The sequence below is a fragment of the Numenius arquata genome, chromosome 1 (assembly GCF_964106895.1).
Source record: "Numenius arquata chromosome 1, bNumArq3.hap1.1, whole genome shotgun sequence".
Classification (NCBI taxonomy): domain Eukaryota; kingdom Metazoa; phylum Chordata; class Aves; order Charadriiformes; family Scolopacidae; genus Numenius; species Numenius arquata.
This window is the reverse complement of record NC_133576.1, coordinates 3,662,373-3,806,551: the sequence shown is the minus strand read 5'-3', so window position 1 is coordinate 3,806,551 and position 144,179 is coordinate 3,662,373. Positions and strand designations below refer to the sequence as shown.

At 42.9% G+C, this 144,179-nt stretch overlaps 1 protein-coding gene across 2 annotated transcripts; it reads left to right on the top strand.

Annotated features, from left to right (window-relative positions):
* Window positions 1-45,200: 45,200 nt before the first annotated feature.
* FAR2 (fatty acyl-CoA reductase 2) lies at window positions 45,201-139,661 on the top strand. Of its 2 annotated transcripts, none has more exons than XM_074148777.1 (11): window positions 45,201-45,429; window positions 99,239-99,414; window positions 103,395-103,574; window positions 110,317-110,494; window positions 112,754-112,798; window positions 118,236-118,354; window positions 120,849-120,916; window positions 127,959-128,130; window positions 132,357-132,486; window positions 135,252-135,379; window positions 137,990-139,661. In XM_074148777.1, the coding sequence occupies exons 1-11, from the start codon at window positions 45,241-45,243 to the stop codon at window positions 138,150-138,152; spliced, it is 1,548 nt and encodes a 515-aa protein (XP_074004878.1). In that variant the 5' UTR covers window positions 45,201-45,240; the 3' UTR covers window positions 138,153-139,661. The 2 variants fall into 2 exon arrangements, with proteins under 2 accessions (XP_074004878.1, XP_074004886.1); XM_074148785.1 differs by having other exon boundaries at window positions 45,241-45,429; window positions 120,849-120,921; window positions 127,964-128,130; window positions 137,990-138,152.
* The last annotated feature ends 4,518 nt before the right edge of the window (window positions 139,662-144,179 follow it).

Sequence of the window (144,179 nt, the reverse complement as noted above, 5' to 3'; positions counted from 1 at the left end):
CATTGTCCTTTGCACGCAGACTTGTGCAGGTGCCTGTGGTCCATATCTGAGTGCGAAGATGCTGACGTTCATTCCAAGTGTGAATTATCATGGGAGTTAAAGACAGCGTTATATTTTATTTCTTAATATTTATGTTTAAGCATCTTGGGCGTTTTGAATATTCTGTGTCTTGTGTCTACACACCTGGGATTCATATTCAGATAAAGTCCTATTGTCTAAACAAGTACATATAGTTCTAACTCTTTTTGAAGTGTTAACCTTTTAGAACTTTATAATTTGTTTCCATTTGAAAGATGTGCTTCGGATACTGTCTTGAACAGGAACTTTCCAAAATCATGGATTTAATGGGGTCATCCTGACATATTCCTTGCTATGTTACGGCACGTGTTATGTCCTTGTAATTCTCATACTAGCTCATTCATTCTGAAAGTCTAGCAATGATTTCTCAGATACGAGGCCAATGAAATGAAACCAGTTTGTAGTTTGTGTAGTCAAGCAAAGAGAAAGTATATGCCAAAAAGGAGCATTGTAAAATTTCTCTAGAGTTGTTTTGAAGAGGTTTCCTAACAACAGAGTCCTTTTCTGTAATGTAACTCCTCATGCTCTCAGAAAGCTCAAAAACTTCTACTCTAGCGTGGATTCCAGATGTGAGAAATTCAGATGTGTTATTTCCTTGAAAAGAAATAAGTGCAGAAAATACTGATTGAAGTGCAAAGCCATCCTAACAGTTAGTTACGGAGCATTTAGAGCAGCTGTGTATAATGTCACCTATCTTAAAGACAATTGGCAGTCTGCCCGGAAGTAATTAAAGGACATCCATTTCTAGAAGAAAGAAGGTATTGCCAAGCTGGCTCAGGGATGCTACGATTTTGATACAGCACTGAACCTGTGGGAATTCAGTACTACTGTTAACTGTAGACCACCAGCACCCATTTCAACAGACCTGGGGGTTTGTCTCCATACGAATATGCTTTTTTTTCGTGTCCCTCCCCCTCTCTTGCTTGTGTCAGCTTTTATTAGCGCTGACCTTAGAAGCTCAAGAAGGAAACATCCTTCCACTTCAGGTCCCAAGGTCTTCACCAGCCTTCCTGAGAAGTTCGCTGCTGCTCACCCCTTTTGCTTCTGCTCTGTTCTTCCAGCAGAAGTCGAGTTAACCTATGATGAGGTTTTTCTGTTTTGGTTTGTTTTCACTCTACTAAGTTGCATGCTGTTATGTAGGTTACAGCCTATAGCATGCTTGACTTAACTACAGTGCTTGGTTTGTTAACCTGGCACTTGGGAAGTTTGGCAGACTTCTCAAAAAAATCATTGTATAATGCATATATGTATGATGTGTATATGCATAATTTCTTGTCCTTTAATTATGGTCAAAAATGTGCCTAAATAAAACCGCAAAACAAAACCCGTGTTTCACTCCAGGAAGGGTGATACACACTGTACCCTAACATTCAGAAAACAGTTCAATTAATTACAAAATTATGTGTCTTGGGTGAGTCTCTGGTGAACCATTGACTCTCCTACCGTGAGTTGTGGCAGCAGTAATTGCCACTCAACCGTCCTTGCTAATTTGCAGTTAAGCCTAGTTACGGATGTGGTTTGCGTTAGGTTGGTTTGGTTTTTTTCCCCTTGCTAAGCAGTGCATTAAAGCAAAACCACTTTTATCCCAGTCTTTTACACATACATGCAAAACATGCTTCGGTGCGAGCCGAGTTAAACAGATTCTTGACAGCAGAGAGGAAAATTTTGCACTTGAGTTAGTAAACTTTGGGTGGCACAGATGATGTTGTGGAAGGGGTGTTAAAAGCAACCAGCTTCCACTGAGCATTTCCCTCCAAGGCAAAAGTCAAGGGACTGCAAGAAGATGCCTTCCAGTTGATCAAAGCCCTAAAAACCCAACTGGAGCACGAGTTGCTCTCCTCCAAGGTCACTGCAGATCTTTGCAGCTATTTCTGGACACAGCTCTGAAAGAACAGAGGAACTGGAAGGGTCGAGAGCATCAGTTGTGCCCCGATCGGCGGCAGCTTCTGTCGCCGAGTGCTGGAGGCTGAGGCTCAACCGAAAGCAGTTGGCAGGAAGCAGAGCGCCCTTGGAGGAGCCGCCTATGCCAAGAAGCGATTCTTTCTTTTGAGGTTTGGCTAGAGATGCAACTCCTGGAGGGCAGTTCTGCTGACATGGCGAATACCAAACTGCTATTCAAAGCTGAACAGCTGATGTAAATTGAAGACGAGGGTGCAGCGCTTTGCGAAATCCACGCGCTTAGCTCTCAAAGCTGTTCTTGAGAAGATAAGAAAACAAAGAAAGACTGAAGATGCCACTTCCACTAAGCTGTATGCCTGTATCTTTTAGAATTAAAACTTCACTAGACTGTAAAAGGCCCACAAGACCTGGTAAATGTGCATTTGGAAATTTGAAAGGGCAGCGCCTACTCCATAATTCCTAACTGGGTTTGAAGCTGAGCACTACTGTATTATTTCTGTGATTAATGAGAACAGCTGAAATCTAATAACGTTATGGAACATTGTCATATCTCTCGCAGGCTTCCTTTCAGACAACTGAACAGTTTTTTACAGCTACTTTTAAAAATTCATTTCACAAGTTGGGCTCTGAATAGAGATGGAAAAGTTAGGAATTTGTATTTTATTAATTCTAAGTGTAACTGTGCAGAAGGAAAAGTTCCTTAGGAAGGTCATTTTTCAGTTTGACTTGAAGAGAGTATAGTAACTTGGTTTGTCATGCTGTCGTTCTGATTTTTAACTCTGAACAATTTCTGAATTTATAAACATCAGAGAGTTCCTTTTCATACATTTCATTTGACCGAGACCTGCTCCCCATAAGTTCCAGGGAGAATCAAAACAACTACCTTAACTTCAAAGGCACTGTTATTCAAAATGGTGCATTTGAAACTGTTTTGACATTTGGCCACTGACCAAGATGCTGTGTTTTGCAGCCTAAGTCAATACGTCTACATATACGGCAAAAAGGAGATCTGATCATCAGATCTAGTTGGAAAAATTCCAATAAAACAAGTTTCGCAAATTGTCTGCTCTGGCACATTTCTGCCTGCCTCCGAAGGATCCGCAGCGTCTGAAGGTTGTTGCTCTGTGGGGAGTGCTGGCATTGCGTGCCCTGAAACACTAGGGTATTTGTCACAGAGAGGGAAAGGGAAAAAACCCTGGGAGCTGCAGCCCACGGGGACTCAGCCCTCAAGTCTGCAAGCATCTCCCCAGCCCAGAGTGATGGAGCAGAAAGGTCTGGGAGTCCTTGCTGAGGATTCTTGACTTGCATATTAAATTTTTTTTTTTTTTTTTTCTTGGGAGGAGCAGACTGGATCAAAAACTGAAATTGCAGGTGCTTAGCATAATTTAAAAAGCCTTTTTGTTATTGTTGTCCGGTTTTTTAAATTTTATTTCAAAGGGATTGTGGTAGTTGTTTTGCTCCTGGCACCACGTGTTAGTCTTCCTGGATGGGCAGTGCAGCCAAGAGCTGCTGGGGGTTCCTTACATCTAGCTGTGAATATACAGTGGCATTAAGGAGCAGAGTTTAGCACTTGCATTTCTGAATATGAATACTGATAAAAATAGTAATTACAAATAATTAGAAAAGAAAAGACTTTGCCTAGGAATTACTGGCTCTCCACCTACAGGAACATCGTAATGCTGGGAACTAGCACTGAACAGAGCGTGACGGTGTGATGTATATGTGCACCTGCATGTACATGAAACATCTCTTTCCTGATTTGTGTAACATCTATCAGAGAATAGAACATGAGTTTTTCTACAGCCCTACAGGCTGTGTTATGACACACGTTTTTGACTCTAAAGGTTTTTGGGTCAGTTGAACAGTTGTTAGTATTAGTGGTTATTAAAATTAGGGAGAAATGCACCACCTATCCACAGTGCAAGCATAACCGTGTATTCAGGCTGACCTATTACTTCTGTCTGTTCTTTAGCAATGATCATTAAGTTTGGGGCATCCTGCTTTGTCCCTCTTTTCTTAAAAATCCTGATAAAACTTTAGTCGTCCTTTTATCCTCCCACACATTTTGCTGTCTAGTAGGTCTCAGGAATGGAAGTATACTTGACACAGAAGTCAAAGGTATATAATCTAGGAAGGGTGTATGCAAATTTTTTTCATTTGGGTATGTTGCATATTTATTATGTCTAGTATTTCCTGAGATCTTTTTGTTTACTACGGGATTTTTTTTTTTTTGTACTGCTGAGCATAAGAGATGATCAGCAAGAATGCCCTCTTTTACTGGCTTTTGAAGAATTTTCACCATAGAAAGGAGAAGGAGAGAAGAGAAGGAATATCCTACTTTTTTTGTCCCCAAGTATTATGCTGTAAGAATTGCCTCAGCTTCTGCCAAAGATGGTATTTTACGAAAAGCAGTAGGTCTTAATGCATGCAGCATTCCCAGCATGACAGGCTCAATAGAAGCAAACCACGTGGCAATATGAACACCGTGAGAACTTCATCTTTAGTCTCAGTGGTGGTAATATGTCAAGGTTGTTGTGACCTCCCTCTCAGAGATCCTGAAATGATAAGTCTGTTTATATTTAATGGTAGCGGTCAGGTTTTTTTTTTTTTTTCATCTTGGACTCTGGTTTTATTTTGTATTTCTCTTTAAACTGTGCATCTACCAAAATAGGAGAATTAGAATAGTTTCATTTGTATTTATTAATAAATACTGGCACAAAAACTTCAGCAGGGGTATGTTTAGGTAGAGTATGTAGGAGTGATGATAACATGAGAGCAATCTTGAATTACAACATCAAACCTAAGGGCAAAGACATGGGAAGTTCAAATAAGTGCCAGGACTTGTCATCTACTCAATTTACTGGCTGTTTTATGTGTTTCATGTTGCCCCAAGCTACGATCATGTGAAAAAGAACAGAAGGTACTGGCATCTATAAAATCTTCAGATTGATACCTGATGTTCCTTCCCCTGACTTCCAATCTCAACACCTAATGTGGTACTCAGTATGAACCCATTTCCTTTCCCAAGCAGTAAATTGATCAAATTGGCACAAGCGGTGTTTCTGAACCTTTTTTGACTTGTGAAAATTAAAATATATGCATCCCTATATATTCTTTCTACCTGTAGACTCTGGCAGTCATTCATATACCCCTTGAGGAGACATCTTTGGCCGCAGCCTAGGGCATCTGGATCAGTGGCAGAAAAGCAGGAAAGAGATGTCGTGAAAGAAGAGTGTTAATTCGATAGTGTCAGATTGAGAACATCTTTATTGTAAGGTAGCCAAAGAGTGATTTCCAGCAGAGAAGACTGAGCAGCTGCTCCTTTCCTGGCTTCTCCTTTAGAGACAATTATTTCTCAGATCAAAGGCTACTGTCTAGAGTTTTATTGTCATTAATGGGCAGGATGTGCACCTATCAAATCTAGTTGCTGGAGATGGTAAGAAACAAACAGTTTCAGTCACCTATCATGTCTGCCCACCAGCTGGAAGGGAAAATGAGTGATTGCTTTTTTTAAACTTGAGAGCTAAGCTTTAGGAAATTCCTTTCCATAGTAGCTGGGGTACCTCTGTGAAAGATGAACCCTAAAAAGCAGCCAGACAGGGACAGATGGAAGCATTCGTTGAATGATGCTTTAAGGTGTTTCAATACCAATACCACAGAAGAGTGGGAGGCTTAATCAGAAGTTGTCAACAGGATGTAAATCTTTCCTAAAAATAACTTTTAATGTAACTTCCTAATTCTACCTATCCAGGTGCAAGGAGTAGAAGCGTTTCACGGTATCTGAGAAATGGAAGGAATCCTGCTGTGATGGGCTTTTTATGTAATGCCATATTTTTCATAAATGAAATTTACGGAAAGCTTTTCCTTTGCTCCTCCACCCTCAAAGTCCTAAAATAAGTGAATAAGTGGACGCCTGCGTATTGTAGATTGATAGCCTGTGGCTCTCTTTTTTTTTTTTTTTTTTTTTTTTTTTTCAGTTGAGGAGCAGATATATAAACTGGGCTGAGATATATATGGGCTGAGACCAACGGGATGAGGTTCAACAAGGCGAAGTGCTGGGTCCTGCACTTGGGTCACAACAACCCCAGGCAGCGCTACAGGCTTGGGGCAGAGTGGCTGGAGCTGCCTGGCAGAAAAGGACCTGGGGGTGTTGGTGGACAGCCGGCTTAACATGAGCCAGCAGTGTGCCCAGGTGGCCAAGAAGGCCAACGGCATCCTGGCCTGTATCAGGAACAGTGTGGCGAGTAGGACTCAGGAGGTGATGGTCCCCCTGTACAGGGCACTGGTGAGGCCCCACCTCGAGTGCTGTGTCCAGTTTTGGGCCCCCTACCACAAAAAAGATATTGAGGTGCTGGAGCGAGTCCAGAGAAGGGCAACGAAGCTGGTGAGGGGTCTGGAGAACAAGTCTTATGAGGAGCAGCTGAGGGAACTGGGGGTGTTCAGCCTGGAGAAAAGGAGGCTGAGGGGAGACCTTATCGCTCTCTACAACTCCCTGAAAGGAGGGTGTAGAGAGGCTGGGGTCAGTCTCTTCTCCGAAGTAACAAGTGATAAGACAAGAGGAAATGGCCTTAAGTTGAGCCAGGGGAGGTTCAGGCTGGATATTAGGAAGAATTTTTACACTGAAAGGGTTATCAGGCATTGGAATGGGCTGCCCAGGGAGGTGATTGAGACACCATCCCTGGAAGCGTTCAAAAGACAGGTTGACATGGTGCTGGGGGACATGGTTTAGTGATGGTGTTGCATTTTGTTGTTTTGTGGGTCTTTATTTTTGTCAGTTGGGTTGATGGTTGGACAAGATGATCTTGAAAGTCCCTTCCAACCTAGAAGATTCTGTGATTCTGTGAAACACATTTTTCACTTCATACGTTTCCCTGCTAGCATAAGAAAATTACAAATATATGGTATTTACAGGCATGATTTTTTTTTTTTTTTCTTATGTAGCTATTGTAAAAGCTCATGTGTCGTACTGGCTGTGTCAGATAGGTACACAGAATTAATTACAAAAACTGCCATACAGAAATCATTGATTTGTCTGTAAGGTTTTACGTAGAGCTAATTGGAAGATATTTCCTTCCAGATATACATATTTTCACTGTCAAAACATCCTTCCAGCTACTTCTTTAAACAGTTGGGCTCTTCTGATCAAGAGCTGTCTTCTTGCTTTGTGTTGGTGCAGACTTCAGTGAGGTGTTCTGGGCCCTTGGCCGCAATTTAGCAATGTGAATTGGAAAACAGGGTTCTTTAAATCACCTCTCTGCACCAAGCAGATAAACTTTGTGAAACAGGTTAACAGAATGAAAAACACTGTTTCTCTGAAGAAAAACAGGTTTTAATTTCCTGCCAGCCATAATGTCATCTCCCTGTTTTTTGGATTTGTGTGGATTCTTAGCTGGGCTGAGAACTTCACACAGTCACCTCTGGAAGATATAGTTTCATTCCTGTAAATCACAGTCCTAAATCCTCTTGATTCATAGTTACCTTCATTCATTAGGTACTGAAGCCCAAAAGCACACAGAATACAAAACTGTTAGAAGGGAAGCTTCTTAAATCACTGAAAAAAATTTTCACACTAAAGTTGGAGTTCTAAGTTGTTTCTCTTTTCTCCAAGAAGAGGCTACGAGGTAAAGGTCTCCCTTGGGGAAAAAGCATATTTACTGTTAACGAACACTGTGTGCCCTTAGCTGTCAAATCTTTCCATTGCTTGCTTTGTCCTTTTCTCTTAAAATACTGGTAGATATGTGTTCATATGAAAGTTCTGCCTTCCTTCTATTTTTCTTCTTCTTCTCCACCTGATCAATCTACTAGTAAGACTGTAATTAAGAATTAAAGTTGTGGGGTGTGTAAAGATGGGGGGGGGAGGGACTCTGCATCTTGAACCAGATATCTACACTATATTCTTCCACGCATTTTTCCTCCTGATGTCAGCAATAACAAAGTGATAGACCCTTCATCTTGTCATATTCTACCCTTCCATACTCATCGCTGTTTGTTATGCGTGGTCTCTCTGCTCTATCTCCTTATCAACCGCTATCATCACACCCGTTGTATCAGCCTCATGATGTTGACCTGCAGCTTTGATATTGTCACACTGGTTGCTTGCACCTTTCCGTGGCTCAGAACCTTCCTTTTGCAAAGTGCATGACAGGGGGTCATGCTGCAGTACAGAGGCATGCTAGCATAGATGAAGATAATAGCTGTGCCTTCAGGCAAGGGCTTCTAGGTAGCTCTTGTGACACCAATCATCAGCCTCATACGATGCAATGGTTTGTTATCCTGCTTTTCCATGAGGGGAGAAAGTGTTGTAGATGCAGCCATTGGGAAGGAACTGCTCATCCTTGCACCCCAGCAAGGCAAGGCTATCACAATTGGGTTGTGTGCTATGAACTCTACATTACAAGGACACTGATGCATGGATTCAGTCCACCCATCTTGGGATTGCTTGGAAAAAAAAATTGCCCGTCTGTTTATCCACTTTCTGTGGGTGCAGCAGCACACATCCGTGATAAGGCCAAGTTCCTAACATAATTTGGAGCACTTGTGAATCACTGGAGGATGTAACAAATACTGTAAGATACGTGCAGAGCAAACAAGTTTCATACATTGCGTGTAAGCTCTGGAGTACTATCTGTGCCTCACTAATACTTTTCAGGGCAGCTTATTATAGCATGTCTATTAGATGTCCTCCACCTTGCTACACCACAGTACTTGCTACAGATTACAAAAGCCTGGAGATTAATAAAGAGGCTGCATTCCTACGTGGATGAGCTGGGAGAAGCCAGAACCCAAATGTAGTTCTTCCACGTTTTGAATTTCACGCTCATCTGGGGAGGAGGAGGGAACACATTGCAACTTGGACATGGACGGTTGTGGCGCAGGCTGGGGATGTTTCCAACCCTTGTTTTGGACCAGCACCCCCAGTTCTGCTCCTGATAATGTCTGTGTGTGCAGGTGGGAGCTGGGCAGAACAAAAAGAAGCTACTTCTATGAGGCCTTTTGTTCTTTTCTTTTCCTAAGCAAGTCTTAGGCAGGGTGGTTTTCTACAGTATTTGGAAACAAGAAAGAAAACGGCTCATCTCTGGGCGGTTTACAAAGACGAAGGTACAGTTGTTGGATAAGGACTGTTTTCTGCACTAGTTCAAGAATTCAGGCTAATCCACGTTCAGATCAGTGCTAGCTCTGAACATTCAGAGAGGGAAAATCACTGGCCTATGAATTTCAGGAAGAAAGCTCTTCTGGTTAAACTGTTCAGGTTGCTGCGCCACCTCCCCCCAGCAGGTAAACAAAAGTGATAAATGTTAAAAAAAGCTGTTTCATTTTTAAAGTTTTGAAATGAAATATTTAGAGTTTGAGGGCTTTTTCCTCTTCACCCCCCAAATAATTATATCAAATCGATGCCCAAAGCGACATAACTCTAAAAACATTGACATGACCAAAATCTTCATTTTTCGCCAAGAAAATTTCAGTCAAAAGTTCTTGCTTACTGCTAATAATGCTTCCCTATCTATTTCCATAGCAAAATACGAGTAGAAGTCAGTGGACGCCTCAGATAACTCTTAGATGTGAGATGCCTGAGCTCAGTACCAATGACGCTGTTTCAAGGTGCGGGTGTGTTGTGCTCTCTGAAACGTATCATGTCTAACGCCTGGTTAATATACTGTAAGGAAACAACGCTGCACAAGCAGCCTGTTTCACACAATAAAAGTGTACTCTGATTAGCACATCAGGAGGGCTAAGTTAGGGGTGTAAAGGCTGAAGACTATGGATGGAGCTCCATGTTGCAGCCCTTCATCTGTCACGTCCACCTGTTCCTAATAGTCCAACAAGGGCCTCATCCAACACAACATTTTAGGATCATCTGCTTAGTAAGATCTTCCACCTCCCTAGCCTATGAGCCTCTTTTCATCACTCTGGAGTACTTAACCTACAGCATGTAAGATATTTTTGAGAATATCTGTTTATTTTACAGAGATTGCAGCAACAATTTAGATGCTTGTCTGTCTTGGCTTTGCAAGTGAAACTGTGACTCTCTAAAATCCACTCTATAACCTACTCTGATTTTGCTTCTCAGTTTCTGCTTGAGGAACGGATACCTAGTCTTATGGGAGCATCACATATTGGTCTATCTTCCTTCTCCACCAGGACAATGCCATAGCTGCCCTAGTAAGCACATCATCCAGGTTTTGCATTAAATCAAGCCTGTAGACCAGATTCATCCCAGCAGATGGTAAGAAGCACCAATTCTATCCTTTGGTCAGCCCCAGGAAAATTCTCCTCACCTTAGGAAAACTTCCTATGTAGCCAGCCAGCTGATTTTGAAATGTAGTCCTAAGCCTCAGGGCTGGAAACACGTTTGTCTGCCAACTGAGAATCAGACTGTATGGCTCACTCCTTGCACCTGAATAATGTTTCATTACAGAGTGCGTTACACCTGCCTTCCTGCTCCTACACCCTTTCTCTTGCAAAACTTCATTATATCTTCATCTTCCCTTCCCTTTTGCTTGGGATCCCTCCTGCTGCATTTTCAGAAGGGCACTGGTTTCCTGAGAGCAGTCTGTTAAAGTTCTGTATGGAACCAACCTAGGAAAAAGATCCTAGGTCGATTTTGGTAAAATATTTAAATCACTGTAATTTCCGTAGCCAAAATCAGATCATATCCATCTGGGTTTGACTCAATAGCTGAGATACCTGTTTCCAGGTGAATCAAGCTGAGTATGAGCTTTAACGTCCCTGTCACCATGCCCTTGATATGACTGTAAATAGACATTATCTTAGGCTTAACACATTGACATCACTCACACTGCTGCTAAATGGAATGCAGCTTTCAGGATGGGAAAAACCCCTAAATATATATTCCAGAAATGAAACAAAACTTCTACCTTTCATTTTGTTATGAGAAAATCGCCAGAATTTTAATAGTTTTATCTTAAAATATCATAAGCTTTGAAAAAGGTAATGGACAGCTTTTCCAACGTTCTCTAAATAGTAGGAGCACTGAGTAAAACCGTGTTGTTTGAAAACCCCTTCTAGTATTAATGTGCTTTATTTGCGTCTTTTCTCGCAGCTGCATTTCTCCTAACTGAGCTGTGTTTGTTTTCCTCGTGAGAATATTTTGTTCCCATCCCATTACCACTGCAAACACCGGTGCCCATATGGAAAGATTTCTTAGTGGGCAGAATTTACTGGTGTAGTTACACACTTTTCCTTATCAGAACGTTTACCAGTTTCAAATAAAGCCGTGACTAAGCAAAAAAGAAGTTTCGTTATGTAAGCTTTGGCGGAATTGCTGACAAAATCTATCCTGACCATGGAAAGAGGAGAAAACACCACGTTCCTCCCATCCCGGTTTTCTTGGCAAACTCCTGGTGGAATCTGACAAGATTTGGTTGGGTTTTTTTTGTGTGTGTGTGTTGGTGTGTTTTTTAACTATTGTTACGAAATTTTGCTCTTTGGTGTTGCTGGAGAATAGGGCGTGATGGCATTCAACCCAGGAAATGCCAGAGGCGGGGAGTTGATTTTGATACATTTGATACCAGGTAACGTAGTTTCATCTAGTCAAGGTAGTATAAGAATTAAAAATTCAGGGTCTTCCTGGCCAGGAAAAGAAACTGTCTCCCTGTTGCAAAGACCCATTTCCCTGAACTTAAAATAGTCAAAATAGGAAGGTGCCGCCCACAGCTCTGAGTCTTTTGCAGCCCCAAAAGTTGCACGTATTCACATTTATGTTCTCCAATCACTTCGGTTTGTTTTCCTGGCATGGTATTTTTCACACACATCCAAAATGACTGCGCGTGCATCCAGATCCATTTGCTTGACTCCAGGAGGATCACAGAATCACATGGGGTTGGAAGAGACCTCTGGAGATCATCTAGTCCAACCCCCCTGCCAAAGCAGGTCCACCCAGAGCAGGTCCCACAGGAACATGTCCAGGTGGGGTTTGAATGTCTCCAGAGAAGGAGACTCCACCACCTCCCTGGGCAACCTGTTTCAGGGCTCTGCCACCCTCAAAGTGAAGAAGTTCCTCCTCATGTTTAGGTGGAACTTCTTATATTCAAGTTTGTGCCCATTTTGTCTTGTCCTATCCCTGGGCACCACTGAACAAAGACTGGCCCCATCTTCTTGACACCCTCCCTTTCAGTATTTATAAGCATTGATCAGATCCCCCCCTCAGTCTTCTCTTCTCTAGACTAAAAAGACTCAAGTCCCTCAGCCGTTCCTCGTGAGAGAGATGCTCCAGGCCCCTCATCATCTTTGTAGCCCTCTGCTGTCCCCTCTCCAGCAGTTGCCTGTCCTTGGATCGGTTTGCTCCAAGTCTGTTACTTGCGTGACACTTGCTGGCTGAGATGCCGGGGGTAAGGAGATCTCTGTTAGAGCAAGATGAGGAAAAAAAGAGAAAAAAGACAGCTAGGAGGTTATGAAGGGTATGTCTGTGCTGCACAATGGAGGGCTGTATGAAGAGCAGTCATTGGGCTGGTACTTGTGTCTGTGTCACCGCAGCGCCGTGGGATGCTATGAACTTTGGGCTTCAAAGGTAGATTCAAGTGGCAACACTGCACGTGGGTTACAGGAACAGTGGTAATTAAATGAGGAGCAGCGCTGCCTGGAACTGATTTTATCGCTCCCGGCTCCGGAAGCAGCTTGGTCACAGCTTGACTAAGGCTTCGGTGCCATCCTCTGCTGCGAGGTGCTGGTGTGCTCTGTGGTCATTCCAGCAGGATGTAGCCTCCTTCTTGCCTTGACTGGTGGTTTGGGTGCTACAAATGAAAGGCTTTGGTAAACACAGCTCTGCAGAAAGCCAGCTGGTTTGCTTTGGTGAGTGTGTGGTGTCTTTGGAGTACTGACGATATTGGGATAGCCTTCAGGCATTTTCATTGTTTTGTGGGGAGAAGGGGTTGTCTTTTGGGGTTGGTTTGTTGTTTTCTTACACTGGTGTTTTGGTTTGTTATTAAAAAAAAAAAACAAAGGACCTTTTTTTTGAATAACAGAAGAGCGTTGTGTGAAGAGTGCTGTTAAGGATGGTACATGTGGAACGATGCGTGCTGGCTGTATTTTATTGTTTTGAAAACAAGCGTGCCCCTCCTCTCTATCTGCAATCTGCTGATTCAGTTGAAGCAGCAAGGTCAGCTTTCATCCCTCTTCTCCGTTCCTTTCTTTCTGTACTCTAGAAATATTTTAGACTATTCCTTGTTCACTGCCAGAGGGCTTCGTGCTGTTCTCGTTGCCCCCATGGACTCAGGCTCTGCAGTCACCCAGGGCTCCTGGGTGTTTACTGCGACTTCTGCTCCACACCCCACCTCAATTTGAGCTGGGGCAGAGAGAAAAGCCTAATAGCTGGGAAAGAAGGAGGAAGGTTACGGGTGTGCTCCAGGAGGAGGCGGGTTTGCCAGCAGCAAGAGGTCAGATCGTACGGTCACATTTCTTATTTGCGTGAAAGGTGTAAAGGTTGGCCAGTGACCCCATGGTTAGCATGCTGGTTGCTCACATGCGGTGACGTGGGACTTGCCGTACCCCGTGCTGTGAGGGACGGCAGCCGATTCACCGCAGAGAATCACAGCAATTCAGCCGCTTTCGGTGACATCAGATTTCTGAAGAGCGCAGCTGGTGCTCAGCAAAACGAGCGCATCCGCTGCAGGAGAGGACTCAGAGACGTGCGCTGGCAGAAGACCACTTCACAGTGGATAGAAGAGGGCCTTGCTAAAGAGAAGGAAGTAGCACCTTCAGTGCCACATGAGCTGTCTTGGGCAACGAAATATTTAAGTCACCTCCCAATTAGATGACTGTTGCAACTGAAAACAGGCAAATCCAATCCATGCCTTTTTTTTCCAGGCTATTGCAAAAGACTGAAGAGGAATTTGTGGTGGTGACAAACGTCAGGTGGCTTAGAGATACGGCATGAATCCCTGGTCCTGTTGAAAGGAGCGGTGCTTCACCACTGACTGCATCCGCGCCAGCGTTTTTGGGCCTTTGCGTATGTCACCATCTGTTAATCGCAGGAAAGGACTGGGAGGGAAAGCATTGCTAATATTTGCAGTCACAGTTGAGTATTGTCCATGGGAAGCTGTAAGATAAGACCATTTTTCTCTCATGAACTTCCTGGTCATTCACAGCTTTTGGTGGCAGGTGATGGATGACAATATAGCTGTTCTGGCAGCCGGACAAATGAGCAAATTTGGAAAGCTGCCTTGCCTGAACAGATGTTCCTTTGCACAAACAAATTTGGAAAGCCCCTTTGAACAGATAGTATGACCAGATCCCCATGTTTAATGGCTTTAACTTTCACATTAGAGAAATCAACAATTTTGAGGATGGAAAACTTCTTGAAGTACCTTTGCTGTTGTTCTAATTTAATCAACGAGAAATATCGTAAGCACCCAATTATGAAATAAGCAAAAGTGACAGGCCTGTCATGCAATTTTATCCTATTTCTGTTGCTTTCTAAGCACAGCAAGAAAATTATTTTAATGAGGTAATGAGTATTTTACTTTGTAGTGGTATTTGGAATAGAGAAATTCAAGGAAAGGTTGAGAATACATGCTCAGATGAAATGGTAAATATTGTACCGTTATGAAGTAAGTCAATTTTTTAAGCTTCCCAAAGTCTGAAGTATTTCTTTAAAAGCAGTCATAGGCTGTCTGTATCTGGAAGTACTCGTAAAAGTGACACCTTGATGGCTTAAACGTGCTGCCGCCGACCGAACCTTTGCAGTGAATTCTGACCGTCAGATCTCATCCCCTGCATCCCAGGGATGTCTGGGTGTGAGTGTAACCTTTGCTGATGTGCACGGAGAGTCCTGGATGTGAAAACTCACAGGTGTTTAGCTGTGTGTGAATGTGCTTGCTAAATACCTGGCCTGTGGAGGAGTTCCTTTGATGTCTCAGGAATGGGGGCAGAACTTTATAACTCCTGTTGTTGCATTTCTGTGAGGTTATACGGTAGATGCTAGGCTTGAGGACAGTGGAGCGAGGTTCAAATGATTTATTTAAGGATTAAATATTTATATTGTATCAGGTTTTTCAAAGAGCTCCTGTCTTAACTGTTCCCATATAGCTGTTAAATGAATCTAGCCATTAAGAAAAAAGGTTCCCTTAATACTGCCAAAAGATTAAACCCAGTATTTTTAGTATATACTTTGTGACAGAGAAAAAGCCTGGTTTCTCCAGTCCTAACTTCATTTCACGTGTGAAGGCAGTCTGAGGCTTTTCACAGATTCTGCCAGATGTGGTTATCCAGAAATGTCTTATTTCTAACTATATGCATTTCTGAATTCTGAATTACAACAACTGTAAACCTAGGCTTGGATTTGTTGGAGTGATTGACTCAGGAGCATTCCTAAGCCTGCCCTGAGCTCGCCTCTGGATGGGGGACATGCCACGTGAGGGAGTTTGGTATCAGCACCTCCAGAGCAGCTTCACTGGCAGTTAATGTCAAGCTTTTCAACCTTCTTGAGTTTCCAGGTGAATGCTGTTGAATCACTCTTATTTTCTCTCTGTCACGTATCTCCCCACCTTGCAGCCTGGTCTCCTTATCCTTCCGTGTTCCCTTCCCCCTCCCCATCCTTAATGTAATGTCAGTGCTTCATGCGGCGTGGCAGAGCAAGCTCCCCTTCCTGATGCTCTGCCAAATTAATCTTGTTCCTCTCTGCAGAAAGGGGCAGCCTAAGAACAGGTTTGATGCTACAAGTGAACGGAAGGAATGTCTGATGTCACTGTGCCTTAATGTTGGGGTTTTTTTTTTAGCATCTACAGATTTTTCTTTTGCCACTGCTAAGTTTGATGAAATCTGCTTGTATACCAAATATCTGGGAGTACCAACAGCCTTCCTGTGTAGGAAGAGGTGCAGACAAAATGTTATTTTAGATGGCTGGGTTTAAGTGTGAGTAATGCTCTCTGACTGTAGCATGTTAGCCAGAAGGACAGGTGAGGAAATCCTGTTTCAGGTTATAATTATTCAGTGTAGGCTGCAACTGAACACGGATCTCTGTTGCTGCCTTTCTAAACTAAGTGTGACTTTGGAGAAAGAACGAACAAACCAGCACATAGGCTGTCCAGCTGCACTGGCAATTTTGGCTACTTCAGTTTCAGAGTTAGAAGTAGGACACACAAGTCTCAGCCTCTACCACTACAGAATTATGGTACCTAATATTGGAAAATCATGAGTCATGGTGTCATCCTGTTCCCATTTTCCTCCCTCCAAAGAGATCTAAAATGATAAGGAGCTGCATGCTTAATGACGCCTTTTGAGCTTCAGTAACTTTGCAGGACAGGCTCTTTAACTGATGTAGAAAATCAGTATTTCAAGTGCACGGCAAAATGCTTTTTTTTTTCCTGAAGACTCCTCGGAGGTCAGTGACTTTACTTAATCTCCCTTTACCCCAGAGCTTCATTTAGTCCCCAGCAAGCTCTGCCTGCGCTCAGAGTCACCCTCTCTTTTCCTCTCCTCTCACTCTGCAGCCTTCTGCCCTCTCTGTTCACAGCTCCCCAAAGTGCACAGCTGGTGTGTTAAACTCTCTGCCCCGTTAACACTTCCTCGTCCTCTGCTTCTCACTCCAGATCTGTTCCTCCTCTAGCTTACTCTGGAATCCCTCCTTAAAACCGTATTTCTTGAACACCAGGCTCTTGCTTTGTCCAAAGGCTCCCTGTTTCGCACCACATCCCCCCAGTAGGATATTATCCTCAGTCTTATGTCCACAAATATTCATTTTCTGCAGTATCATTCCCTACTGCTGCACATTCACAGGTCCTCTCGGTGTCTTCTGTAGACAGATAACAAGCAGCCTGCATTTACAGTAACTGGGAAATGTATGTTAAGAATTTTCTTAATAGGGTAGGTTCCATCCTTTTATAGTAGCTGTAAGGGAATCAAAACCCACTTGGCCTTTTGGCCAAAGCCTTTCGACCAGAGGTGGCCTCCTTCAATCGTATGTGGGGGAAAAAAAAAAAAAAAAAGAAAGATACAGTGAGCATTTGGGATATGTATGGGAAGAAATAATAAGCTCCTTCCTTTATTAATATCACAAATAATAACAAAAAATACTGCCTACATTCAGAGATGTCAGGGACTATGAGAGGTCAGTGCGGAGCTGATTCTACAGCCAGTTTGGGGAATTTTTATCTTTGCTAATCTCAAATGTCTTCTGTGGACCCCATTTACAGCTGTAGTTTGGGAATAAAGATGTAGAGGAGCACGTTTACTTTGACTACCATTTTGTATGAGTAATTAAGTACAATTAGGTACAACTAAGTACAATTAAGTACAACACTACTTCTCTACCTTACAACGATGCAATGAGCTGAAAATCGTTTTGTATTGCTTGGATTAGAAAAGAACAATATATGGAAGAAGTTAGTAAAAATCACAAGCTTTTGTGGATTTGGCTTTGTGTAAGGTTGTCCAGAAAGTGCGCGATGGATGGAATTGGAGCCTAGTTGTTGTAGGGTCTGGTCTAGCAGAGGCCATTCTGGTACCTGAAGTAAAAGCCCATCTCATGAGGTTCAATTCATTGTTACAGTGTGTATATACAACCAGCTGTCTTGCACCTTTAACAGTTCTGAAAGTAGATGGACATATCTTCCCTTATTCCTTAAATGTGAAATTCCTCAGAATGGGTGGGAAAGTCAGAGGGTGAAGAGTTGAAGCTGTTGAGTGGTATGAAACGATTTTTATGTGTCACATTCCAGTGCATACTGTCACACTTAACGACAAAGATGTGTTTTGTGCATTTTAAAGTCATTTAATTAAAGTCTACCAAAGCTATTCAGGCTACCTGGAAACTCAGCTTCCATAATTTATTATGGTACCATTTCTCTGCAGTTACCTTTTGCTGAGAATCCAAGAGGTCTGCGTTTCAGTGATGCAGGTTTCCCACTTTAGAGGGCTTTTTAAATGTTGCATCTTTTCTGGTTTTACTTTACGAAGAAAAATAAAAAAAAATAAATGAAAAGAAAAAAAGACAGGTCAGGCTGATGACCCAGGAAGCAGCATTTCATTGAAACTCCTATATAGCTGTCCCCAGGAATGCTCTAGGGAAGCAGCAGTTTCTCTGTATTTATTTTAAAAGTGGAATATTACAGAGCCAAGGGAAAAAGCACTCAGGGGAGAAGGAAAAAGGTCTGCAGAAAAGGAGAGAGAAGCCCAGAGGAGCAGAAGTGTGATGGGTGGTAGAAAGGCAGAGAACGACCGAGACAACTAGTAAATATTTCACAAAGCAAAGACATAGTATCTTTTTATTTATCTTTTACTGGGGAGGAAAATATTTTCCCTTAAAAAAAACTTCTTGAGGACTACTCAGAAAAAAAGCTTGCTGACCAATACCTTTTAGCTTTTGGTTTTTGATACATCAGAATTTCTTCAATTAAACCTCTTCTTTTATTTATATAATATCTCTCTGAAACTCTCCACAGGAAAATTAATCTCTAATCATCTCTCTGTTCTAGGTGAGGCAAAAAGTGATTTATTTCTTCTGTTAGTAGTTAAAGGTCAGTATTCCCCAGCAGTTTTGTTGATAGTATTGTTTTTATAGAACAGATTTCTTTTCTGCCAAATCCCATTTGTTCTTTTTTCTGCTTCGGTAAAAGATCTTTCCTTTTTAACAAAAGTGTTGAGTGAGGAGCCACGGTCCTTCCTTCCCAGCTCTCGGTGGGAAGCTTAGGCAGAACTGAGGAGACAAATTCCCCTGAATGTCCTTTCATAGGTGGACTCTGGGATGGTTTGCTGCCCCGAGGTCATAGTTTCTTGTTTTGTGTACTCTTTCCTTCTCATTATTTGGCCCTTTTTGGGACCAGTAACAGTAAAATAGTATAATGTAGTCACTCTGCCCATGCATCTGAGTCATCTCAGACTTAAGGGTCAGATAGTTCTTGCTCCTCATGTATCCAGTGAGGAGAGATAGGAATATCCAACAAGGAGAGTCAGAGTCTCTTTCCATCAGTTTTTCCTCTCTTCTTTTGTATTTCGGGGGCTGCCCCCGTTACTGACCTTGAGGGAGCAAGTAGAGCTATTGACACAGGTGGCCAGGAGAAGGAAGAGGCCGGAAAAGGTGTGTGCAAAGGAGCCACCACTCATCCCAGCTTCCCACAGAAACCTGGATGGAAATAATGACTGGATTAGTGAGAGTACGTTTTGGGTTATCATTCTGATAAAATGGCACTTCAAAGGGATGTAAAAATCTGCTGCCAGGGTGAAAGGAATAGAACCAGCCAGCTCAAAGGCTGTGGCTTCCAGAGGGTGAAGGCAAAGCCTTTTTCTTGCTGAATCAATCTGCCTGCTCGGACACTCCCTAATTTTAGTCATTCGATAGCTATTTGGAGGCTTTCCCGATGCTGGAAAGATAAGAATATTTCATTTGGGTTGTCATAAGCCTGTCATTAAGCAAGCAGTGTTCCCTTGATGAAAAGGAATTGTTTTCTGGGGAGCAGGTTGAGGCAGGAGACTGTGACATCTCAGGAAAGCCTCTCTGGCCAAAATAATTATTAGGCTCCATGGTAATCTATTGTCCAAAACCAGGGTTTGCTGTACTAAGAAACTAGGTGTTTGATTAGTGCACTAAGAAAAAATGTAGAGATGTTTTATAACTCCATGAAATACAGTGGTTTTGAAGGTATTTTTCTTTCTTTCTTTAAGGAACTCTTTATATAGCTTGGAAAAATTAGCTGCATTTATGTCCATCTATAATGTGTAAGTTCTTTTTACCTAAACTACAGGATCATTTATATTTTTTTTTTTTTATTATCTTCACAAACATTAATGAAGACTGTTTCTAAGGCCTGCACTTACGGATATTTGCCAGAGGCCAGCAGACAGTTTACAGCAGGCAAAACAGAATGCCAGCACAGCAAAGGAATGGTAATCTTCAGCTCCCCTTTCCCCTTTTATATGTTTGTTTTCTTCTTCCTTGTCTTTTTCTAAGGAAAAACGATATGAAATGTGGTTATAATCATAATAACCAATAATTATAGAAACATGGAGCGGTTTAACTAGAAGGCATCTCTGGAAGTTTCTTTCATCTTGCCCCTCCTGGATGGTCTTGACATTTGTTTTTTACTGTCCATGGGTCTGTTCTCAGTCTCCACAATCTTCCCAAAATACCGGACTGTTTTCTCCCGATGACATTGGCAAGCTCATTCAGCCCCCTTGGGTGCATCCCATCAAGTTCCCTGGAGTTGTGTCGATCTGCTATGCCTGGCTCCCTCACTCCATCTTCCCCTAGCAGTGGTAACACTTTCTTCCCCCAGACTGCCATGAGACACAGTCATCTGGGAGGTCTGAGGGCAGAACTTGCAAATAAAGACTAAATTTATACTTTCTACACAGATTTCGCAGAAATTTAGAATATTTCCTCTGCTGAAGTTATGGTTTGCCATCCAAATATCTGTGTCTGGTCATCAGGACTTCAGTAATTAAGCAAGAAACCAAAGAGTGAAGTGATGGAACCCCAGTTTCTCAGATCCCACGCGTTAGGGTTTGGCATTTTTCTGCAAATAACCTGAGTTATTCTCCTCAAACTGGACAAGATTAGCTGATACTTCATCAGATTTTTTTGAAAGGTTGCCATTATACTGAATGTAATGTGTGAGTTGCCACACTGCATAAGCAAAAGGGAATGAGAAGACAGAAAGGGAAATGGGGAAACAAGAAAGAAAGATAATTAGAAGCTCTTATGTTAAGTGTACTTTCATATATTGCTTGCAAAACTCAGAATTTTATTTGACCTTTAGGTTGCAGGAAACCTGAAGTGGTTTTAATAGGCTTGCGAAGCATTTTTATTTTTTACTTCCAAGATGAAGACTTCTAGCTTAATCTGCCTTTGCAGTTCTGGCTAATTTTGCTTTGTGATTGTGCTATGCCAGGAGAATGCAGTGCTCAGAGCATCTCCAGCCCTAGGGTTCTCCAGTCCCTGCAACTTATTATCTGCCATGAGAGAGGAAACACCACTCTGAGAGAATGAGCAAAGTAAAACAATTTTACTTCCTACGCAGGCACTCCAAAGAAGTTAATAGTAAGCAATAAAATGAAGTTTGGCTTTCTGGCATGGTGGTGAGAGAGAGAGAGGAGGGATGAGAAAAAGGCGGATGCAGCTCGGTGGTAACTGGGCAGGAGAAGTGCCCAGGCTACTGAGAGCGAAATGTGAACTGGAAATGAACCCAAAGTAGCTTCATCTGTTTAGGCAAAGGCGTGATGTTTGCCCATGAGGGAGAGCCATGCTGCCAGGTCCATCTACCTCCGATAACAGTCAGCAAGCCAGAGAGAGTTTTTAAAGAACTTAGGTGAAAGATTAGGCTGGGAAAGCTATAGGTGGAAAGATTTAATAGTAGAATACATAGCAAGCACTGATTGAGATGAGATGAGGAGGAGGAATAACTAGAGCTGATTTAAAACTCGGTATTTCCTTCCCTCAGGGAATTCTGCTAACTTCAGCATTTATCTTTATGCTGAATAGGAATAAAAAAAAAATCATTTTTGTGCTAGAATGGAAGGTTATGAAAAATCTTGCTTTTCAAAAGGATGGTGTGTAGTCTTTTAAAAGGCCAGTTTGACATTATGTCTTCCTCCACTGCTTCTGATGAGTCCTGGGAATGGCAATTCAGAGATGTCTTCATCGATCACTATGAACTGGGGTCACTGGCCAAGCAATTTTGTCCTGGTGAGTCACGTTTGTGCACCTCCTTCTCTGCATCCAAAGAGCTCTAACAGAGTGGAGGTCACAGCATACGCCAGGATTTGCATGAGTGTGTGTCTCTTGGGAGATACAGTTCATCAAGAGGTCCAACTGATAGTGCTAATGAGTGCAAGACCTACATAAGCTAGAACTGTCATTGGGCATAGTGGCAATACAAGTGGATGCAGATCAATGTCAAAATGAGACAAGATTTGACAAAACCACAGATCTCAGTTGATTCTGAGTGACCTTGGCTCCAGGAGAAACATTTTGCTTCAGGATTTTTGACGGAAAGAAATCTAAATATTTCAGCAAAATGACTAAAAATATGTTTGTAAATTAAAGAGGGGGGAAAAAAAAAAAAAAAGAGAGACAATTACCCATCAATTCCCAGACTGGCTTTCCCATGTAAATGTAGCATCAGGAAAATTATTGCAAGTTGTGACATGGTGGAATATTTTCATGTTGTGTGTAACAAGTTGAGAAAGCTGTGTGTGCTCTCCAAAGAAAACTGTGGCATGTGTGGTACTCTAGGTAGAAAAAGGAAAGTAAAATATATAGTTTATTGAAGCTTACTTAAGTGAAAAGTAGGTTTTATATAGAGAGAAGCAGGACATTTATGCAACACTTTAAAAAGTTCAGGTTTAATTCAGCTGTGTCATGAAGATCTCCAGATCAGCACGTGTACTTCATCCATCAGCTGTACAACAGCCATCAGCTGTTACCCTGCAAGGAATACTGCTGTGAAATAAATATTTGATATTTATTCGAGTGGGATAGTATTTAATCAGGATGGTCTTTATGTAATTTTGAGGGAGAAGAGGCCTCCATAGTAGCTTGCACAAATTTCTCTCGTTGTTGGCAGTCTATAAAACACCTGCTCTAGGAGTCACAATAACAGGAAAGAAAATAATTAGCTCATTTCAGGTGTCATGCTGCAAAGATATCAAACTGGTATTTGATTGTTTTTTCAGCCTGTGGGCTCAAGCGACTCCTGCACAAGAAATGGAAGCTACGGTGGGTATGGAATAATGAAGTGCAGGTCAGAGCTGGTTCCTTGATACGCAGCTTTGCTGGAGTGGACCAGCATTCAACCAGCTGCCGGGAGCCCCATGGGAAACAAGGGCGCTTCCTGGGTCTCTGAGCGGGGAGGTTCCCCATGCCACTGGGTACCACAAACAGGAGACCCAGGGTGGAGATCATTGAGCTCCTTTCTTTTCGAGGGGGTTCGTGCCCTTCTCCTCCCATCTTCCTCCATACAACTCCCTGTGAGTCAAGGGAGGCTTGTTTCAGTAGGAGGTTAGTAGCAACTTGGTGTGTTTGCTTAGGATTGTGGTTTAAGATCCTGATATAAAAAAGAGCTTGTTACTTTTACGGTTTTGACTGTGTCAATATTGTCCTTTGTAAGCAGAAGGACAAGTTATATGAGTAAAACGTGCATATTTTCACTCGTAGATTACCAAGCTTTTCAAGAAAAAAATGTTGGATGCAACTGAGATACGTATATCCTCTGTGGGGAGAGAAAGTCATTTTTATTCTGAGTTTCTTCTGCTCTTGGTTTTCTTGCTGGACTGGTTGGTTTTGCTTTAGGATAGGGCATGAGGAAGACCTACAGTCTGAAATCTGTTTGCTGTGGTATGTGGAGAAGACCATGAAAGCGTCATATTAGGCTATTTCAGTGAAAATGAAGATACAATAAACTTTGGAATAAAGGGGCTCTTTTTCCTAGACATTAGGAAAGGAGTGCTAAATTGTCTTAATAGATTGTGTTGTTCTGCTCTCACAGGCTGAAACCTGAGTGATGATGAAGTTGTTTTGTGATAAAGTGAATCATCTTTCCATTCAACTGCAAATTAACAAAAATGCTAAACCTGTTGCGCAAAGAACAGGCTGTATTTTCTAGAAATACCTGTCAAATAAAAAACTGGTCACGTTGCCTCATCTTAGCTATTGTGTCAACTTGTCTGTAGCTGTTGCAATTAATTCTTCTACTGTGTTTGGTATGTATGTGTATGTACATGACTGTGTGTTCAATATATCTTAGAGCCAGTTCATTTCCTAATAACTAATGGCTTATCTACTTCCTGCAAACCTTTCAGTTCCTGCAAACCTCCCTTATAGCAGACAGGAAGGAGGGACTAGCTGTTCCCCATCCTAAGCTATAAAATTTCCCACCTTGCTAGAGAGTTTGGCTCCCTTTCCTGACTAAACTAAGTGCATGCAGATAAACTTCTGTAAGAGCTGATTTTTTTTTTTTTTCATAGAATCATAGAATCATTCAGGTTGGAAGAGACCCTTGGGATCATCGAGTCCAACCATCAACCCTGCTCTACAAAGTTCTTCCCTATACCATATCCCCCAACACCACATCTAAGCGACTCTTAAACACATTCAAGGACGGTGACTCAACCACCTCCCTGGGCAGCCTGTTCCAGTGTCTGACCACTCTTTCTGTGAAGAATTTTTTCCTAATGTCCAGTCTAAACCTACCCCGTTACAGCTTGAAGCCATTCCCTCTTGTTCTATTGCTAATTACCTGTGAGAAGAGCCCAGCACCAACCTCTCTACAGTGTCCTTTCAAGTAGTTGTAGAGAGTGATGAGGTCTCCCCTCAGCCTCCTCTTCCTCAGACTAAACAGTCCCAGCTCCTTCAACTGCTCTTCATATGATTTATTCTCCAGGCCCTTCACCAGCTTCGTTGCCCTCCTCTGCACTCGCTCCAGCACCTCGATATCTCTCTTGTATTGAGGTGCCCAAAACTGGACACAATTCTCCAGGTGTGGCCTCACCAGTGCTGAGTACAGGGGCACAATCACCTCCCTACTTCTGCTGGTCACGCTATTTCTAATACAAGCCAGGATGCCGTTGGCTTTCTTGGCCACCTGGGCACACTGCCGGCTCATATTCAGCCGCTTGTCAATCAGAACCCCCAGGTCCTTTTCCTCCAGGCAGCTTTCCAGCCACATTTCCCCAAGCCTGTACCGATGCATGAGGTTGTTGTGGCCCAAGTGCAGGACCTGGCACTTGGCCTTGTTGAAGCTCATACCGTTTACATTGGCCCATCGATCCAATAATGTAAGCCACCTTCCTATATCTTTGCTCTGTAAGCGATGCTAGACCTTCTCTTCCATGCTAGGTTGGGATTCTCCCTCTTAAGTGATGCCCCCACTCCTCACTTCTCCATTACCGTCTTCTCAGCCAGGACTGTCCCATTGAAGTGATGGATTAAGGCTGACAGTGGCTACCAGAGATTTGTTTTACTCTTCCTTGCTTGGTGACTTTGGAAGATCTGTTCCTATTATAAGCTTCCCAGTTCAGAAGACAACACTGCAGGCTGGACTGAAGCATAAATAACGGGAAAGAAAAGAAGGGGTCTGAAAGGGAATAGCAGAATATTGGCAAAGCACCCATGGGGAGTTGGAGAGATGGCCTGAAATCATTCAGGTGAGATTTCTTGCAAATCCTGGGGAAAGTTGCTTATAAGTGTTATGATTGCTAAATTTTAACATTGCAGTACTTCCTAAAAATGGTAGATTAAATGTTCCTGCCAAGAGGCCAGAGTTTCACATTGTGAAGGCCTTGGCAGAGATACAGGACAAAGGAATTCTTGCTTTTTCCTGCCACTGCCTCTCATCCCACCACCGTCTCACAACACATTCAGCAGTGCTGACACAACTCTTTATCAAGCTGCATCATAAACCAGTCCCGGGAATTTGTTTAACTCACAACTTGATCCCACAAGAATTCTTCTGGCACAAGTGAAGGGGAAAGAAAAATACAGCCCGCGTTGCTAAAAGTTAGAACTTCTCAAAAAACCTCAAGCTTCTGCCAAATCCCTCTGCATTTAGCCACAGTGCATCTCCAGAGATTCGTGAAAGAGAGCAATGAAGGATTAGCGATGGTTTCCCCCTGTGAAATGGAGGGCATTGATTGCTTCAGTCTCACTGTCAGAACTGAAGAATGTTGCAGTTAAGGCTTATGATTGTTCAGATTTAGCAAATTAGTCGGCCCAGGCGGCTCTGCCTCAGAGTTAAACTTGTAATTTTGTTGTAAATTTGGAAGAATCAATCTGCTATAAAAAAAAAACTTGTTTCCGTAGTGTAAAGATGATCTAAGAGCTTTGGTATCAGCCATGGGCATCTCTGTCCTATACAGTGATGAGTGGCACTAATAGCTTCCATGGAGCAGTTGACACCTGGACATCTCACAGCCAGCTGGGAAGCCTGGCAGTGCAAAGGTGCCTTTCTTCTACTTTCTCTTGCAGGTTTTGTCTTTGCATCATTTGTCTTTTAGATCATAGCTACTATTTTTCATTTTCTGTCACTGTTCCTAAGAATGATCTACTTGTTCTATGAAATACAAGTTCACTGAATTTCACTGAATTTCACTGAATTTTTAGAGTTGGAAGGGACCATAAAGATCATCTAGTCCAACTCTCCTGCCGAAGCAGGATTGCCCAGAGCATGTCAGAGCATGTTACTCAGGACTGCATCCAGGCGGGTCTGGAAAATCTCCAAAGAAGGGGACTCCACACCCTCCCTGGGCAGCCTGTTCCAGGGCTCTGGCACCCTCACCGTGAAGAAGTTTCTTCTCATATTTGAGAAGTTCTCTCTCCCCTGCTGAACGCTATGACTTTCTAACCTGAATTTGAATGCTGAAGCTTTCTAAACTTCTTGCAAATGTAGAAAAATGCCTGACCTTTACTTGTAAGAAGTGGATCATCCAGTCTCTTTAGAAGTAGTCTCTTTATGCTGTTTGAGTTTTGGGTACACAAGATCACTATCTTGCATTCATTCTTCAGCTCCTCCACTTCCATATGAAATGTGTGCCTTGATAGCAGCCTTTTTATCCTCCGTGTTATTAGACAGTTTCAGCTAGATCAAAAAATTTGCAAGTGTATAATCTAAATTATTTTTTTCCAAGCACGAATCACCTACCACGTCCCTATTGCATCTATGGTGAAACATCCTTCTGTCAAAAGACACACTGTGTTTATTCACGGGCGTGATTTCTCCCTCCTCTCCGGTTATTTAGGACTGCATGTCTTGCAGGACATCCCTGCTGTTCCATCGCTCAGATCCAGACTTCTTGGTGTGTGTTCAGTATAAGGTCAACGAGGATGTGGCAAAGCCATTAAATCTCCCCAAACCTCTGTTGGCTTCCAGTGCAAATTGAGGCTTCCTCAGTGCATTGTTTTCTGTGGCTTCGAGCACTCTTCTGATAAACCGAGGATTCCTGCATCATACTGTTTCTCTGTCTGCCACCTTTTTTCTCTAGTCATCCCTTTGGGAAGGTGTCAAGAAAGGGAATTGGCAAAAATTATACTAGAGACCCTCTGTAGACTGTGAGTACTCGGCCGGGAAAAATTCTCAGGAAGCCAAATATGCCGAGTTTCAGGTTGTTTTGCACTGCTAAGGGGAAAAAAAAAAAAAAAGTTGCTCCTAAAATAGGATTTGATGCTACAGATATTTCAAGAAATAAAATTTTGAGCAGAGTGAAACACCTCTCCTGTTTTGTTTTGCTTTGCTTTCAGAAGCAAAAGAGTAGTACCACTTTTATGCCATTAAACTGGAGAGAAGAAGAGGTTGCTACCTGTAGGCATGTTTGTTCCCTACCACTCTTTTCCCTCAGAGGTGTAATTGAGTGGAAGCCTTACTCTCTGTGCTGATTTTGGTAAAAATCTCTGTCTTACAGGAAGTGTCCTGCCCCAAAGCCTACTTTTTGGCAAAGTCAATGTGTCTTTTGGCTGTTAATAATACAACTTTTTTCTTTCTTGTGGCAAGCGTAGTGCAGATACATGTTACACGTTATGTCCCCGCCCAATTAAGCTGTGTATTTTGGCAATGAATTTCCAGCCTGGCAACCTGAATGTAACTCACCTCAACCGTTCTTGAAAGGACTATTATCTGGACTAAAGATCAGGGGTAAAAAATGCAAGATGGGAGATATTCATCAACTGTTGCAAGACTTGGAGGTGAATGATTTGGGTCTGGAGAATGAGGACAATATTGCAATTGGTGATACCTTGAGGAGGACGTTGCACCTTTTGGCTACAGTTTGGAGAAGCAGGGACTCATAGCAGGACTAAATAGTGAGAGGTAGCCTGCCATGCATGTATGTTGTTACACCAAGTCACTTAACATTTATTTTCACAGCGTCTCTGGGGTTTGGGCTGAGGACAGACTCCTCAGAGGCAGTCAGGCGCTGAACCCGCCTGGGACTTTCAAAGCATTGCAAAAGTCTGGGGCCAGAGAGACCTGACTTAAGCTGCGAATCTTTTGTGTTCTGCTTGGCACAAATTAATTTACAGGACAATTGCCTCAAGGCTTAGTGTTAGGACCATTTCTGTTTAACGTCTTCATTGATGATCTTGACAGGGACATAGGATGTATCATCAGCAAGTTCGCAGATGACACCAAGTTAAGGAGGAGTGTTGATTCCCAGGAGGATAGGGAAGCTCTACAGAGAGACCTAGATAGATTGGATCATTGGGCCAACATCAATGGTATGAGTTTCAACAAGGGCAAGTGCCAGGTTCTGCACTTGGGCCACAACAACCCCAAGCAGCGCTACAGGCTTGGGGAAGTGTGGCTGGAAAGCTGCCTGGAAGAAAGAGACCTGGGGGTTCTCATTGACAAGCGGATGAAGATGAGCCGGCAGTGTGCCCAGGTGGCCAAGAAAGCCAACGGCATCCTGGCTTGTATTAGAAATAGTGTGACCAGCAGAAATAGGGAGGTGATTGTCCCCCTGTACTCAGCACTGGTGAGGCCACACCTGGAGTATTGTGTCCAGTTTTGGGCACCTCAATCCAAGAGAGATATCGAGGTGCTGGAGCGAGTGCAGAGGAGGGCAACGAAGCTGGTGAAGGGCCTGGAGAATAAATCATATGAAGAGCAGTTGAAGGAGCTGGGACTGTTTAGTTTGAGGAAGAGGAGGCTGAGGGGAGACCTCATCACTCTCTACAACTACTTGAAAGGACACTGTAGAGAGGTTGGTGCTGGGCTCTTCTCACAGGTAATTAATGACAGAACGAGAGGGAATGGCTTCAAGCTCCAACAGGGTAGGTTTAGACTGAACATTAGGAAAGAATTTTTCACAGAAAGAGTGGTCGGGCATTGGAATAGGCTGCCCAGGGAGGGGGTTGAGTCACCATCCCTGGATGTGTTTAAGAGCCGTTTAGATGTGGTGTTGGGGGATATGGTATAGGGGAGAACTTTGTAGAGCAGGGTAGATGGTTGGACTCGATGATCCCAAGGGTCTCTTCCAACCTAGACGATTCTATGATTCTATGACAAGAGAAAATGGGCAAAACTTGAACGTAAGAAGTTCCACCTAAACATGAGGAGGAACTTCTTCACTTTGAGGGTGGCAGAGCCCTGGAATAGACTGCCCAGGGAGGTGGTGGAATCTCCTTCTCTGGAGACATTCAAAACCCGCCTGGACACGTTCCTGTGGGACCTGCTCTGGGTGGACCTGCTTTGGCAGGGGATTGGACTAGATGATCTCCAGAGGTCCCTTCCAACCCCATGTGATTTGGTGATTCTGTGACAGGGTGGCTAAGCTTATTCTGAGTCTCAAAATTTGAAGCACACAAAATAGAGAGATGTAAGGTAGAGTGACCCTGCTCTGGGTGTCTTAGTGCAACAGAGCTAAAAGCACCGAAGCACCTTGCTGGTGTTTCAGTTTCAGGACTAGTAACGTTTGCTTGATATTTATAACCTCAGGATGTGGGCTTTGTTTCCAAGATCATGAAGTCATGCAAAAGTCAAGCATCATTTTCTTGGAAAATATAATAAAAAAATATAAACAGGAATTGAGTCATAAGTTGGTTTTTTTTGAATGATATGGATAAATCCTTACATTTAGAAGGGTCCTCCATGGCCCTTTATTTCTTTATTTCTATTGTTATGTTTGATCCAATGTTAATGCTTATGTAGTCACAACGCAGCTAAATACCTTTACCTTGGAACATAACAATTTCCTGTCGCTACAAGAGAGGAAAAGGCTTAAAAAAAAAAAATCAGGAGTCACCAACACTCTGTATTTATACTTAATCTTGAAATCATTGGTGCGCTATAGCACAGCATTCACTGCAGTGTTTTAAACTAGCATAATGCAACTAATTAAGTGACTGTCATCTATTTTGAGACATTGCATCTCATGTATAGTTCATTACTAACTTTCTGAAACGTCAGTAGTCCCATCTATGTTAACAGAAGACTGCTGTCAGAGAGAAAACCGCTGCTTTTTGACAGAGAGCTAGGTGTAAGGCTCAGCACATCTGTAGATTGGATGCTGGAAGGACAAATCTGGGAGCCTACCTGACCTCATCTGAAACATGTCATATGCCTTTGCATATTTATTTCTGTACTTCTCTGTGCTACATGAAGCTACGTTAATATACCAACTTCGGGCGGTCTTGTGCATTTGGAGGGCAGGTACATATTAATCAGTCCAGAGGCAGTACCACTGGGTAGACTGCATGGCTTGGCATCTCCCTGCTTGAGGGGGCATGGTAGTGGCATGAGGCTTGCTGGGTGCTGCTCCACAGGGTTTGTACTTCATGAGCTGTGAGAAGTCAGCGCACGTATCTCCTTTTCAGGACTTACTCCTCGGTCTGTAACTAACCTAATTTAAAACTATTCCAAAATGTAAACTGTGGGTTGACATTAAGAGGACTGTGTGGGTTTGACTGGAAATAGGAAGAATGTCTTTATTTTATAGATCATGGTAGGATGAGATTTGGGGGGTGAGGGGAAGCCAGCATCTCAAAATTTGGGGATATTTGTCTTTAACAGATAATTGACATTTTAACTGTTAGCCACTAGGGAAAAAAAAAGAAAGTAATGAAAAATTTTTATTCAGTATAGGACCAGAGCTTCTTAAGGACAAGAAGGTAAATTGTGATTCAGGAAAACACGTGCACTAATTTGAACTTGGCACTGAGTACAACAGGATTATTCAGATGCTTTAAACGTAAACTTTTCTTGACTCTTTAGAACCAAAACTTCATTGAATTGCTTCTTTCCATTTCCTCCTTGCATTGCAGTGCACAGAGGGTGTATTAGATGACATTAATACAGCCTGACCATCCTTTTCTGATGCTGCACTTATGTTTTATTCAATGCTGGATTTTTTTGAACTTCTATAAATGTGCTTTGTCATCTCTCATCAGCTTGTCTTCTAAATATTAGAGAAGGGGGAAAGAAAAAAAATGGTCTCTGTATGTGGAAAAGGAGGAAAAATTTTCTCTGCGCCAGTATGTGCCAGCCAAGAGGCATTTTCTATTTACATTTTATTGTCTCTTTCTGGAGAAGTGTGTTTCAAAGGCTCCCAGTGCTGCAAGCTCTCTGCTGCCTCATTATTCAGAGCCGCTGATGTGCTGAGCAGAGTTCCTTAATGGAGCTTTCAGGAACTCCAGGGAATTCTCTTTAGTTTCCTCTTCCTGTTCTTTTCCCTTTATCTGAAGAGTAAATGTTTGTGTTTCTTGGAGAACTTTGGGGAGAGAAATCTGCAGACCGTGCTGCCTGTCTTCCACAGAAACCAAGTGAGGAGAGTTAAGGAGTGTGTTTCCTTTGTAGTTGGTGAGAAAATCAAATTTGGAAGGTTATTATTTTGATCTTCTAGTTTGGCATCTTCCACATATTGTTGTCATTTCCCTCCTGAATCCGCAGTTTGGTCTGTGTGCTCTTTAGTGAGAGTAATAACTGCATGACAAACAAAACCCCAACAAACCAAAGCCCACCAAAATACAAAAAAAAAAACACCAAAAATTTTGTAAAGATTTTTTTATTTATATATGCACTTGATACCAATGAAATTGCAATACTGCAATAATTATTTTGATAAAATCAATATATCTTTCAGCATTTATGGTCTTTCTTGCTGTTGTGCTCTTTGGCTTGTGAAATGGAAGTCACTTCTGATCCCTGTCATAGTATGACCTGAACAATTTCAAAGAACTAAACACAGCTCACAAAAAGGGCAAAAAAGTGGCTGCTTGGAGCTGCGTCATTAATTCCTTAACAGCCCCTTGCTTCTTATCATGGGAATAATAAAATACACATCTACTTTGTTTCTCTAGGGTATTTCAGAGATCATTAGTTAATGTGTACGAAACAAGAGTATGAGCAAATACAGTAATACAATACCAGAAGTAATTTTTAACAGCATAAGGGAGGGATAAACGTGGCTATGCTGTGTTTGCTCTGACTGTGTTTGCTATATTACTGATTTACATATACAAATCTAGAAAAAATATTTCCACTCTGGTAACTTTTAGGTGACTCAGCTGTGATCAGACACCTCTTCCGACTGGTACTATTGCACTTGCCATAGTTCCCATCCCAAAGAGCTTGGTAGAGGAGGGAGAGATGCACTAATTAGAAGAGTCGGAAATCCTTAAAGCCATCTGATGAGGATCAGGGGGTATCAAAACTTCCTCCTGGGAGTAAGTAAACCCGCAGAAATTAAGTAGAGATACTCTTAGTATCAAGAGTGCAATCAGTGGAATTATGAAAGATTTTGTGAAAATGTTCTCACTGTTAGTAGAATGAGTTCTTCTTGTTCGTAGCTGGCTTTCAAGTAAGGGAAGAGCTAATGGGGAGTAGAAAAAGTTTAAACATATTTATAAGAGCAAATAAGACCACGATTTCTTTGTTTTGTTGATATCTTCTTATGAACCACACCGTTAAACTGTATCTCAAAATATTATGGCAATGGTTGTCAGATGTCAAGAAATGAGAGGCTCTCAGTCCATTTCCTACTGAACTAGGTCCTTCTTGAACAAAAGCCTACCTTCTCTGCAAGCTTTGATTGGCACCCGTGTTCGCAGACTCCCGTGCCAGCTAGGCACAGCATACCAGTTGGCAAATTCTACAAGACGTGCAAATTTTCCAAGGCCCATGAGGAGACCCTTGGAAGTTGTTTTTCATTTCTTCCAGCTATTGGCCTCAGTCTTAAGGAAACTGTTTCGTGGAAGAGTTCAGTTTCCATGTCATCAGCGTCGAAGATTGCTAGGATATCACCCAGGAGTACTTTGGCTCGGTGCATTTAGAGGTCACAGAACTACTGTAAATTTTAAGCTGCTGTGGGTAGTTCTGGGCATGGCCTGGCGACGGGGTCTCTTGGATTTGCAGACTTGGTTCATTGTGAGATGTAGGCCTACTGGTAGAAGCTGAATGGGAAGTCCTTCATAAATAGATTGACTCAGATACTAATCACAGAGGGTCCTACAGACTCTTCTCTTTGCTGCTCTCTTGCTTTGAAACCTTTTTCTTTTTTTTTTTTATTTTTTAAAAGAAGTTCCATTTTGCAGTCTCACCTTTCTCCGTCTGTTGGTAGCAGTTAGCAGCCAAGATATGTTCACCCTCAGCCTACCCATGCTCAGTACGTTTCCCTTAGTTTTCCACTTCGATCAAACACTGCTTTACTGTGTTGAAAATCCTAGCAGCTGCCTCGGAGCCACCTCTTAATACACACGGCTCGTTTCCGTATGTGTCGGTGCCTGACCACTCTCTCAGTAAAGTAATTCTTCCTAATATCTAATCTAAACCTCCCCTGCCTCAACTTCAGACCATTTCCTCTGGTCCTGTCATTATTCCCTTGGGAGAAGAGGCCAACACCCACCTCTCTACACCCTCCTTTCAGGGAGTTGTAGAGGGCAGTGAGGTCCCCCCTCAGCCTCCTCTTCTCCAAACTAAACATGCCCAGTTCCCTCAGCCTCTCCTCATGTGACTTGTTCTCCAGACCCCTCACCAGCTTGGTGGCTCTCCTCTGGACACGCTCCAGCAGCTCAATGTCCTTCCTGTAGTGAGGGGCCCAGAACTGAACACAGCCCTCGAGGTGAGGCCTCACCAGTGCCCGGTACAGAGGCACCATCACTGCTCTGCTCAATACCTTCTGTCTCACTGACTTCTGTCTTAAGAACTAGGCTGCTTTATATTTTTTTCTGTATTTTATATATAAATGCTACTTTCTTTTTCTTTTTTTTTTGCTGTTGAGTTTCCTCACCCTCTCTTCAAAATTAGGCAAGCCCTGTACCGGTGTCTCCATTGCCCCCCTCCCAATGCTCCATGCATAGGTCCTTGTAGGAGAAAATGGCCTGCTAGATCCTCCTCGCTGTGGTTTTTGTGCGTTTCTAAAGGGGGAATGGGATGTTTTTCAGTCGATCACATTTGCACAGCGACAGTCGTGACATGGCAGCATCCTGCCAAAGTGGGCAACAGGCGCAGCTCTGCTGCTGTAGCTGCCTTAGTGTATGTACACTCTTACGCTGCCTGTGTGAGGTCGTTATTTAAGTGCCAAGGACTCTGGCAGCAAAGATGTCAGTGTATCACACTTCATATTCAGGTAGTGCCAAAATTGTTTTCAAGGAAACGAGGGATGCAGAGAATTATTGGAGAGCTGGTCACTGCTGCTGGTGTTCTGGCTTGCTGCAGAATAAACCAGCTAGCAGCATGCACTAAGCAGCGTAAAATTCCCTGTGGACTCCCTGGAACAAAATAAGCTTTGGCTGCATTTCTTCCCTGTTCCTGAAGGGCTTGATCCGGCTCTGTCTGCTGAGAACTTCACTGGACAGGAGAATTTTGCACAGCAGAAGCCTGGATAGCTTCTGTCCTATTTCAGTAGCTGGCCAGAACAACTGAGATTGCTGCTTTCGGCTGATGGATTGCCAGGTGCCATCAAATGCTCTTAGTGTGAACAACAGAGAAATGTGGGAGATTTAAAAAGGAAAAAAAAAATAATTACTTTTTGTTGGTATTTAGCCTTAGTCTTGATGCAAAGAGAAGGTAAAAGATATACAGGCAAAACTGTGGTATTTCCATTGATAATGCTCCCTTTTAGGTTTCAATATGAAAAGAAGACTTGCTGGTATCTTAAATCTCTGGTTTTGAAAACATATATCTACATTTATATATGCTTTGCTATGAAATTGATAGTATAGGCTCTCACATCCATCTGGTCATCCTTTTAAGAAGACTCCTCTTGGTGGGAAATATTCCAAGCGTTTTCATCTTTCAGCCCCAACAGAGGCAGGAGTAGGCTGCGCTTCTTAATGAAACCTGAATATCAAAATGCTCAGACTACTGAGCTTCGCTTTCTATTGGAAAGACAAATAATTACAGTTGTTTAATTAACCTCGAATCTGAGGCCGAACACAGCAGTTAATTTTTTCCACTCCGTTAGATCTGAGATCTAAAAGCGTGAAATTTCATTTTAGCTTCTTGTCACAGGACTGCTAGACTTCTTAGTACAGCCGCCACATTTTTCTGCTAAGCAGGATACACCATGCTACTGTATTATCTGAGCTCGTCAAGAGGTTTCCCTGACAACATGTCAAAAGCTTCTCGGCTGAGAAGTAATTTCCTCTGCCTTATAGGAGAGGTATCAGCAAATATGGGCGTTATGGAGGGATGGAGGAAAAGGAATATTTGTTCTGTTACAGCTTGTAAAAGTTTACAAGAAGGGGTATTCTGTAGGCACTAGCGTGTAAAAGACAGTTGTGGTCTTGATGACCCCAAAATGGTCGCAACTCCAGGAGAAACGCAGTTGACAGATTGTTGTGTCTACAACCTAAAAATTGTTTTCTCTGCATGTGTGCATACACAGTACTGAAGAAACGGCTTTTTCAGTAAAAGCCTGTATAAAAAATGCAGATAAATTGAATGGGGGACTGAGGTCATCAGAAACTGGAGGGGGTGAACGTGTGTATGTTTGAATCCCTACAGCTTTTTTTTTTTTTTTTTTTTTTGCTGCTAGTGTCATTGAGTCATTTATTAAATACTTTGCATTTGTTTTGAAGCTTAATATCAACAAAAATATGTACGTATCCTGCTAAATCTGCTCAGGAGTACGAAGCTACTCATCTTTTCTATATACAGCTTCTACTGGACATCGCTGTAAAAACAAATTGTAACAATAGCACTTAAATAAGCATTTGTTAATGACCATTAAGGGGTCATCACTTTGATCACGTTCCTGGTACATTGTACTCAGTTTCTTCTTTTGTTGTTTTCTGCATTTTTTAGGGCTTGTTATGCAAACATACAAATGCAGTTCCATTTGATTTCATTAAGATTTTTAAACATTGTGGTTATGTATTTACCTGGCAAGAGAGTTGGATGGAGACTATGGGGACAGTAGAGGAGGGAGAATTAGGGGTAAAGGAGGAATCCCTCAGGAAGGTAGTCTCTCCATCATTACATGACATAGATTTACTTATTAGATAATGCTCTACTTGGATTAATATTACTGCTGACTCAAAATCTTGAGTGAAGACCATTCTTTATGTTGTGACAGTGCCTTTGTGCAGAACAGGGTTGCTGCAGTCGCATGAATTTGCATTATTGACATGGTTTGCTGCATTCAATCACTACTTTTTGGTTTTTTGTTTGTTACACAAATGCAGTCAGGTTTTAGATACTTTTGGTTTTAGTTACCCAGTCTGTTTTGGGGTCACTAGGGGATGGTTTTCCGTAAGTGTTGGAATGTGGAAATTGTGGGACGGTAGCAGCCCTGCTGCTGCTGTCCTTCCCAGCACTCACTTCCTTCCCTGTGAGTTGGACTGTTCCAAAAGCAGGGCTTGAAAAAAACACCAAAACACTTCAGCCTCCTGTTGCCCTCAAATTTTATGCAGGTGTTCTTAAACTGGATCAATTGTAGTATCATAGAATTATAGAATCATTTAGGTTGGAAAAGACCTTTAAAATGAGTACAACCATTAAACTAACACTGCCAAGTCCACCACTAAACCATGACCCCAAGCACCACATCTACATATCTCTTAAATATCTCCAGGGATGGTAACCCAACCACTTCTCTGGGCAGCCTGTTCCAATGCTTGACAACCCTTTCGGTGAATAAATTTTTCCTAATATCAAATCAAAACCTCCCCTGGCACAACTTAAGGCTGTTTCCTCTTGTCCTATCACTTGCTACTTTGGAGAAGAGACTGACCCCCACCGTGCCACAACGTCCTTTCAGGCAGTTGTAGGGAGCAATAAGGTCTCCCCTCAGCCTCTTTTTCTCCAGGCTAAACAATCCCAGTTCCCTCAGCCACTCCTCACAGGACTTGTTCTCCAGACCCCTCACCAGCTTCGTTGCCCTTCTTTGGACACGCTCCAGCACCTCAATGTCTTTCTTCTAGTGAGGAACCCAAAACTGAACGCAGTATTTGAGATGCGGCCTCACCAATGCCAAGTACAGGGGGATGATCATTTCCCTACTCCTGCTGGCCACACTGTTTCTGATACAGGCCAGGATGCCGTTGGCCTTCTTGGCCACCTGGGCACACTGCTGGCTCATGTTCAGCCGGCTGTCCACCAACACCCCCAGGTCCTTTTCTGCTGGGCAGCTTTTCATCCAACCTTCCCGAAGCCTGTAGCGTTGCCTGGGGTTGTTGTGACCCAAGTGCAGGACCCAGCATTAAGCCTTGTTGAACCTCATACAATTGGTCCTGGCCCATTGATCCAGCCTGTCCAGGTCCCTCTGTACAGTCTTCCTACCCTCAAGCAGATCAACACTCCCACCTAACTTGGTGTCTCCAAATCCAAATCTTCCCACAAATGCTGTAAATGATAGTGACACTCTTCTCGATGAGGGGCAAGAACAAGTGGTGGAAAAGGACAGAAGATCTTCGAATACTGTGCTAACGGCTGCTGGATGCTAACACAAAGTTATCAACTGAGATCTCCAAAAGAACATAAATTTGCCAGAACACTGATATCGCAGAGAGTTTCATAGACCTCTCACTTAATCACCGAGAGACCTCCCTTTTACAATGCTAAGTTGCAGTGTGATCGGTGTGCAATGGGCACGGCAAGGGTTTTGATATAGGGGTGTAAGAGAGGACAGCTAGTTGTAGAAATCCCAGTCACATCTGAAGGAGAAAGAGCAAGGTGATAATGGCTGTGAAGAGTGAGTTAGTGGAAGTAGAAGGGGAAGGATTGCCTGCAGAAATGCTCTGACGTAGCATATCTGCATTTAATTATTCTGAGGCAGAGCACAAACTCTCTTCTAGTCCTCGGCTGTGCACAGCACCAAAGCTTTCATCCTGCAACCTGCTCAATGGCCTTGCAAGAGCTAGCTCTAAGCTAAAAAAAAGGGACAGTGGGCACAGTTACTGACCTGCATAATACACAAAGGAGCCTGCTGAAGCTGCTCCTTTGATGTCTCTGGGAGCTGCTCTTACTGGCAGGCTAACCAAACAGGGGTAAGGCAGAATCCATCCGTATTTGAGCTACAGAGAAATATTCGTTCTTTAAAATCCCGTATCGCACATATAGGTATGTCCTTAGCACAGTTGCCCTGTCTTAGCTCTAAAACAGTTACAGTCATCTTTTCATCAGCTTTAGAGAGAGAATAGTGAGACTGAGAGACTAGCAGGTTTCACTGGAAAATCAAGAGGCTGCTCCCAGATTTCATTACATCAGTGGCCCTCCTGCCACATTTGTTCTCCTTTAATTCTTAACGGCGGTCAAGCGGTTCGGACTACTTTGGAGACTCTGTCAAGCTGTACAGGTAATGCTTAAGCAATGACCAAATCTTGACATTCAAGCTTTTGCCCTACGTTTGGGTCTTGTCCTGGGGGCAGATCTCTAGCCCAGAAGCCACAGCTCCCAGTAGTTTCCAAAGGATCGAGAGCTTCTGTCCGCATGTCACGTAACGGTCAGGGGTTTGCAGGGTCCAGCTGTGCACCGCTGCCCCTTGTCTCTAGCTCTTAATTATGCTGTCACAATGCGCTGTCTCTTTAGATTTAGCTGTTACAAATTGAAATGGATTGCAAAACTGGTGTCATTTTTCAAGTCGTGAAGGGTTTCCGGGAGCAATGAGAGCTTCTCCTTGCTTGTCGCTACTTGGGGATGCTGTTATGGAATTGAGTCAGTACTGTTGGCAAACAAAAAATGATTTGAAATACATTAGCTGGAGAAAAGTGATTTAACCTTCAGGCTGCTAGCAACAACATTTATATTTGGTGTAAATTGCTTGGAGCAAAATCTCCTTTGTAAAGAGGATTATCATCAGGAGTTCAGTCTGACTGTAAATGTGCCCATCTTTAAATCAAAGGATTTCATTTCTTTGAGCTGTATTAGCATCTATAGTGCCTCAACAAAGGATGGATTATGACCTTCCTTTTAATTCTGTAGCTAAGTAAGAGAAGCTTTACCTTTGCCAGTTTTTTATTGTTGTTAGGTTGTTAGTGCTATTAAATAACTATGGAAGTTTAGCAAACCATAAGGATCTTTTAATTTGTTCCTAGATCCTCCATCTTAACGTCCTCTTTGCTTCATTTTCTGCCATCAGTAAAATCCTCCCTACCTCTTCCCAACCACTATGTACTACACAAATCTTTATGTGCCTGAAGACCTTTGAAAATATATTATGTGACTTCAGTGCATCATTGCTTGGTACCGTCTGCTTGTTCGTGTTAGCAGCGCTATTGTCAAAAATGTCATGCAGTGTTGAACTACAGCCCCTTTCCCTCCTGAGTCACTGTTATTTATTACGGAAAATGCAGAAAATATTTCAAACATAAAGGCTGGAGTCTAAAGTAATTCATGTTAAACCCAGCTGAAACGTTGGCCATTGCAGCAGAACTACCTCGATGGTGAGTTTGGCCCAGTAAATCAAATCACTGGAGCTGAGTGACATAAGGTTCCTCCCAGTGTTACCGAGAAGCCAGGACTTAAGTCACTGTGATAAAAAGCAAGTCACTATTTCAGCTATTGCTAGCGTGCATGGTGTGGGACTGCTCTGTGACTCTAAGGCTGCAGCGTGCTCTATTACTTCCAGATGTCCTGGGGCTAAAAATAATCTGTGAAATCTCTGAAGCAGAGCCTGGTGCTCAGCAATACCTGGACATCCATATAAAGCATCTCAAATGACAGAGCGTGCATGGCTAGCGCCCCTGCACACGCCTGAGATTTCACTGGGAATTGATGGGCGCTGTTATATCCCGTGTTTCTAGTGCCAGCACATAAATGGAACATGTAGATGCTTATTGCATTTGCCTTTGTCTTTTTAATTCTTGTTCTTTAAGGATGGAATGGGGCATTCTGTTACTCCAGGAATCAGAAGGTTGGAAAGTTGCTTTGTTTCAGACTGGACTTTGCTCCATAGGAGGTGGTGCACAGTTGTTGAACTTCTAACACTATTCCTGCCTCTTCATCCATGTACACGCTCTCCTTGGGTTATACTGATTTGTTTCAAACCATACAATTGTTGTATATGCATTAGCGTTGGAGGAAATCTGCTTCTTGTTCAAGTAGCCACCTCTACTGGCCACCAAAATGAAAAATCAGGATGTTCCTGCTACTGTCATAGTGGTGGGATTATTTACTTGCTGATGATTAACTAACAATAAACTATACACAAACGCTTTCAGGCAAAGAACACATATTAGAAATAATTGCTTTTATGTATTGAATTATGTGCATAGTTTGTGGAGTCTCTGTCACACAACCTGGGGCAAACAAAAACCCCAACATTATATGAAGACACATTGTTCAGGCATTCCCAACGGTCAGTCCATTTTAAACTCAAAATAATTAATAGAGTGAGGAAGGAAATTAATGAGATTGAAATAGTCTGTGACCACTTTATATTGCTGCTTCTGACCTCAGCTATACAAGTTCTCTGAAGCAACAGAGGAATTTTTCTCTGCATGTCCCAGGTTAATTATGCCTCCTCCAGAATCCTGATTAGTTTTAGTTGAAGCTAGTTCATTGTGTTTAATATGATGTCTAAAAGATTCATCTGAACAGTCTGACCCTCCTGTTTACAGAAATTACATCCTCGCGTAAAGCTGTAAAAATGCACCAGATATGAGAAAACTCATCAAAACCAGGCTAAGTAGAATGAGATGCCGGAGAGGCCGTTTGTGAATCTAGATGTATATTTACAGGCATACAGTCCTTTGCTCTTGCACAAAACTAAATCTCTTTTTTTTTTTCTTTTTTTTTTTTTTTCCTTTTGTTAAGTTGAAAAGACAAATATCTCAACAGATAAGCTTTTGCAATGGCTGCTGTCCTAGTTGAGTAGAGCATGGAAATCTTATTAGTGGTCCAAACCGTAGTGAAATATTAACCTGCTCCAGTGTACTCTTGTTAACACCCTGCAGCCATGGACCTGCTCTGGGCACCAGCAGTAGCAGCAGTCCATGAGGTGCAGATATACATTTCCCTTCCCGTTGCTATGACTTTGTCAGGGGTCTGACTCTCAGCGTTACACCGTTGTAATCTGAATGCAGATTTGGCATCAATGAATTGTGTGGAAGAGGAGGACAGTGTATTAGTTGTTTTGTCGACTATCAGCTCAACTGTATCTGCTCTAGGTGGGGGGAAGCTCTCCCTTACTCTTCTGTTGGGGATATGAGAGTTTTCTTTTGCAGGAGCAAAGGATGAGGTTGGAAGGATTCCCACTTTTCCCTTTGCTTGTCCTTTGGCATATGCACCTAGCACAAGACCACGGCTTGCTTTGTAGTGCAGCGTTGTAAGTCGTCCTTTATGACTGATCCAGAGGAGACTATTACAGGCATCGGTAACAGAGCTTTACCTTTAAAGCAGCTTGTGTACTTGTGTCTGCAGAGACGCTCGGTGTGATTCCTGGCTGGCTGTCCGAAAGGTGGTTTTTTTCACACTACGGTTGGAGATGAGTCAGCATCAGCGAGATGTGTACTGACGCAACGATGCTGTGTACAGTAATTCAGATGGCATCAGTAATTGCTTTCCTGCTCTGGTTACTGCCTAAACCGTAAGAGTTGCCTGTAATTATTCACTTGAGCTGGGCTTCAGGAAGCCCATGTGTGGGCTTTTCTTCGCCATTCAGCAGCTTTCTCCCCTCCAGTCCGTTTTGGAAGAGACAGGAACCTCAGGCTCTGGAATAGTCTTTATCCATCTTCACCTCAATAAGGGTCAGCTTACTGCAACTGCTGACCGTGGTTCAGATTTCAAACAGTTTTCTCTTACCAGGCACTTAATTCCTTGCAGCTTAATCGACTAGGAAATAGTTAATGCATAACATTAACTGTTTATGCCTTAAAATGAAAAGCAAAGTATAAGATTCTGCAGGAAACAATTTTTTCTTCATTTGACTGAGTGTAAAAATTCAAAAAGGAACACATATAGTTCTTTGTATTTTGTATTTGTATTTTGAAGCAGACATCCAAAGGGTCAGGTCACCAGGCATTGCTTGAATCACACCTGTTGACCTTAGAAATCCTCTTGTTCCTAAAAATCTCCATAACTTCTTTAGTACATTCTTAACAAAGGTCAAGCAAAATCAATTAAAACAGAGAAGAATAAATTCTGTTACAAAATCGCACTCTTTAAAATATACAACCCAAAGATGGTTCTGAAAAATAAAAAAAAAAAAGTCAATATTCCCCTACTGAGTTGAAAGGAAAATAGGTTGATCCTGAATATAAACTAGAATCTGCTCTTGAACTTGGAACCTAGTAAAAGCCTCTTTAAATTTGAGCAAAAACCATCTCATTCCTCATTGCTTTTTATTGTGGATGAGACCCTGAGCAACCAGATCGAACTCTGAAACTGGCCCTGCAAACTCCATGCTGCCTGACTTGGACTGTTTATTATAGAAAATAGAAAGGATGTGGCTTTCTTACCTTTTCTTTTAACCCTATAGAGTTACGCCAACATCAAGAGGAACAGGAGATTGCCTTAGAAGTTTGGGTTTTCTGTGGCTGTGTTTGGTGCTTCCATTGTCATCATACCGGAATGGTTTAGGAGATTGTTTTCTGGATATTTTGGTGACAAATGTTTAAAATGGTCTCAGACTATAGGGAGAAAAGCCGTTAGTTATATGTGTGTGTAGTCCTTGCCAGAAATACTTAATGAAATGTGGCTGCGGGGCTAATTTTAGGGACACTGAAGTACTGTGATTTTTTACTATTCCAGTAGGCATTGAACATCTGGCCAGAACAAATGAAGCCCCACTGGGATAACTCAAACAGGGAATCCAAATAAAACAACATAGTAAACTGATGTCCATATTCAGAAATCTTAAGTTGTTTTTGCAGTAGTCTACAACTATAATGCAAAGCACTAATGTTTAGTGGTGCAGGTTGGAAATGTTCTGTTATTGAAGTGCGGGAAGGAAAGTAATTCCTGTTAAACGCTGTGGTAATCTCCAAGTCTGTGGTACCAAGTACTTTGCAAATGTACCATTTTTATAGCATAGTATTAGGTGAGGTTAGGCAGATACGATCTTCTGAGTTCAAAGCAAGTATCCAATGATGGAAGTGATCTTATATTTCATCATTTTGTTTCCTTATATTCAGTAGAGTTCGTATGGCCTCTAGTGACTAAGGACTTCTCTCATTAATTTTTCTGCTTTGCAGGGCACATGTTGTACCAAGTTTCTTAATTTTTTTTGTCACCTCCATCTTCATCTGGCTAAACTACTATCTACTTTTGGATGCGTACACCCTTTCCCACACTTCCAGATTCTGCAACTTCCTATCTTCCAATATCACTCAGTTTTTCCGAACCTGAGTGAGATGTGACATCTTGTTATAAATAAGTTAATTATCTAATAGTTTAACCTGTTTGTTTAGCTTCCCAAGTGGCCAGCTCTTTGATAAGAACAGGTTTTTAATAGGCCTAGATGAGCCTGTTAGATTCATTTAAATTGTGATCTAGGTTATATCTGAAAGTAGGCTAATACTCGAATTCACTGAGCCAGAATACCCACAGCTATTAATTTGTAAAATAGCGTCCTTCAGAAGTTATTCTGTTTGACCTACTTTCTAAATGGCGTGGCACACCTGATGATTCATTACAGATAAAGAAATTTGGGGATTTTCATTTGTTTGATGCAATGTACTGCAGTCCCAGGCAGCACTGGGAGAGAAAAACAGTATTTTGTTAGGCTTGAGACTCTTGTGGATGGCTTTTTGCTGGTGGTAATGCCTTGGGGATCTCAGTCCAGCTAAGAACATTCCTGAATGAGCGATATACACCTTGTAAGGGTTGACCTGTGGTGTCTCTCTTGATTCACAGAGCTGGTGGTCGATTTTCTGGGCTAAGATACCTCACTCCATAATATGGAAGGCAAGCTGTAGGACAAGCTGTTAGTTCTGTCATCAACCCATCCAGTGAAGGGAATTTAACCTACCATCACATGTAGCCAGGGTTCTTACAGTATTTTAAAGTCTTTGCTGTTGTTACATTATGTTGGTCAAAGCCAAGGTCTCCTTATAAGTTTCCGTAGGAAGGCTTGCAGTTTTTGCTCAAAGTTAGGCTACTTCGCTATCCCTGAATGGCTTATTAGGTTTCAGAAATGCAAAAGGCTTAGTGAGAACAGGGAATCTTCACAGACTGCAAAAATGCAGCAAATGCTATATTTTTGTTTTGTTATATTTGTATTCTGTTAGCGTGCAGTTGACTCACATCATGTTGAGAAACTTGAAATGGCCAACAGAGACTCTGAAGCTTCTGCAGGAGAAAGAGAAATTTTTCTGGGGTACCTAAAGATCATTCTCTGGGTTCTTGAGTACTTGATTGTCATTGCTCTACTGTTCTTGTTTCTTTTGGTTTCAAATTTAGTAGACTGTTTTTTCAAAACACTTATTTATATTTTTCATGAGTCTTTCCCTTGCAGTGGAAGTGGTTTGTGCAGGCTGTGTTCTGCAGCACTTCAAAGCTAGGAGGAAGCGTTTTCCTCCAGCTAGTCTACTAGAGAGAAGAGCTATTCAAGGAGGATTTGGTCCAGCCTTGTTTGTCATTTAATCAACTTAGAGTTTGAATCGGGATGGCTGGGGACGTGTAGGCCTGAAACCATTGTATCTAATTAAAATACTTAACTGGGACACTTCATGTGGGAGCCTAGGCATGTCAGACCCCTTAAAATAGTCAATGGATGTCCAAAAGGCTGTTCAAACAACCTAAACTCTCCAGAGAAAGCATGTGACATCCATGTTCCTTAGAGTTAAGTGGGATGCATTTTGGCCTTAACAGCCAATGGGTCTTGACCTACACACAGGAGCGTGGTATTGCAGTTTTGCAGAGCAATGTATCTTCCATGATGAAGAGCTTTCTTAATTTGTTCCAAGCCAAGACAATAGGAAAAGGGTGAGCACATCGCAAAGTAGCGGTTGACAAGAAATAGAACCGCTCGGCACAGTGTAATTGAAGTGATAACCACAGCATTTGTACCTGCGGTGTTTGTGTTTAGGTCTGTTTCTTTTTTATCTTGTAGGGATAACTGCATATCTTCACGGCTGCCACTTCACCGCGTATGAGAAATGCTGTTCTCATTGCAGTGAGCATCTATCGCTGGGAGTCCTGGACAGCACAATCTATGTTCTAAACTGTGACTGCTGGGTGCAGCTTGATTCTTTAAGCTTCTCAGATTAATCTTTTTAAATTTTGTGGTTTATTTTCATAATAAAGGCTTTATAAAAAAATCATCTTTAAAATTGCCATTGACTGAACTAATGTGAGCTGCCATAGCTGATGAGGAAAGGTTATCTCAGACTGTAGCTCCCAAATAATTGATCTATGTCTTGAATCAGAAGTCCTTAAAGCTTTATTTCTACATCTTCTCAGGTACCTCCTGCAGAAAGTTAAAGGAAGGAGAGAACGAGACAGCACCATGTCTTCAGTCTCAGCTTATTACAATGGAAAGACCGTACTTATCACAGGAGCTACAGGTTTCATGGGCAAAGTACTGGTGGAAAAGCTTCTGCGCTCCAGCCCTGAAGTGAAAGCAGTTTATATACTTGTCAGGCCAAAGGCTGGACAATCAATGCAAGAGAGAGTAGCCAACATGTTAAAATGCAAGGTAAGTTTCTACATTTTATTCTAGAGTCTAATCTGAAATCCGTTTAGCTGAGTGGAGCGGAGAACCTCTGTCATACTCAATTTATGAAGAACAAAATAGCATCTTCTGCAGTAATCATATATTTTTATCGTGTCTAAAACAAGCCAAAAAAATTGCACATGATTGAACCTGGATCTGTCTGATTTTGATAGGTGATGCAGCATTTTACACTGTGCTGATGTAATTGGTTTTCCTCCTTTTTGCATTGCTGTTTGTTGAGAATGAATTTTTTCAAAAGCCTGCTACCCTAGCAAATCTCCTTTTTTTCAAAAAGAGCAGCATTTTGCTTTCGTGAACTCTTTTCCTTCCCCCACTTTCAAAACTTAATATTCAAACATTAGCTTTCAAAAATAAAACTGAGTGTGAGCCCATCGCTCCTTGCTGTTATGGGGGCATGGAATTCATTTCATAAGACAAAGCCTAGTGGCAATGTATAGTGGGCTGTGCATTGCTGCAGTACAGTAGGGCATCTGCCATCTTCTGATGCCAGCTCCAGTTTAACCTTATTTATGAAGTGATAAAATACTGTTGCATTTGAAAAGGGTGTTTTCCAAAGATGCTTTCAGCAGAACACAAAGGACCCGGGAGTTGAAGAACAGGCCTGTATGACCTTCATTCACATGCCTTGTTTCTGTTGAGCTTTTAGCTTGCTGCCCTGGTGAGGAAATACAGATCTCTAGTGTCAAGAAGGATGCCAAAGCCCCTTGCTGCATTTAATGTAAAGATTATGTAAGGAGAAATAGTTATCTAGAGTGGACTTGGCCAAAGAACCTCAAGGTCCTCAAGAGCTTAGACCAGTGACGAGGTCATGAACTTGCTCAGACTCCTTCGGCTATGATAAGTGCCAGAGTTCAAGCTAATGCTTACTGCTAGTGTGAATTTGTACGTAGCTGATGTGAAATGAGGGGAAGGGACAGATCTGGCCCTAGTAGGCGAGGAATTATGTAGAATTAATCTGAGAAATGAGTACTTGGAAAAGTACTCCTCCTCCTTCTACTGGAGTTAGAGGTAAAATAGGGCCATAGATAACTTAGAGATAAGCAGGTTTGGAAGAAGGCATGTGTTTTTCCTCCTGATGTTTTGAGGCATCAAGCTAGAGAAATCTTAAGTATGTCCAACAACAGAGTTGGATTTTTTTGTGTTCTCAGCCTAAGGTAGGTTATTTTCCTGTTGAGGAAAATTTGTGAGCTAGAAGGAAACCATCCCATTGGTTGCTTTTTGTGAGTCTGTCAAGTGCACAGTTTTTCATTACTTTTCCTTTCACTGAACATTTTTTAGCTGTTTCTACAGCTTTCATCACTGATGGCTGTGGGTAATGGTTTTCACCGTCAGACAACAAAATCCCAAATGTGGTGTGTTAACATGAGTTTGCTTTTTTTTTTTTTTTTTCCCCCACTAAGAAAATGACATACCAAGCTATTTTTTTCAGGACTTCTATAAGCTTTGTTTGCATTTTCTGTATGCATATCACTGGCTTACCCGTTCAGTTGTCCAGCACAGCTTAGTGTTGTTGCTAGTTCTAGGTGAGGTTCCCTAGCAGCCGTTTTATTGTTGCAGCTCTACTGGATGTCCCCCTTTTTTTTTTTTCCCTAGCGTGTGTCAGCAGTTGTAGACATGCCAACAGCAAACGGGACTTGATAACCTCCCCTTGAACCTTTGACAGCCTGCCTCGATGTGTTTCAAATGAACGAAAGATGGAGGCAAGTCTCTGAGTTAGGTTGCTGCAGCCTCAAAAGGGAAAAAACTCTAGGGGCATAGTCACAACTATTTCAGGTCCCCTCAAGGAAGAAGGTGTCTTTTTGGTGCTTATCTTTTAAAAATAAAGCAAAAATGCTTCTCTAAGGCAGAAACCCAGCTCTTCAAAGGTTATTTCCATGTGAAAATGTTGACAGCTATTTGGTTTTTTTTCTAGAAGTGAAACTGTTAATTCCAGTAACTGTTAACTTCATGGCAGATGAAGAGGACAAGAAATATTATTCTTAACATTTTTGTGGATTGTTTCCAGTTAAGTTTGCTGTACGTCTTTAAGCCACGTAATCAGTTGTTCACGATCTAGAGACTACACTTTAATTTCCAGTTGTGGTTTCCATTCTCCAGTTTGGGAACCCCTTGAGCTATATAACAAATAAAAAATGCAGCAAAAGCTTATTCCAAATCTTCAGTCAACATTTGCATTTGACATTTCTGATCATAATCATTGAAGAAGAATGCGTATATTTGAGTATGCAGAGGAAAACTCAGAATAAAATCCGTTCTCTTCCTTAAGTGTACATATATAATTTGTAATCTCTAGTGCATATTTATTCTTTTCCCCCACAAACTGTTGGATTTAATGCAATACAGTATTTGTGTCTGATTTTAGGACAAAATACTTTATTTCTACTTTCATATTCCACCCTATGTAATCTTCTCTACTGACCAATTGCACATTCACTTCGAAAGTAACTATTTCTTCTTTTACATTATGTCTTTACCCAGTATTATCCCCTGGAATTTCTCATTTTCAAATCTATATGGGAAGTTTCCCGGGAACAAGAGGAATAGAGAAAAACAGGTTGCCAGCTTCTAAATATTCTAAATAAACAGATAAAAATAGTATTTGGGATTAAATAAGATGAAAGCAGAGAAGTAGATCGGCAGGAATTAGTTGCACTGCATAATGCATAGGTTCTTCAGGTAAAGTCCCTTGGGGGAGTCCTGATTTTTAGTAGTACTCAACAATGTTTTGAAAGAAATTGCCTGTCATTTTTGATCCCTCTTTATATATCTCTGTGACATCGTTGTGCTTCTATCATTGTATCTACTGGTTTTTAAACTTCGAGGTATCACATTTGTGAACTGTTTTGTCCACAGTGTGTACATGTGAATATGCTGGGAGATGATTCCTGTTAAATAAAAAAGCAATTGTAGGTCATGAAAGGGTGATGAGGTGTGAAGGGGCAAAATGCTTTAAAAATGCTTCTTAATCTGGAATTTTTCAAATTCTGAATCCAACATGCAGAGTAAAATGTAAAAAATAATTTGAGCATAAATCAGAATTTTTCTGCTGTATTCTGGAGTAGCCGAACAGATGGCATTGAAATGTAATATAATGCTGGTTTTCCTCAGATCTTGTAAAATTAGTTTTACATGAAGATGCGTTATTGCATTAATATGAAGCATATAATGAAGACATACTCAATTATCTCAGCATCAACTCAAAAATGAATGCGTGCATTAAGGAATGTGTGGCACATGGTGACCTTGCCTATTTATGAAAGGAGATGTTCTATTTTCCAAAAGTGAGTCCCTCGGGGAATTAAACTATTACCCTGTGCTTGATGAAATGCCGTGTCTGCATGGCACAGAGCACAGTTCTTACACAAAAACCCCCACATTTCAGTATTTGCTTCACCCTGGATGTGTCCATAGATGTGGATCACAAGGCAAAGCTTGACAGTGCTGTCTCTTCATTAGTTAGAATAGAATCATCTAGGTTGGAAGGGACCTTCAAGATCATCTAGTCCAACCATCAACCTAACTCTGACAAAAAATCCATCACTAAACCATGTCCCCCAGCACCATGTCAACCCGACTTTTGAACACCTCCAGGGATGGTGCCTCAACCACTTCCCTGGGCAGCCCATTCCAATGCTTGATAACCCTTTCAGTGAAAAATTCTTCCTAATATCCAACCTGAACCTCCCCTGGTGCAATTTGAGGCCGTTTCCTCTAGTCCTGTTGCCCGTGACTTGGGAGAAGAGACCGACCCCCACCTCTCTACACCCTCCTTTCAGGGAGTTGTAGAGAGCGATAAGGTGCCCCCTCAGCCTCCTTTTCTCTAAGCTGAACACCCCCAGCTCCCTCAGATGCTCCTCATAAGACTTGTGCTCCAGACCCCTCACCAGCTTTGTTGCCCTTCTCTGGACCCGCTCCAGCACCTCAATGTCTTTTTTGTGGGAAGGGGCCCAAAACTGGACACAACACTTGAGGTGGGGCCTCACCAGTGCCGAGTACAGGGGGAAGATCACCTCTCGAGTCCTACTCGCCACACTGTTCCTGATACAGGACAGGATGCTGTTGGCCTTCTTGGCCACCTGGGCACACTGCCGGCTCATATTCAGCCAGCTGTTGACCAACACCCCCAGGTCCTTTTCTGCCAGGCAGCTCCAGCCACTCTGCCCCAAGCCTGTAGCGCTGCATGGGGTTGTTGTGACCCAAGTACAGGACCAGGCACTTGGCCTTATTGAACCTCATCCCAATGGTCTCATCCCATCCATCCAGCCTGTCCAGATCCCTCTGCAAAGCCTTTCTACTCTCCAGCAGGTCGACACTCCCACCTAGTTTAGTGTCATCTGCAAACTTACTGAGGGTGCACTCAATCCCCTCATCCAGATCATTGATAAAGATGTTAAAGAGAACCGGCCCCAGTACCGAGCCCTGGGGGGACACCACTCGTGACCGGCCACCAACTGGATTTAACTCCATTCACCACCACTCTCTGGGCCCAGCCCTCCAGCCAGTTTTTAACCCAGTGGAGAGCACTCCCATCCAAGCCACGGGCAGCCAGTTTCTCCAGGAGGATACTGTGGGAGACTGTATCAAAGTTAATGGGAGGTGTATATTTACCAGAGGTAGGGAATTGTTTCGAGTATATTTTGTTGTTTGATCCCTCCCTGCGCAGAAGTAGGCAGGAATGCTTGGAGGGGTTGTCTGGGATTCCCTGGAGAGCAGTTACTGAGCTAGTGCTGAGTCACTGGTTGTAGCTTCCACATTGTCCCTGGGAGAGCAGAGCTTTTCCCATGCCGTGCGTGCAGTGAAGCAAGGCTGCTTGCTGCTGCCAGGCTGCTTCTCAGGTCTATTTGTTCAGCGCTCCTAATTAGAAAGATCAGTCAAAGCGGGGAGTAGAAAAGACTCTTGGTAATGTCTCTGATAATTCAGAGGGAAAAAGGGGAGGCTCTGAGGCTGAAACAAAAGATCTTGAAACCAGAAGCAGTTTAGAGAGGAGATACTGCTTTATTCGATGTCGGGTGCTAGGTGGAAATCCACAAATCTAACACACCTTGCTGGGGACATTCACCCATTATTTATACACAAAAGATAACTCCACCTAGGCTTGCATTTTCATTAGGATGTTTGAATAGCCCTTTTGCATATGCATATTAAATTTTGCAGCATCTGCAAAACACTTCTGCGCAAACGTGAGCTCCTCGGTGGTCGTTTGGGTAGGGGTACCCTTCCTCACATTGTTCTTTTAAGGTATTGAGTCATCTCAGGACAGTAAAAGTTTACGGTAAGTTTGCCGGCTTCTTGAGGAAGATAAGGGTGTTCTTTGAAGTAGCCACAGCTCTGATTTAATTGGTATAGGAGTCCGTACTTTGACATGTGAGAGAATGTTGAGGTGATTAACTACTTCTTGTTATCCCATTCTTATCACTATCAGCTCGGTGGCCAACTATTTTCTCACACAGTCAGAAGCTCCGTAATTAACTCATTTTAGTTAGCATATGGGTATAAACAAAGCAGAGGCCTGCCTTTGGTAACAAGGCTGCTGAAAACGGAGAGCAGATATTGCTGGGTGTGACCAGAAATACTGTAAAATGCTACTGCTTTTTCATATCGTCCAACCACAGTTAACCCTTATGGTTAACCCTTATAGTTACAGTGGATGGTACAGATAGACCTTCTTCTCTTCCCTGCAAAGCTTTGTCTGAACTACACGTTATGATGGGACTGAAAACAGCAGAAGTCCAGTATCATCAAACACCTTTGCCTCTTCAGTATTTCCCTGTGGTGTGCTATGTTTATCAGCAAATATTGATGATCTCGACAAGGACATAGGGCGTATCACCAGCAAGTTCGCAGATGACACCAAGTTAAGCAGGAGTATTGATTCCCAGGAGGATAGGGAAGCTCTACAGAGAGACCTAGATTGGATCATTGGGCCAAAATCAATGGTATGAGTTTCAACAAGGGCAAGTGCCAGGTTCTGCACCTGGGCCACAATAACCCCAAGCAGCGCTACAGGCTTGGGGAAATGTGGCTGGAAAGCTGCCTGGAAGAAAGAAACCTGGGGGTTCTCATTGACAAGCGGCTGAATATGAGCCGGCAGTGTGCCCAGGTGGCCAAGAAAGCCAACGGCATCCTGGCTTGTATTAGAAATAGTGTGACCAGCAGAAGTAGGGAGGTGATTGTCCCCCTGTACTCAGCACTGGTGAGGCCACACCTGGAGTATTGTGTCCAGTTTTGGGCACCTCAATCCAAGAGAGATATCGAGGTGCTGGAGCGAGTGCAGAGGAGGGCAACGAAGCTGGTGAAGGGCCTGGAGAATAAATCATATGAAGAGCGGTTGAAGGAGCTGGGACTGTTTAGTCTGAGGAAGAGGAGACTGAGGGGAGACCTCATCACTCTCTACAACTACTTGAAAGGACACTGTAGAGAGGTTGGTGCTGGTCTCTTCTCACAGGTGATTAATGACAGAACGAGAGGGAATGGCTTCAAGCTCCAACAGGGTAGGTTTAGACTGAACATTAGGAAAGAATTTTTCACAGAAAGAGTGGTCGGGCATTGGAACAGGCTGCCCAGGGAGGTGGTTGAGTCACCATCCTGGATGTGTTTAAGAGCCGTTTAGATGTGGTGTTGGGGGATATGGTATAGGGGAGAACTTTGTAGAGCAGGGTAGATGGTTGGACTCGATGATCCCAAGGGTCTCTTCCAACCTAGACGATTCTATGATTCTATATACAGCAAGACCTTCTGTTAGCCCTATAAATTTCACTAAATCATGCCAGATTTCTCTTTTTTCTACCTCCCTTGATTACCCCTTTCTTCACTCCCTCGCTCACACGTCTTGCTTATCACCATAAGCAGTAAACGTTCTCCACACCAAACCAATTCAGCGTCACTCCCTCTGGAATAGCATCCCCTAAGTCTGCTGTGACCACTGCAATGGTGCATGGGTGGGTACTCGGAATAAAGTAATGGGTTTTTTTGTTTGATGGCATGAGATCCCACTTGCTCAGTGAGAGGTCTGAAAACTGCTAATTGGAGTGAAACAGAGTTCAAGATGTTTTCTGTTTTATTATTTATTTAGATTTGCCTCGCTTTTGTCAGTAGGTTGTGAGAAATAACTCTGGTATTTGTGTACCAAAGGGACAAATCTGTCATTTTAACGAAAACTTGTATCCTACTTGACCCCATGATTTGTAAACCATGTGGAAGAGAGGAGCTAAATCTTAAGGCTGGTAACATAACTGACACGAATACAGGCAAGGGTCTTGAACCATTCTGTTCCTCTTTCCTAAGCTAACACCATCTGTTGCCTTGTTGCATTTAATTTCTTTCACTTCTCCAATTTGTGTTTCTGTTTGAAGAAGGCTGGTAAGATTTTGTTTTATATGTTAGGAGCTAGTAGCCTGCTTCCTACAGCACAAGGAAGGGCCGTCAAGACAGCTGGTGTTTCCAGCAAGATAACCTTTCATATTGGACAAAAGAAGAAGCCACCATTAGTTCTGAGCTCAAGTACATGTCCCTGGTGTCACTTTCTGCTGTTGGATGTTTGCAGCCATGCGGCTGCTGCTCCTTGGCTCTCAGCTCTGCTGGAACATGGGCATCTAGAACAAGCAAGTGCAATGGCATGGCCTTCTCTGGGTGCTGCGCCAAAGCTGCAACCTTGTATGGTGACAGCTCCTCCTCATTTGATGGACATCCAACCCATGTCATGACTCAGGGTGTAGAATCTTATCTGTCAGCTTTCAGCTAAGTTGGGAGATCTGGCAGCCCTGCCTACTCTTTCATCTGTTCTGCATGCAAAGCCATGCCTACCAGGGGGCTAATGGAGAAGCTGAGTAGCACAAAGGCCCATCTTATTCTCAATTAGCATCAGCAGAACTTGGTCTCTGCTACCTCCTTTCTCCCTTACACTTGCACAGCTATAAGCACAGACTGCATTCTGCAGAAGTGCAGGAAGCACAGCTAGGTGGAAATGAAAAGAGTTTTTTGTTGGGTTTTTTTGTTGTTTTTTCTTTTTTTTCTTTTTTTTTTCTTTTTTTTTTAATGCATACTCAGATGTCAGAGGAGAAACCATGATAAGAGGAAGGGGGAAAGAAAGGTGGTGGTTGAAATGGTGCCTTCCGTTGCATCAGTCAGATAAATTCAAGCAACAATCTGCTGAGGAAGAAAAAATGTCTCAGTGTGACTAAGACAATTTCTAGAGAAAATAGGCTTATCGCACAGTTTCGTAGTCATAATGCAGTTTCCATCATTATTTAGTATCCATGAATGCTGCGCAGTAATTTAGAATTTCTCCACGCACTGCATAAGTTGATCAGGGATGCATTTGGACTTATGGATTTAGAACAACCTTAAATCTTCTTTGCTGTGTGTGTTTTGTTACACTTATGTGTGACTAATGGCAGTATTTCAAATACTAATAACTATACTTTTCTGTATATAACGTATTCCTTTGCTGAAAATTTCCAGTGTCTGGTGAGTCTGATTCATCTTGGTGCCCTTTTGCAGACTGATTCCCTTTGGGATACTTTAATTTAGAAATGTTAAAAATGGAGCACCTCAGATCAACAGTCAGTTTGAAAATGCTTGCATCTTTGAAAACGCTGTGTCCATACTCCTTTTTTTAGGACCACAGATTTGTTCTGTAAGCTTCTATGTACATACAAAAGCAGACAAGAAGAAACTGGGGAGGTATCTATGCACCATTCTCGAAGGATGAGCCCTCATTTTTTTAATGAAGCTGGAGACAAAATGTGGGTGACAGGTTTGTGATGCAAATTAGACATTCAGGGACGGAGTGAGGAAGCAGTTAAATAAATAATCGGATGATGATATTGCTAAACAAAGGACTTATGTTTTGGGTATGAGAAGTTACAATGGACATCAAGACATCCAAAAGGAGGGACATCAGCTAAGTTCAAAGATGGCACAGAGAGAGAGAAGTGGGTCAGGAACAGAAGAGTAAGGGAATAAGTTTATGACATAATGGTGACACCAGTGGTAATCTTAGTAATGGAGGAAAACCAGTAGACGCAGAAGATAAAAGGACTAATAAAAGACTGCAGTAATATGAAAACTTAGGAAGAGATCCTGAAGGAACAATTAGAGGAGAAAAAGAGAAGACAGCAGGTCTGCAAAGTCTATAAGAGATAACATTTGGAAAAAAGTTTGTACAAAGCATCAGAAGGAAAGTGTGAGGAGTAGGACGTTATCATTGGTGAAAATCAGGGCAAGGGTCTGGAAGAGAATGAGGTTGAGGAGCTAAGGGGAGGAAAAAAGTAATGGAGCACTAGAAAAAGATGTTGGTAGTGATGAGGGAGAAGAGGAAACCTTTTCTCATATTGATATAGTATAAATTTAATTTGCTTTACATTTGCATTCAGGACCCATATCTATGCAAGCACATGCCTTTGTCCAAAAAGTCTTTCAGTCTGAATGAAAAGCCTGGTAAGGTCATGAGCAGAAAGGGAGAAGTAGCTAAGGGTGATCAGAGAGCCCACGGGAGTGAATCAATACCATGACTTTTGAATTATAAAAAGGATTATGCGTGTTTTAAAGCCGAAACCCTTGTGACTGTTGTATAGCCGTGTTGAATTCATCATTTCTCCTATATCAAGGTGATCAGACAATCTTTTCCTGCTTATGCCAAATTTTGCTAAATGTGTTAATCTTCATTGAGCCTTTAGGAATATGGGAGAGGAGTTTTTAAGTTTTTAGGCCCCTTTAAGACATTCTGGAAAAAGAAGTCATTTGTCTTTCACTTAGATGTTATGTTTAAATTGTTTTGTAGTTATTTATTGAAAAGGCAAAGTAATTTGTTGATGAACATCTGTCAAACTACACAGAGGTTATTCTCTACCCCGCAGTTCAATTGCGTTGCAGAACGGAAGAGGTTAAGTATGAGAACTGCCCATCCTGTTCTCTCTTCTCTGCAGTTTCTGAAAGTTAGGCAGAATTTATATTTTATTTTGCAGAACAAACTGTAAACACTTCCCTTTTCCTTTGACCGGTTAAATTGTCCATTTCTCTCTTGCTCTCCACCTGTATCATGACATTGTGTAGGCATCCCTGTGGCTTGAGTAATTCTCTGTTCCTCCCAGCCACTAATACCAAAGTCTGAAAGAGGTACTGTTCTGCACTTTCAGGGGAAAATAAAGTCTCCTCTTTGTTTTCTAATTAAGATCAATCTCTGTCACAGTACAGTAGCTATTCCCAGGAAATTTCATCTCCTATTTTAATCAGTAGGGAATATATAAAACCTCTGTGGTGTCCTTTATTATTTCAAAAATAATAACTCTATTGACTGCAGTTTCATCTAGTTTTTGATGAACTTCAAAATCTAAATCTTTTTTCTTTCTAACTTATTTTCACATTCCTTTCTCTACACCTTTCCACAGGATCACAGAATCAGTAAGACTGGCAGGGACCTCTGGAGATTGTCTAGTCCAACTTGCTGCTCAGAGCAGATCAGGTAGAGCCAGTTGCCCAGGACAACATCCAGCTGGGTTTTGAATCTCCGAGGAGGGAGACTCCATAACCTATCTAGGCACCTGTGCCAGTGCTCCATCACTCTCACAGTAAAAAAGTGTTTTCTTATATTCAGGTAGAATGTCATGTGTTTCATTTTTTGCCCATTGTCTCCTGTGCTGTCACAGGATACCCGTGAGCAGAGCCTGGCTTCACCGTCTTCTTTACCCCCTGCTATCGGGTATTTTATAAACGTTGGTAAGATCCCTCTGAGCCTTTTCTTCTACAGGCTGAATGGTCTCAGCTCTCTCAGCCTTTCCTCATAGGAGAGGTGCTCTAGTCCCTTCATCATCTTCGTGGCCCTTCACTGGACTCACACCAGTACGTCCACCTCTCTCGTGCTGGGGATTATACAACTGGGTGCTGCACTACAGATGTGGCCTCACCAGTGCTAAGTAGCGGGAAAGGTTAATGATTTGGGTAGTGCTGCTGGCAGGTAAATGTTGGGTTAAACAGTTCTGAAGTGCTTCCGTCTGAGGAGGAAAACCCTATCTATTGAATATGACTTCCAAAGCACTTCATAGATTCTCTTAACACTAGAAATGGAGGCAGAAAAAGACTGTTACCAGGAGTTTCAGGGTATCCTATATACCACAGGCTAAGACTGAAATAATATTTTTTTTATATCTGTATGTGTTTGAAGCACAAATAAATTATAGAATCATAGAATAATTTATGTTGGAAAAGATCCTCGAGATCATAGAGTCCAACCATAACCTAACACTGCAAAATGCAACATTTCCACAAGTGCCATGTCTACACATCTTTTAAATACCTCCAGGGATGGTGACTCAACCACTTCCCTGGGCAGCCTGTTCCAATGCTTGACAACCCCTTCAGTGAAGAAATTTTCCCTGATATCCAGTCTAAACCTCCTCTGGCACAATCCGAGGCTGTTTCCTCTTGTCCTTTCACTTGTTACTTGGGAAAAGAAACCAACCCCCACCTCAGTACAATCTGCTTTCAGGTAGTTGTAGAGAGCGATAAGGTCTCCCCTCAGCCTCCTTTTCTCCAGACTAAACAACCCCAGTTCCCTCAGCTGTTCCTCATAGGACTTGTTCTCCAGACTCTTCACAATGGCATTTCCCGCTGGGAGAAACTGGGTCCCACATTACACGGCTTCTCCTTGTACTCTTGCTTGAATCTCTCCCGAAACATCAGGCTCTGGTCACTTAGAGATGCAGTTCTTGGGTGTTATCAAAATAATTCCTTCTGATGTTGTCCCTTAAAAGCAGAACTCGCAGTACCTTGAAGGTCTAGGAAGGAGTATGACCTAGTGGTGTGATGCCATTGTCTTTTATTACAGCAAGCAATACGGCTGAAATAGAGACGAGCCTTGGGGCCTGCCGTTCGTCTGCTGGTCACAAGCTCTGCTAGGTGGCACAGAATACAAACCTCAGGTTTGTCACTGCCAAGGAGCTCACAGCTTAGCGCTCCACCTTTGCAAACAGTCGTTGGTACTTCAGCTCCTGGGGGTAGTCACAGTAGTAAAGTCAACTTGTGCATTTTTTTTAAAAATAGGCTGCAATTCTAAATTTACTCCAGTTATACAGAAGTTGCAATAGTTGCACAATAAATCACAATGAAATTAACACTGCTCAATTAATATAAATTGCTAAATGAAAAACAAGGACACGGCGCTAACCGAAAATATAGAATCAAGGCAAATTATTCTCAAAGGAGTGATTTTTTGAAAGCAAAAATGCTTCACAATTCATTTCAAGACTGTTTGTCTTTCATTTGGTGAATTCAAATGTTTTGGTGTCAGAATCTGACACATCAGTTCCCTTGTCTTTCACTCGAAGCGGCCGTCCCAGGTGTTGATGTGGCACGTACGCTGAGACCAGCAGAATGACAGGAGCGCTGATACTTGTCCGGGTGCTCAGGCACTTGCCAGACAAACCCAGCCTGCGGTATGGTGGCCCACCGTCACTCTCTGACCGGAGGCCACCTGCCCGGGGGCGGCTGCCATCTCGGCAGAGCATTGCTTTGCAGCTCCATCTCTCTTAACCAGCCGCTTATCACAAGGTGCGTGTGATCTTTGCTGGATGCACGCACAGCAAATACGTCTTGTGCAAAGGATCTTGTGCAAAGGATCAAGGAAGATGACTTTCTGGTGTCCAGCTTGCTGTGTGCCAGCTTGCCCGGCAAGGGAGTTGCTGGTTTCTGTCTTGCATGTAGTTATCCTACACAAATACCCACCACCTACAGAGCGGTACAGAAAAGCTGGCCTGTGTTTTTATCTTTACTTCTTGGTTTCATACAACTTCTCCTTGGCCTGGACTGGAATCACAAGTCATCAGATTTCAAAATGTTTTTTTGGTTGGTTGGTTGTTTTACTTAAAATCACTTCATAAGAAGTGATCATAATCTAAACAGCAACATTTCCAGGGGAGAATACAGAGCCTCAAATATAAACCATAGAATCATAGAATGGTTAGAGTTGGAAGGGACCTTAAAGATCATCGAGTTCCAACCCCCCTGCCCTGGGCAGGGACACCTCCGCTAGAACAGGTTGCTCAAAGCCCCATCCAGCCTGGCCTTGAACACTTTCAGGGATGGGGCACCCACAGCTTCTCTGGGCAACCTGTTCCAGTGTCTCACCACCCTCACAGGAAAGAATTTCTTTCTGATATCTAATCTAAATCTCCCCTCTTCCAGTTTAAAACCATTACCCCTTGTCCTGTCACTACACTTCCTGACAAAGAGTCCCTCTCCGGCTCTCCTGTAGGCTCCCTTCAGATATTGGAAGGCTGCTGTGAGGTCTCCCCGGAGCCTTCTCTTCTCCAGGCTGAACAACCCCAGCTCTCTCAGCCTGTCTTCATAGGGGAGGTGCTCCAGCCCTCTGATCATCTTCGTGGCCCTCCGCTGGACCCACTCCAACAGGTCCATGTCCTTCCTGTGTTGAGGACTCCAAAGCTGGACACAGGATTCCAGGTGGGGTCTCACGAGCGCAGAGTAGAGGGGTAGAATCACCTCCTGCGACCTGGTGGCCACACTTCTCTTGATGCAGCCCAGGATGCGTTGTTCCAGAAAGAACAATGTTGTTCCAGAAAAAAATGTTCCAGAAAGATCCCTCTAGCCAATTGTATGCTAATGCATGTGTTGCTAATGCAATAAAGTAAAAAAAAAAAGCTGGAAAGAAAGGAGAAATCTCTTTTTTTCACATTTTCACATTAGATATCTAACAAGAGACTTATGCACATGGCTAATTTTATGCAGTTCTTTGAGAACTCTGGTGGCCAGAGACCTCATTTTATCCAAGGAACATTATGGACAAGCTTCTTACGCTGTAAACACAAAACTGTGCTCTGCAGTCCAATTAATATGTACACATTTGTATAGATACAAATGCACACATAGGTACCCTCTTTCAAGCTAGCCATTTTTGTTTTATTTAATGGTAGATATGCCAAGGGATTTATGTATTAATGATGATGTCTGCAGTGAAGAATTCTGCCAGCTCATAAACGACAAAATAAAGAAATGTTCAGCCCTTGAAGCAAATGAGCAGGCAGTACGTTTAGAATGATACAATTTTAAAAACCCTGAAAAGTAAGATTTTCTCATGTCAGTAACAGCCTAGAGGCTGCAGTCAGGCTGCATTTGCTACTGTATGTAAAATGAAATGCATTTTTAGTTCTCCATTAGCAGTGATATTTTGGGACACTTGTAGCCTGTATCTGCTTCACGATATTTTTTCTTTAATGTGCAAGGGCGTCTTACAGAAGAAAGAGCCAATCTTGTCAGGGAGTTAGCAAACTAAGATTGCAGTTGAGTCACAACTTTAAGAGATCTTCATAACATTGCTTGAATTTGCATTTATGCCTACGTGCTTTCTGGTTTGCAGCCAAGGCCCAGTTCCTCAAATCCTTCTGGTATCTTCATTTAGCTTTGGTTGAGTATCTCGTGAAGGATGGATTTCAAAGACGTGATGGGCCCAAATAAGCAATTTACAGTTGTCCTTTCAGTTATATGTCATTGTGTTGGTTTTTCTTTTTGCTCTGGATAATTTTGTTTCTTATAGAAAAAATGCCTGGATGAGTTTGATTTCACTGTCAGTGTTTCAGCTTCAGATGATAGTGATTTAAATATAGTAAGAAGTGTTTGATACAGGAATGCAAATGCAGTTAATCGCTCTCCTATGTCTGGGAAACCAACACTGTCTGACTCCAGCCTAAAAGCCGTGGAGGATAAGCAAGGCAGACAGTTTCTGGGTTTGGAAACTACCAAAACCTAGAAGAAATGGTTTTACTGGTACTGCTGACTCTCATCCACTTCTGTTGCCCATGTGGTTGCATCTTAACTTGACCTTGTGTGTCAAGTTGGAAATGGAAATAGTATTGTAATATCGGATTTTTTGCAAGTGAGTAAAGGCAAGATTTAGATTCTCTAATCCACAAAATTCACTTTTATGCTACTCAGAGACATGTCCGTCTAGCAATTTGTCCCTTTTAGATGTTTGTTTCCTTGCTAGCAGAAAGCTTTCAGCATTGCCACCACTGCTGTCTGCATACCCTAAGTGGTAAAAGCCAAGGAAGTGAGAGGGTGTGCTTAGAGGCGTAGAAGAAACGTGGTGCAGGGAAGAATGCGGGTAAAGAGTTCAGCATGGCATTTTCAAAGAGGACAAGAAAAGTACAAAGAGCATTGAAAAGAAAATCTCTGCCTCACAGGCTCAGGCGTTTACATCAGTAACAAAAATCAGAGTTATTTCCCAGCAGCTTTTGCCGGCATCAAGGCCATGGAGCAACATCATTAGAGAAGTCCTGTCGGGCATCCTTTGTAACCCTCTGATTTCTCCTGTATCCTAGTTTTGCTCAGGCGCACAGGAGAGCTGAGTTTTTAGGCAGCTGCACAGCACGCATTATGTTCACAGTTTTGCCAAGTGACCCGTTCACCAACGAGGCCTTCAGCAAACATGTTTTTAAACAATGTTTGTCATTTTGCTGGAGCCTGTGCCTTGGCTCTTGACGTGTGCGAGTTGGCACGGTTCTTTTTTGGGCTATTGCACTTCAGAACAAGTCTGGATGTCGACGGAGCTGCTCGTGTACCAAAGCCCATACGCGGGCTTGGGTTCTTTGCTTTGAGTTGGGGCTGAATAAGGACACCTAACCTCAGGCAACCTCTTTTGGGAACATCTTGGCCTGCAAATCATAGTTAAGAATGGAGGCTTATCTTTTTCTTAAATGGGTTGGTAATAGAGCTATCAGTCAGCATCCAAAGAGCAGAATTTGCTATTTGGTCATTCAACAAAATATAGAGTTATGTTTTATCCTTCATGCCTGATTTTCTTACATTCTGTCCCCAGCTGTTTCTTCCAATTTTTTTTTAAAGAAAGCTTTTCTGTCTTCTGAAATTTAACCCTGGCCCTCCTTACCTGTGTTTTTTCTTATCTGACAGCTGCCTATGACTGAATGATGGAAGCTAAAATCAATTTTATGGCAGAAAACCTTGCAAAGAAATAAAGTTTGCTGTAAACAAAACATTGCAGTATAAGAAGAAATCCTAGATGTAGTGGGGCAGAGTATTTAGTCTTCTATCTTCTATTTTGACTTTTCAGTCAAAATCTTCAGACCTGATCGCTAGATAATGCTTTCTACAAACAAGGTTGTTAAAATACTGGGGAGGGGGAGAGGCGGCGGGTGAGGGGGGTGAAGACAGAATATTCTGAGCTTTAGGAACCCTAAGAGAGAGGTCCCACTTGTGACACAGCGGAACATCTTGATATGCACATTCCAGGGCATTTGATCTTCTAGGCGTCTCGCCTGCAAAGAGTCACTGGCTCATGCATCATCCTCCACCCAGTCCCTGGCATTGAGCTCTAACTGTAAGAGTAATAACAAATTCAGGGTATCCCTGTATACCAGAATGCCATGGTTACCAGAAGACACTCATAAGACCATTCGTACAGGTACTGACTGCTGCATTATGTACCAAACCATTGACCTCAAACTGATCCTCCAACAGACCAGAAAGCTTAAAAGTTGGCTGAAAGTCACCTTCCACTGCACTTTCCCCTAGCAAATCCAGCCTATTTTTTTTTGTATTTCATTTACGAACCCATTAGGACTGCCAAGTATATTAGGGAGAATGCTTTAAAAAAATGTGAAGTTCTGGCTTGCATCATTGCGTACACAAAGCAAAATGACTGAACTGTGCCAAGAAACCCAAGCGTGAAAATTAATTTTTGGTATTTTTCTGGGGGCTTGTATTAGGTCTTTTGTTTTCTTTTAAGGGAGCCAGGAGTGGAGGCATTATTAGTTTCAGCCTGTTGTAAATTAATTTTGCTTCTTGAAAGAAAAACTGCTGTGGCAAAGCAGCTCTTCTGATCATAGTTAAATGTGAACGATGGTGTGATTACGAACAGCAGCTGGTTGACTGCAGCCAGACATTCAGAGTAAGCTGGTCTGCTTTTGCAGAGAGGAACCTATAGGCTGCCCAGGGAGGTGGTGGAGTCTCCTTCTCTGGAGACATTTCAAACCTGCCTGGACACGTTCCTGTACAACCTGCTCTGGGCAGACCTGCTTTGGCAGGGGGGTTGGACTAGATGATCTCCAGAGTTTCCTTCCAACCCCATATTGTTCGGTGATTCTGTGACCCCGTTGATTTTGTGAACATGGATGATTCGCTGCCACACTCTGGACTGTGGAAGTGCCTGTCCACGTGTGGTTGGTTGTAACCAGAGTTGTGTTTCATCTGGAGTTGGCATAGGGTTCATTACTGGTCTAGCTAAATATTTTTAAAATCAAGGCATGCCTTATAGAATCATAGAATCATAGAATGGTCAGAGTTGGAAGGGATCTTCAAGATCATCAAGTTCCAACCCCCCTGCCATGGGCAGGGACACCTCCACTAGAGCAGGTTGCTCAAAGCCCCATCCAGCCTGGCCTTGAACACTTCCAGGGACGGGGCATCCACAACTTCCCTGGGCAACCTCTTCCAGTGCTTCACCACCCTCACAGGAAAGAATTTCCTCCTAATATCTAATCTAAATCTCCCCTCTTCCAATTTAAAACCATTACACCTTGTCCTACTACATTTCCTGACAAAGAGTCCCTCTGCGGCTCTCCTGTAGGCTCCCTTCAGGTATTGGAAGGCTGCTGTGAGGTCTCCCCGGAGTCTTGTCTTCTCCAGGCTGAACAACCCCAGCTCTCTACAATTATCATTAGACTGATTTTTGATCCTGTATTTGCTTAGTTAGTATAAGCTTCCACTTTCAAAATCCTAACTGTAAGAAGACTGCTTCCGAGGTGTACTTCTGGGATTGAATGTTTTCCTACATCACAGCACCTAGTGCCACGCCATGCCAGGTGGCACTTCATGTCAGTTTTATGGGCTCTCGTGCATCTCTGTTCCTGCCTGGCTGTTGCAGCTTGTGCCTGTACTTCTCCTGAGATGGAATTATGTGATTTCCCATGTTTTCCTCATGTCCTGTGTGTTTATGTCGCCTCACCAGAGAAAGTGAAAATACCTGCAGGTCTGCTGAGAACCTGCAGCAAGCAAAGTGACAGTGGCTTATAAGCAAGTCTAATATCACCTACAGCTACTGTGGTTACTAACGTGGGTTGTACTGGTGGAGGTTGTGATTCTGAGTCTGACCTGAAGGAGAGTCTGGGTATTGTGATGACAAATATTTTACCACCCTTGGAGGATTTGGTTTTTTTTGAAGCAAGTTGGTATATCTTTCACTGGTGTCTTGTGCTGTAGTTCGGGTCTGTTTTGTCCTAAACTCAAGAAGGTTGTGTTGCAGCAGGTGCCACTCAAAAGTTAACAGAATCTTGCCTTGCCTTGATACAGACTGAACTGGGTGAGTTTTGTCCCATGTATGTATGCTTCATTACTTACAGATGTGATTTAGATGAGAGAAAAAAAACTTAGAATGATCTCCTTCTCATACATTAAGCTTCAGGATAATCACTAGATTAAGTAACTAATTTACCTGTCAGTTCCTAAAGTATCCCAGCAGGCATGTGATGGGCAGTGGTAGTGGAAGACTTCAGGTGTGCCAAAAAATAAGCTGGTAGGGTCAAAAGCTTGAGCTTGGAGAATCAGTAATTTAATTAGTGTTAGGCACGTTAAGGAAAAATCAGAGCCGGGAAACCAGCTGATGCCAGTGCTAATCTGCTCCCACAGTGGCAGCACACTGAAACGCTTAAAAAAGCACAGAATTATAAAAACATAGAACTGGAGAACAGCAGAGGGACGGAAGATGCACCAAGGGGAATTGACAAAGGATAACGGGCTGAGACCAGGGCAGGTGTATGCCTGCAGTGCACAGCACGTTGTACCTGTGATAACAAGAAACAAGGTTAGTCGCTAGAATGGCAGAATTTACCAAAATTCTGTGGCCACCATTTTTCCTGTCTGCTGGAGGAGTCCATTTGAGAGGAGAAATTACTGATTCCAGTAATTTGCATTTGTCCATGTCTGATTGCACCAAGATTTAAAGGCTTGGTATGTCCGGATTTCTAGGCACTGCTGCCATATAAATAACAAATAATAGTAACAAAACCAAGCAATGACACGTTGCTTGTTTAAAATCCAAGCAAACCTTTGATACGAGCTATAAATGTGTCGACATTTGATCTGCATTATCATGTGTTTTCTTCTCCTCTCTCTTGTCTACTCTGCTAGTTGTCTCCTTTTGTTGCCATCTTGTCTTAAAAGTGGGGTTCCAGATCTTAGTTTAAGAGCAAGGTCTCTTATTTTGGTTTTATATCTGCAAAACCCTAAACTCTGTTTTCAAGCCTTCATACTACTGCTGAGCTCAGGGAAAGAGGAGCCTGAATCTGACTCCAAGCTGGGCATTATTGGGCATTACAATTGTGTATAATGCTACGAGTATTTCATATAATCAAGTGTTTATGGTGAACAGTCAGCATCTTCCCAGTAGGGAAGGAAAAAAAAAAAAAAAAAATCCCTTCCCCAAATGTTTTCTTGGCAAAGCAAACATGGATAAGGACAAGCAAAATGCACCGTTGTATTGAATTACCTGGATTGCTTTGGTGGAGTTCCAGCATCACGGCCCTAGAAGGAGGAAGAAAAATCAAAGACCAAAATATTTTAGGATGACCTCTTCTAAAATAACAATTCGCATCTTTGGTTGAGAAGGTTATATTTAAAAAAAAAAAAAAAAAAAAAAATCAGATTTTTATTTTTAAAATTGCAGAGCTAGAGCATCAAAATTAAAGCAAAAATTTCTAGTCAGTTGACAATTTTTTTCATGTCATGGAAAATTTCCACTTCAGATGAAACAAGGATTAAGTTATATAGGTTCTCTTTTATATAGTGAAAGCATCTTGAAAAATTAGGTGTCCAGAGGTGCTGGTCTCAAGTTTAAACTAAGATTTTGTTTGTGAAAGTTGTATAAAAAACTGGTAACGCAACTCCAAGCATGTAGTTAGACTCCTTGTTCCAAAGTTTTATACTCCTGTTTGTAAACATCTCAGTCTGACCTCTTTAAACGTACTTCACTTACTATTCAAAGTACTCAAGTGTAAACTAGGCTGCGAGAACGTATAATAGAGGTGCAGTAGGGTAACAAAAGCTTTTATCGTACTGGTTTCTGTATTTTTCCAAGTGAGAAGGTCATATTTCAGAAGACCAGGTGAAAGCAACTGTACTACTTCTGGCATTGCATGTGTACCCACACCCAAAGAATTAACCACCCGAATTATCCATCCACAAATAATTTGAGCTCCGGAAAGGGCATTTTAATACAAAGCGTAACAAAATTTTCAACAGCAGAGCAGGGAAAAAAATATTGATGTATAGATTTCTGTTTGGGCAGGTTGCTTGCATAAAGGAAATAACCTATTAAAAACCTGATCTGTTGCTTATTGTGTTGTATCCATGCTTGAAGGCACACTGTCTCCCTGATGTTTGACTCCCCATTTGTACGTGGGCAGTTCCCAAGCTCTGTCCTTGCTATGATCTCCAGGAAGTTGACTTTATTAAAAACATGTATGTGTGTATGTTTTGCGGCAAATTTCTTTGCCAAGGGGACAAAGAGAGTACAAAAAACAATATATTTCATTTATTTCAGAAGCCTCCAGGCTTTCTAGATTCTAGAGGACACTTAAGGCTGGAGAAAGGCAAATGTTGCACCCGTCATCAGAAAGGGCAAGAGGGACAATTCAGGCAGCTGCAGACCAGGCAGTTTCACTTCCATCCCTGGAAAAATCATGGAGTGAGTTTTCTTGGAGCACATTTCTGGGCACGTGAAGGAGAAGAAGGTGACCGAGAATGGTCAGCATAGATTTACCCTTGATGCCTTTGGCTTGTCATCCTGATCATGCTCTGTGATAAAATGATTAAATCTGTGGATGAGGGGAAAGCCGTGGATATCATTTACCTTGACATTAGCAAAGCTTTGAGCATAGTCTCCCAACAGTATGCCAAATTAGGATGTTACAGCCAAGATGGGGAGAAGAAACTTGGCTGGACAGTCAGACTGCAAGGGTTTAATGGTTCGTACTCTGCCTGGAGGCCAATTATAAGTAGAATTCCCTAGGGGTTTATCGGGGAACATGCCCTGTTTAATACTTTAAAAAAAAAAAAAAATCTCCAGGCTATACTGGATTCTTTTTGCTGGGCTACTAATAACTGACAGTGCCTTCATAAATAAAATCTAACTTAGATTTTAAGTTAGAGAAGGGAAAGAAGAATAACCCTTTTCTGCATCTTTGTGCTCCTGAGGGCTGGTAGCTTTCCCTGGTCTTTTTATTCATCTCTTGGCTTTTACTCTCTTGCCACTGATGTGCGGTGTTCAGTACAAGGTAGTTTCTGTGCCCGAAAGGTCACTCACTAAACAAACCTCAACCAGATAAGCATTTCCAAGTGCATCAGGCGCATCCTGGTGGGGTGTTTTAAGTCACAGGAATTAATGCAATTGGTGACAGTGAAGCAAGCGAGCGGCTGGCAGCAAAGGGATTAAAATAGATTCAGTGCCATTAACAATACTAATATGTAGCTTCCAACCAAAGGTGTCAATGGCGTACTGGAGGCCTGACGTGATTAAAGGTTTGGTGTAATTAAATGTCTGATTGAGAGAATGGGTTGTGCACCTGTTTTAATTTAGAGATGTGACAGATACATATCAGAACTTCATATTCTTCCTTTAGGACAGCTACTTAAATATCTAGATGAATCATAATTTCAGTCTACTCCTTCTGTCAAATAAATTAATATTATTTTCCCTGTTTTAATGACGGACAAAACAGATGTACAGCTTCCAGATCCAGTGTGTCAAAAGCTGACCTAATTTGAAACTTGCAGTGAGTTCCCATTACAACAAAGGTACTTTAAATAAAATACCTGCTTAGGCATTTTCCTGAAGCAGGGTTTAATTGAGCAGTGTCAAGCTCCACAGCCTGTCAACAGCAAGCAAGCAAGGGAGCTTCTGTCTCATGCGTTCTGATTTGTGGCTTTAACCCAAAGACCTTTAACAGCAGGGTTAATCTTCCCTAGCTTTAGCTTCTAAAAGAGGCATTTACTTAAAGGGAGCAGTTTCATGATTGGCCTGAGCCAATCAAAGTCCCTGCTGACTCCACCAAAAAGGATGGGTTCACCACGTGCCACGTGATCTGACTATTTCCCGTATGCTGCTGTTAGCCCTTATACAAAGCTATAGCAAATCAGGTGAGCAGTTGGTCTGACTGAAAACCCACGGGCAACCTCCTCCATCCTCCACACAAAAACCAGCCCCCAAACCTGGCTGCAGTAACCGAAAAAACCCAAACCCTCTGGCTGAAAATGTAGCTTCAGCCTGTACCAGGTTAGGTCCTGATGTGGCCATCAAACACTGGTAGCAGCAGACAGGAAGGTAGGGGGGAGGCTTGGACTGTCAGTGGCAAGGTAGTGTTGGACTTAGGCTCTCATAAGGAATGAGGGTAAGTACACATGCATTTGGTCTTTGGTCTTTAGCCTAATCTGGGCAGCATTTTAGACTGAATGCCTAGCTTTTAGATGCCTAAAGCTAGAAAAGATGTTCCAGGTGTTTGAGACATGGAGAATAATATGCCAATGAAAGAATACGAAGCTGTGACGTCTCTTCCTGTGCTGCGGGTAGAAGCTCTTACCCAGACACAGAATTCCACATCACACAGTCAACGAAAACCAGAATGTGTTTTAGAGTTCACTCATCTGGCTGCTCATTCAAATATGCTCTCGCCAGCTGGTTTCTCTATCAAACTTCATTCCTAAGATGCAGCTCAGCTTTCTAGGTACACTATTCAAAGGATGTTACCCGAGTTTCTAAGAAAATGGAGGTGGAGCTAGTAAATTTTTCTTGTAAAATATTACCGTCATTATCACTTGACTACCTACTGTGTCACACACTTCCCACATACATGATATTAGGAGAACGGTGTGTCCTTTTGAGAGCTAAGTCCTAAACCTAAAGCATGCCTTCTCTGATTCAAGGATTCCTCTGTGAAAATAGTGTGTGCTATTTTATAGTTCTTCAAGGAAGGGATTGTCTCTGCATAGGGCTCATGCTATTTTTTTTAGAGAAAAGACCGTCAGGTTTTGATTATTAACTTACCACTGATTTAAAGGACTAGTCCTTACCTTTTCATATCAATTATCCAAATATATAAGCATCTTTTTATTTTTCATCTGTGTAGTATAAATAGAAGAGTCACTTTTCATCAAGAGTAATTTATCACTTTATAAATAATGTGCCAAAATATTGCTTTAGCATCTCTTCCAAGCATCAAATAAGTTGTTCTTTAAATATAAAGCATTTGCAGAATTTACACTAAGAAAGGATGCACAAGAGAACAAGGCATGGAAGTTCCGAAAGGAAAAATATTATTGTGTGTGAAGACCTCTATGTCTTGTGGCATAATAGTACATTGTGGCATGTTTTCTGTAGGCATTACTCTCATTCTAGTTTTTTTTTTTTTAACCCAGTATATCTGATCCTTTAAAAGCCTGATATCTGCTGCAAATCCTGGGTGCTGATTTTGCTTGTCTGCATTTCAGCATGAGCAGAAATACAAACTGTAATCAAAGTCAATGTGCTAGTTTTGGTAGTGACGTCCAAAGGGCATCAGGAGTCTGTACACTGTATCCTGAACGCCAACGAAATAATGAATAAATCAAGTTTACTGCAATTCAAAGTTGTTAATGTAGTGCCTGTATAATTTTGAAGGAGTTTTATCAATGGAAAGTCTGCGAGCCTTTAGGGAATGGTAATTAGATTCTTCTCTGTCAAACTTTTCAATGTGCATAGTACATTGAGTGAGAGGACAGTAACCATTCTTAGCAGCACAGAGACCTTGAGCTTCAATAGGGCACGGAAGCACTAAATCATTTTGTCATCCTTCCAAAATTCTTCCTTTCGGCCCTTCCTTTTGAAACTTGGAAGATTATCTTTCTTTCTACCCTTCCCTATTTCTTTCTGACAGGCAGGGTTTGCTGCTTGAGGGCCTAGCAACCCATTTCCCCGCTTTCCACTAGCCCCAGAATTCTCCAGGGAAGGTTTTGATCACAACATCACTCTTAACGTCAGCAACATTACATTTCCAAATCAACCCTGACCCAAATCCTGTGTCCAGCTCTACTTCTATTTTCCGTTTAATGACCTGTAGAGCGTTACAGGCGTCATCTACTCAATTCCTTCTTCACGTATCTCCTTCAGCTCCCAGCACTGTCAGGTCACCTGTCCCTGCCATCCACCCCAGCAACTATAGTCAACAGTATTCTTTGCCATTTCAGCATATCATTGCACGTGCAGAAGGGGGAAAAGTGAACGGTGAGTTTGCTGAGGTTCAGGGCCTGGCGACTATGTGTTCCTGTTGAGCGTGAGCCATCACCGCATTTGGGTGGTGGCCAACGATTCGCGTTCCTCACCAACCTACACTTCCAGAGCTCGCTTTTCACTAGCAGCAACACGGGTGATTTCAGAGCTCACCCTTTAAAGGGGGTGGTAGAGCTGCATTCTTTCCTACCAGCAACCTGGTGTTTGGAGTGCAGCCCTTGTGAAAGTTGGAAGAAATGGGTGTACGTCTCATATGTGGGATTTGGGCTGGAGAGCGCTGTTCATCGTGCACAGCTGATGGTTTGCACCTGCTTGTTCACTCACATGCAGAGTCTGGAGAGCTGAAAGGAATCACAGAATCACAGAATCTTCTTGGTTGGAAGGGACCTTTGAGATCATCGAGTCCAACCACAAAAAAAACCCCAAACAAACAAAAAAAAACAACACAAAAAAAATAAACCAAAAGAAAAAAAAAAAACACAACAACAACAAACCCCCAAAAAATCCTCAAACACCAAAAACAAAACAAAAACAAAACGCACGCAAAACAAACACCCACAACCCCACCCCACACACCCCCACAAACAGATACAACCCAACAATCCCGGGCACTAGAGCATGCCCTCAAGTGCCATGTCTACACGTTCCTTAAATACTCCAGGGATGGCGACTCCACCACCTCCCTGGGCAGGCTGTTCCAGTGCCTGACCACCCTCTCAGTAAATTAATTCTTCCTGATATCTAATCTAAACCTCCCAAGCAAGCAACTTGCAGCAACCAAGGAAGGAGCTTGCCTGAAGCGCTTATGGCCAGACAGCTTCACAGCCATTTACAATTAGTTTAGGGATAGCCAGTCTGAGCGTGCCTGCCCCAGAGGGTTCCCCAAGGAGCTTTCCTGACTCTTTTAATATGCTGGAACGGCTGCCGGCCAAGGATGTTCAGAAGGAGAATGTCTGGTTATATCTTAACTTGGCAGTTGTCTCAACTGGTGCGCTCTGCACATATGGCTGGACATGTGTCACGCTTGAAATGAGGTGACCGAGCAACGGCACTAAACGTGCTGCCAGGCGGTGTGCTACCCCCTGGTCCACACACGTGACACCATCCACCTTGCCGAAGAGCCCGCTGTATGCTGTTTCCTTTGGCTAGGTGCCCATGCCCTGGCGAGCGTTAAATAGCGTTTCTAATAGCCTCGTTTGCAAAGCGAGAGACAGCCATTATCTTCACTGATATCTTTCGAGGTTTGAGTAAAATACATTTAGTAGAGGAGGGGAGTTACCTCAATTGTTCAACGGCAGTCTCCTGTTAGAAACAACGTCTTAAAATAGTGTTTTTACCGCTATATCAGGCATCTTCTAGAAGACAGTGCTGACTCATCTCATGGGCTTACTCCCATGGATACTGCTCAAATGTGTACCCACGAAGAGCCCGTCCAGGAGGACCTGGCCAGCTGACCTTAAAGGCCATCTCCCTTTAGGAAGCAAATATCTTTATTTGGTACTGCTCTGTATGGCTTTTCTCCCTCTCAGCCTAATACACATCCCTTACTCTTTTTTCCAAATGGGATTAACTATTTGCTCTCCCTTTCACCCTCCCTCAGGTAAAGAGTTTTCTGTGTGCCTCTTTTCCAGGTACCTGGGCAACCATGCTAGAAACTTATTCCTCACCTTCCTTTTCATCCTTCTCTTCTAGTTCCTATCTTAATTACTTTGGTTTGGCACTGCCTCACCTGTATGAACTGGTTATCTCTTGGTTTTATGTATTTCACTACAGAGTACAAGCACGCAAATTGGTATTTAAGAGTAGAGTAAGATTTCAACTAACACGGTAATCTCAAAAAATCAACCAGCTTAATTACATTTGTATTTTCCAGCTGCAGCTGCAACATGAATCCCAAATTTAACAGTGTCAGAATCTGGTATGTCACTAGGACAGAGGAGGATTTTATGAGGTCCTTTCCAACCCCTTTTTTTTTTTTTTTTATTTCTATCTGTAAATGATAAACAGTGCTTTTTTATTATTATTTTTAATTTGTAATTTTACGTTGTTTTATTATTTTTATTATTTAGAGAACACATGCACACTGAGGCCACAGTCTACCCGTGGAAGATGCTGTGTCACTTACCTGAATGCCATAATATGAGAGTCCTTAGCAGTTCTGGGGAAAAAAAGAGAACTAGAACTTGTAAAATTTACTGCCCCGTAGAATGGAAAGCAACAAAACAGCAAGTCAAATACACAGCTGAAGTGCACTGCAGGTATAGTTGCCATGTAGCCCATACTAACCAGAGCAATGCGATGTGTTTTGGGTTTTGTTCGGTCAGAAAGACTTCCCAGCAGAACTACATCAGTATCTTGATATTCTGAGCTAACCCCACCTGGGGGCCTAGAACAAGTTTTTAACTTTTACTTGTGTCTTTCTGGAAGTGGTTTGGGTGCTATATAGAATCATAGAGTCATAGAATGGTTAGGGTTGGAAGGGACCTTAAAGATCATCAAGTTCCAACCCCCCTGCCATGGGCAGGGACACCTCCACTAGAGCAGGTTGCTCAAAGCCCCATCCAGCCTGGCCTTGAACACCTCCAGGGATGGGGCACCCACAACCTATATCTCTATAATGAGAAGTTGTAGTCATAAAGATATAGATCAGTTGTTAAACTGCCTGATGGAGTCAGTTCTCAGTTTTTACATCAGGCAGCTGACGTTTCAAAGGTTATCATTTTACTGGGAGCCTTGAAAGAGAAGGTGTTGCCCTCAGATTGCTATCTTATCAAATACACAGAGGGGTGTATTTAATGTTAATTTGCTGTAAAATATTAACCATAAATAAACTACAGTGGAATTTGTTTATGGACATGTTCCCATCTCCTGAGGCGCGCTGCAAATACTCTCACATCTCTGGACAGAAAGCATGTCGTGCTAAGAATTGAAATGGATAAAATAAATGAACCTGCGTAATGTTCGCTTTGCTATCAACCGAGCAAATTTTGCTTCAGGCTTGAAGCAAAATGACAGCTTCTTATTTCTCTAGCAATTTCAGTGTTGATTAGTATCAAATGATTATACTGCTCTTATCCTATCCACAATTTTATCATAACGTTGTAATATCTCCACCTAGTTAACTTCAGGAGAGGAAGGTGAACCTTTATGATGTTCTGACATTCCTGTTTGGATGACGTGATTGGAAAAGTTTCACCTTTATCCCAGGTGATCTAAATTGGATCAATCACAGTGGATTCACAGTAGAGTGAAATTAGAGCAATGTTAGAATTTATCAGGACCTCCATTTTTATTTATACTGCCATGACGTTGTGTCAAATTTTGATAGATCAGCCCCCAGACCCACAGAGATTACTTGAAACTCGTTGTGTGAACAGGGCTAAATCAAGCTTTAAGCGCTGCCAGTGATGACATTAGGACGCCAGTTAGAAGAGAAAAGGTCTCTAAGCAATATCTCAGCGAACCATAGACCATCCTGTCCATCGGACATTTTCCCTTCCTTTTGTCTCCCTCAAGGCCAACGTGCCTTTAAGTCCTGGGAGCAATGTCTAACCCCACATCATCGCTGTGGTCCAGCCCTGTGCATCTGTGTCTCTTGTGCCTTCCCGGCACCATTACACACCTGCTGCAAAGGAAATGGGTAATAAAATAGCATTTATTACCACTGAAACGAAGCAGTAACAAGGACAGTGAGGGAGGAGTCTCCTGGAACGACATTAAAAAAAAGCAATAACCACCCAGCAAGTGAGGGTGCTGGGAGCCTCAGCGGGCTATGCTGCAGGAGCTGCTGCTGGGCAGGGACCTGGCTGGGTGGCACTGGGGAAGTGCTAGGCGTGGGACTGGTCAACTCCCAGTCTCTCGGGTCCACGCAGGTCAGGAGGGTAAAAGGTGGGAACGGTGATGCCATGAAGTGGTCCCCGTCTAGCTCACAAGCAGCCTTCCTTCCACGCTGCCTCCAGGTGCAGGCTCTTTGCTGTCAAAGCTACAGAAATGTGCCTATTCTGGCATCGTCCCGTGAAATAAAAGTGCCGACATCGGGTACCCTTTTGGCACCTCCAGCCTGCACTCATTATCAGCCGTCCTCCTGAGAGCACCCATCCTTTCTGTTTGCATTTCCTTCAACGTCTAGCACCACATCTTCACAGGAAGACTTCTTTATCAGCTTTCTGCAGAAATGAAATAAATATTATCCTTTCTCCCCTTCTATTCACAGAATCATAGAATCTTCTAGGTTGGAAGGGACCTTCAGGATCATCTTGTCCAACCATCAACCTAACTGACAAAAATAAACACCCACAAAACAACAAAATGCAACACCATCACTAAACCATCTCTCCCAGAACCACATCAACCCGTCTTTTGAACACCTCCAGGGATGGTGCCTCAACCATCTCCCTGGGCAGCCCATTCCGATGTCTGATAACCCTTTCAGTGAAAAAATTTTTCCTAATATCCAGCCTGAACCTCCCCTGGTGCAAAATTCTTTTCTGAGTTTCAGCGTAGACAGCAAAGGAAGGAATTAAATCTGTTTATATAAAATAGGAGGGAAGGGATGGAAAATTAGATCACAAGTTTGAGGGAAATTGTCATAGCAGACTTTTTTTTTTTTTTTTTAATTATGAATGTCTAAAGGGCAAAGTCACAGAGTACATGTTGTTCTAGGAATCAAGGTGACCATTTCACAAGGTCAGGTTCAGCTCATAGCAGCATCGGTGGTTGTGCTTTTACAGAAGGAGGGCGTGTCTCGCTCCAATTTTGAAGGCTTTAGCTCTGGTCCATCACCCAATTATTAACATAAAGCATAGTCCTTAATCTCTGGTCCTGGTTGCCGTGATTGTTCCAGGGTGCGTGAGCTGAAAGTATCCTGGAAAGTAGGATGGAAGGACACTGGAATTGTCATGCATGGCCCAAGAAGAGGAATTTTGATCTTTTTCATCAAATGTAGGCAGAAGTGCCCTATACGCAACCGAGGAAGGTGTTTACTAGTATGAAATTTAGATAGAAGAAGAGGAGAAGAGTGGAGAAAGTAGAGAGCTGGGGCAATTGCAGTGCCAGGCACTTACGGAGAAGGCCATATTGCAGTCAGGGAAAGATGAACCAACAGGCTCCAACATGTCCTTATTTTATGACTGATGTGGCTTAGGAGGGAAACTGGAGGAATAGCTCCTAAAAATCTTCTGTAGTGTCTGAAGGCTATTATTATAATAGTGTCATTAAAAAGAGTCGTACCCGGCCTTCTGGCACTACAGATGTTTTGGAAAAGGTAAAAGAGGAGCAAAAATACTGTAGTATGGGCTCATGTGAATGTCCTGGGAAGAGGAGGGGGTCCTGGGAAGGAGAGGGGAACCACCACGATTCCCCATCTTTTTCCTTACCAAGGCACAAAGAAAGAGCGAGCAGAAACACGAGTAAGGACGAAAGTACAAACAGCAGTAGTGATGTATCTGTGAGCCTGCGTAATTTCATTAAGCGTTGCAAGCAAGGCTTCGTTTCTGCGTGCATGAAAATATCCATCTGCCCCCCCTTCCTCTGTACCAACCAGTTTTTTTGGTAAGAAACAAAGCCAGGAAGGGAGCCAGCCAAGGCAGTGTGCCTCCAGCCCAGGTCAGTGCCTGCCCGTGAGGCTGGAACCTCTTTTCTGTCCTATATATGCCTAACGTATATTCTGTCCTATATATGCCTGTCCTGATACAGTGTGTATTGCCCCTTGACATCGGTGATTGATCTTTTGTGGTCCCCATCACCTCCTGATGCTGTAATTGTAGAAAATGTGGGTATCCTAAGGGCTTTTATCCTAAAATCTCACCTTTGGCACATTTGGTTAAAAACCTGCACGCATATTCTTAAACTCTTCCTTGCTTCGTTTTTGTTTTCGGAATGTGTTTGTACTCCTGGAAATGGCAATGTGGGAGCCCATCTGCTTGTTAGGGATAAATAGTAAAATTGTAGATTATCTCCAGTAGATATTTATCAACATTGCACAGACTTGTACATATACAAATCTGGTTATCACGTTTGAAATTAATTTGAATACGTTCATTTAATATATTCTCCTTTAATCGTTGTTACTTCTTTTTAAGTGTCTCTCTTTTAGGGAGGCTGTTTGGGAAATAGTGATTATTTTGCATGCGCTAAGAAACCTTTTGCCCTATATTAGCATGTATTTCAGTAGGGAAGACCAGATGATAAAAGAAATCAAACTGATGGACGAGGAACAAAGGAAACTGTGGGTTCGACAGTCAACCTGTAACCTCCGCCAATAGTAGCTGGAAATGTTTCCTTGGAAACCAGGCTGAAAACCAAATTCTGTCATATTAAATTTTCAATTTAACTGAAAAGCCAATTGTACATGGTATTAACTCTCCATGTGTGCCATTGTGTATTTCAAATAGGAGTGAATAACTTGAAGTAGGTGCACATAAATGTGGGCATGTTTTTGTGTTTCTGTGAATCTGTACATTGTCTTTGATTCAAAGGTGAACATTTCCCCGGTGACAGCAGGAGAAAGCAAATAATCTAAGTAGAAGTCACAGCTTTTACATGGAAATGCATGCTGTTAAATTACTCTTTATCCTAGACTGAATCAGTTGCAGAAGACATGCATTCGTATGTAATTTGTCAAAATAAAATGTATGGTTATGTCCTGGTTTCGGCTGAATTTACCAAAACTGGACCGACAGATGGCCCTTCCCCCCCCTTTTTCCCCCCCCAAAAAGAGGAGAGAGGAGGAGAAAGAGATAAGGAGATTCAGAAGTTTAGAATGAACTAAACTACTTTAATGAAGAATTAATATTAAAATAAAAATAAAGAAGAAAATAATGAAATAGATACAATATATACAAAACCCTATCAAGCTCCCAGGATGACAGTCACGTCACCGGCAGGCACTGGGGAAGTCCCAGACTGGACTCAGCGACGGATGGGAACTGGATTCTAGCTCTGGAGTCAGGAACACACGGATCGGGATCAAAGGCAGATGAACAGACAGAGTCCTCTCTGGACGTCGGCCATCGCAGGAAGGGGCTGACCCTTTGATCCCTCAGCTTTTATACTGAGCATGGGGCAGATGGGATGGAATACCCCAGTTGGTCAGGTTTGGGTCACCTCTCCTGTCCCCTCCTCCCCACCGATGTGACCCCTCTACGTTTTTTCCGTTTCCAACCCTCTAAGGGGGCAAATAACGAAATTGGCTGCCCTTGGTTGTTACAGCAATAAGGATAAGCAAGGGCCTCTCTGCTCACCATCCCTTGGCATGGAGCATGAACATTGGGCTGATCGTTCTGGGAACGAGCAGTTTTCTCCACAATATGCCGTTAATTTCCGAGAGTTAGAGGAGGCCTAGCTAGGATGTAAAGTTACAGAACAGAAAATTGGTTTGGTTTTACTTCAAACCGGGACAGGTTAGTTTCCTTGGGAGGTTCCAAAAAGCTATTTTAGAGAATGTGCTTGATTCGTTATTTAGTGGGGATCGGGGAGGGGGGAGGAGTGGAGCTGAGCAACTATTGCAAGAGCGAGCAAATATTTTCGATGCTAGAGGCCCAAAGGTGTGACTAAACTGAAGCCTCGCTTATGTCTGTAATAAAGTGCAAAGATTAACCTCCTGCTGAAGGGGACATGGAAACACAAGCTCTAGCAATCTTAAGGCACTGGTTCCCAGCTGCTGGCTATAGCAATGACATACACTTAGCCTAATCCAATTGAATGTTATCCGTCCATTGACACAAAATGGGTAATATGAAAAGCTCTCGAAGAGGTTTTTTTTTTTTCGAGATCCGAGATGGTTTCTATAAATGTTCTTCATGTACCATTATGCTCCTGCTTCGGGGCTGATTTGGGATCTGTACTGTATCAAATGAGAGCTGACACAGCTGCCTCTGTGTTGATCTGCGAATTGCAGAGAAGATTCTTTTGATTTTCTACCTTGGTTGCTATACAATTATGTATTTAATTTGCCAGCGTCTGCCTCAGTCCCACATCAGTCCCTCCTCGGTCCCCCTCAGATGTGTCTTTTGAGGAGAGTTTTCACTGCTTTCCTTTTGTTTAGATGAAACCCCTGGATCACCAATCCATGTTTTCTATGTTAACTCTGCAGGACACCTTAGGATTGGTACCTCTAGGCAGTTGTCCTCCAGATAAATCTTAACTCCTGATTAGAATGGGTCCAAAACAGTACGGAGGTTGGGGATGGGGCGGGGGGGGAGAGGGAACATGAAGATCAAAGCAGTTATTCGTACCCTCTTTCTTTGTAAGCTTGAAGCTGGAAAGAGTGATCTTCGCAGCCTGCTTGGAAGCAAGCAGAGGCATTGCCTTTTTTAATTGTTTCCTGTAGGGCTGGTACTCTCTGGGGCTGGCACTCTCTGGGGCTGGCATTACTCTGCCTCACTCATCTGCTTCCCCCTTCCCTCTCCGTGGGGGCCTGTGGTCTCCCGACAGTCAGGCAGGAAAACAATGAACAGTGAGGGAGGAGAGAACACGGTACCTACAGAAAGAATAGATTCTTTCACAGGCCCATCACTCAAGTACTCTTCACCCCAATGTGTCCTCCCTTTATTAGATTCAATTTCTTATGCTCCTTTTGCGAAGAGATAACGTTCCTAATCCTAAAATGTGTCTGCTGTATTTTTTCTAAACATAAATTTGGCTTTGAGTCGGTGCCATAATTTTAATGTTAATTTGGCACTCAAATGGCAGCTCTCAGGAAAGAAGCACTTAGTTAAGGAAGGAGTATCATCTCTTAAAAGGTCTTTAAAATAGCTGGATTCTCCTCCCAGTTCTGCCGCTGCTTAGCTATGTGACCTTGGGTAAGTCACTTCACATCTATGTGTCTGTTTCCTCCCCTGAAAAATTATATGGCTCTTCTTTATGAAGAACTTATTGAAGAAAAAAGCTATGTAATAGTTAGGTATTAATGGAATATTTAATCAAAAAACTATTTGAAATCCAAAAGATATGTCTGGAGACCTCTAGTTATTCTTCTGTCCCGCCTGCCTCAAATCTCATCTGGAAGGTTCAGGGACATTTAATCAATGTCATTCCTCAGCCACTCGTATAACTTTGAGACTATCCTCTTAAAATTTTCTTTCCGTGGGCCTTTTGCCTATGGAAGCAGTGAGTTCCTTGGAATGCAGATGCTCTCTAGGAAAGCAATCAGCTTTGCACGCTTGACAAGAGATTGCTCATACACTAATAGATATTCAAATCCCTGGCCTAGGAAGGATCAGCAGAAACCAGAGTGGCCAAAGACATCTATGCTAAAAATAAATAAAACCAGCATAAGATAAACTCGGTGCACAGCAAAGGGGACATTCAGTGAAAGCAAAAAGCAAGTTCAACATTTAAAGTAAAGACTGTGTTACTAAAGAATAATTGGATTTTTAAAGTAATTGTGTATGTTGTTATTGGGGCAATGAAATGAGGTTTCAAGCTGTACTAAACATCTGGATGGATAAAAATATATTATGAGTAATATATATATATAAAGATAGTGTTGTAACTTAAACACTTAAATCAATCTCTTCACCTATAAACCAGGACGAGACCTAATTGGGAAGATGAATTATACATTGATGTTATATATTCCTGGTTGCCTGCTGCAGACAACATACATCTTTCTTTGAAACATCCCTTGTAGCTGTTGTCAAATGGGGGCTAAGAACAAATACACCTTAGGTCTGCTCCTGAGTGGTAGTTCTTGAGGCCCTGGAAAATTTCTCTGCCTACATCTTGGTTTGTGTTCTTGTCGTCCGGCAGGAGCTGCATTTAATTTACTCAGCACTCCTTTTTCCTTCTTTTCATTAGTTTTCTTTCTAAGAGCAAGGCTAGATGGATTTCAGCTCCAAAGACATAGCTGAACCCATGCACTGGTAAGATGCCAGGGCTCCTGAGCTGCAACACTGGAAAGAGGAAGAGCCAAGAAATGCTATTTCACTTCTGAAACTTTAGCATTTTGTTAAAAGAGAGTAGATTTTCTCAGCAATATGCTTTCAGGGGGGTTGGCTCAGCTGGTCACTTTAGGGACTGAGTGAAAATGCTGTATAGGCAAAGTGCAAAAGAAATGCCGTGTCTTCACTAGTATCCCCTTTAATCTGAAAACAGCAATTGGTTTTCTCACTCTTTCCCAATTTGTTTTCTGTTGAAGGCATGGCATGCGTTTATTCACTCTCTTCTCCATTGCAATTTGTCTTCCTGCTTGAGTGCCAGAAGTGAAGGTGACAGCTACCCAGGGTGCACTTGATCCTGGTTTTTGGTGAAGCATGAAGACACAGCTCAGGCTGCAGTCTAGCTTCTCGGCTGTGGTCTGCATTCTGCACTTTGGATGAGCCCCCCGAGATAAGGCCCGCACTTTATTTTTATTATTTGGCAGATGTAACAGATTTGATGTGAGATGATACCTTCATTATAGATCTATTAACTCCTTTAGTTTAAGCTGATTAAACTCTCCTATACACTTACTTAGGTAAGGTAGATGGGATGAGTCTGAGTCAGAAAGATTAGGTGGCTCCCGCATGATCACGAAAAGGTCAGAGGCAGAAGAAGGAATTTGAGGGGCATCACCCCTAACCACACATCAACACGCTCAATGAAATCAGGGCGGGCTGTGGAAGGGGAAGGAGGGCTGGTGCAACCTCATTCACTCTCTCTCCATCCCCACTTCTTGCACAGGTCTTGAGTTTTTGGTACTGTAGCAAGAGAGTGGGAATCATCAATCAGTACGGAGTGGGGAGCTGAAGCTGATAAATCCAGCTCTAAATCCCAGGTCAGTGTGTTAACCTCGGGGCCGGCTGCCCTCTCTAACTGAAGTGTCGATATTGTCCTTCAGGGAAACCTTCAATATGAACTTTCCCCTTAAGAAAAATAAGAGCTGTGTCCTCAGCTGAAATACGTGGTGTCAGTGGAGCTATTCCCGTTTGCACTGACCAAACATCGACACGGGCTGCGTGATCAGACTGTCTCCATTAAGTATGAAGGGCAAAACAATAAAAAAAAAACCAACAGTTTCCTCTCCTAAATGTTTCTCAGGTGACTGACAAACAGAAGTTGGACAAATTTCCTCATTTGTTGCTTGTGGTGACGCACGCCACCACGGCTTAGAGCATCATTTCTAGGATTAAATTCTGACTCTGGGAGGGAAGGGTACACAGGTTCACTTACTGTCCAGAGTCAGGCCTTGAGTAACAGGTATTGCACTTAAATGCTTTATAATAATTATGAACAAAGACCTGAGTACTTGTGTTGTCTCCCCAGGGACTCGTGTCACCTAGCTTGTTATAGTCATTTCTTTCCTAATAGAAGAAACTCATTGTAGGCGTAATTCTACCATGGTGTGTGGGAGGGAAATCTTGGGGAACAGATGGTTCTTGGTGAACAGACTCTAGTGACTAAGACCGACTCTCAAAAAAGAATGAATCTGTCAAGCTGATTTGCTGAAGAATAGATATATGAAAGATAACCATAATATAAACAGAAAAATTAACTATGAAGCAAGGCTGCCTGTTGTATACTTGACAGTGGTATTTCTCCCTGCTAAAGAAATTGCTTTTTAATAGCTCTCCTATGAAAAGGATTTTCTGAGCTGTTTCTTTTTAAAATGCTGATGTATTTATCATTGAGCACAGGAGGGCAGAAAACGAGGTGCTTGAAACTCGGAATGAAAATAAAGAATTCTGTGCTAGCAGAAATTTTGCCGCTACAGATTTGCATCTCTCTCTTTGAAGGTGGTGTAGGAAACCATTGAGAATTTCTGAGGCAGGTCAACATAAGCCTCGTTTTTACATGCTATCTCCAAAGGTCTGGAGTGAAAAAACAGAGTGATAAACCATACCTGGGATGACCTTTGAGCCATGGCTAGTGATTCAGATGGGGTTCCCTTGGCTGGGCTGCCTTCTATTACCAGCAGCACAGATCTATTCATTTGGCAACTGCCCTGTTATGTGGATCCTCAAACGTGGGAGGAATTGAAGCAGCAGGGGGCTGTACTGTTTGTCTGTCCCAGGTGTGTCCTGCTGCAGAGTGGTGGGAACTGTAAAGGTGCAATATTCTTGGGCCAAATATTTTTGGGCCAAAATCAATGGCATGAGTTTCAACAAGGGCAAGTGCCAGGTTCTGCACTTGGGCCACAACAACCCCAAGCAGCGCTACAGGCTTGGGGAAGTGTGGTTGGAAAGCTACCTGGAAGAAAGAGACCTGGGGGTTCTCATTGACAAGCGGCTGAATATGAGCCGGCAGTGTGCCCAGGTGGCCAAGAAAGCCAACGGCATCCTGGCTTGTATTAGAAATAGCATGACCAGCAGAAGTAGGGAGGTGATTGTCCCCCTGTACTCAGCACTGGTGAGGCCACACCTGGAGTGTTGTGTCCAGTTTTGGGCACCTCAATCGAAGAGAGATATCGAGGTGCTGGAGCGAGTGCAGAGGAGGGCAACGAAGCTGGTGAAGGGCCTGGAGAATAAATCATATGAAGAGCGGTTGAAGGAGCTGGGGCTGTTTAGTCTGAGGAAGAGGAGGCTGAGGGGAGACCTCATCACTCTCTACAACTACTTGAAAGGACACTGTAGAGAGGTTGGTGCTGGTCTCTTCGCACAGGTAATTAATGACAGAACAAGAGGGAATGGCTTCAAGCTCCAACAGGGTAGGTTTAGACTGAACATTAGGAAAGAATTTTTCACAGAAAGAGTGGTCGGGCATTGGAATAGGCTGCCCAGGGAGGGGGTTGAGTCACCATCCTGGGATGTGTTTAAGAGACGTTTAGATGTGGTGTTGGGGGATATGATATGGGGGAGAACTTTGTAGTGTAGGGTAGATGGTTGGACTCGATGATCCCAAGGGTCTCTTCCAACCTGGATGATTCTATGATTCTATGATTCATTGCCTGCCTGTGAGGCTAGAAGTGCAGCTCCCCGGGGAGGTGGTATTTTGCATAAAAGAAAGATTTCAGAAAACGCCATCCTGTAGACCCACCAACACGTAGGGTTAAAATGGGTAAATTCTTCAGTTAAAATCATTTCAGTCCACTAGTGTTGATAAAGATGTACCTATTCTCTAAAGGTCATGGCTTAATTATTGGCGCTGATAATTACTTTCACGACCAATACAGAACGATTTCTGACACCAGGTTGCTGAGTGGGTGGATTAAAGTCTCTCCCCATGAAAGAGATCTTCCTCTACAAAAGAAGTGCCCAGTATGGTGGGCTATTTGCTCAGTCATGAGTAATCTCTTAAGAGCTCCTTGCCAGCCATTTGACACGTTGGTGTTTCATTTTCAGGGTGTTTAACCATCCCACCAGCTGGGAATTAGATAAACAGCATCTCTGTTTCACCAGTGCAAGAACTGAAAGTGGTTGAATAAGTGGCCCCTTCTTACTTGGCAGTATTTTTCAGGACTCATTTGATTTCTGTATTGGCTGAAATGCAATTTCAGATCTATTAGCCCTGCGGACCCAGCAAAGCTCAGGGGGAGATTATTTTGAAGTCCTTATCTACAGCGAACTTTTTCATTTAGAGCTGGCTGGAGCGTAGTGGGAAATTCTCAACCAGACCTATAAACCGGTTGTCCAAGGTACTTTGCTGCTACTAAATATGAAGCAGACAAGGCAGAGTTTCTCTTGGGTTTAGTAGAAGCAGTACTAAGCAGTCTGAGACTTAATTCTACTTCCCTTTGGCATTAAAGTAAAAACGTCCATTTTCTAAATAAATGACTGTATGTGCTCTGAACTGTTCTTGGCTACAATAACTGATATTTAACTGCAGAGCTAAAGGCTACCCATACAAAACACCCTGCAGTAATATTTCAGAATTGGCATCTGACCTTGTAAAATCATATTCTGAATTCCGAGGTCTTCTGAGCAACATGCAAGGAAATGTGTATCTCCATGGCTGCAACCCCAAACGTAGATTAGCATCCCTTCGGAAGTGGTCTTTAATCTTGGGAGATGATCTCCTGAGCTTCTTTTTCTAGAATGGCACAGCACTGATCTGCATACCTCACAGGAGGACGTAGCCAGCATTGTCAGTGTCATTGTTCATTAGTTGTTATTTCTCTTGGTTCAGGGACTGATGATCAGATACTATTATATAATTTGAGCCTCTTCAGGAGATGCTTTTAGGGATGTGGGAGGGAAGGAAACACAGTGTTTTGGAGAGTCATCTTTTCCAGTGTAAAAGGGAAGTTATTCTTGGTTTAGTACGTTTTTACTGTCTCTGAATTAGATAAAATTGTACTGCTCTGAGTGATGAATTGAGTAAATGACTGGGAGATAATAGCTGTGCTATTATCCCTGGAGAGAAGATGCCAAAACTGAACGCTTTTCATTTGAAAAGGGTGAGCTGCCATAAAATGTTCAATGTAAAGAAAATTACACGGGCTAGGATTTTTCTCCCAGTACTTCTTTCCTCAGAGCCCTACTAACCTGGAGAGTTAAAAACACTTTTACTGGAGAAATGCGTCTGAGAACAGGATACATCTGGAGTTAGAGGAATCCATATGTGAGATACTTGGCCATTAGCTTGCATACTACTGGAGAATCCAAGACATGAATTTACCACCGGGGCATGTGCTACCTCGGAGACCATTTTCTGCAGCTATAGCACAGCAGTACTTTCACTTTCCTGCTTTGGCACCCCATGTAGCTGCTCAGGGGATCACAAATCTGCCAGCCAGCTGCATGCGGTACTTGGGGTTCTACTTGGGTTCTCAAAGAGGTGGAAAGTAAGTGATACTGCATTAGCAGAAAAAAGGACCAAAAAAGTAAGAGAGTCCATCCTCCATCACAGTTATGAGTTCAGGGGGGAAAATCTGTTCATGCTGCCATGGTTCCCTCAGATTCACAGGTATGACACCGTGAAGCCGTTCCAGAAACATTTTATGATGGTAATGCACCAGCAGGCTTGTCATTTTTTTATACAAATGTGAGGAAGAGAAGTGTGGTGAGCTGAGTACAGAAAGTCAGAGAACACAAAGATCAATGTTTTCTTATCCTGTTAAACATGCTTTGGAGCCTGTGAATTACAGGTGTCATTTGATGGGAGGATGGAGACGAAACTGGTTGGGTGGGAGTCTGAGCATCCATCTGGAGATGGGGTGAAGGCTGCCCCTGTTGATTAATGGGTAGAGCTGGTGAGCCACAGGTGGTAGCCGTATGTTGCTTTATGAGTCTAGCTCTTCCCCTTCAGGCTTGAGGTATAACTGAATTAAGAGACTATGATGTTTTTAAATTAAGCAATACACTACTAAGAGACTAATAAAGCAATTAAATGATAATTAGTCTAAAAGCACACACAGCTATAAAGCTACTAATTATCATTCTTAAGTCTTATGAATCACACCCAACTACTGTTGAGTTACAGTTCTATCTCCCTTCCCACTGTAAGTCTGTCCCTCCTTTTTCCACTTTCGCACACCAAATCTTTCAGACAAAGACATGATGGAGGCTCCAGCAGGTTGTCCAGTGGGGGTGCCTCTGGCATCTTTGTGGACTTGGATTCAAAGGTGAGCTTCACCACTGACTGTAGGTGTCCACACTCCTACTGACAAGAAGTCCTTTCCTTCTTTATTCTGTACCTGTTATCTCCCAGTTTTCTATATCTAAATGTGACTTTTCACCACCTTTGCACCTCTCTTTTTCCATCCAAACTCCTCCCAAATAAACAGTCTGTCCCCAGTTACTTTTTTCCTAGTTGATCATCCATACCCAAATTTGGTGGGGTTTTACAGCGCTGTTACTTAGGCAGTCTTGACTATGGTATTACTTATATGGTTGCCTGGGCACAGGTGACTTTGGAAGACTTTGCACCCCAGAGCTCCCCTACCAGTATCCAGTTCATACTGGCATCATATTGTTTACCATATACACTTACTAAAACAAATCATTTTATTTTAGCCTTGACTCTTCTACCTAGTTGCAATTAAGCACAAGCAGTTTCTTATCTTGTGCACAGTCTGCATACCACAGCAGCAGAGTAACACGTTTTTCCCACTCTGGTTTTGTGCCCGTGCGGCCTTGTTGACCTTGAACTGTTTTAATCATTTTCTTTATTCCCAGTAGAGGCCTTACCTAGTTATGAGGGTTGGTGCTCCATCAGGACCTCCTGCTTACACCTTATCACTCTGTAGTGGTGTCTACAGAAAACTGCGTGCCCTAAAATGCTGGCTTTATGGGCAGTGTAGTTTGGGGCAGTTCTTTAAGTATTGGGGTTTTTTTCCCCCTGGGGAATCTGGAATATTGATGGGCTGTCTCTACTGAATAGAGCAGAACAGGTGGAGACTTAATATAAAGATGGTTTGTACTTCCCTCATTTAAATATATAGTTAGGATGTATAGCCTCATGCAAGTAGTCCTTTTCAGGAAACTACTGTGTGGGATGAGATTATTCACCTCATCGTTCAGTATGGGTTTCAGTACAGGTAGTTGATTGTGGTGTGTTCTGCTTGTTTCTTGTCCTCTCCTTCAGCCAGGGTTTTTCACTGGTAGATTAAAGCATTAAAGTAATTTATAACCTCATAAGACTAAGGCCAAGGACACAGCTCATTAATGGTAATCCCTACTCAGACAGATGGCGAGACTTTTGTGTACAAACAACTTTTGGTTGTTCAACCCAGTTGAAAATGTTGCTCATTCATGTGACACGTGATTTGTTACACCCGAAGCATAATTAGGCCGAGTGCTCGTTTCTCTGCTTTGCGTGAACTGAGTAGCATAAAACCAATTGGTGAAATCTAGACCTGGAAGCCAAGGGCAGGGCACGCAGAAGAACGTGAAAGGCATTTCAGCTTACGTGAGTTCTCCTCTTTGGTCGCCGTTGGAAGGATTACGAGCTGAAAATACACTTGCAGAGAAAAGTAACTTTTCTATTAATAGATGTACAGTATCTGGGGTGTTTCGTGAGTGAGATGAAGATTGCATGTCGGTGTGAAAGATGTCTTGAGTCACAGATTCTCTGATCAGAAAGTTTTAACATTATGGCTTTAGCTGGAACAATTAGTAGGAGTGCCAGAGATGCTAAGTCAAGCTTGTAATGGTTGATTACCCTTCAGCAGTCTCTGAAAGATGCCAGAGGGAGCTAAAACCTGAGCCTGGTTTAAGGACACTTGATATGGCTTTCCTGATCCTCTTTAAAATGCGTGTGTATGTTTCCTTCCATACTAAAATACCTGGATTTCTCCACCATTAAAAAAAAAAAAAAAAGAAAAAAAGGGGGAAAAAATGGAGAAACTCCTACCTGACTGCAAACAAAACTCATTCTCATTTTTTACTGCCTTAAAGAGGAAGAGTCTTGCAGGCTGTGTGAAAAATCATTGCCTCTTGCCATCCCCCCTGTCACAGCATTCTAGTCAGGTACAACTGCAATGACAGAGTAGGGAGAAAATTTTCACATGGTATAACTGAGCCATCTGTGGCAACGCTCTGATCTTTGTACCGGGAAGAGAGCGACATCTGCTCCTGGTAGAAGTGTTACTATCACAAGCTGACATTAAATGGCCCTCCTAACAACAGGTATCTTTATGCTGAAACGAGACTACACCTGCTGCTGGATGAGACCCAAGCTAGTGGAAAAGGGTGTACTCATGCCAAAAGGCTGGCATGGACTTCAAGGGCCAAATTTGCCTTTTCCTTACATCAGGATAATTTGACACAGTTCAGCAAGACTGTTTTTTTTTTTTTTGTTTAATACCTATGGCAGAAAGAGGTGAATGGTAAGAATGTTTGTTATGGGCAGAACCGATTGATCCAAGCACTGTCAAAAGAGGTCTCAAAAACAGAAAGTGGTCCATATTTTATATGACGTGCAAAGAGGTTGGATTCAGAGACAAGGTCACAGAATCACAGAATCACCTAGGTTGGAAGGGACCCTTTAAGATCATCTAGTCCAACCAATGAAAAAAAAAAAAAAAAACCAAACAAAAAAAAACCACACACACACAACACACCACACACAACCCACACACACGCCACCACACCACCCAACACTAATCCATATCCCCGAGCACCATGTCAACTCCTCTCTTGAATACCTCCAGGGATGGTGCCTCAACCATCTCCCTGGGCAGCCCATTCCAATGCCTGATAACCCTTTCAGTAAAGAAATATTTCCTAATATCTAACCTGAACTTCCCCTGGCGTAACTTGAGGCCATTACCCCTTGTCCTATCATCTGTAACTTGGGAGAAGAGACCGACCCCCGCCTCTCTACAGCCTCCTTTCAGGTAGTTGTAGAGAGCGATAAGGTCTCCCCTCAGTCTCCTCTTCCCCAGACTGAACAACCCCAGCTCCCTCAGCCTCTCCTCGTAAGACTTGTGCTCCAGACCCCTCACCAGCTTCGTTGCCCTTCTCTGGACCTGCTCCAGCACCTCAATGTCTTTCCTGTGGTAGGGGGCCCAAAACTGGACACAGTACTTGAGGTGGGGTCTCAGCTGTGGTCTGAGGTCTGAGCTGTGAATCCAGCTGTTGGGCTTGCATGTGGGCTTCTGCAACCATTTCTGAAGGGTTTCCATGGATTCTTCTGAGAACTGGCTGAAATCAGAGGCATCGATTACAGTTGGACTCTGGTAAGAGTGGTACTTGCAGAGCCACACTGAGTTGTTAAGTAGCTGGACACTGTTTGGGCAGATGGTTCTATCTTCTTAAAGAAGTTTTAAATTCCTTAAGCTGAAGGCTCCTTGGATGGAAATCAAGGATTACTTGTAACTCTCTACTTCCTTGCTTACTTGGAATCGTGACACTACAGAAAATCGGTTTATAATGATTAAGTCGTCCTTTCTTAGATGTTTTCTTAGAATCTCAACTAATTTCCTCTTGGTGTCTTTTTCATAAGTGCCTTCACTTCTTATAGTGGCCCTGCTCTTCCTATTAGTCTCATAAATTGCATTACCTTCTGCTCATCTCCCAGTAATTTTCCAGTTTGTTTACTTACTATGTGTGCTGCATGTAGCCTTACGATGAGAATATGATTATAGTTAAGTGACAACAAGGAAAGGCAGCAGATACTTGACAGGCTGAGGTACCTGGGCTTAGTGCCTTCCTTTCAAGCACAAATGAAAAAATTGCATTTCTGTGATGAACATGACAAATATGTGTGTGGAATGGCATAAGAAGGTGGAAATATTTATACTGGACGTGACACAGAAGAAAAATGATGAAATGAGAAATTGTTCTAGGTAAATGCAAAACTTTTGTGTTTAAATGCTTGTACCGTTTGACAACGTCTATAAATTGAATGTTCTCGGGATGAATTGCACTCATGCCATTGAACTTTCTTACTTTCCAAAGCATCATGGCCACACGTGGGATATCTATTGGCAAAAGCCCCTGGCCCAGGATAACTCCTCACTTGTGACCAGGGACTTGATCGTCTTTCTGGTTTCTGTTGGTTTCTCACACTGATTCAGGCCAAAATTGTCCTAAGATCCTTGAGCAGTGGAACAGTACAGATGATTTGAGTTCCAGTGCCCAGTGCCAGGTAATCTGGCACAGTTTAATTTCCAGGTATAGCTGTTTTCACAGAATTCATTGGCTGTCTTGAGTGGTGGAGGTTCAGCATAAGGCTCTTAACCATTTGCTAACTGCCTGCTCCTCACATCCCAGAATCTTCTAGCGTGGTTCATGCTAAAAGAGCGACTTACTCTTCTACTGTACAGTGTACTCAATTCCCAGATGTTCAGCTCTCTATGCTTGAGTCCCATCTTACTACAATGTTTAAAAAATCTTTTTTTTTTCTTTTTTAATTCGAGCGGCTATAAGTATTTGATGCATTTGTCTTGCTTTGCTCAACTTCTGTTGTGTGTGACATCAAAGGACTTTTACCTCCCTTACACTTTTAATCAAGGTGAACTTTGGTGCCACATCACCTGTGATCCTCTTCGTGATGGCATTTACTCCTTTACGCCTCAGGAAGAGGTCAGGGATCTTAAATAAGTGAGTATGGAAGCGCAGGACATCCACCCTAGGTTGGCAAGCGCTGCAGTCATTCCTTTGGAAGAGCTCTTTGGAGGGGCCTAAGTTCATAGCGGAGAATCTCAAGACTTTTCCAGGTGGAGTTGTAGGGCTCAGATGAATCCGCAGAGTTGTCCTTGAAAGAAAATTTTGAATTGCGTCCCAGCACTGTGTATTATATGGGTTATGTGCTGGTTCCCTCAGCTGTGTCTGCGTGACAGCCAATGTGCCTAGTTATCCTCTTTGGAAACAGCATTGTAGCAGAAGGAGAAGTACCCTTAGGGTCTGGCTGAGATAAGATTGTTTGAGTGTCTCTAGTTGTGGGGATCCCTCAGTGACTTCTCAGCAGAGCTCTTTTTTTCACTAAAAAGTGACATTGTGAGTTACAGTGTGGTCTGACATACAGAGACACCGCCAGGCAGACCCCAAGACTTCTGTGGGGCTCAACCAGTTCCAGCCATCAGTGGGTATGATGGTTTGTATAAACAAGGACTGCTATGCAGAGCTGATGCTGGCCGCGTTGTGCTGGGTCAGCTGTTTTGCGGCTGGCTGAGGATGCCATCATGCTGTGTTTCATCTGTGATCGCCACCTCTTTTTCGCATCATTCCATCCTGTGAAGCTTCGCAATTGAGAGTGACTCTACTGCAGCCAGGACTGCATCTCACTCGTTCGCAGAGCGCCACTGTGCCTTCTTTCCTCCTTCTGTGTGATCTAATGAGCCAGGCATACCTGGTCAGCCAGATGTGTGGTTGTGGGTAGCTTTGCCTGGCCCATCTCTCCCTGCTAAGGCTCCATGTGAAAGGGAGTCTGGATATCTGAAAGTAAACTTGGCAGCTGCTGACCACGTGTGGTCCCGTCGCTTCCCCAAAACACCACTCCGCATTATCTGCATGACTCTATACATGAAGCGTATTTTCAGAGTGGAGGGACCTTGGAGTTCTGCACCTGTGATATATGATCTATAACATAATACAAGTGAGAATGCATTAGAGATCTCACTGTCTACGTGCTATGCCAATCTCCGTAGACTCCTAAAAATCAACCTGATTTTTGTGAAGTACTTTCAAATGGGAAAGTAATTTTTGGTCATTTCTTTAAATGGCTTTCCAAGTCTTTCTTGGTGATCGTCCCTCTGTACTGGGCACTGGTGAGGCCCCACCTCGAGTGCTGCATCCAGTTTTGGGCCCTTTACCATAAAAAAGATATTGAGGTGCTGGAGCCGGTCCAGAGAAGGGCAATAAAGCTGGTGAGGGGTCTGGAGAGTAAGCCTTATGAGGAGCATCTGAGGGAGCTGGGGGTGTTCAGCCTGGAGAAAAGGAGGCTGAGGGGAGACCTTCTTGCTCTCTACAACTCCCTGAAAGGAGGGTGTAGAGAGGTGGGGGTCGGTCTCTTCTCCCAAATCACAGGCAACAGGACTAGAGGAAACGGCCTCAGGTTGCGCCAGGGGAGGTTCAGGTTGGATATTAGGAAAAATTTTTACACTGAAAGTGTTACTAAGCATTGGAATGGGCTGCCCAGGGCGGTGGTTGAGGCACCATCCCTGGAGGTGTTCAAAAGATGGGTTGACATAGTGCTTAGAGACATGGTTTAGTGATGTGGGGTTTTTTGGTATTGTTTTTTTTATCAGAGTTAGGTTGATGGTTTCACTAGATGATCTTAAAGGTCCCTTCCAACCTAGACAATTCTATGATTCTATGATTCTGTGACTCTGTGATTTCTTTAAATATCTCCAAGAAGGAGGCATCTATGTTTGATACAGCCTTTACCCCTAGCTGGTTAGCCTTGGGAACGCAGCAAATGCTCCTGAAGCTCCCTGGTGCCTCAGCAAAGCTGGCAGTGAAGCTTCAAAGATCTGTAATTAAGGCAATGGGTATGGAAAAGCAGATTCGTATCCTACGTCTGGGTAACTCTGTACTTCTTAACATTTCCAAGTACATACAGTGATTCTCTAAGTAATCGGTAGTGAATTCTGCATGGCAGGTTGAGGGAGGGGAGGTGAACGGGTCTGTGGTTGTAGCCAAGTGCTCCTGCCATCCTTTGGCAACTAACTCCCCTTGCACCTAAGCCCACATTGGGACATAGCTATGGAGGAGGGATGAGGGGAAAAACAGTTCTGGAAAATACATGGGACGAAACATCTTAAATAGTTCCTGTAGGAAAAGCTCCAAGTGTTATTATCCTCCTTTCTTGCACTTAAATTCTTCCCCTGTTTTAAATGTCAAGAATAACATCAAATCCTGATAGTGAGAATTGTCTAAGTACCACACAGGGGCACAAGAAACGTCTGTGAGGAATGTAAGAAAGCTGCATATTCTGTCTGTGACTTGTCCACCCACCTAGAAGATGGTACTCGAGACCACAGAAAGCTTTTCCACGTCTGTCAAGTCCCTAATGCTCCTGTCTACAACGCCTGTCTCTGAAAGAGCTCTTTTGACTGTTCCGGAATAACCGGCACGTAACCCAAGTATTCTTGTTAGAAAACAGCAGGCTTTGTCAGCAGCCCGTTTTCAAGGAAATTGGCCGTTTAAATCCACATCCTAAGTAGCCGGCTATACATATTAGCCTTAGCTGACCTATACTGAAATTCAGTGGCTGTCATCTCTTTGTTTCTGTAGGCTTTATCTTTAAATAATCAGCTGTTTTCTTTGCTAGATGTTGGTCATGGGTACTGTATTTCCACTGCATTAGCTCTACTCGGGGGAAAGTAATAGCTTTAGATTGAAGCATAAGCCATTTGTTTTCCTGTAACGAGGAGCACTCCGCTGCATGCTTTCTAACGGATTAGATGAATTATGCTTTATTTGCCTTGAGAAGAACCATACTTAAAAGCAACTTTCTGAAGAGGAAATGAGGCAGAGAGAGCACAAGGGGGAAAAAAAAAAAAAAAAAAAAGGCTCTGTCCCAATTAATGCTTCCTGAGCTGCATTTTCACACATTTCTTGACTGAGCAATTGTGGTGCTTATTGCTGGAAATGTACCAGGCTAGAAATTAATTGCAGGCTAATTACTTTATGTCAAGAAGCTGCCCAATTATTTCTCAGATTTGCTACAATGGCAATTCTAAAAGCGCTTATGTACCTTCCTTCCTTCAAGACGGTATTGGAGGATTTTATCAGTGGCAAACACAAGTGGGATAAGCCCTTTCATCAGAATCAAACCACACAGATCAGGTGGTTTTTTTAAAGAGTTTTTATTTTTGTGACTTTGATACCTGCAGTAGTTTAGATTTGTGATGGTCACTCGTGTGCATTTATGATACTGGCAGAGGGTTACGTGCCCCAGGGTGATACTCTGTGTATGTATATATAGGCTGTTCCCTAGCATTTATACACCAACAATCTCTTCAGGAGGAGGACTTTTTAAAACGATTTAACACACTCGATGGAACACCTTGTTCTTTAAAGGAATTGTTGCCACGATGTTTTACCCCTTGGCCTATGTCTTGCTTAGAATAAATTATACTTCCTTTGCAGAAGCAATTCACGCTTATACTCTCCTGAATTATGCTAAACAATCCCCTTCATTTCTTATCTGAAAGGACAGAAGCTTTTCACCTTTTTTTTTTTTTTAATTGAACTCTCTCAAGCTTAATCTTCTCTGTAGTTCCTCATATATGAGATTCATTTTATGGGAATTCTCTGATTCTTCGCCGTTTTAAATGGTCTCATACAGTAATGCCTTGAAATGTGCAAACTATAGTGCAAATTACCATCTTTTGTTAATCCTCCCAGAGAAGCCTAATATCCCAGTGCCTGCTAAACACACCTGGCCCCACTGTGCGCCAGAGAAGACCATTCTTCATGGGTCTTACAAAAGAAAAAACCAACCTGGCAACATCTGGTTAAAATAGTGTAATTTGGATGCCTCAACTAATCATTAGTTTTGTACCATATGGGGAAAAAAGGTTACCTGGCTAAGTCACACCTGAAAACTTGATGCTTCCTGGGTCAGCCACCAAAGAGTTTGGCCCTGATCTGAGACAGGGGAAGCCGTGAGGGCAATCACTGAAGAGGCAGCCTGTTACAGGGAGGTGCCGCGGCAAGTTACAGACTCCCCGAATACCATGATGAAGAGCCCACCTTCCTCATGGCTTGCGTTGCTGGGAGATGATCGTTCAGCACTTTGGAAGATGAATCCTTCACATCAGGGGAGAGCACAAGAAACAGTGTTAGATACCGTTACCAAGCAAAGAGGAGAACTGCTTTCTCTCCTACTTGTGTTTCTCAGTGAAGTTCCATCCTGCATGGTGCCTGTTACAGTAAGCTGGTTCTTTTAGGGATGAGGACTGATAGGTCCAAAAAAGGAAGGACTACCCAGGCTTCTTTGAAAGGCAATTATAAGACCAAATTCATGCAAGTTCCTTTTTAAAGTAGACCATGGCTCAGGCACTCTACTTTTCGTTATTTTTTATTTGCTTCACTGAAAGTGTCTCCTGAGAAAGAAGCAAAGCCTTTGGCATTTTACATTGTTCAGTGGTTCCTTTATTTTTCAGCTGTGCTGTTCTCTAGATGTGCAATTTGCCCATTCTTTGAGGGTTTGGTTTGGTGGGTTTTTTTGTATCTTTGTGGTATGGAAAAAAAATTCTGATTGAAAGATTGATGGGCAGATATGTCTCTGAACTATTACGTGCTTTAAGGCAAGAGCAGGGAACACAGAGAGTTACAGATGTCCTTTGGGAAGAGAGGTCAAAGCTTAAGTGGGCAGGAATAGGGAAAGAGATGCCCATCAAACACACTCAAATATAACGTTGGGAGAAATTCTAGATGTCCTGTTTTCATACTAAGTGTTTGACAATGTCAATTGAATTCACAGAGATTGGTTTATACAAGGGAATTGCCTGATTATAACATAAGTAAAATTCAGCAAATTTCGGAGAGAAATTCTCGCCTCTGCTGAGGGACAGCACAGCCTATGAAAAACTTGCATCTTATTTTGAGGATTAAAATGAAAATAACAGCTATTAGGTTCATTTATTCTATTTCAGTAAAGGCAGCAGAGTTGCCCCTGGAATGCATTAGGGTGCTGAAAAAGACACTGAAAGTAGGATACATTATTACTGATTTCCCTCAGTTTAATTAATATTGGACAACTTGAAGTGGAACATCTTTCCTTTTCACTATAATTCTGTGGCAATTCATGAATCACTTCTGGGGTATTGCTGACTTGGCCAGTGTTTTCATACAGCTCCAACAGTACAGCTCACCGGCCCACTTCTACCCATTGAATATATTTTGTATTGGCAGATGTCTTCTAAAAAGAAAAGATAGAATAATCTCTAGGCCTCATGCAGTTATTGGGGGTTTATTATATAGCTCTGGAGTTAATCAGAATTTAGAGATGCAGTTATTGTTTAGCTGCACACCAAGCATCATCTTTATGATAAGCGCTTCTTGAGCTATAGGAAACAGTACAGAATAAGCTGCATTTGTTTTGTCTTTAAATCTCTCTGCGCTTTCCTCTAAAGCACTGACAAGTCTGAAATCTTCAGATGCCATAAAAGAGGCAGCAGAGATTGATTAAACAGCTGCTCCTCTTATCTGATTTAATGGTGGTGATGAACTGGATGTTCTTGTGATCCAGAAGGTTTCCGAAGCAGCATGCTGATTTGTGAGCTTGCATTTAGAAATTGCCTTCGTACTTCAGAGAAATGCAGTGAATCGTTTCAACCCCCCGGGTGTTGAAAAACTACACCTGTGGACTGGTGTGTGGTAGTAGGCAATACCTAGCAGGAAGCACAGAAATACTGAAGGGGATATTATCTGCGGAGGGAACATCAGGAGGAGATGGCACGTAGGCAGAATGTAACCGTCCAAGTTTGAGCGGGGCTGGCACTGCAGAAATACTACTCTTCTTTTCACATGCGGGGACTGAAACGGAGAAAGGGCTGATTCATTCTTTGTCTGCCTTTGCATTATTTATACCAAAGGAAAACAAGTAAAAAATAACTCTCATTGAGTGGAGTTTCACAATCTCTTTGCGATAGAACAAATGCAGAATTGTTCCTGAAACTCTTAAAAAGATAGCTTTGGTCTTACATGGGTTCTCTGAGAAATCCTTCCATTTTGTGTCTCACCAGGGTTTGCTCATGTGTGATCTCTCCTGAGATCATGCATATTTGGACAGCCACTCTAGCATCCTCTTGTTAGAAGACGAGGTTTTTACAGACATTAATGCTGCTAGTACCCAGTTCTGAACAGAAATCATTGGGAATTGAGTTCCTACGGTCCAGCTGGCTCTCACCAACATCTTTGTCCACGATTAGCTTTCTCTGTGAAGAAATCTATTCTCTGGCCTAGACTACATTGCTGGAATATGCATGTAGTTGGGTGCAACTGAGAGAAATTAAATGACGTTTTCATGTCCTAATTTCTGTTAGCTTACTCAAGTTTCAGATTTATGAAGGACATGCAGCTGTGTGTTAAAGAAAAATAAATAAGTCAAGTACTCAGTGTGCTACATAGTGGGGAAGGCTGATGATTTTTGTATCACTTCTTTATCCCTAAGAACATTGAGGTTTAGTGGCCTCTATGATGAAGTGACTAGGTCAGTAGACAAGGGGCGACCTATGGATATGATCTATCTGGACTTCTGTAAGGCCTTTGACACGGTTCCTCACAACTTCCTGATTGCCAAATTGGAGGGATACGGACTTGATGAGTGGACGGTTCAGTGGATAAGGAATTGGCTGAATGGTCACACCCAGAGGGTGGTACTCAATGGCTTTAAGTCCAGATGGAGAGCAGTGACAAGTGGTGTCCCTCAAGGGTCCGTGCTGGGACCAGTACTGTTTAACATTTTTATCAAAGACATAGACAGAGGGATTGAGAGCACCATCAGCAAGTTTGCAGATGACACCAAGCTGTGTGGTGTTGTCGATACACCAGAGGGACCTGGACAGGCTGGAGAGGTGGGCCCAGTTGAACCTCATGAGGTTCAACAAAAGCAAGTGCAGGATTCTGCACCTGGGAAGAAACAATCCTCAGTATAAATACAGCCTGGGGGATGGGGTATTAGAAAGCAGCCCTGAGGAAAGGGACTTGGGGGTGCTGATGGACGAGAAGCTGGACATGAGCAGGCAACGTGCTCTCGCAGCCCAGAAGGCCAATCCCATCCTGGGCTGCATCAAAAGAAGTGTTGCCAGCAGATCCAGAGAGGTGATTCTGCCACTTTACTCTGCTCTGGTGAGACCTCACCTGGAGTACTGTGTACAGGTCTGGAGCCCTCAATATAGAAAGGATATGGACCTGATGGAGCGGGTCCAGAGGAGGGCCACGAAAATGATCAGGGGGCTGGAGCACCTCTGCTGTGAGGACAGGCTGAGGGAGCTGGGGTTGTTCAGCCTGGAGAAGAGGAGGCTCCGGGGAGACCTCATAGCGGCCTTCCAGTACCTGAGGGGGGCCTACAGGAAGGCTGGGGGGGGTCTGTTTACAAAGGCCTGCAGTGACAGGACGAGGGGCGATGGTTTTTAGTTGGAGAAGGGGAGATTTAGATTGGATATTAGGAAAAAGTTCTTTACTCTGAGGGTGGTGGAACACTGGAACAGGTTGCCCAGCAAGGTGGTTGAGGCCCCTTCCCTTGAGATATTCAAGGTGAAGCTCGACGAGGCCCTGGGCAACCTGGTCTAGTTGGGGGTGTCCCTGCTGACTGCGGGGAGGTTGGACTAGATGACCTTTGGAGGTCCCTTCCGGCCTGGACCAATCTATGAATATATGAATCTATGAATCTAGATTTGGTTGTCAGATAAGCAGAAAGATGGTAATCCCTTAGTTAAACAAGAAACTATTGCTATTTCTACCAATTTAATCTTTCATATGTTTTTTTCTTTTAGTATGTTAAATTTATGTCACACAATCCCTGCTCTGACATAGACACTGGGCAAGTCAAAGACAGAACAACCTCTAGAAAAACAAGAGACCATGATAGTGAGGAGATTTACAAACTCAGTGTTACTAGTGAGTAAGCTACAGAGTAGAGGAAACAACCAAAAACCACAGAGCTACTGAGAAGCCAGCTGGCCCATCCTTCTGCCCAAAGGTGGGTTCAGCTATTCCCTGTCTCTCCTGGCAACGCTTACCTAGACAGTCCTTAAATGCGTCCAAAGCTGGTGGCACATAGCTTCCATAGCTTCCAGCAATCTGTCCCAGCACTTAGTCATTCCTGTCAGTAACCTAGTTACCTTTGAAGTGTGGTTATCCTTTGAAGTCTAGGTTATACCTCTTCAGATCCCACAGCCTCTCTATTCTGTTTATTCTTTCTACCCTTCTTGTTGTCTTCTCTGCCCCCAAAAGGGAGGAGTTTTTTGGACTTTACTGTTACTATTACTTCAGTTGAAGTTTCTCAAGTATAATAATGCTGGCCAGCAATAAAAAAACCCTTAGAACAGACACTTCTAAAACTCAAGATGATTTTTTTTTCAAATCTTAGTCCAGCAAACTCGCATAGGATTTTGAAATTCAGGCTTCGTCTTCTTTGCCTGTGAGATTTACCACATAAAAGGTCTGCAGGTGGAACCTGCAGTCGCTGTCTGCTTTCATGGCACAAGCAGAACTGCACCCAGACCTGCTATACCGTTATCAGGGACTCTGAGCTACTCACAGAGCAAAAATGGGAACTGAGGAAACTGCTGGGTTTACTTAGGCATTTTTCAGGTGATGACAGTGTTGATTTCCTTTTCCTTTCAGAAGGATTGTACACAGAAGAATTGTCTTGCTGTTCAGAGTACCTGCTATCTCAGATCTTAGACAAATGCTGGTTTTGGACAAGTCATCAGACAGAATGTATATGGAAATGTAGGGATCTTTTTAGTGGACAGATGCACAGTCTTGTCATTCTTCAGAAGACTGGGCAGAAAATGTGCAATGGAAAGAGGTATGGATCATAGTTATAGAAGAAAAGGGCTGGAAGACAGCTTGAGAAGCCAACTAGCTGCACCAGTCATGCAAAATTGGTGGTGGCCGTCAGCAGCCTTAGCAGTATGGGTTATTGAGGTTCCCCATCTTTCCATCCCAAAGGCAATTCCCCACAGGACTCATCTGACATGAACGAAGAGTGACAGTCAGCAAGGTGGAGCAAAGGAAGAGGAGGAGCCAGAATGTGCCCTGCTCCCCTCCTCTCCTCAAGTCCTTTGTAGAACCATCAAGAAAATAGCTTGAGTCTAATGTTTCGTAGGCTTTCCCATTCCATACTCTGCCCTCCTCCTCTTTAGCTCCTGTCATGGTCCTACAGGTGGCCTTTGAGGTCGAACAGCAAGTGGTCGCAAGAGATGTGGAGATACAGGAGTTTCAGTGGCTGTCCCAGGAAATGAGTGATGCAGGGAAGACACATTCATCTCTTCAGGGCAATGCATTACCTCCTATATTTTTGTTGTTTCCCCTGTGAGGTTTTCCTATGGGAGGGAACGGGTGAATGAACTATTTTATCATCTCACCTGTGTCCTCCCTCTGAAAGAACCAGGCATTCTTTTTTGTGCCAGTTTCATTGATTGATGTAATCAGACTGGCTACTAATCAAAGTGATCTCAGTAGCCTAATTCTGTACCTGATCTCTCTCTGTTTGTGCTTCAAGGTCTTTGACAGGGTCCGAGAAGATTGCCCTAATTTCCACGAGAAGATTAAGCCTATTAATGCTGAACTCACTCAACCTAAGCTGGCCATCAGTGCTGAAGATGAGGAGGAGCTTCTGACCCGGGTCAATATTGTCTTCCACTGTGCAGCAACAGTTCGCTTTGATGAACCCCTGAAGTATGTCCTGCTTCCTGTATTTGCTAAGCATGATTCGGAACGCGCGATAGCCCATAACACGCCGTGCAGCGCGTCTCTGGTATAGCTGCGGAAATAATTCTCCCGTTGTGTTTTCACGCTACATGTGGTTTCTGTGCTGAGTGAAGAGCTCTGAGGATGTCGTGTGAGCACGCGCATCGAAAGCGAAGCATCTTGGCAGATTTCCACGGGAACAGAAGGAAGTACTGCAAGCCTGGGTTGTAATATAGCAAGGGAGTGAAGTATGGCCTAAAATTGGGATGGGGAAAAAATGTGATTTAGGTCAAGAGGGAGATGTTTTGGCAGATCTAGCTGGAGACAGCTTGGAGTGAAACTATGTTGTGTCTGTCTCTAAAGCTAGTGTTAATGGCTTTTCTTTGTCACTGAGTAACTGAAGAAGGAAATGAGATGTTGTTTAAGAAAATAGCCTATCACAAGCTTTAAAATACCCAACACTCGGTGTAATTAACTGTTTGAAATAAATGCTCAATTTCTGAAGGAGCTCCCTTGGGAGTGCCCATCCAGCCGGGCTTTCCGCTAAGAATGAACAGCAGAAATAAGCCACTAAACCAACACTTGATGTGTAAGTGCTTCTATGCAAACTGTAAAGGTCTGTAAAGAAACTGAGGTGGAGGATCTGGGTTGCCAGATCTTCACAGGTTTTTGAAAAATGCTATGGCTGTGAGAGTAGAAAACACAATTATTAATGTCAGTCTTCATTCGCTTGTATGTAAGCTAAATAGATATCCCCTGTGTCCACCATTAATAATTGCTTTTTGCAACAACTGATTAGAGAACCAACCGGAAAGGAAGCAACTCAGTGGTTGCCAGTGAGAGGACGAGGGGCAACGGGCACAAGCTGGAACATAGGAGGTTCCACTCAAATATGAGAAAAAACTTCTTCATGGTGAGGGTGCCAGAGCCCTGGAACAGGCTGCCCAGGGAGGTCGTGGAGTCCCCTTCTCTGGAGATTTTCCAGACCCGCCTGGATGCAGTCCTGAGTAACATGCTCTGACATGCTCTGGGCAATCCTGCTTCAGCAGGGGAGTTGGACTAGATGATCTTTATGGTCCCTTCCAACTCTAAAAATTCAGTGAAATTCAGTGAAACTCTTGATTTAACCTTGAGCCTTACGTAGAACCTGGCTCAAGATATAAGTAGCAAAGCACTGCACTGCATAAATAGCCATAAATGTTTTTAAATCAATACATGAATGAACACACTATAAAAATACATCACAGTGGCATGTAACATCAAAGGGAAAAACTATGTTTCTAATAAGGAGGATAGCTAGAAAGAACTTAAAAGAAAAAGTTAAAACGGTCATCTTCTTGCAAGCAGCGTAGAAAACTATTTAAAGGCTGATTGCATGTAATCTGTCAACATCTCTCCAACAGAACAAGGAAAATCCAGTATGATAAAACAGCAAAGTACGAGGAGTTGTTAAAATCAAATTATTCCTGTCTGAATAAGAAAATATATCGTATGGGTAAAAGTTCTAGCGAGTTAAATGTGAAAGCGTAATACTGCAGCTCAAATAAAAATTTTGAGCAGCAATTTGCAAACGACACAAAAAATAAAAATGTTTTCTAAAAAGAGCAGAAGCACAAAGCCTACCACTGAATATTTAGAGGCACTAGATAAGGGAGGTGCAAAAGCAGCGCTATCAAGATACTAGAAAAACAGCACCAGAGATATGAAATGAATTACTGGCATTAACATGCAGTACATTTAGGGAATTCTCCAGATGAAAACTGTGTGATATTGAAATATTAGTAGAGGCGGTTTAAATATAAAGAGAAAAAAAATAAAGAGTAACAGATCACCAGGGTTTGATGATAATCCCCGAGAAGGCTAAAGGAACTCTGAACGTCTCAGCAGAAATCCATGCTGGGCCCATATTCTGAGTGCAATTCTGTTCACCCCATCTCAGAAGGAATAAAAATGAATAGAAATGTACACAGAAGAGCAACTTTCATATGAGGGGAAGCTAAAGTAGAAGTGTTCATCCTGCTAGAAGGGCAGGAGGAAATAGAAATCTATAGCAAATTCTATTCTTTAATAGCAGCGTGCTAAAAGAAAATTAGTATTTCTGGCTTTAGATATTGTGATCCAAACATTAATCATACTCTTAGTTTCTGTTTTCATTCATCTGGACTATTTACAATTTCTCTTCAATGTTGGTGTAATTAATTTTTTAGTGTACACTGTACCTAATAGCATTATTCATAATCTTGTACATGTTGCTGAAAGCTTCTACTCCTGGGCTGAACAGATTGCGTATTCCTTAGCCTTTTCCCTTCCGTACAGGGAAGTGTCTTGCTTCCAGTAAAAAGCATGCAAAAAAGTTGAATGTCTGTTCACTGAGACCCATTGCAGATAGTCTCCAGGACAACTTCTAGCTATGCTGGGTGCTTCAAGGTCAACCTTGCTAACCAGGACTCTTTTCTGTTATGCTTATCAGTCCTCTTCTCCATTCCTTCAGAATTTAAGCTGTTATCTCTAGTTGTGTCTTCTTTCAGTATGAATCTGTTTTTCTGGGCCAAAGAACCCTTTGCTGCTTACTGAAACCCACGTGCTTATCTGGTTTAGCAGGAGCAAGTTGAATGGGGACCACAGGAACCATAATGCCTCAGTGGCCGTGCCTATTGGAAATATTTGTGCCAGCAGGGGGTGGCAAATATGTCAGATTTAGAGATTTTAGTGAAACGTTAACTCTGATCCTTTGAATTAAGTGAAAACATATGCAGTGACAAGTGGTGTCCCTCAAGGGTCCATGCTGGGACCAGTACTGTTTAACATTTTTATCAAAGACATAGACAGAGGGATTGAGAGCACCATCAGCAAGTTTGCAGATGACACCAAGCTGTGTGGTGTTGTCGATACACCAGAGGGATGGGATGTCATCCAGAGGGACCTGGACAGGCTGGAGAGGTGGGCCCAGTTGAACCTCATGAGGTTCAACAAAAGCAAGTGCAGGGTCCTGCACCTGGGAAGAAACAATCCTCAGTATAAATACAGCCTGGGGGATGGGGTATTAGAAAGCAGCCCTGAGGAAAGGGACTTGGGGGTGCTGATGGACGAGAAGCTGGACATGAGCAGGCAATGTGCATTTGCAGCCCAGAAGGCCAATCCCATCCTGGGCTGCATCAAAAGAAGTGTTGCCAGCAGATCCAGAGAGGTGATTCTGCCACTTTGCTCTGGTGAGACCTCACCTGCAGTACTGTGTGCAGGTCTGGAGCCCTCAATATAGAAAGGACATGGACCTGATGGAGCGGGTCCAGAGGAGGGCCACGAAAATGATCAGGGGGCTGGAGCACCTCTGCTGTGAGGACAGGCTGAGGGAGCTGGGGTTGTTCAGCTTGGAGAAAAGGAGGCTCCGGGGAGACCTCATAGCGGCCTTCCAGTACCTGAGGGGGGCCTACAGGAAGGCTGGGGAGGGTCTGTTTACAAAGGCCTGCAGTGACAGGACGAGGGGAAATGGCTTTAAGTTGGAGAAGGGGAGATTTAGATTGGATATTATGAAAACGTTCTTTACCATGAGGGTGGTGGAGCGCTGGAACAGGTTGCCCAGGGAGGTGGTTGAGGCCCCTTCCCTTGAGATATTCAAGGTGAAGCTCGACGAGGCCCTGGGCAACCTGGTCTAGTTGGGGGTGTCCCTGCTGACTGCGGGGAGGTCGGACTAGATGACCTTTGGAGGTCCCTTCCGGCCTGGACCAATCTATGAATCTGTGAATCTATGAAACACATTCTGTGGCCACAACAGCAGATCCAACAGCGTTACTCTGAAAGCTGGTGTAGCCCTTGCGTTTCACTGAAGCTTTCCGCTCTGATGTGACCCCTTCTCTTCCCTTTCTTCCCTTTTCATTATTTGGGGTTTGGGTAATGCTCAGCTTTCATATATTCTTTCCCGTGAAATGCATATTATTTTTTTTGTTTGTTTTTTCCCCTGCCCTCTTTAGACATGCCCTGCAACTGAATGCAATGGGCACACAGCGGCTTCTAGAACTGGCCCGGCAGATGCAGAACCTCGAGGCTTTCATCCACATCTCCACCGCCTATGCAAACTGTGTCCGGAAATGCATAGATGAAGTCATCTACCCACCCCCAGCTGAACCCAAGAAGCTCTTTGATTTAGTAGAGTAAGTAGGAGCTGCGTCACCTCTTCTGACGTGGGGTTTGCTTCATTCTGCAGAGGACCTCTGAAGTGTTCACATAACCTATCCAGTGGGATTTCTGCTCATAGTTGCTCCTGTTACTGTATTGCTGTGTCTGCACACACCCGTGCCAGCAAGAGATGTTGGCCATCAGAGAGACCAAGGGAAGAGAGAGCTTTCGTTCTTGGTGGTTTTGAGGGGTACTGTTCACAGAATGTCATTCAATAAGTCTGCCCTTTCTGGGTTTTATCTTGAAACTAACTTTACTGAGGTTTTTTGAAAATAGAAGAAACAGACACTCTGTTTTGGAGCCTTTGTATCTGGAGAACTGTTGAAGTCATGCTTTATAAATATTTGGTTCAACCTTAAGAATATTTTTCCAAATACAAAATTATTAGAAAACAGCATAAACCACACTTAATAACCCTGTGATTTCAGCTGCCTCTAAATTTTTCGCACGCTGTTTTTAAAAAGACCGTGTGATTTCATGAGAGTCCAGCGTTGGGTAAGTTAAGTTATGCATGAGTGTATTTGCCACCAGGAATGGAGTTGTGTTGCTGCTTTCTGTAAGACTCAGATCTGTTGCTACCTTAGTAAGAACTGAAATTTTTCGTGTACCTTATGCTCGTTTCTTTATCTCTTATTTCAACACTCCTGTGGTATTAAACCAGAGTTATATGGGGGTGAGTCAGAAACAGGCTGGTTTAGAGACTTCAGTGTGAGAATCCAGGACTTGGAGGGACCAACAAAAAAGCTTGTTTAACTGAATTTACCGAAATGAAGAATAATTAGAACAAATTAGAAAATCCTCTGATAAAGGCCCCAGGATGCCTTCCCCTTAGAAGAATTTTCACAAAGCTGTAACTTTGTTTTCATTTATTTTCTTGTGGTATTCCACTTGTGTGATACAAGCAAATTACCTGTGAACTAGTAACCCAAAGAGCTGGTATTAAATCTTTCCTCTCCTTGATTTTAGGGCAATAAGAGATGAGATTAATTAATGTCCGCTAGGAGAACCACTGGGTCTTTATTTCAAAAAATTGTTTGTCTATAGAAATAATTTCACTGTCTAAGCACTAGTCCAGAAAATTTGGTACAAATCAGTGTTTTCTATTTGAATTTCTCCAGTAGCCCATACTCTTGGATATGTTTACTTCCAGCTAGAAGTCATCTATCATTTATCATTTATTCAGCAAGTGGAGCATGATAAAACCATAAAAATGTGCCCTAGTGCATTTGAGCAATAGACTGCCTGGCCCAGCATCTTGCCCTCAGCAGTGGCACTGGGAGATGCTGTTCAGAGTGACTACACCAGCCTGGAGACTTTTTTTGCAACCCATTCCCCTTGTACCCTCCCAGAAACCAGAAGTGTTGCATGAGGGGTGTTACGTCCTATTCTTTTCTGATCTCTTTTTGAAACCACTAGTATGTTTAATCCCTTTTCGAACTCCGCGGTACTCTGCTCCTGCAACCCCCTGGGGCAGCGGGTTCCAGAGGTTCACTAACTGCTGTGTAAAGATGAGTCTTCTTTTACCTGTTTCAAACCGTTACGCTAGTAGTTCCGTCGCATGTCCCGTAGTTGTGGCACTGCAATAGCTGCAGCATTTGCCCTGTTCCCTGCCTCTGCAGGTCTGTAAATCTGCATCATGTTCACCCTGGACCTTCTCTTCTGCAGACTGAAGAGTCTCAACCTTTTTACTGCCTGCTCATATGCCTGTGCTGGTTTGGGCTGGGACAGAGTTAATTTTCTTCCTAGAAACTAGTATGAGGCTGTGTTTTGGATTTGTGCTGAAAACAGTGCTGATAACACGGGGATGTTTTAGTTATTGCTGAGCAGTGCTTGCAGAGTCAAGGCCTCTTCTGCTCCTCACCCCACCAGCGAGTAGGCTGGGGGTGCACAAGAAGCTGGGAGAGGACCCAGCTGAGCAAAGGGATATTCCATACCATCTGACATCATGCTCAGCATATAAAGCTGGGGGAAGAAGAATGAAGGGGGAGATGTTCCGAATTAGGTGTTTGTCTTCCCAAGAGACTGTTAGAGATGACAGAGCTCTGCTTTCCTGGAGACGGCTGAGCACCTGCCTGACCACGGGAAGGAGTGAACGAATGACTTGTTTTGCTTTACTTTGTGCACACAGCTTTTGCTTTGCCTTTTAAACTGTCTTTAGCTCTATGGTGCTTAGTTGCTGGTTAGGGTTAAACCATGACAGTGGGTGGCAGAGCACTGGAATAGGCTGCCCAGAGAGGTGGTGGAGTCTCCTTCTCTGGAGACATTCAAAACCCGCCTGGACACGTTCCTGTGCAACCTGCTCTGGGTGGACCTGCTCTGGCAGGGGGGTTGGACTAGATGATCTCCAGAGGTCCCTTCCAACCCCATGTGATTCTGTGATTCTGTGATTCTATGACAATGCCAATGGATCTGTCTCCTTGATGATTTTGATTGCCCTTCCTCTCTGCCTTTTCTTAACTGCACCCACTCCCTGAGGTGCAGGGGCCAGACAGAACTGTATGCAGTACTCAAGGTGTGGTCATGTGAAGTTTTATTTAAATAGCTTCAAAATGATGCCATTGGTCTTATTCTCAGTACCTGATGATGCCCAACATTTCATTGACTTTCTTGTCTGCTGCTACTCATTGACTTGGAGATTTCACAGAGCTGTCAGCTGTGCTTCCAAGAGCTGTTGCTGAGCTGCAACTGCCAGTTCTGAGTTCAGCAACCTCTCAGACCAGTTTAGACAGCTTTTCCCTAAATGCATTACCTTACCTTTATTTGCAGTGAAGCTAATTTGCCACCTTTTTGCCCACTGACTCAGTTTTACAATGCCCATTGGAGTTCATCACTATCATTATTACGTTTCACTGCCCCAAAAAGCCTACCATCACTTGCAACTTTGGAAACAATTATTGTTGATGGCTCAGAAAAAAAAAGACTCCAGCAAAGGACCGAATACTAATTAGAAACATGCAGAAGTGCCTGGCTACCAGAGAGGTGGCTACTTCAGCTGCTTCATATAAGACACTAAGAATTTATTTATCATAGTTTGCATCTGCAGCAGAGGTGATGACGTTTGAAAGAAAGGTTGAGTGACAGAGGATGGGTTTTCAGATGTGTTCTTTGATATGTTTATCTTAGTTGTATGTTTGATTATTTTTTCTTAGTTGCATAGTTAGAGGTGGGGTTTCTTTTTTTACTAGAGTTTTGAATTTGTTTTACAGTTTTTCTCATGTCCCATACTCCAGAAGTTCACAAACTTCTGGTCCTTCTGGTGAGACAGAAGTCACAGCATTCCCTCAGCTATGATGGCATCTGTTTCTTTACAGCGTTTGCAGGTAGCATTATAATTGCTTACAGCAAAGACAACCACTGCCTTCAAAGGCACTGAAACCAGGTGGGCCTTGTTGAAAATTACTGTCTTCAGTGTCATTGGTTTGGAAGGCATTCTGCAAGTCAAAGGCCTGAAGATGAAGAAGGTGCCTGGGGCTCCAGCGTGTGTGGAGGAGCAGGATGGGGAAAGTCCCCGTGGTGTTGGGATGATGTGATATAGGCAGAATGGAATATCGAAAACTGAGACTGTGAAGGGAATTACTCAGAGAGAGAGAAGACAAAAGCAGGGTTGGAAGGAGATGGGAGAGATGTGCCTTTTGTTATTCACCGTGTAAGTGTAAGAAAAAATATCTGGGTACAGAAAGTTTCAGAGAGAGGCAATTAACAGATATCAGAACATCACCCTCAAAAAAGTGGGGGAGGAAAAAAAGGAGACAAGGAAATACAAACAACCCTTGTCTTAAAGTGCTCTTTTGGAATTGCATTAAGAGGCACGATCGCAGGACTAGATGCAATAACAGATCCATTTAATGATGCTTTTGGCCATGCAATAGGTATTTGCTTATGCAGGTGAAATCCCAAGTAGGTCTCCTAGCTGTTTCTTTTTCTGTTCTTATCCTCCTATTATATCCCTGCTTTTCAGTATTTTGATATTTAACCTACTAGTAGAGCCTTAGGCCTAATCTCTAAACCAAAAAGTCACCGCTTCTAAGTGCTGCCAGGCCAATAGAGGAAACATCTAATCTGCCACATCGAGCCAGGTTTGCCTTAATCTAAAGCTGAGGGAAATCAGCTTTGAAGGGTGTGCTGAGGCAAGGAACACAGCGCACAGCGAAGTGTGGGCTGAAGCAGAACTGTTTTCATTATTGCAGAAAGTATAGGTTTGTCATCACCTACAAGAAAGAGAGTGTCTCATTAATGCAAAGCGATTAGCACAGAAAGTTAACATTTTCCTGTGGCAGAGTAATTCGGTGCATGTATGTGGTGAAAGAGGAGGTTTGATTTGCATCTCTTATTTCTACGGGGCAATTGCAGCAGTGAGCAAAAGCAGTGGCTTTGTAATTTAGCATTTTGAAATCTTCAAAGTAGGTCACAGAGGAGTAGGAAGAGTTCGCCCTGCTGAACTGTCAGCTCTGTGCTCCTGTGATGGTAATGCTGGTAGATCACGTCACCGGGTAGGATGGTACCTTTGAGACAGACAGGAGCGTGGTCCTCTTGACGACCACTTAAAATAATGCGGAGGCCTGTCTGGAAGGATGAGGGCAAGGAGAAATTGCTTCTCCTTGTACTTCTACACCTGTCTGCGCTTTGTGAGAAACACTAACCTATAAGCCTCTGTTATTTAAAAAAAAAAAAAAAAAAAAAAAGGAGGAGGGAAAAGAGACTTGCATGCAAGTCTCTTTAATTTGAGTTCCCAAATGAACGCAGTCTTCCTTCATGCTCTGCAGAAACAGACATCTCCTTTTGGTAGGCTCATAATTAATTACTCGACAGATTCAAACAATGGCAATTTATCCGAGACCCTGAGGAGGCTGGGTTCAATGGCTGCCTAAACAGGCTTTGTAAATTAAGTCAATATTGTGCGCTACTTATAACCTCTGTGTAGTTCAACTTCATATTTTATGCTTAAACAATTTTTCTGCCTTGTTTCTGAAACATGGGGCTAGGATTGGAAAGGAAAGTATTTGTGCCTCCATAAGGCTGCTTTATTTAAAAAAAAAAAATATGTTTCTATATACTGAAAACTCTCAGATTCTTTTTAGCTAGTTCCAAAACTGAGAGATTCACTGGATTTAACCCTCCCCTGCAAACTGTTTCAGTGAATCGGTGTTTTCTCATACAACATTATTTTTGTGTAATATTTCCATCTATGTCTAATGAGAGCGATCTGAAAAGCAGTGTGCTACTTCGGCCATCAGGTGTTTGCATGCTTAAGTTGGTATGATCAAGTAATTCTCCGGGTGTGACAGTCTCCACCTTATTCCTCTCCCCTTGACCTCCACCTGCTTCTGAAATTCGAGATAAAGAGGGGTGAAGTGAGGCTCCTTGCAATGCCCCTGGGAAGAACATGCCCGTTCGGTCTGAACTATAAGTCCATTGACTTAATTACAAATTGGATTATAGGAGTTAATCTTTGATTCTGTGGTGTAGCACCAGGCTGCTGAAAGCCTGTCGGGGATTGGCAGTGGTGTGCAAGGGCTCTGGAAGTACAGCCAGTTCCTGTCTTTAGACCCGAACGCTGGCAAGACCTCTGAAGTCTTGATGGTGTGCCAGGGAAGAGCCTTTGAGCCTTAGGTCATCGCTGCAGCACTGCGGTGGTAAGGGCTGCTGCTTTAAAGGTATACGTGTAATTACTTCTGATGGATTAGATACCTGAATACCTTAAATAATAGTAATTAAAAAAAAAAAATGCTTAGTGGGTTTTTTTGACGTGTTTGGGTTTTTGTTTGATTTTTTTTAAAGCAGCTAGCACTGACGGTTTCCTTACTTCCTATGTGAACAAGCTGTGGAAAATCAGTAGGAAGGAACATCTAACGCTGTAAATAGTGCTGCTGGATTCATATCCCTGTCGTACGTTGTTCTAGCTTTTCAGACCTTTGTAATGCTACTCGACTCAGTAACTGAAGGTTGTTCAGCCTGGAGAAGAGGAGGCTCCGGGGAGACCTTCCAGTACCTGAGGGGGGCCCACAGGAAGGCTGGGGAGAGTCTGTTTACAAAGGCCGGCAGTGACAGAACAAGGGGTAATGTCTTTAAACTGGAAAAAAGCAGATTTAGATTAGACGTTAGGAATAAGTTCTTTACCATGAGGGTGGTGGAACACTGGAACAAGTTGCCCAGGGAGGTGGTTGAGGCCTCTTCCCTTGAGATATTCAAGGTGAAGCTCGACAAGGCCCTGGGCAACCTGGTCTAGTTGGGGGTGTCCTTGCTGACTGTGGGGAGGTCAGACTAGATGACCTTTGGAGGTCCCTTGCGGCCTGGACCAATCTATGAATCTCCTGAAACGTACTTGGGAGTATGCAGGGACTGCGTTGGCTAAGGATGAGTGCTAACTAGTGAGGGTGCTAGGCTGGAAAGCTCTGTGGATCTGTAGATCTGTGGCTATATTTACGTTACAGATTGCGGTGAAGCATAAAGCACACGAGAGATTGCTTTAAAATAAGGTATAGATACCTGAAGTTGAGCTGAACATCGCAGCATGAAGCTCACCGGGGTTATTTTGCACTTTGAAGACAAAAGTAACCTTTCTTCCACAGAGCTGTCCTAAACCCAAACCAGTTGCTCTTTGCTTTGTCTTAAATGGTTTTCACTTGCTTATCCTTTGTCTCAGGTGAGGATTCCTGTCTCGCTGGTCTTTTTTGCTCTCTGCATGGCAGATAATGACATTCTCCTTGTTTCCTGTAGGTGGCTGGATGAATCTATCATTCAAGACATCACACCCAAGCTGCTTGGGGACTGGCCCAACACTTACACCTACACCAAAGCCTTGTCAGAATACCTGATTCAGCAAGAGAAAGGAAACCTGAACATTGCTATCATCAGGCCATCCATCGTGGGAGCTAGCTGGCATGAGCCTTTCCCAGTAAGCATGAATACATAGCAATTCCCTACCGAGAGCCCTTTGATACAGCTGTAGCTCCAATACTGTCAGGAATCTCTCCCTACCTGTAGCAGCATCCGCTTGAGAAACAGGTACTTCAGTTGGTAGGAAAGCACGTGGAAGAGGTGGAGGACCTGTGCTGGAATAGAACAGCAAGCCTTCTTGTCTCCGAGTGAAAAGAATGCATTTAAGCGGTAATAACAAGAGCTGGGATAATAACGGTGCAGAATGCTGGGCTTGCAACTGAGTCTTATGTGCAGAGGGTTGTGCCCAGGCAGACACACAGCGGGGTTTCTGTACAAGCTGGGGAAACACGAGATCTGGGGGTTGGTTGTAGTCCTGATGCATTCTGCTTCGAGTCTTTCCATGGCCCGGTCAGACTATTAATGAGGCCCTGACGGGCACCCTAGACCACACATGGTCCTCGAAAGCATTCGATAACGTCATGTGCAGTTACCTAGTATCTCTGTCTGATGTTGGGAGTCATTGAATTCACTGGATTGTATGGGCTTGTTGCAGATACCAATGTCAGCCACACAGTAATTAAACGCAGCTGTACTTTTGGACGGAAATAATTCACTAAGCTAAATATACTGGTAGCAATAGCGTGCCCTAACGTTGCAGCCAAATTGGAAAGGCAACATAAAGTCACCTTTGGCTTTCAAGCAGCTCAAAGCGTGCCAAAGATGGCTGAGATAGAGCCGAGGCTCTGGGCCAAGCTCCTCATCTCAGAAAGACAGAGCGAACTCTGTTAGATGTCATAACCTGTTTCAGGTCAGACAGCTCATCCCCGCTCTGAACTCCAGCTCCCACAAGTGGCAGTTTCCCTGACCTGAAGTAGGATAGGATTCAAAAGTGGAGTGGTTTTGTGGTGGGTTTTTTTTTTTTGGTTTTTTTTTTTTAATTCCTTGCCTTAGAAATTTCAGTCACAACAACCCCAGGCAACGCTACAGGCTTGGGGAAGAGCGGCTGGAAAGCTGCCCAGCAGAAAAGGACCTGGGGGTGCTGGTGGACAACCGGCTGAACATGAGCCAGCAGTGTGCCCAGGTGGCCAAGAAGGCCAACGGCATCCTGGCCTGTATCAGGAACAGCGTGGCCAGCAGGAGCAGGGCAGTGATGGTGCCTCTGGACTGGGCACTGGTGAGGCCTCACCTCGAGTGCTGTGTTCAGTTCTGGGCCCCTCACTACAGGAAGGACATTGAGCTGCTGGAGCGTGTCCAGAGGAGAGCCACCAAGCTGGTGAGGGATCTAGAGGACAAGTCATATGAGGAGAGGCTGAGGGAACTGGGCATGTTTAGTTTGGAGAAGAGGAGGCTGAGGGGGGACCTCATTGCCCTCTACAACTCCCTGAAAGGAGGGTGTAGAGAGGTGGGTGTTGGCCTCTTCTCCCAAGGGAATAATGACAGGACCAGAGGAAATGGTCTGAAGTTGGGGCAGGGGAGGTTTAGGTTAGATATGAGGAAGAATTACTTTACTGAGAGAGTGGTCAGGCACTGGAACAGCCTGCCCAGGGAGGTGGTGGAGTCGCCATCCCTGGAGGTATTTAAGAAACGTGTAGACGTGGCACTTCAGGGCATGCTCTAGTGCCCGAGATGGTTGGGTTGTGTCTGTTTGTGGGTGGGTGTAGTGTGGGGTTGTGCATGTTTGTTTTGTACAGTTTTTGGTTTTGTTTTGGTTTTGGTATTTGAGGGGTTTTTTGCTTTTTGTTGTTGTTTTTTGTTTGTTTGTTTTGTGTTTGCTTTTTTTTTTCTTTTGTGGTTGGACTCAATGATCTCAAAGGTCCCTTCCAACCAAGAAGATTCTGTGAAATTAGCTGGAGTAACCAAATGAGTGACATCTGCACGCTGTGTGTCGGAGGGTATATAACACGCTGACTGTCTTCAGCAAGTGTGACAGCACCGAGACGCTATAGTGTTTAAAGCCAGAGGTTATTCCCCTAGCTGAGTTGTTATACAAAAGAAGTGGTTTCTAAAAACAAAATTAGATGCTGTTGTTGGTGGGTAAGTTGCAGACAGAATGAGGTATCGTACAACGCATCCCCTATTTAAAATCAATTAAGGACTTCGTACTGGTTAGCTTCCTGGCAGCTGTCCCAGGCGGGCTGGCATCCATCTTAACTGGTGTCGCGTTGCCTCTTCGTCCACACCACAGCATTACAGCCCTTTCACCATTTCGAAGCCTGTGTAAAGCAACATGGTCGCTGAAAGAAACGGTAACCGTTCTTCTGTGGTTTTTTTGCAGGGTTGGATTGACAGCTTCAACGGGACAAGTGGAATATTCGTTGCGGTATGTCTGGTCACTGTTTAAGCTCCCCTTAAAGTGGAGTTGGAGTTACTAAAATAGCAACTCTAAAGTTACTCTACAGCTCCACTTAGAAAGTGTGTGCAAAAAAGGGTCATAGCCATTTTCTGAATCTGGTAGAAAAATGTCACACACTTGCCGTACACCTGTGTGTAGGACCCAGAAGACTGTCTATTTATGCTGCACTCAAAAAAAGGACATTGAAAGAGTATTCATGTTGCTGATTCACTACACATGAATTGCAGTTTCTAAAAAGTCTAAAAAGAATAAAATTTGGGACATATTTTCAAAGAGAGGGCAAAAGATGCATCCTTGAAACTAGGGTAATTCACAGATCAAAGCTTGAATCTTGTAACAGAACTTAATTTTTCCAGGCCAGATTACCACACCATCAATACAAGGCAGCGTTATTTATCCTTTCATTTACCTTCGTCTGTGTGGTTGCTAAGTCCGCTGCTTTAGTTTGTAACCGCTCCACAATAACAAAGATTCTAGGTCTCGCTTGTCATTGCTTTATACAGGATTTCTCCATGCACAGAGTACACCTAAATAATGGGTGTAACTATCAATTCAGACTCTGCCAGTCACATGGATAATTCACTATAATCTTGCATAACACTGGTGTAAATGACTAATGTGCAAACTGATGAGGAACAGAGCCATAATTATGAAATAATTAATAACTTGATAAAACGTTCCCTGTAATATGAAAACAATCATTACAACTTAATAGATGAAAACAGTAAAGTTGCATTACCTTTCTCCTGGCTTATTTTTTTTTCTGAACTAAAATCGCTGCCTTAGGTCCATTTGTCAATGCATAAAGCTGTATAGCTATGTGCAGATATTTTTGTACATTTGATTTGTCCAACTTGATTATTTTGTAAAAACTATATTGTAATCAGCCTGAGGCAGTATATAAAAAGGATTAAGAGTCTACAATCATAGGAGAACAGAATAAAATCCAAATATCATCTTGTTAAAAAAGCTCAGTTGCACCTGAAGTAGAGCATAAATAGAAACTATTACAGTTACTTCTGGAATCCACAGGAATAGTGAAATTAGTGGGTATATCCCAGCTAATGATTTTATCTAAAACCCCAGTTACACATTTCAGAGACATTCAAAAGCCCCCAAACGCATCACTTGTGTTCACAAAGTGTTATTAGCTCCTATGCATCTTGCTATTTCTTTATAATAATTGTTTATCAGCCTTTTACTCATTACTGACTGTTCATAAAGCTTGTACTGCCTCTCTCTGTTCTATTCCCAGCATCTTGTGCTGTTTTCTGTGTTCTTTCATGACTTATTGTCGTCATCACAATAAAGAAAGGGTTTACAGTTCCATGATTTTGCAGATCCACGCCTTACATTTTTATGTGACAGGTTCTAACTTTTTGTAATGATATCCATGAGCTTGGATTTTTTTATGTTTACGTTTGAGCATTGAAAATGCCTGTCACAAAAATCTGTCCAGGGTTAGTTTGCAAGAAAGATGTTATACAAAAAATTTCCATTGCATTGCTCTTCATTCCCCACAAGTGAATTACCTAAGCAACAAATTCCAGGAGTTAGCTGTCATACGTGTATCATATACCAGTGCATTATGAAACACGGGGCAAATTCATATGCTTTCAGCCATATAAAAACATGCCAATCAAATCTTTTGTCATTTAAAAAGCAGTTTTTCCCCCCTCCTTTTTTCTTTTCTTTTAATCTGTCAACAAGTGAAAAACACCTAATGGTTAAGTATTTGGAAATTATGCCCATGTACCAGTCTTTTTTAATAGTGTCCGCTTTAGGAACTTACAGTACAGCTTGCATATATTTTTTATCCTTATCTTTTGCTCCTGATACCAGTAACATTTTTCTGTTCTTCATAGCAAAAAACTTCTAGCCTTACTGAATGCAAGAGCAAGCCTAATGGGGGTTTCATTCAGGTGAGGTTTCGCACACAGATGCCAGCCTGTATCTTCATCTCCAAATTAACTCTATGGAAAGTAAAGATTTTGAGATTCGAGGGTCACTGTAGTAAATAACTTCCCTTTCGTATAAAAGCTTTGACTTGTACTGAAATAGTTTTAAAATAGAGATGGTGGGTTTTGGTTCAGGATTGAAGCTCTGAGGCTCTTCACTATGGGAAATGCAGAGACAACGAAACTTGTGTCATCTGCACTGAGTTCTTCCGTGATAAAATATGATGACTTGAAATGTAACTATATTGAGAGTTAATCAAGAAGAAGACACAGATCAAAGATGGTAGGTCCAGGGTGTAGGGACCAGGTTGTTGTCCATGTCCAATGGCTCTGTGGCCCCACAGGCAGTGGTGACGGCTGGCATCAGTCAGGAGCAGAGACTCCGTGATGTGGAGAAGCAGGGTGGAGGTTGCCAGTGCTGACAGATACTGTTTGTCTTGTACCATCTCCAGTTGCCTGCTGAACTTAGTTGGACTGGTACTAGTTGTCTGGAAGTAAAAGGTATATATTATTAGGGAGAAACTTTTGGTCTTCTGAGGCTGGGAAATAATACATGGTTTGAATTAATGTGCTTAGATATGGTGAACTGGTAAGTCCTGTTTGGTAGTTTGAAAATTAACCCTTGAAGATTCAAGTTATACATTAGTTAAACTACCTGGAAGTTGTGCGATTACAGCCATCTCTCTCTGACAACTGTATTTCAAAGGGTATTTATCAGTCAAGTAGCTTTATTTGCCTTAATTAAGGATGGAAAAAGCAAAAAGAATGTGTTTTCGTGTTTGTGGGTTTTTTTAAAGTCCCCCCTCATACTTAAATATTCATTTCTAACTCTTAAGCCATGCTCATCCTATATGGAGAACAACCTCCAGATTCAGATTTGACTCAGATGATCTTTGGGATCATCTGGGCAGAATCTGAACTCCAAACCTTGCAAAGATTATTTTCTTTCTTCCTACCCCCTCAGTCACCACTCTAATATTTGAGTCTGATCATTTCATTCCACAAATAGATATATTTCTTTTAAATATTCATGAAATGTGGGAGTTCAAGTTGTTCTTTATAGTCTTATCATGTTTCTCTCGCCTACAGTTGCTCCAGCTGCTGTGGAAAGAAGCTTTGTTTGCTGACTGAAAAAAAAAAATATGGAATTAATTACATTTCTGCTGGACTGTAATTGAGGCATTTTGTCTCACTGTTCCATATTACCTGTAAAGACCTTCCTCCCTGCATGGCAGTGAGGCTGTAGGGCAGAACCATGGTTTAATTCATCTTCTGGATAGTAACCGGCCCCGAAGCACTTCAGCTGGGAGGCTGTCCAGAAACGTCAGACTCACAAATGGCTTTGGAGGCTTCAGCTAAAGTAGCTTCTGTTTCACTAAAGAGAAGAAAGTCAGCAACTACAAGTAGAAATCAAGCCATACCTGATAAAGAACTACCAAACCATTTCCAGTGTAAAAAGTAACTTAAAACACTGAAGCCTGAAGTCTTTATTAAATACAGAATAAATAAAATATCTAATTCATCCACGTGTATATGACCATGCTGCTCTGAATACAGGCAACACATCCATCAAACTTCCTAGTTTTGAAGACCTCAAAAAGGTCTTTAGTGTACCTGTGAAAATGTGATAGTTGATCATATAGTGGTCTGTAGTGGGCATGGGTTCACAGCAGTGGAAAACTGAGCTGAGCTTGCTTGGCTGCTTTGGTTCTCTTTGCTTTTTTTCCCTTGAAAAATCAGTAGTAGCAACAAAAACCAAAAATTAAACTCATAGTCATGTTGCAAGTTAAGGTTTTAGTGTCTAAGTATAACTGCAGTTCAGCACAGGGCAGCAGAGGTTAACTGTATGCCATGGGTTTGAGGAGAATGTTTGGATTCATGTGGGAAGCTTACATGGTTGCCTCTGAGTCTGTCCGTCTGTGATCCCTCTGCCAGCTGCACCGAGGATGAGATGAGACTGCTCTGAAGTCTTATTTCATGAAAATTAAGTCAGTCATAAGTAGTATTGCCTTATTTGCAAGCTGTGAAAGGTAACAAAACCATCTGATTATAGAAGGGGAAAAGAGTGGGGAGAGAAAGAGCGATCCACATCCAAAGGGGATGTGGTGTCTTTTAAAATCCACCAACGACCAGTAAACAATGGCATGTGCTTTACGAGTTAATATCAAATCTTAAATGCTTTTTTTATCACATCTTTCTTCTCCCCAGACTTCAGGCAAGTGGTTTTGCACAATGAGGCGCTTCCTGTCTAGTTGCTGTAGTAAAAATTTCATCTTTCACAGCTGGAGAGCTATTTCATCATGAAACGGGAGTCTCAGGTTGGAAGGAAAGGAAAAAATATGCTGTAACATTTTATTTGCCCTGATTTTAAATATTCATGGATCTGTAGAGCGTATTCCTTTGCCCCTTCACTCAGTCCCTCCCTCTGGTTTTACATGGATCTAAATTAGAAGAGTTCTTACTTCCTTGCTTCACTAGTGCTTTTATCCTCCCAGCTCTTTCATTGGGTCCTCAGCTTCTACATCAATCTCAAATTCATTGCATTTTTTTCCCCACGTTAGATAACTTGATTGCAACCTTGACTTTGTCATTGGGCGTTTCTTTTTAGATTTGCTCTGAGACACACTAGGTGAAGTTCCTTCACCCCATTTTGCCTCCACATCTCTATATTGCTGAATTGTCCTCTCTGATTCAGTCTGCCATGTTGTTGCCCTCTGTTGCCGTGTCTCTCCTTTGGAACCTCCGAAGACTAACTGGTCATCAGGGAAGCCCCTTGTTAAACATTCAGGTTAAATATCTATATTTTGTGGAGCCTGATCCCCTGACAAATGCACTTCCAACCAAAGCAAAACCAGTCTTCCGTTCTTGCCTACCTCTTCTTTTTGATTGTCAGTACTTCACATGTTCGCTCATTCGTTTCCTGAGTTTCGCTGGGTGGCAAGCTCTTCAAGGCCATGTCTTGACTGTATCTGTGCTTAACAGACACAGCTTTGGAAAAGAGGAGGGTGTGAATACATCCAAAGAAAAGGGAGTAAACTTCAACAAGCCTATTGGTATCATTTCCAGAGTAACTATTATCTTTGAGGGACACTCAAACCTTTGCCAGGGGCATTTAAGAAAATGTTACTTCAGGTATCACTGGGAGTTTCACCGCAGTAAATTCAAATATACTCTTTCCTAAGGTATTTCTTTCATATGGAGTTAACTAAGAGTCACAGCTTTTCTTGTTACACACAGCACAGATGTCATCATGTTTTAGACTTCCTCTACAAACGCAGAACAGTGGGATCCATGTGAGATCCGTCTTAGTTTTCACGGAAACCAAATAATCTTCTGCAGCAGGTGCCAGGCTTGAAAAGTGTTAACGTGACGGTCTGTCCTTGCTCCAAGCCGATGAAATCTTACTATGGTCTCACTGTCAGTGTCTGTTTTCCTTCGTCCCACAGGCGGGCAAAGGGATTCTGCGGACCGTCATTGCCAACAACGAAGCCGTGGCAGATATGATTCCAGTAGACGTTGCCATCAACCTCACCCTTGCGGCCGGGTGGTACACTGCTGTGCACAGGTGGGAAGGCGCTCCTCTTTCTACCGGACTTGGGCATTTACTTGGAAAACACTGCAAAATATAAATATGTTATGGGTTCATATAGTAGGGGAGATGATCTAAAAAAACCCCGTTCGTTGTGTTGTTGGGAAGGGTATGTGTAAGTGACACTAAGGCATTAAGATCTTTTCCTGTGAACCTCTGGCTCCGACCTTTAATCATTAGTTAGGAAGTGCTACAGAGTAAACCACATGAATTGTTCCGGATGTTTATGCAACTCTGAGAAATCAATACCAGGCAAATAAAAGGCAAAAATATTTTACTTTGAAAGACAAAGTAAGCCCTCTGAGTTGAGGGTAAAGAACAGCTGCATACAGTAACCTAAATGAAGCGATCCTAAAAGGATCTTAAAAGGCAGCTCACCAGCTCTTTAAATTTATTTTTCTCGTCATTTTGTCCCCCTCCATCAGCAACAGACAAAGCAGCACAGTCTGGGAAAAATAAATACAGCTTCCCCTTACACCCACACCCCTGAGAGCCTCCAGATGAAGAGAGCTATGGGCTGTCCATAAAGCTGGGAAAGGAGATGAGCATGTGCTGATGAGCAGTATATCAGCACACAGGTAGACTTCCTGGCTCTGGCCATGGTAGGAGAAGTGCCATTTTTTCTAACTTTTCATTGGCAAAAGAGAGATGCTTTTAATCTGGTTCCCACACCAGGGGATTATTTATTATTATATATAATCTATTTATAATTTATAATCTATTTATAATTTAATTATTAGGCTAAAGGAGCAACTGCAGAAGTTGATTCAAAGCTTTATCTAGCTGGGCACAACCCCAAGGTTAGCAATCGCTAAACAAAACAGGAGCCTGAGCCTTCTGTAAATTTAATTTCTCTGAGAGAGTTTCGGGTTTAGGTGTTGTCTTGAAGAATAGCATGTATAGTTTAATTATATTTTTTTTTCCAAGTCATCTAATTAGAAAGTCAGTGTCCTTCAGGGCAGGTGACATTACTGAGGAAAATTAGATTCTAAAACTTGGCAGAGAATTGTAATCTTCATTACATAGTGTAGAAGCTCTACAAAGCTCTACACTGTACCAAGATCACCAACTCAGCTGGAGGGTGGAGAATGGGGAAAAATCAACAGGGAGACACTCTTCGGTGGAAGCTGGGAAAATGGAGAAAATCCTCTTCACCGGTGTTTAATGGGCCTGACCCACTGGAATAAGTGGAAGTCTGTGCTTTCACTGCAGTGCACTTTGCAACAGGCTGTGTGTGTGCGGCTCTGTTCTAGGTGGGTTTTCTATATGGGCACATATTACAGATTTAGTCTTTAGTGAGTTGCCATATCAGTTTCCATAATGCGGAGTTTCCCCACATTAAGCACTACTGTGCATTTTTATGTTTAACACTCTATCAGGCCTCTACTCAGTAATTAAGAGTTACAGGAGATCATGGATTTGGAGTTTGATACATGTCTATCAGCCCTAACCATCCCAAGAAGTCTGCTAGGGATGAGTAATAATGATAATAATGTACAGTCAAATGCCATGATTTCAAAGCATTATTTAAAAAGGCACCCTTAAAAAACTGTGCAGTATCCGAAGGCAGTTTTCAAGTATGACTCTGCGAGATTTCCTATCCCAGGTTTAGGGGTTCTATCTCCTGCTCTCTTCACACATAGGAGTCTTGAAAAGAAAAGTTCCTCGTAGGCAGCCTCCTCCAGTAGAGAAAGGCTCTGAGCACCACAGGTGCCCTAGGAGCACTGAGATGCTGTATCCTCCAACCAAGCTGCTTGACCCTGGCCAATGCCAGGTCTCACCTCTTCTAGCGCTTTGGCAGATGACTCCAACTGCTAATGCGGAGTAAGAGAAATGCTGTATTGATGGCATCACTTGCACCCTTGGCAAGGCAGGCTTAGATCAGAAAATCTGTTTTGACTCATTCTTGTCTTGTATCAAAAAAATAAAACCAGTGTGATCCATGTTTAGTTCCACACGCAAACAACAACCAAGCTTTATTTGGTACTAAAATGAGAATTTTGTTGAAATGGATTGATTTGTAATCGCCACCCTGACAAACAGCGTTTAAAAGTAGCACAAATCATATCTATTACGGCAATGATTGCAAAATACACAGTGTGTCCCTGAGGCTGGGTTGGGCCAATTATTTACAATATACTAAGAGAAACTAATAAAAAAAAAATCAGAAATTTGTCAGTATGTATGCTTTCCTTATTGGTTTTATAATTTTTGATATATTATATATGGGTGATTTTTCTTAAACCCCATCTGTCTTTATTAACTTCATATGCTCTCCAGAATCTGACTGAATCTTATTAAAAAGTTAATGTTTTATACTATTTTTTTATATTTATGAAAAATGACCTCTTCTGCATTTTTTAATGAGCTGATGTTACTGTTTCTTGGGCTGTTGGCTTCCATGCTCCATTAATAAAGCTTTGGGTGCTTTTCTTCACACTTTAAAATAATACTACTTTCTCTTTTCCAGACCAAAAAACCTACTGGTGTACAACTGCACAACAGGTGGAATCAACCCTTTCTTCTGGGGAGAAATGGGTAAGGTCTAATTTGAACCTAGAACATGTCAAACATCAGTAGCATTCCTCAGCTAGGCTTTGAAAAGGCGGTTTCCTGTATTTAGGTGACATTCAGCATCTGCCATTCGAATTGCATGTGGGTGGCCCAACTGCAGGCGGTGAGGGTCCTGTGAGCAAAAGCTCCTGATGATGGGCGAGGAGTTGAGGAAAGCATTTATTCCGTTTTCATTGTGGGCGTAATCACATAACAGCCCTGCAAAGTACGTGCTTTGCTGCACTGAGGTATTTAAGTGGTGGAAAAAGGGATAGAGAACCAGTCCCTTAATTCTACGAGAAGATGCTCCACGAAGCCATAACAGGACGTCTTCCTTTTCTGAATGAGAAGCTTCTCTAGGTTTGGAATGGTTTTTTTGTGCTTTGAAAGCACTTGGAGAACCTTGATAATGAATTAAAGCTAGTATATTGTAGAAGTAGAGTTGCCTTTCTTCCTCTTTCTGTGAAGAAAATCATAAACAGAAATAATTGGTGTAGACTTGAGAAGGCAAACCTTAAAATGTCAGGTGTGCTTTGAGAGCAGTTTGCCTTTTGGTCATGAATTTTGTCAGGGGAAGAACTCAAATTATTTTCATGGCTGATATCTTCAAGTGCTTGTGTTTCCAAGGCAGGGGTGAAAGAAAGGGAGAAAAATTCTGACACTGTTACGGTGGAAAACTCGTGCTGAAGCCAAGCAGCAGAAATACTACGTAGAGTCATAGACAGATACAGGGCCTGATTTGCTTTCTGTTATACATTAATTCATATCTTTGTGCTTTAAATACAGGATGCTGGCAAATCACACCTGTGGTGTTTCACCTCTCAGCCTTTGCTTTGCATTTGTCTTTGCATTATTTAACTGGCAAACTGTAAGTGAGCAGAACATTGCATTTTCAGAACAAGGCTTGTCTGAAAATCCTACTAATGTCCTACCATGAGATTTGATCAAGCAAGCAGGTGGAGGGAGGTGATTCTGCCCTTCTACTCTGCTCTGGTGAGACCCCACCTGGAGTACTGCATCCAGTTCCGGGGCCCCCAACATAGGAAGGACATGGACCTGTTGGATTGAGTCCAAGGAAGTCTATGAAGATGATGAGAGGGCACCTCTCCTATGAAGACAGGCTGAGAGAGTTGGGGTTGTTCAGCCTGGAGAAGAGAAGGCTCCAGAGAGACCTTAAAGCGGCCTTCCAGTCCCTAAAAGGGACCTACAGGAAAGATGGAGAGGGACTCTTTATCAGGGAGTGTAGTGATAGGACAAGGGGTAATAGTTGTAAACTGAAAGAGGGGAGATTTAGATTAGATATTAGGAAGAAATTTTTCATTGTGAGGATGGCAAGACACTGGTCCAGGTTGCCCAGGGAAGCTGTGGCTGCCCCATCCCTGGAGGTGTTCAAGGCCAGGCTGGATGGGGCTTGGAGCAACCTACTCTAGTGGAGGTGTCCCTGCCCATGGCAGGGGGGTTGGAACTAGATGATCTTTAAGGTCCCTTCCAACTCTTAACCATTTTATGATCTAGCAGGGAAGAAGTTTCAGCAATTGGCTGACCAGTGAGAAAATCACGCCAAGTTCCTGACAGGTTTTTAATGAGAGATTTAACGCAGGTCACAGTATGAGAGAAGAGGTGAGGCTTCATAGATAATTGTTGGGAAACGTAGCCAGTCTTCATAACGTGTAGTCAGATCTTCTGTGGCTTTTTCACAGGAGTAAATACAAAGCTCTTCACAGGCAGGTCCTTTAGGCAACAGCCACGGGAACACCACTACTTCAGGTTTGCCTGTCTTAATCCATTCGCAGTGTAATTTTACTGATGAAAACAGCAATGTGTTAATGCATTGTAGCTGATCTTATTCTGTTACTTTGCTCGTAACTGTGGATTTAGCAATGAAATTATCTGACTGTGGCAAAAGTTGCAGAAGCAGTTCAGCTGCAGGATGGGACTGAAGGCTAAATTTTCTCCTTGGGTGACACCATGGAGCTTTTTCTACCACATGCCGTATCCACAGTTTTCCTGAGAGCAGCAGGCTGAAGAAGGGTAGTAGGTACAGATTCATAAATTAGGATGGAGTATCAAAGAGCAAAATTTTGCCCTTATAGGTGTTGCGTGGTTTAAGAAATGAGTTTGGGAAAGGTTTTTTGCATTAGGATGCAACCATAGAATCATAGAATCATAGAATCATTCAGGTTGGAAGACACCCTTGGGGTCATCGAGTCCAACCATCTACCCTACTCTACAAAGTTCTTCCCCACACCATATCCCCCAACACCACATCTAAACAACTCTTAAACTCATCCAAGGATGGTGACTCAACCCCCTCCCTGGGCAGCCTGTTCCAGTGTCTGATCACTCTTACTGTGAAGAATTTCTTCCTAATGTCCAGTCTAAACCTACCCTGTTGCAACTTGAAGCCATTCCCTCTTGTTCTATCGCTATTTGCTTGTGAGAAGAGACCAGCACCAACCTCTCTACAGTGTCCTTTCAAGTAGTTATAGAGGGTGATGAGGTCTCCTCTCAGTCTCCTCTTCCTCAAACTAAACAGTCCCAGCTCCCTCAATCGTTCTTTGTACGATTTATTCTCCAGGCCCTTCACCAGCTTCGTTGCCCTCCTCTGCACCCGCTCCAGCACCTCGATATCTCTCTTGGATTGAGGTGCCCAAAACTGGACACAACACTCCAGGTGTGGCCTCACCAGTGCTGAGTACAGGGGGACAGTCGCCTCCCTGCTTCTGCTGGTCACGCTATTTCTAATAAAAGCCAGGATGCCGTTGGCTTTCTTGGCCACCTGGGCACACTGCCGGCTCATATTCAGCCGCTTGTCAATTAGAACCATCCAGGCATCCAATTGAATTCACAATTCAGTCTTCTATCAATCTCTTTTTGGTGAATACACGCAATGCTAAAATCTTATTTGTATATATGTCAGACTTTCTCAACTCACTCATATTACGTCTTTTGCCTACTCACTATTAATTTGGCTTCCAGGCAGCCAGTCTCATGGCATGCACTTCCAACAGGCCTTTCAGAGCCGTGATCTCTCTTAAAGAAGAGCTACCAGTGACTGGTCCAGCCCCTGCACAGAAGGACCAAATGTCACCCACCGGTTCCCTCCTTTGCAATGGGGCAGCATTTGCTACTCAAGTCGTTACCTTCTCTTTTTGAAAGCCCGTTTCCAGCTGGGCTTACTCTGCTAACCTCCACCTTTCACATTGAAATTATTGAGGCCACGTCTCTACCTCCAGCGTTTTTTCAGCTTTTTCATAATTTTTCTTTTTGCCCAGCATGAAGGAAGCTGTTTGATGCAAATATACAGGAGGCACAGGATCAGTAGGGGGAAAGAGAGTCTGTTCAAGGAGTCTGGGGAGGCTGGAGTGGCACAGGGTCTGTAACCAGTTATCAAGGTGGAGGGTTGTGAAAGCAAGACTGGAAGCTGATGAGAAACAAGGGTGGGGAGTGGGAGTCATCAGTGGGACTGAGTGTTTTAGACATGGGGTTTGCAGAGGGAAGGACCCGGGCTATCTGATTAGGGAGACTTACACCAGGACCATCTGTAGCAATGACGGGCGAACACAACAGAGGAGGGATTTTTCAAGGAAAAAGGAAAGGAGAGAAAGATCAAACTGCGAAATTGAGTCTGGAGTGAGCTGAGGATGCCCTGGTGGGTAGGGATCAGAAATGTCTGAGACGGGGACACTTTGAGTACAAAGGTGATGAGCTTGGGGGAAGGGAGGAGAAAGAGATCTAGAAGAGAATTATTTGAAAAATATATGTCAACTTAAGAGCTTAAACATCCATTGCAAACCAGTTTATTCTACAGATCTCCAGATACAGACAAACCTCTAGTGTTAAAAGGAACCATAACTGATTTATTTCTTTTCCAAATAATACTATGCCTTGGAAATTTCTCTTACTTTCTTGTTACTCTCCCTCCTATTACAAAACTGTGGTCAGACAACTGAGTATTAATCTGAAGCAGCATGTTCTGCTTTGCTGCAACGTAAGTCTTGCTAGTCTGGCTTTGTGAAACCCATTTTGCAATTTCTGCTCAAAACTAAACCTTAGAGCAGGCTTTAAAATGACGTTCAGCGTGAGAAAACTTCATTTCAATTTATCCTTGACAATCTACGTGGCAAGAGTGGTGTCTGATCCTCCCCCTGCCTTTGCGTTGTAGAATTTGCTGCTGTGTTTTTGCACTGTGGTCAGAGGGCAAAGACCATCCACCCGCTGAGTTGTTTCAGTAGCTCCTAGAGGTGATGAGTTTCCGCTTTGGGGTTCTGTGCCTCCCTGACCTGTCTGTCTGTCTGTCTGATTCTTTTTCTCTCTCTCTCCAAAACAAACTTTTATAGCATAAGAGACTTGCTACGCTTGCAGAATTGAACACTTTCCAGAAATTAGGAGATAGTGCAATTGTGCCAAGTCAGTGCAAGCCCAGGGTAAGGAAAGTTCGTAAAGAAAACGCCCATAGCATTAACTGTTCCAAGTTACACAAAACTTGCGTTTTCCTGACTTCCTTCCAGTAAGTCTTTCAGGTTGGGCTCACTGTCTTTGGATGTGCATTTTACAACAAAACCGCTTTCATTCCTGACTTTCAGATTTTTTTTTTCTTGAGCTTTCAGCAGATATCTCATCTGCTCTTGACATACGCGCTTCTTGTACCGAGTAGTATCACAGCATAGTACTGCAGCTGCATTTTCCTCTGAAAGCCCTAAGTAACCGAGATGATAAGGGTGTTGCTGATTTGTGTGAATTTGGTGTATGGCTGATGTTCTGAAATATCAAGGGCTGCATTTTTCACTTACTGATTAGCCCTTTCTTCTTGCTATCCTGACCAAAGATGCCAAAAATGCAAAGAGAAAAGAAAGGCAGTAATGTCTTCAATGGGTTTCCAAAGGGAAACCTTCTCAACCAGTTTACAGAACAAATCTGAACACTAGATTTGCAGTATATTAACATCAGGATTTGAATAAACCGAGCCATAAGCATGTGCTGCAGACACAACCAAAACCGTCGCAATTCCAAAGTATCAGTGGTTCCCAGTTAAACTGACAGGTTTCCATTAGGAAATGAAGTGACCGAATGTTATATAAGTTAAATAAAAAATAAAGAAAATAAAGTTAAATATTGATAAGCAGACGAGAGTTTGTAAGTAAACTTGGATTTAAAGTGTCTCTTGGAGAAATTTCCTTACAGGGAGAAGCAGCAGAGTTCATGGGATTGCTCTCCTGATCCATGAGCTATTTGACTGGGCACAGTTATACGGCCATCTCCAAACTGGGAGCAGATCCCTCTTTATTTAAGCCAGGAAGGGCTTTGTCACAGTATAATCGTATCAAACGGCCATGCTGCTGACACAGAGGAAAGAAAGTCCTCACGCACTGCTTATACTGACACAAACTCTGTCAAGAGCTGGGCCAAGACAGTGGCTTCCTTCCCAGTAGCCCATCCCAAACCGTTTATCGCCACTCCCCTGCCAGGAATAAACACCTTTCCAAATCTTTGGTAAAACCGCTCCAGTGAGCCCTCCCTGCCAGGCAGAACTACATGGGAAAGTTTGAATAGGAGTTTTTTGGTGGGTTTTTTTTGGGGCTAATCCTTGCCGTTTGGGGAGAACACGCTGCAAGGGATAAGATTTCCGTACCGCGGCCCGCAGGATGACCACAAGCTAACCACAGCATTGCAGTGCGGCTTGGGGAAACGGAAGGGACGGCAGTCAGTTCTAGCTATTCAGATGCAAGATAGGTTTCGGGAGAACTGGCCTTCAGCCATTAAACTTGCAGCGCAAGGGGCCACAGAAACGAACAACTTGCTCTAAAACTAAATTGCACTGTTTTGAAAGTCTTGGTTGTCTCAACTTAGCAGCTAGCGGCTACCGAGTCTCTTCTAGTTGTTGTTACGTAGAAGTGCAGCAAAAATCACTCCTTGAAGTGCAGTAATGAGCTGACCGCAGATACATGAGAGGGCTGTCTGAATGTTATGACTGGAATCTGCTTATCTAAGGATGAGCTGGATGTTTTCTTGTGACTCGCAAATTCTCATCTGATTTTCTATTTGTAACATAAGCTGAGAGAGTAAACTATAATATGGCCACAGATTGATGTCGTAACTCTCCAATTCATTTTTTAAAAAGTAAAAAAAGCCCACATATTCTTCCTTGTTGAGCTCACTGGTGCTCAGGAATAGGAACACCATCTGTTTATCAGTCCCTAGGATGATAGTCTTATATTCAACTACTGCAGTTCTGTTAAGCCCCTGCAATATGCAAATGCCCCAGATACGTACATCTAGATGCCACTTCTGTGGCACTGTGCCATTGCAAGAGCTCGGAAGCAGGGCCAACATATTTTATGCCCTAACATACAAAGGCAATGAAAGACTACCCCCCTGTCCGTAATTTTTCGAGTTCAGAATGCACGACAGTTTGCTGCTTCGGTGCATCCAGAGCTCCTCTGGAAATAGGCTGCGGTATTTGGTGTTGAGGGTCGGATGTGGTTTGAAAGGATCTAATGAAGTCTTTCTAGAAGCAGCACCCCGTGTGTGTAAACAACCCGGCCCCGACTCAGACCGATACTGACATCAGACCCTTGTGAAAATTTGATTAGACATTAGAAATGTCATTTTTGGTTTATGCTAGCAGATCACCGTTTGCTTTCAGTGATCTGAAGATATGCTAACACTTACCGATTTCTTCTGCATCTACTGCAGGTGAAAGCAGAACTGCAGTTCCTTGGTTTGAAGCGTTTCAGGCTACGACTGCCTGCTTTTCCTCCATTGCATTTTGGCGTTTTGCTGAGGAGGTTTCTCTGCCGCTGTTGAGTCTAGAGTCAGGTTGTGCTTCAAATAAGCAATAAATGGAGTCATCAATTTTAATGTCAGAAGGGACCATGAGATGATTTTGTCCAACCTCTTGTGCCGTAGTTCACATAACGTTTTAGGCACTGTGACTTGGGCTTTACTGCAGGATGTTGGTATGGTTGTGCCCAGCACAACTGAAATGAAGTACCTGATTTTAAGTAAAATGCCTATTCCCTTATAGAGCAGTACGTCATGTCCACGTTCAAAAGGAACCCACTGGAGCAGGCCTTCCGAACACCCAACACTCACTTGACGTCCAACTACTTGATAAACCAGTACTGGATAACTGTCAGTCACAAGGCACCGGCCATACTCTATGACCTGTACATGAGGCTCACGGGGAGAAAGCCCAGGTAAGAGACCGCACACCTTCAGCCTTCTGCACGCCTGCCGCTGTTATGGAGAGCAGATCTCTAACGAGTTCTGAGAACTGGCTGCCTCAGCCTGGAATCCCTGCTCTTCTTCCCATCTCCTTGTCTTGAGGAGATTGCTCAAAAAGGAACCACGTGTCCATAGCTAAGCGTAGCCTAGGGTTCCCACCATTTCCAGGGGACAGCACAAGTTTTAAATTCAGCTTTACAAGCTTCGGAGGTTCCCAAGCCACAGAAGAGGACTGCTAGTGATGTTGTTCTCTGTATAGCAAGATTTCCACCATTGCAACTTTCTGATGTGATTGCCTCTACCTGTCATGAGTAAAGACTCAAGCTTGCATAAGGACTTGCGTAAGGCAAGGTTTAGAACGTTCTAAATTATTTTTTTCCCATAAACCAGATGCATAATTAGCGCTTGCCAGCAGCGGCCCTACACCCTGAAATCTAGGAAGCAGTTGTTTCTGAGCATGAATAAATTCTGAATTGTATTTACAAGGAGAGTTTACCATTACAATTGGTATTTGAGCCTTGGCAGTGTCGTGGCTAGGGGGGAACACGTCCCATGTGGAAGGAGTCCTGGTGTAAATAACATAACTGAGCCAACGTCTTCTTTTACTCCCTGCCATCGCGGAGGGGAATTGGTTGTGCCATGCAAGAGCAGTACGCCAGCACCGTGTTCCATGTCAGCTGCTCTGTGCTTCTCTGCTTGTTAGAAAGCTGGCTTCAGCTGTTTGCAGGGAGATTCCCTGGCTGATGTATGGCTCTGATTTCTCTCAGATGTTCTGCTATGGAGGGAAATTGGTCCGTAAAAGACTTCCAGTTATGCAGGAGGCAAGAAGTACCCTAGAAATAGAGGTAAACTGAATATGAGCATGAGTAGCCTGGAATCTGCAAACTCTGTTGAAACAGGCAGCAGTAAGTTCTTGGCGTTACCATTACAATTGACATTTCATACAGTTGAATGGCATAGGTAGCCAATGGACACTGGCTGCAACACTGCACTTAAATTTCAAATAGAGCTCAGCATGAACTCACGCTGAGAAAGATCTATTCACCTGAACTTTCAGATTTGTGACCTGAGCAAACACAGCATAGCAATGAACTTGTGAGTTCGCCGAGACCCTTTTTTTTTTTTCTTTTAAAATATAATTCCCCTTTTCCTTTTACATGCTACTTAAGCTAATCCAAGTACTGCCACAATGTGGTAGAAAGCATAGCAGCAGCTCATTCTGTCTTTTTTTCCACAGCTACCTAAATATCAAGCCTTTATGCTCTAAGAGCAGCAAACCACATTCAAATAAAAAAAGTTGAATGTGTCACTGAACCTACTTTAATGTTTCCCTTTAATTTTTCCCTCTGCTTCAAACAGAGCACCTAGGTTTAACTGTCTTCCCTCTTGTTGCTCCCACCCGCTGAAGTACAAGCCATCTTCATGGCCGTTTCTTGAATTCTCTACATGACCCTATGCCAGATTTGCAAGCAGAAAGGAGAAACTTCTTTGCCAGGACCAAGACTCAGGCTTCAGTTCTCTACTGTATCCATACTCAGCTCATCATAAGGTGATGGGTTATTATATGCAACAGGTTATGTAGGAACTGCTTATGGTTTCCCAAGTCTACTGTTGATTCAGGACCAGCTTATGCCCTTTGCTAATTTGAATTGCAGGGTATTTAGGGGGAACTCAGCTGTAGTTCCTTGTAGTTATCACACGCAGTACTCCATCTACCAAAGGGTAGGTACAAGAGTCGTCTCCTTCAGCTTTAGACTTTTATATACTGCCTCTCGTGTGAAGTTTACTTGAAGTGTTAGCTCATTTCACATAAATTGCCAGATGTCTAGCAAAACTGCCCTAAATGTCTTGCCGCTGTTACTGCACATCCATCCATGACTTAGAAAACAATGTGGTTTATATCATTAGTAGTCTCTCGGGGCTATCTGTCACACCTGAGAATCTGCTCGTGCAAGGCTCAGTATGGGAGCAAGTAAAGAAACCATTGTTGTAAACAGTTTTTTAGAAGACAAGATGCATTTCTGAAGTGAAACTAATAAGGCTATCAGTGACAGCTAATACTTGATATTTTTTCCTCTCAGTCCCTCCACGGTGGAGAATGAGATTTTCTGTAAGAAATCTTTGCCATACCCTCTCAGAGGTTGCAGAAAAGCATGCTTCTACTTGCTTGATGTTTTTCAGTGGACCATTCCTTCATCCGAATTAGTAAATAATCTGAATATGTTCACAACCTTTTTCGCTCAAACAGTTAGCGTGAAACACAGTTTTCATACATACCTCTTTAGATGCTTCATTTCTCTTTTTGACGCTTGCTTCTAGCCACTTGGGTGTGTTGCTTTGGGTAGATCTGCAGCCAGAACTACTTCTGCCCACACTGACAGGAGGCCAGGTGGACAGCCTATTTTCAAAACATAAGTAGACGATCTTTATGGTCCCTTCCAACTCTAAAAAATTCAGTGAAATTCAGTGAAGTAGGGACACACAGTTGGTTCTCTTATCTTTTTTTTCCCAATGAATTCCATTAACCGCGTTAAAGATACTGATGGCTTTTGGGGAGCCAGTTTGAGGGGCTACTTCAGATCTTTGCAATCTAGGCATATACTTTGTTTCCCAAGTTCCTAAAAGGTATTAAAATATTGACAGAGCTTTCCCCCATAGTACTTGCCTACACAGGCACAATCAGGAAGATTTCTCTGAAGTCATTTTAAAGTAGTTTAGATAAACTGCATTCAATCAATGTGCACATAATTGTTCAGAATGAAGGTTCCCTTAATCTGATGGTTTGCTTTGCTTCTAAAATGAAAGCCACTTTATTTTGGAGTAGGAGCGCCTATGTGAGGTTTTAGCGCTCTTTCAATTCGCTTTGGGTAAGCTGCGCAGTTCTCCTCTGAATTGATGCGCTCATTGTGTCTTTTTCTGCTGTGCTGAGTGCTTATCGTGGTGGCAGTCACATCTGCACATGGAGAGAGGAGCCTGGCACCATTCTTTCCCAGACTGCCGCCTTTTATTTGTCACGGCGACCGTGTTACCCTCTGGGCAGCTCAAAATTTCTGATGAAAACAGCTCTGTTTTCCACAGAAATCAGCCTTTTAATGCTTTCTCTTGCCCTTATTCAGTCTGAGAGAACGTGGTATTCTCTCAAAATTGACTGAACACTTTAAAACAACTGCCTTTTGTACTCATGACCACTGGGACAACCGTAAAATAACCCTGCCAGCTAGGACAGCATTACTGTCATCCCCTTTTATATTACAAATGAATAATAAAAAAAGGCCAAGACACATGAGAGACCTGAACCTACATTTCCAAAGTCCCTGTGTAGCAGCAAAGCCCTTGAAGCAGCTTTCATCTTTACCAGGACACTCACACGCCAGGAAGACGTTCAGATATTTACACACAGAGGCACCAAAAAAAAAAAATAATCTTAGGTACTAGATGATTTTCAAGGTCATCCAGCAGGAGCGCATGCTATCACACCCTTCCTTTATAAGGAAGGACACAAAATAACCCTAAAAAATGCCACTATATCATACAGGGAGAGGAAGGGCCTTCAAGAAAAACAAAATAAATATATAATTTTTTTTAGAGAGCGAGAGAGATCAAAGAAGCCCAAAGACATGAAAATCATACCATTAATCCAAAAACTGAAGTTGGGCAATTGACTCCAGAACTTGTCCATGCTGCAGATGCAGTCACCTCCGTACTGGAGCTAACTCCAAAAATCAGAGCTTTGCTTTAGGAGCCAACTCGGGCTTGAGAACAGAAAAGAATTTGTGTGGTAGAATGAGAAGTATCCACCTTGGGAGGCAAGCAATATACCTTTGTGTTTTTGGAATCTGCTGTGTTCATACTAGTTCAGATGGGCTCTTCACCTCACACATGGTGCATGGTGTAGATACGGCCTCCAACCCTAGCTTAGTTGTGGCCAATAAGTTAGGTGTCATTCTTGCCCTGGAAAATGCATGTTTGCACCCATGTTCCAGCCAACAATAAAAGCTGAGTAACTGTCGGCTCAAGACTCACTGGAGCAGTTAGACTTGTTGAGCAAGTTCTCATCCTGGTGAGCTCCAGTGCAGCGATCATCAGGCACTGCAATGCCTTTTCATCTGGATTGGTGAAAACACCTACAGAGCAAACCCACAGCTTTTGCACAAGATCAAAATTCCTATCCACCTCTGACGCTCCTCCTTTGTTTCAGAATGATGAAGATTATCAATCGACTGCACAAGTCTATGATGCTCCTGCAGTATTTCTCCACCCAGTCCTGGGACTGGTCTTCAGATAATATGAATATGTTAATGAGTCACCTTAACACAGAGGACAAAAAGGTAAGTATGTCCTTAATATGGATTGCTAATCTCCAGTTCTGTTCATCTGCAGCACTTATTTTTGCTGTATGGTTGAGCTTTTGAACTACATCTGCCTAGATGGGCTGGAATTGACAAACCTGAAATAAATTATTTTCTCCTTGTTTTATTAAATAACTTATCAGGAACCTTCCATTTACAATAGGAGAATGTTTTCTCCTGAGGTGTACTGCCCGTTCTTCTGAGACAGGTCAATCACTGAAGTCTTTCCAGTTAACGTGGTGGCTGTGGTGGGTGATCTAGATGGAAAAACTAGGTGGGTGTCAAGAGGACGGGGCTGGTCTTTTTTCAGTGGTGCCCAGGGACAGGGCAAGAGGAAATGGGCACAAACTTGAATATAAGAAGTTCCACCTAAACATGAGGAGGAACTTCTTTACTTTGAGGGTGGCAGAGCCCTGGAACAGGCTGCCCAGGGAGGTGGTGGAGTCTCCTTCTCTGGAGACATTCAAAACCCATCTGGACACGTTCCTGTGCAACCTGCTCTAGGTGGACCTGCTTTGGCAGGAGAGTTGGACTAGATGATCTCCAGAGGTCCCTTCCAACCCCATGTGATTCTGTGATGTGTCAATGAAGCGGCAGCTGTTCCTCACCTCCCTTCCCGTCACAGCCTGCACAAGGCTGGGTCTGCTCACTAGCCTATGACTCCACTCTGCCCACGGGTGGCACATGCAGGGAACCACCAAGTTTGTGGGTCCCACTGGGCACCACCTCAACCTGACCCAGGTTAAGTTTTGTGTACGATCAGCAGCAGGAACGCCGGTGCCAAATGCAGTCGGAGCTCCAGCAAGGCCAGGGGGCAGCGGACCTCACACACCGAGCACCTGCACGCAGCTAGATGTTCAATTTGAGGACTAGATGATCTCCAGAGGTCCCTTCCAACGCCATGTGATTCTGTGAAATTATTTGAAATTTCATTTTTGACATTTTCATCTACATTGGTTTTAACGGGCACTGCATGGGGAAATTCAGTTAACACAGAGTGTCTTACTCTGAACAATATGGAAAAAAAAAAATACTATTTTATTTAAGTCCCCAAAGAGCAATCGATCTGCAGGGTGTCAAGCTCTGCTCTCGTCTTTATAGGTTTGGATACTACTCCTTAAGAATGGGATTGTTTATGAGAACTTGGTGAGGTGCACTGCATCCAGCGCTGCCACTGCTACTTTGTAAGCAGTATTCAAGACAGATAGCTCACGGGCAGCACAGATCTCTATACGTGTCTTAACAGACACACCGGGATCTGCACAGTGGCTCACCCCCTGTGTTTGACACAGTGAGCTAACCCTTCTCTGCTCAAGTTATTGCTGGTCTGATACCGAAGCTCTCGTGCCTAAGCAAATGGCCCTGGAACGGGGGTGAAAGGAAGGCGTTTTTCTGAGTATCTTCCCTTTTAGGACCCTGTAAGTAAGAAACGCCAGTCACTTCACTCATTCATTAAAAAAAAAAAAAATAAATTCTGTATAACTAGACCTCTTTCTCTTTATAAATCCTTTCTTTGCTCTAATAGACAGGCAGCCACCCGAGAGCTAGCGGTTAGGATTCGGCCCCCTCACCGCCACGGCACGGCTTTGCTTCCCGGTCAGGGAAATTTTGCCCCACCTCGAGTGCTGTGTCCAGTTTTGGGCCCCTCACCACAAAAAAGACATCGAGGTGCTGGAGCGGGTCCAGAGAAGGGCAACGAAGCTGGTCAGGGGTCTGGAGAACAAGTCTTATGAGGAGAGGCTGAGGGAGCTGGGGGTGTTCAGCCTGGAGAAAAGGAGGCTGAGGGGAGACCTTCTCGCTCTCTACAACTCCCTGAAAGGAGGGTGTAGAGAAGCGGGGGTCTGTCTCTTCTCCGAAGTAACAAGTGATAAGACAAGAGGAAATGGCCTCAAGTTGAGCCAAGGGAGGTTCAGGTTGGATATTAGGAAAAATTTTTACACTGTGAAAGCGTTATTAAGCATTGGAACGGGCTGCCCAGGGAAGGGGTTGAGGCACCATTTCTGGAGGTGTTCAAAAGGCAGGTCGACATAGCGCTTAGAGACATGGTTTAGTGATGGGTTTTGTCAGAGTTAGGTTGATGGTTGGACTAGATGATCTGAAAGGTCCCTTCCAATCTAGGCAATTCCATGATTCTGTGAACTTGCTAACAATTTTTCCAATATCCACATTTGAAATTATCGGGGGTCATTAGCTCTACGATGAGAATTTTTGATGCCAAACACCAGAGTAACCCATTTCTTGGACTCTGCTTGTCCAGACACTGAGAGAGAATGCAGCACAGAGTAAAAGTACTGCAGAAGCGCCTGTTGATTCAATGTCCAGTTCATTTATTTGTACACAATTCTAGTGACACATTAAAAACTGCATGGAGTTTTCCAGATGAGTCCATTTACCTGGGTGGAATTCCGTTTTTCTTCCAGGATTTGGTGGTTTTGTGTACGTGTGTGTACAAATACATGTATTTATGCAAAAACTGCCACCTGAAAGGAAACTTACCTTTTTATTTTCTGCCAGCTAGCACTAAATTTCTGCTTGCTTTACCCAAATTCCCAGCTGGATAAGACATTAATCAACAGCTGTGAAATATAGTCTGTTGGTGCCCGTGTCTTCTTGGAAACTTCATGGCTTTAAGAACTTCAGAGAGGGGGCCTTCCAGGAACGGAGGTCAATGAAGAATTGATGCTTAAAGTGAACTTGTTTTCAACTCTAGCATTTAATTTCTGCTCTTTGTCTTTAAATTCCAGTTATACAACTTTGATGTTCGTCAGCTGCACTGGTCAGAGTACATTGAAAGCTACTGCCTAGGTGCTAAGAAGTACCTGCTAAATGAGGACATGGCTGGCATTCCAGCAGCAAAGCAGCACTTACGAAAGTAAGTCGTAACCAGTGACAAGGACGAGATTTCCTGGCTACCTCGAATGGCTTTTGAAGAAAATTATTCTATTTACATTGCAATAATTGTCTCAAATAATAGAGAGATAAACATAGCATAGCTTATTTCATAGGGCAGAGGGCTGTCAGTGTTTTATTTCTCCATGCTGAAGAAAAAAGGGACTTTCGATGACAGTAGCAATCAGGGGCTAGATATTATCCCTTCCTAGCAGATGACCAATTGATGAAGTTATAATGCATAAGAGGAATCCACAAATGCAGATGATCTTGGTCATTCAGAATTACAATAGAAAAATAAGGGTCAGACTTAGATTTTGTGAAGCTCATATAAATTTTCAGCAATTCAAAGACATTGCATAAAAACTTTAAGCATTTGTATGATTTTAAATTTCATTTCACAGTTGAAGTTTCTAATTCCTTGGGGAGAATGAGCAAAAAATTCTCCAAAATCAGTGGACAGCTTGTGCATTCAATCCTTGGTGACAGTGTAAGAGAGTCTGAATTAGCAATTTGAGATTATCCTTCCACTATTCAGTTAAAGATTGTGCTCTTCCTCTCTTCTCCAGCCCTTTTTCTGAGAAATGCAGGCAAAGGGAGAAAGAGCAACTCCCTTGGAGTAAGACCCTGCTTGTTTCCTTTACGAAAACCATTTTTGTGTACTGTAAATGCTAGAAGCATAGAACAGCCTTTTGCCATAGCAAGGAATCCTAAACAAGTTCTTTGTTCATGGGTCATTTTTAAAGGGTTTGGAAGAACCTGTGTAACAGGTGAAGAGCTGCCTCCATAGCTCAATTAGGCAGTGTGGTATAGCACAGGGATAAAGTTTACAAAAAACCCAAACAAACAAGGACTCTTAATATAATTAAACCAATCTTGGCTACATTATGCATGAAGCTTTCTTCCCTTGGTCAGACACTGGGAAAGTGAGAATTGGACAACTGCCTAAGTTTTTGCTTGACAGAAAGAGGACAAGATGATTAGCATCTTAAAGACCCAATAATCCCATTTAAATATATGGTGTAAAACAAAGCCCAAACCCAAATCTCCAGTGCTGCAGTACTACAAAAGTGAAGACCATTAATGATTATTGAGTTAATTTGCCAACATTAAAGGCAAGGTTTCAACCAAAAAGGAGAACCTTATCAGCTCCTGCAGAGGTCCTCCAGCCTGTCACCAATCCTACTAAGAGTGGTGCTCAATGGAGTTAAATCCAACTGGCAGCCGGTCACAAGTGAGTGTTCCCCAGGGCTCAGTGTTGGGACCAGTTCTGTTTAACGTCTTCGTTGATGATCTTGGTAATGACAGAGTGTATCATCTGTAAGTTCACAGATGACACCAAGTTAAGCAGGAGCGTTGACCTGCATGAGGACAGGGAGGCTCTACAGAGAGACTTAGACAGGTTGGATCGATGGGCCAACGTAAACGGTATGAGATTCAACAAGGGCAAGTGCCAGGTCCTGCACTTGGGCCACAATAACCCCAAGCAGCGCTACAGGCTTGGGGAAGTGTGGCTGGAAAGCTGCCTGGTGGAAAAGGACTTGGGGGTTCTAATTGACAAGCAGCTGAATATGAGCCGGCAGTGTGCCCAGGTGGCTAAGAAAGCCAACGGCATCCTGGCTTGTATCAGAAATAGTGTGACCAGCAGAAGTAGGGAGGTGATTGTCCCCCTGTACTCAGCACTGGTGAGGCCACACCTGGAGTGTTGTGTCCAGTTTGGGGCACCTCAATCCAAGAGAGATATCGAGGTGCTGGAGCGGGTGCAGAGGAGGGCAACGAAGCTGGTGAAGGGCCTGGAGAATAAATCTTATGAAGAGCGATTGAGGGAGCTGGGACTGTTTAGTTTGAGGAAGAGGAGACTGAGGGGTGACCTCATCACTCTACAACTACTTGAAAGGACATTGTAGAGAGGTTGGTGCTGGGCTCTTCTCACAAGCAAATAGCAATAGAACAAGAGGGAATGGCTTCAAGCTGCAACAGGGTAGGTTTAGACTGGACATTAGGAAGAAATTCTTCACAGTGAGAGTGGTCAGACACTGGAACAGGCTGCCCAGGGAGGGGATTGAGTCACCATCCTTGGATGAGTTTAAGAGTCGCTTAGATGTGGTGTTGGGGGATATGGTGTGGGGAAGAACTTTGTAGTGTAGGGTTGATGGTTGGACTCGATGATCCCAAGGGTCTTTTCCAACCTAGATGATTCTATGATTCTGTGATACTAAGTAAGAAATAACCAATATAGCAAATCAAAGCAGAAAGTATTGGCACTAGACTGCCATTAAAAAAACATCTCTCAGTATGACTTCACTGTCTGTTCTGGTCTGAAATGAGAGTACATGGAACAACAGACAATTGCAATGTAGGTATTCCACCTATCTCATTACCTATTCACTATACCATAACTTCAACACAGTCCTCAGCAAGATGGTAGGGACATCTTAGGCACAGTGTCTTCACCAAAATAGGAATAGGAAAAGGCCCAAGGGCCGCTTGTAAACAGGATTTCTTACAAAATTGCCCGTAGCAAATGAAGCAAGCTGCTAAGGTTTTTGTTGGTTTTGTCTTTCTCCATAAGAATCCTCTCTCTCTTTCTCAGGCTGAGGAACATCCGATACGCATTCAACACCACCCTCCTTGTGATCATCTGGCGCATTTTCATTGCAAGGTCACAGATGGCTCGAAACATCTGGTACTTTGTGGTGAGCCTCTGCTACAAGTTCCTTTCCTACTTCAGGGCATCCAGCACCCTCAGGCACTGAAGCCACCCATCAGCAACCGGTCTCTTCCAGAAGGACCACCATCTCCTCTAATCAGCAACTATGGGCATCGGGGTCTGAAAGTAGCAGAAAAATCCACTCCCTCCAACAGCAGCCTGCATTTATTGTGCACTGTTATATGTTCACCTTTTTAATTTTAACTAATGCTTTAATACATGGTGGTCTTTCTTCCATAGGACCAGGCCAATTTTTAAAGCCATAACTGAAGCTTTAGGAACAGGTCAAGCTGGAACCATTCATCTAGAGTCTGATGTGTAAGAGTAATGATTAACCAAAGTCATTGTCTTCCCATGTACTACCTAGGCTATCTTGATCCCATCTTCTTCATCAAAAGAGGCAAATTTAAAGCATACAACCTCGGAAGAAAAGGATGCCATCAAAGGCGACCCAGCCAGGGTTATTAACTCGGAAGAGGTTTTCCTAAAGAGGCTATTCGTTCATTCTCATTCAGTGAAATGGTACTTAATGAAAAACATGATTTCACTTTTTTCAGTTGTCAAAACTTAAAGGGGGAAAAAAATCAGTTACACTAGGCCACCGAACACACTGAACAGCTTTCAGATCTTAAGATTGCTACTGAGGACTGATACTTTCAAGCCATAACTGAAGACGTGCATAGAATTCACGTACCTACTCACACACGCTGCTTTCTTAACGGAGAGGTGTTTTTTTCTCTCTGTGGTTAAGTTTCCAGTCTATTAAAATGCCCTGTTCTTGCATTTATCACATTTGCTTGGAACATTTTTTTGGCTTGAAAAATGCTCAATTTACCTGAGAATGAAGAGAAGACTTCTTAAAAGATAGAAGAATAATTAAGAAACTCTGTAATATTTTTGAAGAATAGGTCTTTTTCCTCCTTCCAGTTGTCTGCAGAAAACTTCTTTCCCTGTAGCTCACAACCAGCCTGATACTTACTGTCCTTCAAGCTTTCGTTACGGCTAAATCACTTTGCAGTTGAGAACTTCCACTGGCAAAGAAAGCGTAAAGACATGTATGGAGGAAATGCCATCAGGCCAGTCCTGCTGCCACTCCTGTCGGTAGGAATTAAAAAGTCTGAAACTTGTTTTCTTTGAAAATAGGAAAGGTTTCGTTGACTTCTGTGTAAAAACAATCACGCACTGTGAAGGCAATGCATTTTGTCCTACGTTGCAGAGTTTAGAAAGGAACCCAAGGATCTTCCTAACGCTCATGGCTGTTGGAGATACTTGTTTCACCTAGTGAAGTAGGAATTCCTCCGAGGGGAGAGAGAAAGAGAGAGCCTTCTTCAAAGTAGCTGGTGCAACAACAGCCTTAGTGCAACAGCAACAGATTTATCATGCCATCAGATTTCCAAAGTCAAATCTAATACTGGAATATTTTTTATTCAGGTAACACTGAATAAGCACTTTAAGATTACGAGACTTTAAAGCAGCTAGTTTTTGACACAATGCAGCATCCAATTGCTCCAGTCTTGTGTCACGCTAGCTGTCTGAAAAAGTAACGCTACATCACAAAAAAAAAAAATGACACAGTTGCTCTTTTGAGGGCTGAGAATAGCAGAGTATTTACAAAGCTGGCATTCTTCAAAAATTATACTTGTTTTTGGCAAGGCAGGAACGAGTAAATTAGGATGACAGTATATTTATATCCTAGGTCTCCAAGCTAGTTCAAAAGTCTTTCCTTTAGAAAAGGAATTAATCTTCCCCCTCGTGCCCCAGAGGTCTAGTTTCAAGCAATTGCCAAAGGATGCCTGCAGCAGAACCTGACCAGAAAAACCGTGTCCCAAACGGCAGGGCTCTGGCATTCCCTAGCAAAGGCCCCTGTGTTTGTCACGCATTACTTCTGATCTATGCTCAATTAGGTCAAATACCCGGTTTACAAACCTTGAAAACATACTTTCAAAATGGAAGCGTGCTGGTTGTTAGCTATACTTCCAACTGCAGAAAGCTGGCAGAGCATGCTGTGCGTTGCACGTTAGCAAGTGTCACTGCCTGAGAAACTAGGAGCTATGGGTTTGGGTGTTGGGGACCAGATGTTTCACGTACAGCGCTTCCGTAGCAGTGTATATGGTGAAGGTCAGCTGCGTTATACTTGGCTATGCGGAGACCGTGGCTACCTTGGCGGAGTGAGACGGGTTGCTGTAGGGCTTCCTCTAGGAAGGCTGTGTTCCCTCAAGTAAATAATCAGGTCATCAGCCAGCTTCCAATCTTTTCATATGAAAGGCTAAAAAAACAAAACAAAACTGCAGATGATTTTGAAAGAAGAAAAAAAAAAAAAAACAACTTCCTTAAAAAAAGTAGGTAAGAATTTTAACTCCTATCCTAGAAGTCTTTTTACGAGCCTGCCTTATATGCAAAGAGAAGCAACAGCTAAGAGGGTCAGAAGTCTTCTGCTGTGCACAAGAGACACAAACTTGAGTCTCACAGAAAAGTAAAATGCTGCAGACCTGCTACACCTACAACAGCTGACTGATGAAGACCAGACCTACTACCAGTAAAGCGCCCTGCCCTCCCGTCCCCGATGCTGGTCATGCCACGCGTGCCCCACGTACGCCTCTAGGCATTCACAGTTATTTGCACGGGCTCTATCGTCCCAACGGGTCTGAGATGTCTCTTTTCTCACCATGAGCGTATCCCGACCCGTTTTGTGCACGTGCAAAAAAAAAAAAAAAAAAAGATGCTTCAGGTTTTAGTCAGAACAACGGGGGCACCACGGTCTTCTTGACACAGATACAACACGCAGCAAAACCTGGAATCTTTAATTCATTTCTTGTGGCTTGAGATGTTTTCAGGCGGTTGTCTGAACCACAGAAATATTCCAGAAAAAAAAAAAAAAAACGCCTCAATGCTGAGACTGACACGTGGCAATGGCCTTTGGGTGCCAGTCGTGACTGTCATCACGGAAAGCTGGACGTGGCATAAGAACTTGTTCTCACCTCAAGCAGTGACTTACCTTTGATCTTTTACTGTGTGCTCCTCGGTGTATTTGTATTTGCTCTGAAGAAACCCAAAAGTTTTAGGGAAAATAATAGCGGAAAGAAAACACCAAGCGACAGCCACTTCTTTTCTTCCCTGTTCTAGCCCTTGCTTTTTCATGTGTACTCACAAGCTTTTGACAAAAGAAAAGCCAAATACAGTTGTTAGTTAAATGGGAGGTCCTGTGGCAACCGTGCGCAAATTAAGGTGAGCAGCTCAGGAGTGGATATTACTCATGGCTAAAGGTTAGAGCTTTTACTGCCGGTAAGGTTGAAGCTTTTTTGGTTTGTGGGTGGTTTTTTTTCCTACAGAGCTAACACGGTTAGTGCTGTGGGGAGGAGAGAGGAGGAGGAGGATGATTCCTGCAGCCTCTGCTCATAGGCAGCAGAAGCATTGCTGGGCACGGAGCAACCAGCTCAAACGAGCAAAGAGAGACTCAAGGGATCAGAGACAGATGAGCTGCCAAAACTCAGAGGACTCTGCCTCCCAAGGAGTAGGGGAAGAGCTCCATCAGCATTTTGTTATCGGTTTGGGTTCTCGTAAGAAAACGTATGAACTAAAAGGCTCCTCTCTCCTTCCCCCAGCTACCAACAGGCAGCATAGAGAACAACAGTGGCAGTCAAGAGAAAGTATCTGCCACAAGACAGTATAATGGGATTATCCTCTGTAACTGTTTGTCCCCTATGGACCTGCAGCGTATCTCTACCCCCTCACGGTGTCAGAAGCCTGCCTTGCTGCTACAGAAATAACACAGACCCGACGTACGGTTTTGTTGATACTACGCACGTAGACTAGTCTGCAGGCTACGGCTACGAACTGCTGGGCGAAAGCAATGAAACGCTGAATATCATTTCACTGTCACAAAGCAATGGGCATAAGCTTGCAATTAAGGAGTATCTCTTTTTTTTTTTTTTTTTAATTAAATTGCGATAACAAAAAAAACCACCACCAAATCCCTAAAATTAATCTGAGTTCAAACTGCCTTTTGGCTGACAACCAAAGCTGTTTATCTCCAGCGTGTCTGTTAGCAGAAAATAAAACTTCTCACCCCTCCACCCTCTATCTCAATAACTTTGTTAAGAAAATACAATTCTTTCTTGGCAGAGGCGGGAGGGTAACAGACATAGTGGCGTATTACAGGTTGTTGGCACGTTAGCAGCCTCCTCAATAAATTTCTTATTTTACATTTTCTCAGAAAACGTGATTATATACGCCCGTGTGTATAGTTACATCTTTCACCACCAGTCTTCTCATGCAACATACAGAGACGGTAAAACCAGTGGAGCTCATAGCGAAACGCCAGGCCGTGCTGGTTTGGTACGCAGTGTTCCGATTCAGTTTAAGACGATGTGATTAAAACCTACCCTAGTTTCCAGCGTAAAGGAAACCTAACCTATAGCGCTATTAATGCAATCCTCATTACAAATAAGCAACTGGGAAAAGGGGGGGGGGGGGGGAGGGGGGGGGCGTTCTTTTGTTTGTAAATAAGCTACAGCTTCATGGTCCAAACGCATGCTGTTGCTCTTCCAGCGTTGACGTTCTACCGCAGAAAGCAAGGATGAACTTTGATTACAATTGGACCCTTTATTCTAGCGCAGAGTAAATAACGTTCTGTACATTCCCCAGAAGCTAAATGGTGAATATCCCATTACATGGTGCTAAATATCGGTATGAAGGTGGTACAGACTTACTTAAGAGAATTAAAAACAAAACAAAAAAAAAATAGGCGTATTTGGGGAATAATTAAAGATGTACTATCCCACTTTTCTCTATTGCTTAAAAGTCAACTATGAATTGAGTTGGTTTGTTCAGATTAACACGAAACTGCTTGTAAAAGCTTTCTTGTTCTTAAATAATCTCGGCAAACCCCGGTTTATAGTAAAATATGTACTCTCCCACTGTCCGAAGTTTATATGGTTCTATCTGCTGTTTCTATTCTCTTGTTAGCTATGAGACAACTTACTGTTATAAATCTTAATTACAAAGTTTCTAATGTTAAGGTGTAATCTTTTGAGCTCTCAAATCAGATAAAATGGTAAAAAGTCACAAATTACGAGAACCTCAGCCATAAAATTGTTAATATGATGTTTATGTTATTTTGAACATTTAATAAAACAAAATATTTTAAAACTACGGTCGCTTGGCATCGCCCTTGAGTTGCTGAAGGAGAGGGGCGCTGCAGTTCAGCACAGGCTGCAGCTGCACCACATCTGTCCCACAGCTGGCAGCGCCCCAACCTGCGTGGGATGGCAGCTGCCCGTAGGGTAGGCAGCCCAAGGACCTGCTGCACAGCAAGGAGAGGGAAATCACGGAGGGGGAAATCCCAACTTTTTAAAAGCAACAACGGTGAGAATTTAACCCAGCAACGTATGACCTGGAAGGGTCCCGTCTCCGATAAGTGTCTTCCCGAAGGTGAGAGGGACGTGGGCTTCATCGAGGACAAACTGGTAATAACCCCACCAACTTCCTGAACAACACACCATTTGCACCTGACAATGGTCCCCCAAATTCTTCGTTTTTCAAGATAAGGACTTTATTTTACACTTGGCGTTAACACCATAATGCTCTTCTGTCATAAAAAAGTTTTTAAAGTGCAGAGCAATACGGTATGCTCTCACCTCAAGCCCATGTAGCAAGAAATGCTTAAGGATATTATTGCATAAGCGGCTGTGGGGAGGGAAATAATCGTAATTTATATGTGTTTCCAAGAAATATAAATACTACTTCAGGCTTTTGGGGAAGCTCTTAATCTAGCAATACTCAGGATTGCCAAGGACATTCTGACTCCATGACAAGTCATGGATCAAGCTTGATCCACTGGATCAAGCACTGGCTGACTGGAAGGTCCCAAAGAGTGGTGCTCAATGGATTTAAATCCAGCTGGCGGCCGGTCACAAGTGGTGTGCCTCAGGGCTCAGTGGTAGGACCATTTCTGTTTAACGTCTTCATTGATGATCTCGACAAGGACATAGGGTGTATCATCAGCAAGTTCGCAGATGACACCAAGTTAAGCAGGAGTGTTGATTCCCAGGAGGATAGGGAAGCTCTACAGAGA

Bases quoted from the DNA above. Each gene is read 5' to 3' on its own strand.
- FAR2 (XM_074148777.1), top strand. From the start codon at position 45,241: ATGTCTTCAGTCTCAGCTTATTACAATGGAAAGACCGTACTTATCACA. The intron at 110,495-112,753 runs GTAAGCATGAAT...GTTTTTTTGCAG, and splicing joins GCTGGCATGAGCCTTTCCCA to GGTTGGATTGACAGCTTCAA. The intron at 120,917-127,958 runs GTAAGGTCTAAT...ATTCCCTTATAG, and splicing joins TTTCTTCTGGGGAGAAATGG to AGCAGTACGTCATGTCCACG.